The sequence below is a fragment of the Capra hircus genome, chromosome 18 (assembly GCF_001704415.2).
Source record: "Capra hircus breed San Clemente chromosome 18, ASM170441v1, whole genome shotgun sequence".
Lineage (NCBI taxonomy): Eukaryota > Metazoa > Chordata > Mammalia > Artiodactyla > Bovidae > Capra > Capra hircus.
The window spans coordinates 54,584,322-54,726,054 of NC_030825.1; the positions used below are offsets into that span (position 1 = coordinate 54,584,322).

The 141,733-nt window shown below is 50.3% G+C and overlaps 3 protein-coding genes, 1 long non-coding RNA gene and 1 pseudogene across 7 annotated transcripts; 4 read left to right on the top strand and 1 right to left on the bottom strand.

The window, feature by feature from the left end:
- On the top strand, positions 23,781-55,258 carry HIF3A (hypoxia inducible factor 3 alpha subunit). 3 transcript variants are annotated; one of them, XM_018062641.1, is made up of 15 exons: positions 23,781-23,841; positions 30,406-30,596; positions 32,018-32,163; positions 33,852-33,936; positions 34,385-34,497; positions 34,987-35,195; positions 36,793-36,899; positions 37,067-37,214; positions 42,992-43,110; positions 44,106-44,296; positions 45,365-45,469; positions 47,629-47,900; positions 49,283-49,400; positions 50,952-51,033; positions 52,433-55,258. In XM_018062641.1, exons 1-15 carry the CDS (start codon positions 23,816-23,818, stop codon positions 52,528-52,530), a joined length of 2,010 nt encoding a protein of 669 aa, XP_017918130.1. In that variant the 5' UTR covers positions 23,781-23,815; the 3' UTR covers positions 52,531-55,258. The 3 variants fall into 3 exon arrangements, with proteins under 3 accessions (XP_017918130.1, XP_017918129.1, XP_017918131.1); XM_018062640.1 differs by lacking the exon at positions 23,781-23,841 and having other exon boundaries at positions 30,002-30,596; XM_018062642.1 differs by lacking the exons at positions 23,781-23,841; positions 47,629-47,900 and having other exon boundaries at positions 30,002-30,596; positions 52,433-52,542.
- Positions 57,334-77,989, top strand: PPP5C (protein phosphatase 5 catalytic subunit). Its single transcript, XM_005692653.3, has 13 exons — positions 57,334-57,551; positions 63,425-63,666; positions 69,429-69,576; positions 70,244-70,365; positions 72,362-72,427; positions 72,726-72,824; positions 73,668-73,773; positions 75,320-75,462; positions 75,565-75,652; positions 76,080-76,120; positions 76,217-76,395; positions 77,246-77,327; positions 77,472-77,989. Exons 1-13 carry the CDS (start codon positions 57,431-57,433, stop codon positions 77,532-77,534), a joined length of 1,500 nt encoding a protein of 499 aa, XP_005692710.1. The 5' UTR covers positions 57,334-57,430; the 3' UTR covers positions 77,535-77,989.
- LOC108638115 lies at positions 92,963-98,458 on the bottom strand. Of its 2 annotated transcripts, XR_001919590.1 has the most exons (4): positions 98,309-98,458; positions 96,774-97,269; positions 93,948-94,107; positions 92,963-93,055 (listed from the first exon to the last, which is right to left on the bottom strand). It is a non-coding gene; the product is annotated as an uncharacterized LOC108638115 (long non-coding RNA). The 2 variants fall into 2 exon arrangements; XR_001919589.1 differs by lacking the exon at positions 93,948-94,107 and having other exon boundaries at positions 98,309-98,456.
- PNMAL1 (paraneoplastic Ma antigen family like 1) lies at positions 108,109-110,197 on the top strand. The gene is given in 2 exon segments (XM_018063192.1): positions 108,109-108,298; positions 108,536-110,197. Coding segments are annotated over 2 exon segments (1,758 nt in total). The 3' UTR covers positions 110,104-110,197.
- Positions 131,755-132,365, top strand: LOC102169127 (annotated as a pseudogene).

Genomic DNA, 141,733 nt, shown 5'->3' on the forward strand with positions numbered 1-141,733 from the left:
CTGACTTCACACAACTATTTGTTTTATTCTGTTATTCCGTTTCTTGAAGCCAAGCAAGACACTGACCCAAGGTGCTACTGTTGGTCAGTGACTCAGGCTGGACTAGATCCCAGGTCTCCTGAACCCCAGTCCAGGGGCCTCTGAACATCCCTGGCCCAGCCCATCTAGGAAGGACAAGCAGACTCTGCTCATAGGCCGCCCTGGGGAAGCCCCAGGTGAACGTTCCCACGTGTCCTGGCTGCGGCTGGCACAGCTGCCTCCCTGGATGTGATACCAGGGGGTTGCTGTCCGTTCCTGCTCTCACTGGCTTTCCCATTGCCCCAGGAATAAATAGACTAGGTCTTCCTCCTGGAAGTATCTGAGTGTTATTTCCATCTGGCCTTAGGGAGCCCCTCCCAGGAAACAGGCAGGAATGAGGTGGACTTACAGGTGTGTGGAAGGAATGTCAGGTATGCAGGAGGAGGGCTGGGACTCCCCAGATCCACGAGGTCCCTCCTCTGCTGGCTGATGGGGAGGCTGTGTCCCTCCTTTGCACAGCTCTATCCCTGGGATCACACAAACACATCCCTGCTCCCTGCAACGTGACTTCAAGTGACCAAAGAATGGATGGTTTGGCTTGACCCAGCCCTGGTTGGATCCTCCAAATGATACAGTCGATTAAGAGCTTATGTGTCTTAGGAGTAGCTGGAGGGAGAAGCTCTAGGCTGTCCCTCCTTGCACTGATCCAGGATCCAGATACTCCGTTTCTGCTCAGTGGCTTGTTGGCACCTCAGAGCCGTTGCCTAAACTCACGGCTGCTGCTGGGGAAACACCTGGTGACTGCATGGCTGTGATGCCCAGGGCTGCAGATACATCTGGAACCCTAGCCGCCAGCGCTTGTGGGAAAGGCGGACTGACCCTTCCCAGCCTCTGCAGACAAGGAGGCCCTCAGTAAAAGGCGGTGGTGCCAAGTGTCCTTCCTGCACATTCCTCGTGGTTCCCCATTGCCCTCGGCTTATTATAACTCCCTGTGTGTGTGCGTGTGTGTGTGTGTGCGTGTGTGTGTGTGTTAGTTGCTTAGTTGGTCTGATTCTTTGTAACCCCATGGACTGTAGCCCGCCAGGTGTCTCCACCCATGGGATTCTCCAGCAAGAATGCTAGAGTGGGTTGCTGTTCCCTCCTTCAGGGAATCTTCCCGATCCAGGGATCAAGCCCCGGTCTCCTGCATTGCAGGCAGATTCTTTACTGTCAGAGCCACCAGGGACGCCTCACCACTCTCTTCCCACCTCCTGTGTGTCCCCTACACCCCCAAGTTCCAGGGTTCTTACATGACAGTTTCTGTCAGACCCTATCCCCACTCCCTTCACGTGCCTTCCATTCACCCCCCAGATTTCAGTTTAAACGCCACCCTCCTGAGATGCCCCTCAATTCTGAGGATGAGGTCTATAACGTCATGACATCCTGATAGCACCTTGGATATCTTCTCCTGAGCACTTTTCACAGTTTTCTGTGGCTTTGCTGTCAAGAAAGACACTTGAGAATCAGGCCTAGTTGTGCGTTTGATCCTCAGTGAGAAGGGGATGAATTTCGTCTGGAACCAAACAGATCAAGGGTTTCAGACTGAGGCAAATCACACCAGCCTTCACCCTGCATGCGCAGGTGGGACTCTGAATCACCCTGTAAAGTGAAGCTACTCAGGAAAGTAGCGGTCCAGCGACAGAACTAATCAAAGAGATTGGTCAGCACCAGTATTGTGGACAGTTCCTTGTGTTCCCTGGACTGACACCATCTGCATTCAAACGTTTTTACTTTTCGGTTTTTAGAGAATTAAGTGTATTTATTTTTGGCCATGCTGGGTCTTCACTGCTGCGCAGGCTTTTGTCTAGCTGTGGCGAGCCAGCTCTCTAGTTGCTGTGCAGGGGCTGCTCATCATGGTGGATTCTTCTGTTGCAGAGCACAGGCTTTAGGGCTCTTGGGCTTCAATGGTTGTGGCTGCCGGTTTCTGGAGCACAGGTCGGCAGTTGTGGTGCACGGGCTTAGCTGCTCCAAGGCAGATGGGATCTTCCCAGACTAGAGATCAAACCTGTGTCTCTTGCATTGGCAGTTGGATTCTTTACCAATGAGCCACCAGGGAAGCCCTTGATTTTCAGTTACAATTCTGGATATATTCTGGAGATTACCTTTCAGATCTTTCTTAGATTTGTGATTTGCAAATATTTTCTCCTATTCTGTGAGTTGCATTTTCACTTTCTCGACAGTATCCTTTGATACACAGAACTTTAAACTTTTTTAAAAGTCCACTATAGCCTGTCTGTTTTTTTTTTTTTTTTCCTTTCCTTCTTTGCTTTTGGTGTCATATCTAAGAAATGATTTTCAAATCCAAAGCCATGAACATTTACTCCGTTCTTTTTTCTAAGACTTTGCTAGTTTTAACTCTTCCATTTAGGGCTTTTGAAAAGATACTTTTTATTTTATTGTTGCCTTTTCTTGTGCTGGGCTTCACTGCTGCGTGGACTTTCTCTCTAGTTGTGGCGAGTGGGGCTACTCTTCTTTGCAGCACGTGGGCGTCTCATTGCGGTGGCTCCTCTTGCGGAGCACAGGCTCTAGGCCCATGGTAGGTGCAGTGGGCAGGCTCTCGGGTGTTCAAGCTTCAGTGGTTTGGGTGCCTGGGCTCAACAGTTGGCGACACATGGGCTCTAGAGCACAGGTTCAGTAGCTGTGGGAACAGGCTTAATTTTCCCATGATACGTGGGATCTTCCCAGACCAGGGGTCGAACTTGGGTCACCTGCATTGGCCAGTGGATTCTTATTCATTCATTAAAAGCTTTTTAAAGCTTTTAAAATGAAGACAAAATGCATGGAATATAGGAGAGTGTGCACGGCAGAGTCTCTTCACAAATACTTGGTAATCACATATTTTTGGATTGTGTGTAACTCACTTAAGGATGTAATATCTATTTTTCCCAGTGAGTCACATACAAAGATTAATAAACAGACAAGAGATTGGAAAGACTCCAGGCACAGGCTTGCCTGCTGCTTTCCAAAGTTCCGGTGACTTGCTGTCCCACTGTGTCTTTTGAAAAAATGGGCTCAGCTCTCACGTCGTCCATCCCAGGTGTTTGGCACCAGCATGGTGTTTCTACCAAAAAGACGGTTGAGGCTGGTGTGGACACAGGCCAGTTCCCAAGGGAAACCAATTGCCCAGGGCAGGCTTGGAGTTGGTGTCGCTTAGGAGTGAGGAAACAGTCCTCTGCCCATCCGGAGTTCATTTTCCGGGTGGCTGAGTCATTTCCTGGGTGGACAAGCAGGAGGAGGTCAGGGCAGTGGGGGTGGGTTTGAAAGGCTGTACCCCGGAAGGCTGTGGGGGGCCCAACCAGGGCTCCATAAACAGAGGACACCAGCCCCCAAAGTGATGAGGCTTTGGAGTTAGAGAGCCCTGGGTTTGAACTTCTGCGCTTTTCCCAAAGGGCCAAATAGACCATTTATAGGCAACACCTTGCGTGAGAGGAGGGTCAGTTTCTCAGGTTTGACTCTGACAACTTTAAAAAAACATTTTTTTTTTAATTTATTTATTGGCTGGGCTGGGTTCTTCATTGCTGTTCGGGCTCCTCTCTAGCTGTGGCGAGTGGAGTTTACTCTCTAGTTTCAACGCTCAGACTTCTCACTGCAATGTCTTCTCTTATTTCGGAGCCTGGAGGGCTTCTGTACTTGTGATTCCCGGCTCCAGAGCACAGGCTCAGTAATTGCGGCACCCGGGCTCGGTTGCTCCGTGGCCTGTGGGATCTTCATGACCCAGGGATCAAACTTGCAACTCCTGTACTGGCAGGCAGATTCTTTACTACTGAGCCACCAGGGAAGTCCAAGCAGCTTTTAATTTTTATTTTATTTTGTTGAAGTATAGTTGATTTACAAAGTTGGCTTCATTTCTGCTCTACAGCCAAGTGATTCATTGTACATATATAAACATTCTTTTTATTCTTTTTCCATTATGAATTTGCAGGATATTGGATATAGTTCCCTGTGCTGTACAGCAGGACCTTGTTGCTTATCCATCCTGTATATGTGAGTCTGCAACTGGTAACCCCAAACTCCCAAGTCTGTTCTCTATATTTGTGTGACTTTTGAGCTTTTGAGCTTCACCTCACTCACCTCCAAGGCATTTCTGGGGAGACCGCGCTCTCCTTCTCTTGGGGGCAGAAGGAAAGTCACACGCTCGACCCCAGACACATTCAAGAACCTCACTGTGGAGCTTCCCTGGTGGCTCAGTGGTAAAGAATCTGCCTGCTAACACGGTAGACATGGTTCTGTCTCTGATCCGGGAAGATTCCACATGCCTGGGAGCAACTGAGCCCGTGGGCTGCAAATATTGAGCCTCTGCTCTGGGGCCAGCGAGTTGCAACTACTGAACCCAAGTGCCCTGGACCTAGTGCTCGGCAGCAAGAGAAACGCTGGCACAGGAACAGAGACCCAGCACAACCCAAAACAAATAAAAACTGAAAAAACAAACCTCACCCTGACCCCAGGTCCTGGACCCAAGAACAAAGTCAAAGTCACTGTTCCTTCCCGCTTCACATGGCACTGAGCTCCTTGGGGGAGGCCTGTTGCTGTTGTTTAGGGGAAACATAAGCATTATTTTAAATACAGTGGTGCCTGCGTGTTGTTCTGTCCTCCAGGACCATTCCTGGGCAGTCATCGGCCCAGTGGGCAGCAGAGGCAACTGAAAGCCCACATCCACATTCCCCAAACACAGGGACTTCCCTGATGGTCCAGTGGTTCAGAATTCACCTGCCAATGCAGGGGACACAGGTTTGATCTCTGGTCTGGAATCTAAGATCCCACGTGCTGCAAGGTAACTGAGCCCGAGCGCCACATCTGCTGAGCCTGCAAGCCCCAGAGCCTGTGCTCCACAAGAGAAGCCACAGCAACGAGAAGCGCACACACCGAGAGTGGAGAGTAGCCCCCGCTCGTCGCAAGAAGAGAAAAATCCAGGCAGCAACGAAGACCCAGCGCAATAAAAAATAAAATGAGTTAAATTTTAAAAAATAGCCACAGTCTCCAAACAAGTTGCCTGTCATCTGGGGTTGAGTCTGGGATCTCTATTGGACCTGGAGCTCCGGGAAGACAGGGACCACGGCTGCCTCGTCACCACCATGGTCTTAGGTGCTCCCACTGGCAAAGGATGCTCAGAAAACCATGGGAAAAAAGAGATGCTGGAGGCTCATTGGTTGTGATCTCTCACCTCAGTTCCCTGGAAATAAGGAAAACCCTGGCATAAGGCCCCACTGCAGGTCAGAGACACAGTCCGGACTGGTCCCAGACACCCCAAATACCAACCAGGGAAACTCCATCAGGCTCAAGCCCAGCCCCTGGGAAAGTGCAAGGAGGCCCTGTGTTCAGGGATTCCTGAACAAACCCCAGCAGTGCTTCTGGAATGTGCCGCTAATCTGCAGAGTCAGGGACTTCCCCTCAGTACCAGGCTGTAAAAAGACTGAACTTCCTCCTGGGTTGTAGGAAATTTTATCACCATCTGGCCTCAGGGATCCCCTACTAGGGAGCAGGCAGGAACTTGGTGGAATATATTTTCTGAAACGATGTCAGGTATGCAGCGTGCCCGTTAGGAGGTGAGACCGGGACTCCCCAGGGCCAGAAGGCCCCAACCTGTGATGTCTGATCATGCTATTTATTCTCCCTGCGGATGTCATTGTCACAGGCTGGTCCCTGCTCCATGTAACACAGGCGACCCCTTGCCACACCTGAAGGCCAGGCCAGATCCCTTCCTGCTTCTGATACTGTGAAGCAGCAGAAGCAGCAGTCACAGCGACAGAAAAAAGAAGCTACTCAAATGACAAATGGCGACAAATAGCAGGACTTTTACAGCGAATGGGATCCGACTCATCTCTGGCAGGGCTGCAAGTGTTGAATTCATGTTCAGACCCCCCCCCCCCCCCCAGAGATGACCTGTAACACCACCTCTGAGCTAGAAACTTGTAACTTTTTTTTATTAACATTTTTAAAATTTAATTTTTAAATTTTAATTACAAAACGTTAATTGAAGTATCATTGATATACGATGTGGTGTTAGTTTCAGGTGTGATTAATCCATTTCAAAGTGAACAGGGAACTCTGTTTCCCAAGGAAGAGACTGGGGCAGGGACTTCCCTGACGGGGCAGTGGTAAAGAATCCACCTACCAGTGTAGGAGACCCGGGGTTCAATTCCTGATCCGGGAAGACCTCACATGCCACAGAGCAGCTAAGCCTGAGCGCCACAACTATTGAGCCTCTGCTCTAGAGCCTGGGAAGCGCAACTGCTGAGTTGTTGCCACGAACCGCAACTGCTGAAATCCGCATGCCCTGGAAACTGCTCTGCAACAAGACAGCCCACCGCAGTGAGACGCCCCTGCACCACCACTAGAGGGCAGTCCCGGCTCTCTGCACCTAGGAAAAGGCCCGCGCAGCAGCGAAGGCCCAGCACAGCCAAAAATAAATACAGAAAATTATTTTTTTTAAAAAGAACCCGCTTTGCAAGGTAGGGAATCAGGTTTGATCCCTGGTTGGGGAACTAAGATCCCGCATACTTGGGAGCAACTAAGCCCGAGCGCCACAACTCCTGAGCCCACGCGCGGCAACTAGAGAGTCCGTGTGCGCTGCAGCGATCGCATGGGAAGCAACGAAGACCCCACGCGCCTCAACTGAGACCTGACGGAGCCAATTAAAAAAAAACTGGGACATTTTTGGGTAGGATGTAAAACCAGTTCACTTGGGCATAAACAGTATTATGTTTTCCGTGAATAAGAATAGACTAGAATAGCAGAGAAAGTGCTCTGAGCAGAGTCCTCTATGTCGGGTCATGCGCTTTTCTCTGGGACTGTATGTGAGCCGCATAATGATGTAATATCTGTTTCCCTCCTTGAGTCACTAAACCCAGCTGTTACTACACTTGGGAATGGAGCAGGTTTGGGGGAATCACCTCCTCTTTTCCTGAGAAACCCTAATTTACCTGCCCTGTCATGTCCTGTTCCCATGACGGGGTTCCTCTCTTTGGTCCTCAGTGTTACCAGGAGTTTTCTGGAGGAATGCAAACCTGGTCAGCATGATCAGAAAGGGGAGTGAGGCCAGACCTGGCTCCCAGGGGGTGAGGGAGAGGAGCCCTGCGCGGAGGCCAGCGAGGGGGCTGGCATCACTGAGGAGGGAGGAGCCCAGCCCCCATGCCCCGGCCTGGAGTCTAGTGTCTCAGGACTGCTGCGTCAGTCCCTGCAGTGGGACAGAGGAGGGGGACCCGGACACCGCAGGGGAGACTCAGAGGCTGTGCTGTTAGGAGGGCAGCGGGGGGCCAGGCCAGAGCTCCATGGACTCTGAGAGCTCTGATTCCACAGCGATGAGGCTTCGGGCTGGAATCCTGCTTCTGTTCCTTCTCGAGTGTCGTAAAAGCCGTTACACGTGGCACTATCCCATGCCACTGCCAGCTCCCTCAGAGACCACCCCCAACTTCTGCCTGATCTCAGGTGGCCTCAGCCTGCAACGGCTTGAGGCAGGATGTCTGTTCCCTGCCGGAGACTGGAGTCTGTTCAGTTCAGCTCAGTTCAGTCGCTCACTTGTGTCCGACTCTTTGCGACCCCATGGACTGCAGCACGCCAGGCCTCCCTGTCCACCACCAACTCCCGGAGTTTACCCAGACCGCCGCGACGAGAGCACCAAATCCTAACCACTAGCCCACCAGGGACCAGGGGTCAGTGACAAGGCCCAGGCCCATCAGCTGTGTAGAAATAAATTTCCACATAGAGACAGAGAGAGAGATGGGAAGCAAGTCGAGTGCTTACTGAGAGGAGCTAAGAGTGTGTGTGGATAGACAGGTGGGAGGGCTCAAAGACAGCTGCCCCCTCAGGGTGGTCTGAATCACTTGTGTGGGGCGTTTCCCCCAGGTATCCTGTGGCCAGTCATCTTGCTCCCATGTGTGCACATGCATCTCTTAGCCAACATGGATTCTAGTGAAAATGGCTATGGGTGGGAGGACATCACTTAACTAACAGGTGACACCCCCTCCCTTTTGGCCTTTCTGCACATGTGGATGCTTTGAGGATGAAGAACATGTGGTCTTTTGTCTCTTATCTGGGCACTGCCTCTTGCTCCTGCTGCTCTGGAGTTTCTGTTCATGGGGAACCGACTCCAGCTGTTCACGCTGGGGCCCATCTGTCTCCTGCCTCTTGCCCGCCTGGGTCCTCTGTGTGCGGATGGCTCTGACTTCTCCTGAGCTCGGGTTTGTGAGGATGCTGAACAGAAGCTATCTCAGCTGTTGGGACTCTGCCTCTACTGTGTTTAAAAGATGCTGGGTTTCTGGACGGTAGATATGAAATCAATTGGCCATTTATTGAGTTCTCTCAGCCTGATTCAAGCAAGACACTGAGCTGAGGTCCCATGCTGGTCAGTGATACAGAACAGTCCCCAGGCCCCCTGAATCCTTCCAAGAGCCTCCAACCCCGCTGGCCCAGCCCATCTGGGAAAGGCCGGCCGGCCCTGGTCACAGACACCCCTGAATAAGCCCCGCCATGTCCTTCCCCCAGCTCCAAGTCCAGGATGGCAGAGCCGGGCTCCTGGATGTGAAAGCCAGGATGATGCTGTCAGTTCCCATTTCACCTGCTTCCTCGCTGGATTTCCCTTTGCCCCAAGAATAAATGGACTAAATCTTCCTCCTGGCAGCATCTAGGTGTTGTTTTTATCTGGCCAGAGAGAACCTCTCCCAGGAAACATACAGGAAGACAGAGAGAGTGTCAGGTATGCAGGAAGAACTGGGGCAAGAGCATGACCTAGAGACAGACACCTGGTTTGTAAGGCTTACAAAGGCCTTTGAATACTTCTGTTTGTGTGTCAATGCGTGACCCAGAAATTTCCTTGTTGTTTTTTTTTTTTTTTTTTTTGCTGTATAATTTCTATTTTTAATCATTTTTATCAGAGTAAAATGATTTTACAATTGATTGTAAAATTTGTACAAATTGATTGTAAAACTGATTTTACAGTTGATTTACAATGTTGTGTTGATTTCTGCTGTACAGCAAAGTGACTCACACACACACATATATATATATATTCTTTCCCATGATGGTTTATTACAGGATACTGAACATATTTCCCTGTGATTTACAACAGGACTCTCTTCTTTGTCCAGTCTGTATATACCAGTTTGCAACTGTTCATCACAAACTCCCGCTCCATCCCTCCCCAGCCCCCGTCTCTCCCTTAGCAACCGCACGTCTGAATCTGTTTCTCTTTTGTAAACAGGTTCATCTGTGTCGAATGGTAGACTCCACGTGTAAGTGATATCACACAGTGTTGGTGTTTCTCTTTCTGATTCATTTCATGTTGCGTGATGATCTCTAGCTGCATCCTTGTTGCTGCCAGTGGCATTGTCTCGTCCTCTTTTACGGCTGAGTAGTATTCCGTTGTATATATGCACCACGTCTTTATCCGTTCATCCCTTGATGGACGTTTAGATGGCTTCCATCTCTTCAGTTCAGTTCAGTCGCTCAGTCGTGTCCGACTCTTTGTGACCCCATGAATCGCAGCACGCCAGGCCTCCCCGTCCATCACCATCTCCCGGAGTTCACTCAGACTCACGTCCATCGAGTCCATGATGCCATCCAGCCATCTCATCCTCGGTCGTCCCCTTCTCCTCCTGCCCCCAATCCCTCCCAGCATCAGAGTCTTTTCCAATGAGTCAACTCTTCACATGAGGTGGCCAAAGTACTGGAGCTTCAGCTTTAGCATCATTCCTTCCAAAGAAATTCCAGTTTTCATTCCAATCCCAAAGAAAGGCAACGCCAAAGAAGGCTCAAACTACCGCACAGTTGCACTCATCTCACATGCTAGTAAAGTAATGCTCAAAATTCTCCAAGCCAGGCTTCAACAATATGTGAACCATGAACTCCCTGATGTTCAAGCTGGTTTTAAAAAAGGCAGAGGAACCAGAGATCAAATTGCCAACATCCGCTGGATCATGGAAAAAGCAAGAGAGTTCCAGAAACTCTAGCATCTATTTCTGCTTTATTGACTATGCCAAAGCCTTTGACTGTGTGGATCACAATAAACTGTGGAAAATTCTGAAAGAGATGGGAATACCAGACCATCTGACCTGCCTCTTGAGAAATCTGTATGCAGGTCAGGAAGCAACAGTTAGAACTGGACATGGAACAACAGACTGGTTCCAAATAGGAAAAGGACTACGTCAGGCTGTATATTGTCACCCTGCTTATTTAACTTCTATGCAGAGTACATCATGAGAAACGCTGGACTGGAAGAAACACAAGCTGGAATCAAGATTGCTGGGAGAAATATCAATAACCTCAGATATGCAGATGACACCACCCTTATGGCAGAAAGTGAAGAGGAGCTAAAAACCCTCTTGATGAAAGTGAAAGAGGAGAATGAAAAAGTTGGCTTAAAGCTCAACATTCAGAAAACGAAGATCATGGCATCCGGTCCCAACACTTCATGGCAAATAGACGGGGAAACAATGGAAACAGTGTCAGACTTTATTTGGGGGAGCGGGGCTCCAAAATCACTGCAGATGGTGACTGCAGCCATGAAATTAAAAGATGCTTACTCCTTGGAAGAAAAGTTATAACCAACCTAGATAGTATATTCAAAAGCAGAGACATTACTTTGCCAACTAAGGCAATGAAACCAAGCCATGTCTGTGGGGCAACCCAAGACGGGCGGGTCATGGTGGAGAGGTCTGACAGAGCGTGGTCCACTGGAGAAGGGAATGGCAAGCCACTTCAGTATTCTTGCCTTGAGAACCCCATGAACAGTATGAAAAGGCAAAATGATAGGATACCAAAAGAGGAACTCCCCAGGTCATTAGGTGCCCAATATGCTACTGGAGATCAGTGGCAAAATAACTCCAGAAAGAATGAAGGGATGGAGCCAAAGCAAAAACAATACCCAGTTGTGGATGTGATTGGTGATAGAAGCAAGATCTGATGCTGTAAAGAGCAATATTGCATAGGAACCTGGAATGTCAGGTCCATGAATCAAGGCAAATTGGAAGTGGTCAAACAAGAGATGGCAAGGGTGAACGTCAACATTCTAGGAATCAGCGAACTAAAATGGACTGGAATGGGTGAATTTAACTCAGATGACCATTATATCTACTAGTGCGGGCAGGAATCCCTCAGAAGAAATGGAGTAGCCATCGTGGTCAACAAAAGAGTCCAAAATGCAGTACTTGGATGCAATCTCAAAAACGACAGAATGATCTCTGTTCGTCTCCAAGGCAAACCATTCCATCTCTTGGCTATCACGAATAGTGCTGCTATGATCAGAGGGGTGCATATATCTTTTTGAATTGTAGTCTTCTCTGAATATATATGCCCGGGAATGGGATTGCTGGATCATATGGTAGTTCTATTTTTAATTTTCTGAGGAACCTCCGTGCTGTTTTCCATAGCGGCTGCACCAGCTTACATTCCCACCAACAGTGTAGAAGGGCTCCCTTTTTTCCACACCCTCTCCAGGATTTATTATTTTTAGACTAAATCATGGCCATTCTGAGCACTGAGGTGGTACCTCATTATAGTCGTGTTTCTCGCAATGGCACCCACTCCAGTACTCTTGCCTGGAAAATCCCATGGATGGAGGAGCCTGGTGGGCTGCAGTCCATGGGGTCGCTAGAAGTCGGACACGACTGAGTGACTTTACTTTCGCTTTTCACTTTCATGCATTGGAGAAGGAAATGGCAACCCACTCTGCCGGGAGCCAGCGTGAGGAACTCCGCCCATGGCAAAGGTCATGAGGAAGGAGGCTTCAGCATACACAAAGGCGGGTCGAGCCTCAGGAAACCCCCTGTTCCCAAGCATCTACCCCCAAAACCAGAGTCTGCCTACTTTACTGTTTCATGCTCTCCCCTACACCTCTGACTTTAGGGGGGGCTGTTCCCCACCGGTTCTCTCGGAGAAGGAGTAATCTTGCAGCTCCAGTCAATGAAAATTCCTGGGCGTGACAAGGGTGTCTCAGGTCAAACCTCTCTGCTGGCAGACTAGCTTGTGTGACAGGATTATCCACACTCCTGCCACTATAGACATGATTGTTTACTACCTCTCAACCATAAACAGCACAGAGAGTTTGGAGTATTTTGAAAGTCTTAATTAGCATAGGGCTTTTTCTTATTGTTGAGTCAATGATTGCCGCCAGGCCTCCGTATCCTTAGGCACCTGGGAATATATTAATCAATGTATATGGAATATAGAAAAGGAAATACAGTAGTTTTTGATGTTAGCAATACTAGACTTTTTGAGTTAATGAATTTTCTCTTTTGTAATAGATCACTGTACTTTGTTACAAATCACTGTGTCCTTGCTATGTAAAAATGTAACTTTATCTTACGACTAAATAGATCTTAAGGGGAGCATTGGTGAAGGGTTTTCATTTGTTGGGCTGATGTTTGCTGCTAAATCTCCATATTCCCTGCCCTTATAATGAACGTAACTAGCATATAGGAGAAATAAGTATTAACCTTGAAGATTAATCATGTTAACCTTAGGTTAAATAAATTCCTTTCTTGATTGTAACTCACTACACCCTCACCCTATAGGAATGCAACTTTATTTGGAAGGTGGTGCCTGGTTTAAGAAAAAAACACCCTTGGAGAAAATAAGTTTTTTTGTTATAAGAAAGAAAGGATCATAAAATGTCAGCAAGCCTCATGGCCAGAAGATGATGTAAAACCCCTAAGACCTTTTTTTATATAAAGGTCAGGACTGCTGACCCCCGCATGACTCTGTATTCATCCCTATGTATAACAAAAGGTATATAAGCAAACCTAAAAATAAAGAAATGGGATCAGTTTCTGGAAAGACTGATTCCCCCGTGTCATTTCTTTCTTGCTCTCCGTTTTTCTGGCTGAATTCCCATCTGGTACGTGGGTACTCACCAAGCCTGCTAATTTTGCCTGGGCTTCTAAAATCGGACCAGGGAGGCCTCAGTGCCTCCTCTCCTTCCGGAGAATGGAAAGACGCCTGTGGCCTACATAGGTGGTGATTGGTATTCCACGTAAACCAAGTTATTCAGCCTCTTTTTCTCCACTAATTTTCCTACTACACTATCCGTTTCTAATCTCTCTATATATCTGTAATTAAATAAGTTTTTTCCTAGGACACCTACTCCTTCTCCCCTTCGAATTACCCTGGATCCACTGGGGCTGGACCCCGGCACCACTCCAGTGTTCTTGCCTGGGGAATCTCAGGGATGGGGGAGCCTGGTGAGCTGACGTCTATGGGGTCACACAGAGTCGGACACGATGGAAGCGACTTAGCAGCAGCAGCAGCAGCAGCAGCAGTAATTTGTGATATCAACCAGTTCATATTTTTACAAGCAGAATTAGTGATTCTGAGGGAGGGATTCCTGTCCTTGAGCACATGCTCCTTAGGTGCTGTGTGTGCAACTCCCAAACTTCTATGTCATCTATGACTTGGTTTTGAGTCCCTCAGGCTGTGAAGACCGATCATTTAACGAGAACACACAGAACCTCTCGTGTCTCTACAGACCTACTCTCCGCCTCTCACATACACCCCTGTCAAAACCTTAACGCTGACGCCCTGCTTCTTTTACCCCCTGATCGGACATCCCCAAATGGTGCCACCAATGTCGGATTATTATCTTGTCCTAGATTAGATTTGTCAGAAATCCCTCTTCTCCAAGTTGATCTTACTTTTCATGTCCAAGGTTCTTACCTCCAAGAAGAGTACAGGGTTTTCTAGGCAGGATACCTTATCCGTAATCAACACAACCTCTTGAATAGTAAGCCCTATGCTGTGCTCTTGGACACGACTGAGCGACTTCACTTTCACTTTTCACTTTCATGCATTGGAGAAGGAAATGGCAACCCACTCCAGTATTCTTGCTTGGAGAATCCCAGGGACGGGGGAGCCTGGTGGGCTGCCGTCTATGGGGTCGCACAGAGTTGGACTCGACTAAAGTGACTTAGCAGCAGCAGCAGCAGCAGCAGGCTGTGCTCAGTTGCTCAGTCATGTCTGACTCTTTTGTGACCCCATGGACTATAGCCTGCCAGGCTCCTCTGTTCATGGGATTCTCCAGGCAAGAATACTGGAGTGGGTTGCCATTTCCTTCTCCAGGGAATCTTCCCAACCCAGGGATCAAACCAGCATCTCCTGCACTGGCTGGTGGATTCTTTACCACTGTGCCACCAGGGAAGCCCCATAGTAGGTCCTGCTAAGTGAGTTCAGAAAGGTGAATGAATGACTTTCACTCGAATTGCCTTAAGGGCGGAGGAATGAAGGTTAACATCTATACTGACAGCCTTTATGCCTTTGGGGTGTAAAGGACTTGTGCCTGTTATGGGAACAGGCAGGATTTATGACAGCATCTAGTACCCCTCTCCATCTGCTAAACTGGATACTACCCAACTCATGAGTATTTGAATAAAACCAATAAGATCTTTAAAATGAACTCAGTTGAACTTTGTCTTCTGACACTTTTCTCCTCCATGGACAGGAAAGAAAAGGACAAGCCCTATTCCTGTTACAAGATCAGGGAACCAGGTCAGTATTATGAGAATTGGTCCCCCCAAAAATCAAGTATTTATTTTGCCTTTCACGTAAGACCTGGACCTCAGGACATACAGTTAGTGTAGAAAGAATTTTTTTCTTCATAGAAGTAATCCAAACAAAAAAAGGCTGGAATAAAGGGCAGGATTACACGATTACTATTTTTGTGACTCGTGGATGAATGGATCTAAGCAATACCGGCGATGAATGGCTGTCGACATTGTAACTTGAAGGAATGCTGTGCGCCACCTGGTGGAAGCACGGATCACAGGGGGGAAAGTGCCTCTATTATACACAAGTATTCTTCCCGGGTGGGCTTCCCTGGGCTCAGCAGGAAAGAATCCGCCTGTCAATGCAGAAGACACAGGTTCCATCCCCAGGTCAGGAAGATCCCCTGGAGAAGGAAGTGACAACCCACTCCAGTACTCTTGCCTGGGAAATCCCATGGACAGAGGAGCCTGGTGGGCTACAGCCCATGGGGTCACAAAAGAGTCAGACACAACTTAGCGACTAAACAACACAAAAACAAGAGATATTGACAGGCTCAAATCATTAAAAGTAATCAAAGTTAATTTCATGGATAATGATACAAATCAGAATCACGTGTCCCAGGAAAGGAGGCAGTAAGAAAACGGAATCCCTTCTGTAGTGTTCCTACCAGAGATACATATCCTGGAGCGAATGATGAGCAAACATCAGACAACCCCGAATCGAGGGCTGTTCTACAAAATAATTGCCCTGTAAGAGTGAAGACTGAATTTCCCTGGTGGTCCAGTGGTTAAGAATCTGCCTGCCAATGCAGGGACCGTGAGTGGGATCCCTGGTCCAGGAAGATCCCACATGCCACTGGGCAACTAAGCCCGTGGGCACAACTACTGAGCCTGGGAGCTGAAACGACTAAGCTCACGAGCTGTAAGCACTGAAACCCGTGCCCCCTCAGCGCGTGCTCTGCGACAAGAGACGTCACAGCAGCGAGAAACACGCACACCGCAAGGAAGACCCAGGACATCCAGAAGTAATAAATAAAGTTATAAAAGTAAACGGAAAGTGTTAAAATACGTAACCAGTGTGATCTTTACCTGTACATTGCTGTTTCACAACCAAGCAGACACACACACACACACACACACACACACACACGCACTTTTTAGGTGTGTATGTTTGGGGGTGTGTATATCATCACATCCACCAGGGGGCGCGTCAGGCTTAGATTAGGGCTTGATTGCTTTTTCGTTTAGATAGAGGACTGGTTCTGATATGATTTGGTCTCAGAACGCCTTCATATTCTTAAAAATTATCGAGGAAAGAAGAATCATTTTTATAACATCTCTTTATTTCTTTCTTTTAGCCACACTGGGAAATATGCAGGATTTTAGTTCCCTGACCAGGGATCAAATGGGTGCTCCCCTGCTTTGGGAGCATGGGAATATTAACCACTGGCTTGCCTGGGAAATCTCCAGGATCCTGAAGAGTCTTTGTTGGTGTGGATAATATACAATATGGTGTGACGTTCATCCAGCTCTCTGAAAAAAAAATCCGTGATATAATGTCTCTGTGGTGTAAATCCTCCAAACCATGACCCATTTCATGCTACCAAAGATTTAACAATTGGCACATATGATCAGAAATTAAACAATTCACTCTCCCGAGCCAGTAAGAGCTGGCACCACCACACTAAAGGACAGGTCTTCCAATTTACCATATATGAATCTAAACTGATCATTCTTAAAAATTCTTATTTATTTGGCTGTACTGGGTCTCAGTTGTGGCAAGTGGCATCTAGTTCCCCAACCAGGAGTTGAACCCGGGCCCCCTGTACTGCACTGGGATCATGGAGTCCCAGTCACTGGATGACTAGGGAAGCCCCTAAACCGATAACTTTTTAAAGATTTATTTATTGATTGGAAAGTAGCAGTGATAAATACACTGCATGTTAATATCAGAGCAATGACATAATCAAGTACCACATAGCCTCTGGAAAACTTTACCTTATAGCGGGAAGTAGCGTAAGGCCAGGGGACTTCCCTGGTGACCCAGTGGCTAGTGCTCCACACTCCCAATACAGGGGACCTGGGTTTGAACTCTGGTCAGGCAACTAGACTCCCACATGCTGCTAAGACCTGGCACAGCCAAATAAACTTTTAAAAGAGTAACACCAATAACATTTTAGTATTCTGATGCAAGTAGTTTTGATCCTACAGAGCTCATGAAAGGAGCTCAGAGACTCCCAGGGGTCTGCAGACCATGCTTTGGGAATCACTGGCTTAGTGATATAATCATTTCAATTGACTGTAATAATAGATATAAAATCTATTCAATCCAGTACCCCCTTTAAAAATAATAGATTTTAAAATATATTCCTTTTGTTACCAGGAAAAGAAATTCATGCACAGACTAACTCATCTGTACCTATAATCTCTAAAAATTATGGTAGGACTTCCCTGGTGGTGCACTGGATAAGAAGCTGCCCGCCAATGCCAGGGATCCGGGTTCAATCCTGGTGCAGGAAGATCCCACGTGTCATGGAGCATTTAAGCCCATGCACCGCAACTACAAAGCCCAGCTCTAGAGCCTGCGAGCCAAAGCTCCTGCGCCCACATGCTGCAGCTACCGAAACCCGTCCACCTAGAACCTGTGCTCCACAACTAGGGAAAGCCCACCCAGAAACAAAGACCCCAGCACAACCAAAAATAAAATTAATTTAGAAAAGATGGCAAGATATTATCTGTAGTTTAGAGAAGAACCCAAAGAAAAATAAGCTTGACAGTCCTTTACTAAGCATGCGTGTTTAAGAATGAAGGAGGTGTTTGATTTTTAGAAAGGTGGTTTGTATACGTGACATGTATGAGGTCAGCCCACCTGGGTTCAGAGTGAGTCCTGGAAGCAAACAGATCAATATTCCCGAAGTGAAATGTGGGCTGTTTACACCACAGTGGGATAAATATAGATCACCAAAGTGGCCCGTGTGGGGTCAGCCTTTGCCGTCAAGTGGACTCGATGGCACGCTCTCCTTTTCAGAGCTCTTTGGATCTCAGAATTGTGGACGACTGATGGTGAGTCTGTAATTTATGATAAGTAGGAAGTGATCCACTAGGTCGACGTTCTCAGACATTACAGAGCCGGATGTCCCTGCTTTTGATGACTAATAAGTTTAGATTTAAGGTGAATGAGACAAGATCCAGTCAAATGTCTATCTTTCTTGATAGACAACATTTTGAAATAAGGGCTAAATGAAAACATTCATACATCTATTAAGAGAGAAGAAAAAACAGAGCGACTGGCTAATTTGTCTGACACTCAAATACCCTAAAGACGGGGAATGTCAGTGCTATGATTCTCTAATACGATGAGCATATTCAATTCAGTTCAGTCGCTCAGTTGTGTCCGACTCTTTGTGACCCCATGGGCTGTAGCACTCCAGGCCTTCTTGTCCATCACCAACTCCCGGAGTTTACTCAAACTCCATCTCATCCTCCGCTGACCCTTCTCCTCCTGCCTTTAATCTTTCCCAGCAGCAGGGTCTTTTCAAATGAGTCAGTTCTTCGCATCAGGTGGCCAAAGTATTGGAGTTTCAACTACAGGATCAGTCCTTCCCATGAATATTCAGGACTGATTTCCTTTAGGATGGACTAGTTGGATCTCCTTGCAGTCCAAGGGATTCTCAAGAGTCTTCTCTAGCACCACAGTTCAAAAGCATCAATTCTTTGGCGCTCAGCTTTCTTTATAGTCCAACTCTCACATCCATACATGACTACTGGAAAAACCATAGCTTTGACTATGCTTTTTAATATGCTGTCTAGGTTGGTCATAACTTTTCTTCCAAGGATCAAGCATCTTAATTTCATGGCTGCAGTCACCATCTGCAGTCATTTGGGAGCCCCCAAAAATAAAGGTCCAACTCTCACATATGTACTTGACTATTGGAAAAACCATACCTTTGACTATACAAACCATTGTCCGCAAAATGAAGCCTCTGCTTTTTAATATACTGTCTAGGTTTGTCATAGCTTTCCTTCCAAGGAGCAAGCATCTTTTAATTTCACAACTGCAGTCACCGTCCACAGTGATTTGGGAGCCCAAGAAAAGAACACTTGTCATTGTTTCCACTTTCCCCCTTCTATTCACCATGAAGTGATGGGACAGGATGCCATGATCTTTGTTTGCCGAATGTTGAGTTTTAAGCCAGCTTTTTCACTTTCCTCTTTCACCCTCATCAAGAGGCTCTTCAGGTCCTTTTCGCTTTCTGCCATTAGAATGGCATCATCTACATATCTGAGGTTGTTGATAGATTTTAATATATATGCAAAATTCTTGCTGGCTATAGGTAAAAATGGGAGCCTCTGTAGCCTAAGACGGTCGTTAAGAGATTCTTCTTGCAGCCCATTCGAGCAGGAACCCAGGAAACCCCCTTCTGGTCCAGGCTGCACAGTGCATCGCAACAATCTGGATTCCCTGGCCACCAAATGTCAGAAGACTTACAGATTTACACACATCTCCCAGGATGGCTGCAAGTGCTGAGACTTGCTCACTGAACCGCGAAGGAGGGATGTACCAGGGAGCAGGGGGGCTTCAAGAACTGGGGAGGGGCGTCCTGGCCTCCAGAGTCTAACGAGAGGTTTCACTGCAGGGCGTGCCAAAGTGCGGAGCGCTCGCGCAGGGGGACTTGAGTCACTATCACCCCCGCGGCGGGGTGGTTTCCCACGTTTACACCAACATACACGTCAGAGTCTTTGCAGAGAACCATGTGATGCAAGAGATTTTTAGATGCATGTGCTTATAGTCATACACATGAGTTTCGCGTGTCTTATGGATGACAGGTGTTGTTACAGAACCCGGATACCTACACGCCTCACTTATCTGTGTATGCATCAACACGCATCCTCGTGCCAACAGCAACAAGCAGGCTAACATTAAGGTATGCCTAAGGTCAAGACGGGCTTCCCTGGTGGCTCAGCTGTAAAGAATCCGCCTGCCAAAGCAAGACACCCGGTTTCCATCCCAGGGTTGGGGAGATCCCCTGGAGAAGGAAATGGCAACCCACTCCAACATTCTTGCCTGGGAAATCTCATGGATAGAGGAGCCTGGCGGGCTGCAGTCCATGGGGTGGGAAGAGTTGTAGGACACAACTTAGCGACTAAACAGCAAGGCCAAGACATAGGTCTCAATCACAGTATGTGCTAGCACGCGCGTTTGTCAGAATCCATGTGTTGCTACTGACTTGTGTGTTAATGGCAGCCTGTTACATGACACCTATGTGTGTGACATCAAAAGGCACACGGACATGTCTGCGTGTGGACATGTAGTGACCATGCCTGTCTGAGCTATGCCCGTTCACCCTCCAGAATGGAGCCCCTTGACTGGCAGGGGACTGAAGATTTGGAAACAATAGTCTGATCTACTTCAGGGTTTTGTGTTTTTTTTTTTAAACTAAAAGCATTTTACAGAAATGACTCGGTCACGGAGAAGTTAAGCAACATGCCCAAGCTCACACAGCTGGTAAATGATGGAGGAAAAATTTGAACCCAAGCAGGCTGGCTGTAGAACCATGGATTGTAACCACTGATCAGCAGGAAAATAATGGAGCCCACCTAATGGAGCTGTCCTGATGTTCCAGAAAGAGCAGGAATTGCACTCAGCATAGAGCCCGTGCATAGCACTGAGGACTCGTCCTATTTAATCCATCGTCTGGTTCCAGGTTGGCTTGGCTCGAGTTTGGAGGGATTTTCTGCTCCTGGCAGTGTTCCAGGAATGCCAGCTGATCTTTATAAGCCCATATTATTAACAGTCAGAGTCAGGGAAGGGGAGAGCTGAGATAAGATCAAATCACAAGATGGGACTTCCCTGGAGGTCCGGCACTTAAGACTCAGCTCCTAATGCAGGGGGCCCGAGTCTGATCCCTGGTCAGGGAACTAGATCACACCTACCACAACTAAGACCAGGTGCAGCCAAATAAATAAATATGTTTAGAAATTTAAAAAAGAGTTAGATCACAAGAGGTGGCGGCTGTAGAACGGCTAGGAGCTATTCCCCCCAGTCTTCGACAGCAGGGAAAGTGAGTCATAAAGTGAACGTCAGCAAGTAAAATGCCCAAGCAGATGCCCAGAAAACAGTAGCCAGGAACGCTGACTCATCAGACTGGGTATGTTTGTGGTTCTGGGGTTTTGTTGCTGAACCCTATTTTCCTGTTGATAAAATACGCATTTTTTCCTCCAATATCCCAAACCCTAAGACTCCACCTCCATGGCACTGCTTGTAGGCAGAACTCCAAGGTAATGTTCTGTAAAAAGTGTGGCAGATATTTCCCCAAAATAGCTGCAGTAATGTTTCCAGGTCCACATGTTCTTCCCTGTGGAAGCTTGATCTTTCCCATCGAGATGTGGAGTCTCTTTCCCTCCACTGGGCAGTATTTTGTGATTGCCTTGACGGAAGGAATGAGAGGGAAGTGACGCTGGATGACTCCCAAGGCTAGGTCGTAAAGGCGACACAGCTTCTGCGTGTATTCTCACTCACTCTTCCTCTCCACTGGGACTTGGCGGCCATGATGGGAGGAAGCCCAAGCAGCCACATGGAAGGACCGCATGTAGATGCTCTAGCCACAGTCCCCAGGGGAGGTTCTAGGTGACAGGCAGCATCAACCACCAGGAAGGTGAGTGAGGAAGCATCAGATCATTTCAGCTTCCCTTGCCAGGGGCCTGCCTGGGTTTGATGCCTGGTAGTGAACTAGGTAGGCTCGATCCCATAAGCCATGCAGCTCAGGCAAAAAAAAAAAAAATTCACTCCTTTTTAAAAAATTAATCAGTTTATTTGACTACGTCATATCTTAGTTGCAGCATATGGGATCTTTGATCCAAGTTGTGGCATGCAGGATCTTCTTATTGCAGTATGTGAAACCTTATTTGTAGCATATGGGATTTGGTTCCCTGACCAGGGATTGAACTCAGGACCCCTGCTTTGGGAGCACAGAGTCTTAGCCACCGGACCACCAGGGAAGTCCCTCAGACATATCCTTTTAGCAAAACTTAGAAACTATTTCAACAAACACATTTCCTGTATTGCTTTTGCTGCCAGGAACAACCAAGTGAAGTTTAATGTTAACCTAGATCATAGATGCCTGGTGCATCTATGTATATAAGTTTTAGTCCTGCTTTAATTTTGTTTAACATATGCTAGTTTTCCTTGGACACCGTAAGGCCTCAGATTGGCTTTCTGCTGTGAGTTGGATAACCCCTGCTCCCTTGAATAGGATACTGCTTCTCCTGCAGCCTTTTCTAGATTTGGCCTCTCATTCACACATCTCTCTCCTGAGGTTTCGGACATAGTCCCTCAGCTTATCCAGATTCTTTGGAGGGTAAGCAGCTGACATCAACTCAACTAATCTAAGCACAGAGTAAATAAATAAAACAATATTTAACAACAACAGCAACCACCAAAAACCCCATAATGGTTCCATGATTAAAATGGTGTTCAGGTAAGGCCAGATTCAGGCACCTAAGTGCTAGTGTCAAGACTATCTTTCACAAACTTTCATTTCTGCTTTCCCATGTGTTGATATTCATCTCATAAAGCCTTTCTTGCCAACAGAGCCCTGTAAGCTCCAGGTTCACATCCCACTAGCTTGGCAACTCCAGGAGAAAGAGAACATCTTTCATAATAGTTGCAGCAAATGTCTCAGGGCTGGTTGTCACTAGGCTAGGTTAGGTCACATACCTTCCCTGAACTAATCACTGTGATCTGAGAAACAGAATAAACTGGCTAGGTCTAGTCCGTGGTGGCTAAGTGGTAAAGAATCCAATTGCCAATGCAGGAGACCTGGGTTCGATCTCTGGGTTGAGATGATCCCTTGGAGGAGGAAACGGCAACCCTCTTCAGTGTTCTTGCCTGGGAAATCCCATGGACAGAGGAGTCTGGTGGGCTACAGTCCATGGGGTTGCAAGAGTCTGACATGACTTAGTGACTAAACCAACCTATCACCAGTCCCTGGAGCTGGTGATGGGAGGGTTACCGCCAGTCCTGTTCCAATCAAATAGACCGAGGGACTTCCCTGGTGGTCCAATGGCTGAACCTCTGCACTCCCAATGCATGTGGGCTTGGGTTTGATCTCTGGTCAGGGAACTATATCCTACATGCTGCAACTAAGAGTTCGTATGTTGCAACTAAAGATCCCATGTGCTGCAACTAAGACCCGGTGCGGCCGAATAAATAAATAAGTAAAAGTATTTAATAAATAAATAAAGAAGATAGAAGAAGTTCCCCAAAAGAAAACTGAACGGGATACTAGGGTGGGCAAAATCCACAGACTTCTGCTATAGTGTCCTTTTCTCTGCCCAAAGCTGTATCCAGAATATTGACCTGCGGTGGATTAACACCCACTTTAGCCGATTGTAACACTCCCTGTCTACCTTCTTACTTATTTCACTGGTAGAAAGCTACCACATCTCCGCTCTTCTGAAAAGTGGGTGTGATTGAGTTTTGAAAATTTACCTGACATAAACTTAATCACTCACCAGAGAGAACCTGCAAAGGGAGTTCCAGAGGCAAGGAGGCGGGGCTGGGGTCTGAGGGGTGCCAGACCAGAGGAGCGCGGACCAGGGGGTGTGGGGGCGAGACGGAGGGATGAGCGGGTGGAAGGAAGGGGCAGGGAACTGAGAGGGGACGGTGCGGTACAGAAGGGGAGGGACTGTAGAACTGGGGTGGGTGGGGTCGGGAGTTGGGGGCGAAGAGGAAAAGCGGGGGGCTCGGTGGATAGGGAAGACGAGACAGAGTAGGTGGAGCTGGGCGACTCCGGAGGCAGGGCTTGGCCACTGGAGGGGGTGGGATTGGAAGTCGGAGGGGCCCATCTGGGGGTAGAAAGTGGAGGGGTGAGCCGGGGGTGGGAGTTAGAGGGTGGGGGCTGGGGTGTGAGGGACAGAGCGAACTAGGTGGGTTCAGAAGAGTGTCGGTGTCGGAACTTGGCGGGATAGACTGGGCCAGAAGGCGAGGCCCGCCGACTGTGCACCGTGCGGGTGACATTGCCTAGAAGTCCGCGGCAAGGGGTGTGGCGGTGTGTGTGTGTGTATTCCTCGGTACCCGCCCCCTGAACACACACACGCCTGGCGTTCTAAGGCTCGGTCTCTGGTCCCGCCTCTTTCTTGGAAGTGACAGACCCATCAGCCAATCAGGGCCGCGGGCAGGGCGCGGGGCAGCCAACCGTGCAGCGGGAGGAGGGGCTGAGGAGGGGGCTCGCGGGGCAGGGGAGGGGGCTAGGGGCCTCGAAGGGCTCCGGAGCTGCGACTGGCGAGTCATGGCGCTGGGACTACAGCGCGCAAGGTACTGGGCTTCGCGGGCAGGAGTGATGAGAATTGGGGGCTCTTCTTCCAGCGACCCCTGAGCCGGGCGGGGAAGGAGCGGGTGCAAGCCTAGGGTGCCCTCGGACGCGCGGTTGCAGGCACATCCCCGCCGCACCCTCCACCCTAGGGGATCGCAGGGGTGGGGGCATTTCCCCCAAGTCCAGGCTGCCACGCCCCTCTAGCCAGGAGCGACTTCGGGGTCTTGATCCCCGGTTTCCTGCTGCTCCGGGTTCGCTTCCCTTTCTGATTAGGGGTGAAACTCGGGGTCCCCACGGAATTGGGGCGGTTGCATTTGAGCAGTTCCCAGGCTTCTGCGGGAGGCATTTTCCTTCTTCAGAGTAAGTAACTTTTCTGGCCTCCGAGCCCCCAGAATTGAGGCTGTTCTTTGACGCAAGACCCCTGGGGTCCTAGGAGATACAGGACGGCCCCGAATTGAGCCTTCCCAGATAAACGGAGTCCCTTAGAATTGGGAGTCGGCTATTGATTCAAGAGGGAACCTCCGTAACTGGACCCTCCCTGATACTGTTTCCCAAACCTTGGGTTGCCTAGAAATAGGCAGATTCAGGAGCCACCTGGGGGACCCTTCCCAAGGGCTTTCCTTGTATTCTTGTGAAAGGTAGGGTCATCCCTTTAATAATAGGAAAACAGCCTGACCCACTTCCCAAAGTCTAGCCTCTTATCTGACTCCTCCAACCCCACCCAGTCCCTGTGACAGTGGGAAGCGGCACCCAAGCCTTATTTGGGAAGACCCCAGAGAGGGTGCTATGCCTGCTTCAGTGGGAGCTGTGATGGGCGCACCCCCTGCTGCAGCGGCCAGCTAGGTCATCCTGGGCAGGGAGTGGGTTTCTGTGTTCCCTTCCCAACAGGTGCAGACCTGCTGGGCAGCACAGGGAACTGGTGTTCTGGGTCCACAGCCAGGGGGTCCTGTCTGGCCATGTTTGCATGGAACCCCAGAAAGTATCTCAAGCCCTTGATTTCTCCCGTCCAATCTGAGGCGTCCAGGAAGCCTCACCCCCTTCCCTCCTCCCTGGCTTCACAGGTCTGATTGGATCTGTCTACACCCCCATGTTTTCACATCCCTCCCCCCCCTCACCTATACTCCCCCACCAATTCTATTCTAGTCTCTGGCTCTGGGCCTGCCAGGGAAACTCTATCCCACCCTTTCTGGGCCAGCCCTGGCCCAGCCCCTCCTGGCTGGGTGGGGGCCCCTCTTGGCTGAGCTGGGGGCGCTCACCCCCTCCCCATCTAAGGACAGCCCTTTCCTTTGATGTCATCTGAGCCTGCGCACCACCCACTCATAACTTGCACCCGGATCCCGGCCACGCTCCATCCCCTCCTGCACCCTTAGGATGGCATTTGGGCCAAAGAGGGTCTGGGTGATGGTGAGTGGGCCCTCATACTCCCTTACTGCTTCCCCCTCTTCCAGCTCTGGCTAACTGCCATCCCACCCCAGGCAAAGGTGATTCTCGGGAAGCCCCAATGGGCACTTGGCCCTGGGTGTCTCCTAGGTCAGAGGGTTCCCAGAGAACAGAGAACTTGGGGTACAGGCACCCCACTGGATTACCAGGTTCTTGGGAATGCGCAGAGTCAGGAGTAGAGAGACTCTCCCAACCCCCTGCCCCAAGTCCCTTCTCCAACCCAAACCCTGCCTCTGGCCTTTTCAGGCCACCTCAGGGCATTGCCAAGAGGATCCTTGCATGGGTTCAGCCTAAGGCCCCCCAGATCCTCTATACTTTTTGCAAGACCCCCAATACCCAGTTGATTGTCAGGAGAGAGAGGCCCAAGAGCAGCCCCGAATGTGGGGCCAGTGTCCCCACTTTCTCCGTTCCTTTGCTCTCAGGGGCAATTTCTTCAGGGCAGGGAAGAAGTGGGCTTCTCCCTCTCCTGGTAGGGGGGGCACCAGGCCCTAGTCCCCATCCCAGGCCTTACCCTGGGGCCTCCCAGTCTGGCTCCACCCCCTGTTCTCTGCTGGAACACAGAGGAAGGGTGGCAGGGCTCCAGCTGCACGTCTCAACCTGGGCAGAGTGCCAAGGGGCTGGACCAGGGCTGGGCATGGGGCCAGCTGGGGAAATCCGGAGGCAGCAGGGGTGGGAGCAGGGGAAAGGACAGGGGTCCACTGGGCGGTGGAGGGGCTGGAGAGGGGTCCCTTGGGTGGCATGCTCACCAAGGCATGGCACTTAAAAGCCCAGGCCCCAAAATCAGGGTTCAAATCATAGCTCACCAGCTTCCCAGCTGTGTGGCTTTATGCCAGCAGGCTGCTCTCTGAGCCTCAGTTTCATAGCCTGGAAAATGAAGGTTCTACTTCCCGTCTTCTGCACCAGATCTAGATGATGAGTGGTAATGGGACAGACCTTTGAGGCAGAATACTCCATAGGTGGGCAATAAACTGTTCAAGTCAGACAGGATTCTGGGCAAAAGCAAATGCGTGATTGGATTCACAGAAGCGTTGAGCATAGCTGCGCATTGGTGGAGGGTCCTGGGATTACCAGCTTGGTGACTTGGGCTGATAATGCAATTGCTTGGAGACTCAGTTTCTGACTCTGTAAAAGGGAGATCACTTTTCCAGGTGCTTAGGGTTGTTGAAGGAGAAGGCAATGGCACCCCACTCCAGTACTCTTGCCTGGAAACTCCCATGGACGGAGGAGCCTGGTGGGCTGCAGTCCATGGGGTCACTAAGAGTCAGACATGACTGAGCGACTTAACTTTCACTCTTCACTTTCATGCATTGGAGAGGGAAATGGCGGCCCACTCCAGTGTTCTTGCCTGGAGAATCCCAGGGATGGAGGAGCCTGGTGGGCTGCCGTCTATGGGGTCGCACAGAGTCGGACATGACTGAAGCAACTTAGCAGCAGCAGCAGCAGCAGGGTTGTTGAAGGGAGTTAATGGGATCTCTAAGCTCATGAGTTTTCAATACACCAGCGCTATCATTATTAGTAGTATCACTATGATTTAGTCTTTTTCTCAAAGTATTGTGTAAAAGTCACGTGTGATTGCACACGCACAACACAACACACCACGGGGTTACCACCGAAGCCCAAGGGTTTCTCCAGAGCCTACGAGCCTCCTAAGCCTTCCATCCCTGATGTGGACAAAGAGGAAATAATAAAAGTTGCCTGCAATGCCGGAGACCCAGGTTCGATGCCTGAGTTGGGAAGATCCCCTGGGGAAGGGAATAGGCTACCCACCCCAGTATTCTTGGGCTTCCCTGGTGGCTCAGACAGTAAAAAATCAGCCTGCAATGCAGGAGACCTGGGTTCGATCCCTGGGTTGGGAAGATCCCCTGGAGAAGGGCATGGCAACTCACTCCAGTATCCTTGCCTGAAGAATTCTGCTGCAGTACATGGGGTCGCAAAGAGTTGAACCTTTATATAGCATTGACCAATTGCCAGCCTCAATTCTAAGCCCTTGACATACAGTAACTCATTTAGTCTTCACAACAGCCCCATGAGTATTTGTGCTGTTCTTGGGCGCAGAGAGGCCGTGCCACTTGTCCAAAGTCACACAGCTAATAGGTCATGGAGTCAAGACTGGAATGCTGAACCAGAGGAATTAGCCCCAAGTCTGTTTAAAGAGAAAGGCCAGGGACTTCCGTGGTGGTTCAGTGGTTAAGGCTTCACCTTCCAATGCAGCCGGTAGGGGTTCCATCCCTGGTCAGGGAGCTATGACCCCACATGCCCCTGCTGCTGCTGCTAAGTCGCTTCAGTCTTGTCCGACTCTGTGCGACCCCAGAGACGGCAGCCCACCAAGGCTCCCCCGTCCCTGGGATTCTCCAGGCAAGAACACTGGAGTGGGTTGCCATTTTCTTCTCAGGGCCAAAGAAAAACCCCCAAACAAGAAAACAGAAGCAACATTGTAACAAATTCAATAAAAACTTTAATAATAATAATAAAGTTAAAATATGTAAATAAATACGGGGAAAGGCCAGAGACCAGGAGAGGCCCACCCACATTTGCTGTCAGAATATCCGGAGAGCAGGCTGGAAGCCAGAGAGAGGGTCCCGCCGCAGCCACCAGCTAGCTCCTTCTATGAAGGGAGAAGGAGTCGGCCACAGAGAGGAGTGTAGAGCCCAGCTGCCCGGGAGGTGGGGGGGCCAACCCCACCCTTACCCCCCGTCCCTGTTCCCATTCCCTGTTCCCTCCGTCTGGGCCCCCAGCTCAGTGAGGCCCGCCCACCCCCACCCTCTGGGCAGGAAGACAAACAAGGCTGGAACAGAACAGGACAGGAGGACGGAATGTCCTCTGGGCAGAGAAGGACTGGAGGCCCCTGCCCCCCGCCAGCCAGGAGGGAGGGGATGAGGGCAGTTGCTGGCTCCCTCCACCCCTCCACCCAGCCTGTCCCCTTCTGCGCCTCCCTCCCACTTGCATGAGATTTTTCCCATCTGTAGAGAGACAGGAGGCACCACACGCCTCCCTCCATTGTGCCTGGGGGTGGCGCTGCAGGGCTTCTGTTTGGGTGTGCAGCTGATGCCCCAGAAAGGGCCTCTGGCTTTTAGGAAGGTCAGCTTCCCTTTCTCAGGTTTTGCTTCCATGGAGGTTGTGGAAGGGGCCGGGCCGGGGGTAGGGGTTGGGGGGGTTGTTGATTCATAAGAAAGGAATTAGAAGAATGAAGGCTTTGAAATCTCACTGCCCAAGTTCAGATCCCAACTCTTCCAGTTAATGGCTTTATGACTCTGGGGGCAAAGGACTTACTTTTTCAGTCTCAGTTTCCCCTTTGTGAAATGGAGGTTTCAGAGCCTAGGCTTTCTTTTTTAAAAGAAAAGTTATTTATTTGGCTGCCTCCGGTCTTATTTGTCCCATAGCATGTGGGATTTTAGTTCCCCTCCTAGGGATCAAACTCTTGTCTCCTGCATTGGAAGGTGGATTCTTAACCATTGGACCACCAGGGAAGTCCCTGCCTAGGGCTTTCTTAGGATTGAATGAGTACACGTAGGCTGAGTCCTTACTTAGTGCAATGTCAGACTCATAAATACTTAGCAAATTATAGCTGCTTATTAATGGTTTTTCATATGTCCACGGGGTCTTCCAGGCAAGGATACTGGAGTGGGTTGCCAACTCACTGGAGATCATGGGAATAATTGAAGGTCAAAGGAGAAGGGGGCAGCAGAGGATGAGATGGTTAGATAGCATCACTGACTCAGTGAACACAAATCTGAGCAAACTCCAGGAGATAATGGAGGACAGAGGAGGCTGGTGCTATACTCCATGGAGTCGCAAAGAGTTGGACATGACTTAGCAAGGGAACAACAAATTTATGTTTTTTTTTTTACCAATAGTAGTATCTCAATATAGATAAGATTACATATACTATACTATGTGTAACATACTCTATCATTTTCCCCCCTCCAAAAACTATAGAGTTTGGATTCAGAGAGACCTGGAGTTTGACTTTTAAGACAGTCCAGAAACAGGAAGAAGTACTAAAACCTGGAGATGATCCAGGGCCATACAACAGGAGATGAGGGTTTGATCCCTGGGTCGGGAAGATCCATGGAGAAGGAAATGGCAAACTACTCCAGTATTCTTGCCTGGAAAATCCCATGGACAGAGGAGCCTGGCGGGCTACAGTCCATAGGATCGCAAAGAGTTGGACATGACTGAAGCGACTCAGCACATACATACAACAGAGGAAACTGAAGAATTCAGGCAGACCAGTGTTCAAACTTTAGCTTCATTCCTTGTGGGCAAGCACTGCACCTCTCTGTGCCTGGGTTTCATAAGTTCAATGGGGAGAATGTTATCTTCTTCCTAGGGATGTCTGAGCTGCATAGGTTAAGTTACACACATGGCACAGGGTCTGACATAATAGTAAAAGCTGGATAAGTGGCAGATATTTCTGAAAACAAACAACCAACCAAAAATCCTGATAACTTTCTACTTCCAACCCCAGAATTTCTAATTCCAACGAAGAATTCAAGCATTTGAAATGGATTAAAGGGCAGGGGTGAGTGGTTAGCCATTGGCTGAACAGAACCCCCCAGGACCCTAGGGATGGTTTGCTGTATCTCCCTGGAAGGGCCCCGGGAGATGGGTCGTTGGACTTTGAGTCTGTACTCCAAGATTCTGAGAACTCAGCTCAGCTGAGGAGGGAAAAGGGCAGGAGACGGGGTTCAGGGAGATTGTAGGGCAGAGGGCCTGGAGAGGGCTGCAGGCATCTTCTTGCACCCTCCCTCCCCTGGTTCCTGGCCATCTCTGCCAGCCTCCTCCCAGCAGCAGGCCTCCCTGTTACCCAGTCGCCCCAAGCCCGGGGAATAATCAGCAGATAAGTCGGGGAGGGGACAGGGCGGCCCCGGGCACGCCTTGCAGAGGAGTGAGGCGCCGGCGGGCAGCATGGGCTGGCGCACAGACAATAAAACCCGAGTCTAGGAGCGACTCCATAGTATAGCCCACTCAGAGAGCTCCAGGAACTCGCCCGGGCCACACAGCGAGGCCTGCACAGTCGCGGCTCTGACTTCTCTGAGACCCATGTGGCAGCAGCCCACGTGCTTGCCGCATCCAACTCTTTCCCTTCCCGGAGCGCCTCCAGTGAACGCAGGCCATGCCCGCAGGTCGAGCACGGAGCTGCGCAAGGAGAAGTCCCGGGATGCGGCTCGCAGCCGGCGCAGCCAGGAGACCGAGGTGCTGTACCAGCTGGCGCACACGCTGCCCTTCGCGCGCGGAGTCAGCGCCCACCTGGACAAGGCCTCCATCATGCGCCTCACCATCAGCTACCTGCGCATGCACCGCCTCTGCACCGCAGGTGAGCCCCGCCCCCGGGAATTCCCACCTGGGCAAGGTCCCGCCCTCGGAAAGGTACCTCCCGAGGAGACCCCCTCCGCCGGGAAGCCGCGTCCCGACAAGGCCCCGCCCCCAGATGGCTTCCCGGAGGAGCCCCGCCCCTCTGGAATCAAGTCCCTGGATAGGCCCCGCCCCTTCGAGTTCTGGCCAATCGGAATCCAGTCCTAGGAATCCATCCTCTTCGAAGTCTGTTATTTGTTAGGCCCCGCCCGTTGGAATGCTCCCTTGCATAGCTCCGCCTCCTTAGAATTAGAACTCTAGGGAATAGAAGGCTCAGACCCTAAAGAATCCTCCTGAAATGCAAGAGACCCGGGTTCCACACCTGGGTCGGAAGATTCCCCTGGAAAAGGGAATGGCTACCCACTCCAGTATTCTTGCCTGGAGAGTTCCATGGACAGAGGAGCCTGGCGGGTTACAATCCATGCGGTCACGAAGAGTCAGACAGGACTGAGAGGCTACCACTTTCACTTCACTGTTTCACTAAACTCCCTAAGGCACCTGGACCCTTATGATTTGGTCCCCTGGGAGACCTTCTCAGCTAGACTCACTAGTTTTATTGTTTGTCCCCTTGAATTCCCACCCTGTTAAACTAAAATTCAGCAGGAGGCGTTCTCTTTCTCTTTCTCAAACACACATCCCTGGGAATCCCAGGACCCTGAAAAGATTTTATTATGGGGAAAGTGGAGTCATCCTCTGGAGACTCTGCCCCTTAGACTTTCCTGTCTTGTATTCTGTCCTCCTTAGAATTCTGTCGCTTGGGAGTCCCTGCTTCTTTAGAATTCTGCCCATCTGGAAAGTCCTGCCCCAAGAATTCTGAACCCTTGGCAAGCTTGGCCCCCTTGGAATTCTGACTCCCCTTATACCTTGGCCCCTTAGAATTTTGACCCCTGGGAATTTCATCCTGTTAGGATTCTGCCCTCCTCAGGGTTCTATTAGGGGCTTCGCAGATGGCTCAGTGGTAAAGAATCTGCCTGCAATGCCAGAGACTCAGGTTCGATCCCTGGGTTTGGAAGATCCCCTGGAGAAGGAAATGGCAGCCCACTCCAGTATTCTTGCCTGGGAAATCCCATGGACAGAGGAGTCTGGCAGGCTAAAGTCCCAAAAGAGTCATAGGACATTGCTTATTGACTAAACAACGAGTTCTATCCCTCCGGGAGACCCCTGCCTTCCTAGAATTCTGTACCCCTGGGAGGCCTTGTTCCCTTAGAATTCCAGTCCTCCTTGGTCCTTCCCTCTTCCTTGGGACTCCCAGTCACTGGGATGTGCCCCACTCACCTGGGGGTACCTGTAAGTCCCTCTGAATGAAGGAAAGCAGAGGGAGGCTAGCCAGGGCGGGCTCACGGCTGACTGGACACACCCCATCCATCCTGGCCCGGACACCAGGGGAGTGGAACCAGTTGGGAGCAGGGGGCGAACCGCTGGATGCCTGCTACCTGAAGGCCCTGGAGGGCTTTGTTATGGTGCTCACCGCCGAGGGAGACATGGCTTACCTGTCAGAAAATGTCAGCAAACACCTGGGCCTCAGTCAGGTAAGAGGGACTCCTACTTTGTGCAGGCGATGCTGGGATATGGATGGCACCAGAACCACCTTAGCCCTGCTTTTACAAGGCCCACAGTGCAAAGGGGAGGCAAATATGTCACCAGAGAGGAAAATTTGGAATGGGTAGGGCTAGGGTGGGGCAGCTTAAGGGGCTGTACAAGCCCGGGGTGGACGCTGGTACCTGACCCAGACTGGGAGGGAATCAAGGGCTTCCTGGAAAAGACATCTGAGCTAAAACCTGAAGGACTTACCCAGTCAAAGGGTATGGTGAATAGTTGGGACCACCAAAGGCTAGGAATGTACATGGCCAAGGAAACAGAATATGCCAAGACACAGATGTGAGATAAAAGCAGAACCTTTGGGGACATTTCTCTGAGTTAGGTGCAGAGTGCAGTGGGAGAAAGTGACAGAAAGGCTAGAGGTCAAAATTTAGGACTGAAATAGAAGGTGTGTCTCCAGGGCACTGGGGAGTCGTGGAAGGATTTTAAGCAGAGGAGAGATTGTGTCAGAAAGGTGCAATCAGATTTTCATTTTAGAAAGATCGCTGTAGCTACTGCACAGAGATAGAATTGGAGAGAGTGTATCTAGAGGCTGGAAACTCCATAAAATGGTGGATGTGGGGTCCCAAATGGGAGAAAAGGAGTAGGATGAGGGGCCGGGGATGGGGAGACAAGAGACTTAGGGAGCAGCACTAATTCCAGCTCATCTTACACCCAGTCCCATGAGAGGGCTACTGTTTTTTTTTTTTCTTATATCACACCGATGAGCTCCACAGTTGGCATCTATTCCTTTCCCTTGCCTTGTTATCCCACTCTTTGAAAAAGAACATTTATTCATCTGCGTCAGGTCTTCGTTGCATCACGAGGGATCTTTTGTTGTGGCACATAGACTCTCTAGTCGTGGCCTTCCTGGCTCAGTAGGTGCGGCTCTCAGTCTTAGTTACTCCTCGGCATGTGGGATCTTAGTTCCCCAACCAGGGATTGAACTCACATCCCATGCCTTGCAAGGCAGATTCTTAACCACTGGATCACAAGGAAAGTCCCCATCCCACTCTTGATGCCAACTTCTCTGTTAGTTTGAGCTCTTGAGCTCAGAGAGGTGAATGTTCCAAGGTCCCAGAGCTAGGAAATGGCAGAGCCAGGACTCCAAGATCTCATCACTCCCCCGTTCAGCTTTAGCTCTGACCACCGCCTCTAAGATAATGTTCCATCATTTCATCATAAGGGCTTCCCTAGTAGCTCAGCTGATAAAGAATCCGCCTGCAATGCAGGAGACCTGGGTTCGATCCCTGGGTCAGGAAGATCCCCTGGAGGAGGGCATGGCAACCCATTCCTGTATTCTTGCCTGGAAAATCCCATGGGCAGAGGAGCCTGGCGGGCTACAGTCCATGGGGTCGCAAAGTCAGACACGACTAAAGCGACCAAGCATGCACTCTACTACTCAGTAAGCTCTGAGAGTTAGGGGTTTTGTCTTTGTAGTTACTTCTGTGCCCACACCATCTAGAAGAAGGCCTGGCATGTTGAAGAAATGAATGAATGAATGAATAAGGAGACTAGGAAAATAATCCAGGTTCATGAATTGGGGCAGGGTGATGAGGATGGGAAGAGTGAGGTGGGTCAGAGGCCCCTGTGAAAATGCTTTTCCTCCAAGGCACCCCTCTGCTTCCCTCCCTCCCAGCTGGAGCTGATTGGACACAATATCTTTGATTTTATCCATCCCTGTGACCAAGAGGAACTTCAAGATGCCCTGACCCCCCGGCAGAGTGAGTTCCCTGGAGGTCTCTGCCTTTAAATTACACAAACTGAGGCTCCATCCTGCCCTGAGCGTATCCTCTCCCCTCTGGAATCAGTTCAGTTCAGTTCCATCGCTCAGTCGTGTCTGACTCTTTGCGACCCCATGGACTGCAGCATGCCAGGCTTCCCTGTCCACTGAGAAAAAAAGATGGGGAGAGAAAGACGCTGTGGCCCTGCCCTGGGGGAATGCAGGGGCTCGCCCCGCTGGGGTGGGGGCGGGAGCAGGTCTTAAAGAGCAGCAAACCCCTGGGAGACCCTCTCTGGTTTCAGGCCTAGATTTTGAGGATGAGGCTGGGAAGAGATTAGTAACCAGGGTGCTGGAGGGACCTGGGTCCTGTCCTGAGCTACCCGATGACCAGCTCCTCCCTCTCCCGCCCCCTCCCTGCCCCTCCTCGCCCTCCCCGTGGCCCTCCTCAGGCCTGTCCAAAAAGAAGCCGGAGGCCCCCACGGGGCGGTGCTTCTCCTTGCGCATGAAGAGCACCCTCAGCAGCCGCGGGCGCACCCTCAATCTCAAGGCGGCCACCTGGAAGGTGGGCAGGATCTGGCCTGGAGGGGAGGGGCCCGCCGGGGCTGGACCTGAGCCCTAAAGTTCCTCTCAGCGGGTTGGAGTCTGGGGGTCTCCTGGGCCCGAGATCCAGTGGGGCTTTCTCAGGCTGGGTCTTGGACATCCTCTGGGTACTTAGGAGGTTGGGGATCGGGGGGTCCTTGTATCCTTTCTTAGTCTGGATCTCGGTGGGCCTGGTGCTGGGAGTCCTCAGCGTCCTGAGTCTGGAGTCTCCATGGGGTAGGAAAATCGGGTCCTCAAAGCTCCCTGTGTCTTAGAATCTGGAGACTGTCAGAATCTTCTTAGGCTGGGGTCTCTATGGGGTTGGGGTCTGGGGGTCCTCAGAGCTCCCTGAGCTGGGACTCTGAAATCCTCAGTTCTCTAGGGGAGGGGCCCATAGGATCATTCCTGCCAGCCCCCTGGGTAGCCCCAGGCCCAGGTACATCACCCTCTTGCCCCCAACTACCCCCACCAGGTACTACACTGTTCTGGACACATGAGGGTCTACAAGCCCCCAGCACAGACTTCCCCAGCTGGGAGTCCCAACTTGGAGCCCCCCCTGCAATGCCTGGTGCTAATCTGTGAAGCCATCCCCCACCCTGGCAGCCTAGAGCCCCCGTTGGGCCGAGGGGCCTTCCTCAGCCGCCACAGCCTGGACATGAAGTTCACCTACTGTGATGAGAGGTGGGCAGGAGTCAGGGGCCCACTCACCTCCTGCCAAGCCCGGCTCCTCCTCTTCCTTTCTGCCCAAGTTCACTCACCATCTCCTCTCCTACCCCCCACCCCCAGCCTCTCTCTCTGGTCTGTTTCCAGCTCTCTGACTCCATCTGTCTCTGTCTTGCTATGTCTGCCTGCCTCTGAATTGTCTGTCTTTTTTTTTTTTTTTTTTTTTTTTTAATTTTTGGCTATGCCTCTGATCATGGGGGATCTTAGTTCCTCGACCAGGGATTGAACCCGAGCCCCCTGCACTGGAAATGCAGAGTCGTAACTTCTGAACATGCCAAGGAAGTTCCCTGTATGTGGGTCTCCTTATCTGGGTTCAGACTGTTTGAGTTCAAACAGTCTTGGCTTAAGGACCGCACCTCTCTGTACCCCACTTTCCTCATCCGTCCTGTGAAGTGAGAACAGAGCCTACTTAGAACAGGTGTTCTGAGCACTCAGTGAGTTGCCTGGTGCAGAGTAGCCTAGACGTGCCTATGTTTTAAAATAATTATCATCATGGTTACTTTTTATTTCTATTCGTTCTTTTGTTTTTGTGATGTTCTTTCTTCCTTTCTCTACCCCTCTCCTATTTCTTTCACGTTCTCTTTTGTCTTTCTTTTCATCACTCTCCCCATTTTTACCTTCTCTCTCCTCCCCTATTCGGGCTTTCCAGGTGGCTCAGTGGGTAGAGAATCCACCTGCAATGCAGGGCTGCGGGTTCAATCCCTGGGTCAGGAAGATCCCCTCCAGGAGGGCATGGCAACTCACTCCAGTATTCTTGCCTGAAAAATCCCATGAAAAGAGGAGCCTGGTGGGCTACAACCAATAGGGTTGCAAACAGTCGGACAGGACTGAAGCGCCTGAGCACGCACACATGCACGCTCCTCACGCACGCACGCTCCTCCGCTGTTAATTTCCTATGGCTGCTGTATCCTGTTACCACATACATAGCAGCAGCAGCAGCAGCAGCAGCAGCAGCAGCAGGGGCTCAGAACAACATATATTCTCTATCTCAGAGTTCTGAAGGTGACAAGTCTGAGAAGAGTCTTATGAAATGAAAATCAAGGGCTGTGTTCTTTCCAGAGGCTCCAGGGAAGAATCCGTTTCCTTGCCATAGAAGCTTCTGGGGACCCCCTACATGCCTTGGCTCATGGTCCCTCGCTCCACCTCAAAGCACATCACTTCCACCTCCGCCTCCATCATCCCATCTTCTGTTCTCACTCTGACCGTGTGGTTCCCCCCTCTTGTAAGGACTCCCGTGATTACACTGGGCCCACCCAGGGGATCCAGGATCATCTCTCCATCTCAAGATCGTTAACTTCATCACATCTACAAAATCCCTTTTGCCGTAGAAGGTAGTGTGTTCACAGGTTCAGGGAATTAGGACGGAGACATCTTCAGGGGCCATTATTCAGCCTGCCACACTCCTTTTCCTATTCCTTGGTCTCCCTTTCTCTCTGTTACAAGCCTGTCTCCTCTGTCTTGCTGGCTTCAGCCCCGTATCCCCCCTCTCCTTCCTTTCACCCACCCTCCACCTCAGCCAGTTGAACTGACCTAGGCTCTACTGCACCCACTTCAGGATCGCGGAGGTTGCCGGCTACAGCCCCGACGACCTGATTGGCTGTTCCGCCTACGAGTACATCCACGCGCTGGACTCGGATGCAGTCGGCCAGAGCATCCATACGTGTATGTGTTCAGGTTCCATTTCTGGTGCTGCGTGGCGCCAGCCAACACCAGCTCCGCGCTCCCCAAGCCCCAGGGAACATTCTCTTCCCTGACCCTTCATACCCCATGCCCCGCCCCATTGCCTTCTCTCCTCAGTTTCCCTAACCCCTCCCCATACCCCTCCCCAGTGCTGAGCAAGGGCCAGGCAGTAACGGGGCAGTACCGCTTCCTGGCCCGGAGTGGTGGCTACCTGTGGACCCAGACCCAGGCCACAGTGGTGTCAGGGGGCCGGGGTCCCCAATCTGAGAGTATCGTCTGCGTCCACTTCCTGATCAGGTAAGCGGGAAGGAGGTGGGATGTCTGTGTGCATGGGTCTGGTCTGCATATGTATGAACAGGTATGTGTGTATATGTTCACGTGTGCATATGCACGTGCACACGTGAGAGGAAGTGTGCACATGTATGTAGAACACGTGTGACTGATGGCACACAGGCATCTTCATGTAGACACAAATATATGAGTGTGTGCTGGTAATTGAAATGAAAAAGACTATTTTCAGGTTATAAGACAGCTGAATCTTAGGGCCTTTTAAAAAACGGACATGTAATTTACAGGAGAAGATTCACTCTTTCTTTGTCTGTGGTTCTGTGAGTTTTGACAAATGCGCAGAATTGTGTAACCCCAACCACAGTCAGGCTATAGATTAGGAATTTCCCGGCAGCCCAATGGTGAGGACTTGGCGTCTTTCTTGACTTCCACTGCTGAGGCCAGGGTTCAATACCTGGTTGGGGAACTAAGGTCTCACAAGTTTCACAGCAAGGTCAAAACATAAAAAATGCTATAGAGTAGTTTCATCACCCCCCAGAATTCTTAAATAGTGAACCTCAGCCCACCCCCTAGTGGTCTCTGGGCACAAGTGATCTAATCTCTGACCCTAGAATTTTGCCTTTTCTAGAATGTCATGTACACGAAATTCTATCGTATGTAGTCTTTGAGCCTGGTTTCTTTCACTTAGCCTAATAGATTTTAAATTTATGTTGTGGTGTGTATCCATCAGTGCCTTTTTGATGCTAGGTAATCTATGCTATGAATATGTATGGACCATGGTTTATCCATTCTTCAGTTGGAGGACATTTGAACTGTTGACTATTTGGGGTGATTACGAGAAAAGGAAACATTCTCATCCATGATATTGTGAGGTCGTATGTTTTCATTCCTCTTGGATCAACACCTCGGAATGGATGGGCCGCATGGGTGGTGTATGCTTAACTTCAGAAAAAATTGCCAAACTGCCCTCTAAGGTGGCTGTGTCCTTTTGTATTCCCGTCAGCATTGTGTGAGGGTTCTAGTCCTCCGCATCCTTGCCAGCATTTTATTTTATATTGTCTGTTTTTGTCTTCATTGATATTCAGTCGCTCTGTCCCACTTTGCAACCATGTGGACTGCAGCAAGCCAGGCTCCCCCGTCCTTCACTATTTCCCGGAGTTTGCTCGGATTCATGTCCATTGATTTGGTGATGCTGTCTAACCATCTCACCTTCTGCCGCCCCCTTCTCCTTTTGCCTTCAATCTTTCCCAGCATCCGGGTCTTTTCCAGTGAGTCAGCTCTTTGCATCAGGTGGCCAGAGTATTGGAGCGTCAGCGTCAATCCTTCCAGTGAATATTCAGGGTTGATTTCCTCTGTCTTCATCGGAACCATTCTAATGAGCGTGTAGTGGTAAAGCATAGGCTCCTCCCCCCTTCCATCATGCATCTTAGAAGTTTTTCACCATGACAACATGCGACAAGGGCAGCTGATTATCACCCAAGACAGAGAATTACAGCTTTTCTTTGAAGTCTGTCTCCCAGGACATGGCATTCATTTCTAAAACCATAGAGTTTCCTTGGGTCTTTTTTTTTTTTTTTTAAATTTACTTGGCTGAGCCGAATTTTAGTTGTGGCATACGAACTCTCAGTTGCAGCATGCAGGATCTGGTTCCCCGACCAGGGTCGAACGGGGGCCCCCTGCATGGGGAGCACAGAGTCTCAGCCCCTGGACCACCAGGGAAGTCCCTCCCAGGGTCTTTTTGATCAAGAAGAGATTGTATTAGAAAACAGAGGTTGGTAACAGGAATATTTATGCAAGTCTTCATACACAGGAAAACAAGCCTGGTCATCTTCGAAATGCTCTCCCATCAATCTCCTTTCAAATCAGAATCTTTGAAAAACTTGCAGCCTTGAGAAGAATCAGAGCAAAGGAGAGGGGACCTGCCCTCTTATCTCTTCTGGAAGCTCCTTTTATTCATTATGAAGACTTGCCTTTGGATGGCCAGGCCCTGGAATTTCAATCTTTCACCCTCTAAGCAAAGAGCAGGGCTGGGGAGTTCAGTTTTACTGGCAGAAAGTGGATGAAGCATGAGTAGGAGGTTACTCAGTAACAGTGAGGTCCCCTCTCCTTTGCTCTGATTCTTCTCAAGGCTACAAGTTATGCAAAGATTCTGATTTGAAAGGAGGTTAACTGTGAGATGAGAAGCACTGAGTATGAATATTGTGTGGCATGCAGCTGCGTGGGTCTCGGTGCCTGCTTGAGTGCTGACACTTTGTAGACGCCATCCTTCCTCTTCCACACCTGAGCCTCCTTCCATTGCCAGTAGCACCTGCTCCATAAAAATAAAACTCACTTGCTCGGGGCACTTACAGCATTCTACACCGTGGGCTTTGTGCTCCCAAGAAGCCCATGAGGTATAGCCGTTATTTGGATCCCCGTTTTAACAGATCATTTATTTATTTTTGGCTGCATCAGCTCTTAGTTCATATGCAGGGTCTTCGTTCCGGCGTGTGAGTTTCTAGTTGTGGCGGATGGGCTCCAGCGTGCCTGGGTTCAGTCGTTTGCTGCAAGCAGGCTCTCTAGTTGTGGCAGTGTGGGCTTAGTTGCCCTGAGGCATGGGGAATCTTAGTTCCCTGACTAGGGATTGAACCCGTATCCTCTACATTGGAAAGCAGATTCTTAACCACTGGACCACCAAGGAAGTTCCTCGATCCCTATTTTGGAGGAGGGAAAACTGAAGACCACAGAGAGGAAGTCCTTTGCCCGATGTCACACAGTTAGCTGAGTTTTGACCCAAGCAGGTCTAGAGGACCCTTCTCCTTTTGTCTTGAGTCTTTCCCAACATCAGAGTCTTTTCCAATGAGTCGGCTCTTCACATCAGGTGTCCAAAGTACTGGAGCTTCAGCTTCAGCATCAGTCCTTCCAAGGAATATTCAGGGTTGATTTCCTTTAGGACTGACTGGTTTGATGTTGCTGTCCAAGGGACTCCCAATAGTCTTCTACAACACCACAGTTCAGAAGCATCAGTTCTTTGGCACTTAGCCTTCTTTATGGTCCAACTGTCACATCCATACATGACTGCTGGAAAAACCATAGCTTTGACTATATGGATTAATGTAATAAATAATAGACTATTAAATTATTGTACATTATGTTATAGGTACATGTGTACATATTCTAATGCATACAAAAATATCATTTCAACATGTAATTGATGTTAAAAATTATTATTTAAGAAGTTGTAAAGATTTCTTGGCCATGCTGAGTGGGATGTGGGATCTTAGTTCCTGCGTCAGGAATCAAACCCAAGCCCCCTGCAGCAAAATCTCTGGAAGCTAGGAGTCTTAACCACTGGACTATCAGGGAAGTCCCCTAAAAATTATTGAGACTTTTAGATTCTTTTTTCATACTCAATTTTTCAATCTAGTATATATTATTTTATCATTTTTAGTATTTTATTTATTTATTTGGCTGCTCCCAGGTGGCATGAGAGCTCTTTGATCTCCACTGGGGCCTGTGGGATCTTTAGTTGCAGTATGTGGGATCTAGTCCCCTTACCAGGGATCGAACTCAGGCTCCCTGCATTGGAAATATGGATTCCTAGCCGCTAGACCATCAGGAAAGTAAGTCTCTGGGGTGTGTTTTACACTGACCTGCTCAGTCACTTCAGTCATGTCCGACTCTTTGCCATCCCATGGACTGTAGCCTGCCAGGTTCCTCTGTCCGTGGGATTCTCCAGGCAGGAAGACTGGAGCGGGTTGCCATTTCCTTATCCAGGGAATCTTCCCAACCCAGGGATTGCATTGCATGCAGATTCTTTACCGCTGAGCCACTGGAGAAGCCACTTACTCGACGATACATCTCAGTTCCAACCAGCCATGTTTCAAGTGCTTTGTTTACCAGAAAGGTGTGTAATACACTTTGTAATTACATAGATAGGGCTTCCCTAGTGACTCAGTGGTAAAGAATCCGCTTGCCAATGCAGGAGATGCAGGTTTGATCCCTGGGGCAGGAAAATCCCCTGGAGAAGGAAATGGCAACCTTCTCCAGTATTCTTGCCTGGGAAATCCTATGGACCGAGGAGGCTAGCAAGCTACAGTCAGTCCATGGGGTCACCAAGAGTCAGACGTGACTTAGCAACTAAATAACAACAATGACATAGATACATTTGCCAACAGATAATGTCTTTTACTTAAGGTCTGTCTTTTCCCACTAGCATTTCCCACCATGAGAGCTGGAAGTCTTGTCTGTCTTGTTCACTGTTGAAACTCCAGTGCCTGGCACATAGTAATTGCTCAATAAACAATGATGGCAAGTATACAGAGCTCATCCTGTGCCACAGTTCTATGCATTTGACATATACTAACTTATTTAGGACTCACAACAACTTGGGGAGGAGGTACTATTATTATCCCCACTTTACAGAAGAGGAAAATGAGGCCCAGAGAGGTTCAGCCATAGGCTCAAGGTCATACAGCTTGTACGTGGCAGAGTTGGAATCTGAATCCCAGGCTGCTGGCTTCAGGGCCCTTGCTCTTAACCACTAAGTATTTCTGGTTGTCTAGGAAAGGGCTTCTGAGGTGGCACAGTGGCAGAGAATCCACCTGCCAGTGCAAGAGGTATAAGAGACGTGGGTCCAATCCCTGGATTGGAAAGAGCCCCTGGAGTAGGAAATGGCAAACCACTCCAGTATTCTTGCCTGGGAAATCCTATGGACAGAGGAACCTGGTGGGCTTCAGCCCATGGGATCACAGAGAGTTGGACATAACTGAGCGACTGAGCACGAACAAGGAAAGGTCTGGAAGGAATGAATATGTGCATTCCATGTGGCATGTAGGCACATGTGTTAGCACCAGTGTAGAGTATGTGTGCCTACCTGACCAGGAATACACCTGGGGGTATACGAAGGTTCCTGTTTGTGCCTGTGAGTACAGAGTGTGTGTACACGTGACTGTATGAGCCTCTGTTTTTCTAGAGGGGTGGGGCAGCTTTGGATCCAGCCTCAATTGGGATGGTTCCAGCCCAGAAGGGGTGGATGAGGATAGGGCAGGGTCCCAGCTTCTGGAAGAGCTGGTGTAAGGACCACCCACACTCCGTCCTGGAGATTGTTATGCAAATGAGATGCAAACAAGGGTCTGGTCCTCCGCCCTGGGCCCCATTATCCAGAAGCCAGTTTGCAGAGGGAACATTTGGATTGCTTCTGCAGCTAGAGACTGGGGAGGGAGGGGGCGGCAGGAAGACACGAGGGACAGAAGCATATATTTATAAATTCGTTCCTTTGAATGTGGCAAATGTCTATGAATAGAAGCTTCCTAAATAAAATCTTATTCATAAAATATATCCCTATAAATTCTTCATATTTGGTAACATAAGAACATGGTACATATATAGTCTTCATCAATACATTTATAAGAATGCATTTATAAGTAAATGTCTATAAAGAGAGTATTTAGTTCTCATGCCTTTCAGCCTCCCTGTTCTCTGCCGCTCATGGCCCCTCAGTCTCTCTTCCCTTTCTCTCTTCCCAGGCTGTGCTAAATGCCAACTCTTTTTTTCCTGCCTTTCCTTCCACAAAGGGAATTTGGGAAGACACCCTTAACTTTCTTTTCAATGCTATTCTTAATATAATTAAAAAAACAGTCAACAAAATTTAAATCTTTAAAACAAGTCAGCATGGCAAATTATTTTCTGTACAATGCCCTCCCGAGATGGCCTCCTGTAATAGGACATCACTAGGAAGGGACTGCCTAGGGGTGGGGCCAGGCACCCTGTCTGACTCCCACTCCCCTCTCTGCCCTGTACCCCAGCCGAGTGGAAGAGACCGAAGTGGTGCTGTCCTTGGAGCAAACGGAGCGACACTCTCGCAGACACGTTCAGCGGGGCAGCCCCTCTCAGAAGGATGCCCCTAATCCTGGGGACAGACTTGGTATGAGGCCGGGCTGGGGCTGGGTGGGGTTGTGTCCCCAGGATGCTCGGGAGAAAGCCCAAGTGCCTTCATCTGACCCACTTGGCCCCGTGTGACCTGCCTCCTTCCCCTTCTCACTCTCTTAACCACACCAGCTTCCTTAGTGCTCTGGGAACAGAAAAGACTCTTTTCTGCCCCAGGGTCTTTGCACATGCAGCTTCCTTTGCCCAGAATGCTCTTCTCTCTTCTGCCCTCCCTCTTCTCCTGTATTGCTTGTCTTGTCATCCGGTGCTCTGAATCCTGCTGTGACTCCCAACTGTCCCCACTTTCAATTTGTTCCCTGCTCCCACTTCACTATACTTTGGCTTCCAATAATCTAGACCCTTCCATATCTGGCTTCTTTTTACCTCTTCCTTCTCTCCTGCTTAATAGCATTGCCCTCCCCGTCCAATCCTGGAAAAATGAGTTTCCCTCCCTGACTGTTCTTTAGGGCTTCACCATCTGCAAAGGGTTGCTAGCAACCCATGCTCCTGGGTATGGTATGAGGTCACCCACACCCTTTCCGTTTCTGACTCAGAACTGGCTCGGGACCACATCTTGACCACCAGGGTCCTTAGAACCTCCTTGAGGGTCTTGGGCCAGCTTCCTCCCCCAACATGCCCATTCACCCTGCCTCCACCAGAGCCAAATGGCCAAAGGCTGTTTTGTGCTACTGGAGAATCAGGTGTTTTGTGCCCCAGTCCAGCTGTGTCAATCTCAAACATTAAAACACGTCCCCACCACTGGGCAGTTGCTACTGTCCCTGTCTACTGTGTGCCCCCGCTCCCCTAGGACCCTTCAGGGTGACGGAAGGGATGGCACCTGGCCCAGCAGTTCTCCAGCACTCAGCTCCCAACGCTGTGAATGGGGTCCATACTGATTACATCATCAGCTTTGCTCCCGGAGGTGGGCAGAGGGCTCTGCCCTCAGCCCTGAGTGGCCCTCCTGTGTCCTACCCATCTTGATGTGTTCTGCAGACGCCTCTGGCCCCCAGATCCTGGCTTTCCTGCACCCCCCTGCCCTGAGTGAGGCCGCCCTGGCCGCTGACCCCCGACGGTTCTGTAGCCCTGACCTCCGTCGCCTTCTGGCACCAATCCTGGATGGGACTTCAGTAGCTGCTACCCCCAGTGCACCCCCAGCCACACGGCGCCCCCAGAGTCCTCTTCCGGTAAGCATTCCCTCCACTTCAGCCCTCAGGATCCAGGCTTTTGGGTCTTTGGCTTGAACCTTGCTTTTCCCTGGGCATCAGTTTCTCCCTCTGTGGAGTGGAAAGGTTGGGGATGAGATGGAGTTGGGGTTCCTTCAAGATCTAGATTCCAGATTCTCTCAACTGTTATCTGGATCAAAATGTAGTATGTTTGGGACTGGCAGGGGTAACCCCTCATTGCTTGTGACTAAACATCTGAATTTTTTTTTTTTTTTTTTAATTTTTACTTTGTGGCCGCACCACATGGCAAGTGGGATCTAGTTCCCTGACCAGGGATCGAGCCTGCACCCCCTGTAGTCTTAACCACTGCACTGCTAGGGAAGTCCTGGGTTCTCTGAGTTTTGATCTCACAGAGACAAGAATGCCTGATGTTTTAGATTACTCGAACCTGGATTCAAACCCTGATTCTGCCACGTAGAGCTGTGTTACCCTGGACAAGCGGGGACTCGGTTTCCTCACCTGTAAAATTAGGATAGTAGCACGTAGCCACCTCATTGGTTATGGCAAGGGTTCAGTGATATCATTCATGACAAGCACTTGGTAAAGACTTCAACAGACCATAATGGTTACTGTTTTTACTTAAGAGTCCAGAAAGCTGACCTTTGACGCAGGGGTCCATATTATCTAGTCTTGACTTTCCTTATCCCCACCTTCATGACCCCCCAAAATATCTTCTCCCCACCAGAGAAACAGACTGTGATCTTTGACCTCACCCTTTCCCTTGGGACACCTGGACTCAGCATCGTTTCCCCCCAGACTCTAGGATCTTTAACCCACCAGGGCCCAAGATCTTGGCCTCAGACTTCGGTCTTTTGAACCTCCGATGTGTGTTCTGTCAATCTACACCCAGGCACTCAGACTTTTGCACACCCAGGTTCAGAAACTCACATTTGCTATTTGACTCGCTTGGTGTCCCAGCTGTCTGACAACTGACCCTCACTTCCAGCCTGAGCTCAAATGTTTAGACTGCCTTACTGCCAGCATGTCCCAGGCCCAAGATTTCCTTGAGTCTCTACTCTGTCCCCGCAGGCTGATCTCCCAGATGAACTCCTTGTGGACGTGGAGAATGCACACAAAGTCTTGGCCTCTGGGAAAGACCTGCAGACAGTGGAGACAGATCTAGATATCGCTCAGGTAAGGGCTGGCATGGAAGGAGCGGTCTTTACCTCTGGGTTCTAGGTGACGCATCTAAGCTTGAGAGAGGGATGGTGGAGTGGTTAATGAATAGATAGATGGATCACTGGATTCACTAGGTGGGCGACAGTAGAGAGATGGCTGGGTTGCGGGGTAGACAGACTGCTGGATGGATGGTAGATGGAAAGTGTTTGGATGATTGGTGGTCTGGAGAGAGAAATGACAGTGGCATGACGTATTGGCATCTATCCCTGTGTAACACGTCACCCCAAAACTCAGTACCTTAAAGCAAACCTTCATTACTTTGCACAGTTTCTGAGAATTAGAAATCTGGAAGCAGCGTGGCTGGATGGTTTTGTCTGAGTCTTTCATAGGGTTGAAATCAGGTTCTGTCCGGGCTACAGTCGTGTGGGGCTAGAGGATCCACTTCCAAATTCAGGCACATGGCTGCTGGCAGGCTGCAGGCCCTCATGGCTTTGGCTGGAGGCCTCAGTTCCTCACCATGTGGGCCTGTACAGAGGCTGCCTAAGCATCCTCACAGCACGCCAGCTGGCTTCCCCCGAGGCAAGTAATCCGAGAGACAGAGTGAACCCAAGACAGAAGATGCGGTCGCTTATATCCTAACCTCAGAAGTGACATCCCATCACTTCTACTGTATTGTATTGGTCAGACAGACCAACCGCGGCACAGTGTGGAAGGCAGTCACAAACAAGTGGGAACGCCAGAAGGCAGTGATCCTTGGGACCGCCAATGATTCATGTCTCTCCCTCACACAAGGTACACTCACCCCTCCCAAAGCCCCCCAAAGTCTCTTCCCATTACAACATCAACTTTAACTCCAGAATCTCATCACCTGAGTCAGGTCTGGGTGTGGCTGAGCACCTCCAATACCGTTCCTCTCAATCTGCTGGCCTCTGAACTAAAGAGACAAGTTGTCTGCCACCCACATTCCCAACATCCAGTGATGGGGACAGGCGTAGAATAACTGCCAAAACATTCCTATTCAAAAAAGTAGGGGGAAGGAGAGCACTTGGATCACTGATCCACGGCAGTTTTGAAATCCATTTGGGCAAATATCAAAAGTCCCTCGTCATGTTGCTGTATGGCAGAAACCAACACAATATCGTAAACCAATTATCCTTCAATTGAAAAAAAAAGAAAGTTCCTGGATCAGAACTCATTCCTACCATTTCCCAGTAGTTTTTCTCCACTGTTCTTGGCTCTTCTCCACAGTTCTTGGCTCCACCCTTTGGGCTCTTGGCAATTCACTGTCATCCTTCCTAGAAAAAGGTGGCCCGTGTTTGCAGCTGAGTGGTTTTTGTAACCTGCGTTCTGCTTGGAGAGTTTTGATGGTCCAAAGGTCTCTTTTCATTTTGTACCATCCCTTTCCCTTTCAGTCCAAGCTGCCAATGCTTCTGTTCATGTCTTTGGAGTTCACTCCACTAGACAAAAGCCATACCCACTAATCTCTGAGATAAACCCTTCTCTATGTCAGGCTTCTGTTGAGATGGCTGAGTGACAGGGCTCTGAAGTTTAATAGAAGTTCTATTGTTTGATTGAGAAGACCTGTGAGGTACATGCTTAAACTCTAGAGTGCCTTTCGTCAGACTAAGGATATTCTAGACCCCACCTTTTGTCTTCCTAAGGTCTTCGTTGTTGTTCAGTCACCAAATTGTGTCCGACTCTTTGTGACCCCATGGACTGCAGTACGCCAGGCTGCCTATTTCCCAGAGTTTGCTCCAACTCATGTCCATTGAGTTGGTGATGCCATCCAACCATTTCATTCGCCCCCTTCTCCTGCCTTCAATCTTTTCCAGCATCAGGGTCTTTTCCAATAAGCTGGCTCTTGGCATTGGGTGGCCAAAGTGTTGGAGCCTCAGCACCGGTCCTTCCAGTGGATATTCAGGGTGGATGTCTTTTAGGATTGACTGGACACAGTAGCTGGGGACTAAACTAGGGCCTAAATACGAAGAGGTGAGGATCCTTGGGGGCCATCTTGGCAACTGGCTACCACAGAGTCCTTCTGCTCATTTTACAGATGAGGAAACTGAGGCTCAGACCCTTGACCTCAGGCACACAGAAGTGGTGGAGCTGGGACTCCAGCCCAGGTCCACCCAAGGCCAAAGCTCACACTCTTAACTCCCTCCTGCCCTCTGCAGGACGTCGATGCTCTGGATTTGGAGATGCTGGCCCCCTACATCTCCATGGATGATGACTTTCAGCTCAACTCCAGCGAGCAGCTACCCAGGGCCTACCACAGACCTCCAGGGGCTGTTCCCCGGCCCCGTGCTCGGAGCTTCCACGGCATGTCGCCCCCAACCCCTGAGACCTCCCTGCTGCCCCGCTGGGGGAGTGACCCCCGGCTGAGTTGCTCCAGCCCTTCCAGAGGGGACCCCTCAGCATCCTCCCCCATGGTTGGGGCTCGGAAGAGGTGAGCTGCAGTTGAGCAGGGATACAAAGGCAGTGTAGAGGGAACTCGCTGGCAGTCCAGTGGTTAGGATTCTGTGCTTTCACTGCCGAGGGTACGGGTTCAATCCCTGGCCGGGGTAGATAAAAGGGAGGTAGAGAGAAGGTCCCTGACCCCATCTTTCTCCTGCCCCCTACTTCCAGCCTCACCCCTCCTTGTTCCTCCCATCCTGACCTCTGTTCCAGCCAGGCCCTTGATGTCCCCAGCACTTGCCATGTTTGTTTCCATCTTCATGTCTTTGTCTGGGCTGTGCCCTCCTTCTGGAGCTCCCTCCACGGTTCTTATTGTTTATCCACATCCCACCAGCCAACCTCTCCTTTAGGACGTATTTCTGGCCTAGTGACAGTTTTTGTCACAGTGAAGAGGACACTGCCATGGTGTCAGAGAAGCTGTCCAGAACCAAGTTTCCTAAACACCTCTGAGAATCTGCTGAAAGCCACGAACTCTTCCCAAGAAACTTGACACACACACATACTGACACACGATTTCACGTATAATTTCAGAGGCTCCGTGTCCCCCTTTCAGAGATGTTAGACCATTATTTTTCTGTAACAATTTTATTTCTGGCTGTGCTGGGTCTTCATTGATGCCTGGGCTTTTCTCTAGCTGCAGACAGCAGGGGCTAGTCTCATTGAGGTGCTTGGTCACCTCATTGGGGTGGCCTCTCTTGCTGTGGAGCCCCGACTCTAGGCACTTGGGCTTCAGCTGTTGCCGCTCCCAAGCCCTGGAGTGCAAGCTCAACAGTCGTGGTGTACAGGCTTAGCTGCTCTGCAGCATGTGGGATCTTCCCGGACCAGGGAGCGAACCCGTGTCTCCTGCATTGGCAGGTTGGTTCTTAACCACTGAGACACCACGGAAGCCCCCTGGATCACTATTATTAATACCCAAGTTTCCGCTCTTCAAGTTGCAGGCATGAGCCCATTAGTCTCCAGGGTGGTCTCGTAACTATTCTTACGAGGCTTTCATGGATACATCTCATTATTTTCCAAGACTCTCAGCCTGGAGCTGGATACAGTGGGTACCTGTATCCAGGATTTGTGACCTAACAAGGATCTGTGAAATGAGAGAGGGAGAAAATTAGTGAGTATAGTAGGTGGATGGATGGATAGGTGGATGAATGGAAGGTCAGATGGCTGGAGGCTGTACAGGTATGTGGGTGAGTGATGGGTCACTGGATAGATGAATGGGAAGTTGCATTGACAGACGAATGAATGGACTGGTGGGTGTATGAGTACAGGAACAAACGGGTGCTTGGGGGAGTGAATGGATGCTCCTCACTGCGCATACTGGGGCCCACACCTGCCCAGGTTTGCTGGGCCCCGAGATTCTTGCCTGTCTCCCTGCAGGGCCCTGGTCCCGAGCTCAGAAGACGAGGCAGAGAAGGTGGAGTTCCTGGGCATCAGGCCCCCCAAACGGCCCCCCAGCCTAGAACCCGAAAACTTCCTGTTGCCTCCCCTCAGCCTGGTATGTGTGGGGTTGCGTGGGATTCTCTGGCCCTCAGAACCAGAGAGGCTTAAACCTACTGTTTTCAGAGATGGAAAAACAAGGGGGGCAGGGGTTGGCTGAAGGTCAAATGGATGGTCGGTCATCCCATCAAGGGCAGGACCTTGATCTGCTGGCTCAGGCAAATAGGTATGAAAGGGCTTTGCAAAGAGATGTTAAGTTGGTGGTAAGTGCTAAGAAGATAAAAATAAGCCAAGTAAGGGGAGAAATGACAAGGGTGAATATCTGTAGGAAACCTCACCTCCCATGGGAACCACTCCTCCTCCCCCTTCCCCCCACCCCCTGGCAAATCCAGCGCTGTCCTGGCCTTGGATTATTAGTGTAGCTTTAAGAGTACAGACACTAGAGTCAGACTGAGTTGGGTTCAAATCCCAGGTCTGTCACCTAATAACTCTGACACCTTGGGTGTGTGGGTGCTGTCACCACTCTGAGCCTCAGTCTCCTCGTCTGCAGAGCGGGGACAGTTACATCCCATAGGACTGGCATGAGACGCAACGAAGTCAGGCCCTTAGCTGCTCCTTAGTGGGCTGCTGATACACGGTCATATAAAAACCAACCAACCAAAAGCCTGAATTCTCAGTCTGAACAGAGCTGTTTGAACATGAGGGTATAATATCAGGTTGATAAAGGCTGATAATATCAACAGTTTCTTACTTATTGAGTATCTACCATGTGCCAGATGCTGACTACACTAAATGCCTAGCATGAGTAAATTATTCAATCCCTACAGCCACTCTTGAATAGTAATAATTATTTTAAAGTTTTTTCTTTAAATTTATTTATTTGTTTTTGGCCATGCCAGGCAGCTTGTGGGATCTTAGTTCCCTGACCAGGGATTGAATCTGGGCCCTCAGCAATGAAAGCGCACTGGACCACCAGGGAATTCCCAATTATTATTAATCACATTTACACTCAAGAGGTTAAACAACTCTATCAGTCAGAGTCTGGACAGGACACAGAGATCATGCTCAAATGGGGTATTAAGGAGAATTCAGTAACAGGACTGTGGGTAAAGGTGTGGGCAAGACCCTGGGATTAGCAACACCACCTCTAGCCTGAAGGCACAGGGCAAGGGGGTGGTGACCCAATCCTTGAGAGAGTAGGGTCCACCTTGTAAGAGCTGAAACCTTCAGTGGAGGGACAGAGTCAACCCATGATAAGCCAGCAGGGAAGCAGCTAAAAGATCAAATACCCCTGGTCTTCCTCCTCCCACCTGCTGGTTATCTCCCATCACATGAAACCCAAAGGAAAGCAAGGAGCAAAAAAACCCAAACAAGGAGCAGCAAGGCTGCACCTGGATGGAGTCCATGGGAGCAGGGTAGCTTGCTGGGGCCCAGGAGAAGGGAAGAACAAGGCTCTGGAAGGAGCTGCAGAGCATGTCTGGGACAGCAGCTCACCCAAGGTCACAGAGCTGATAAGTGGCCACTGAGCCCCACGGTGCCCTTAAGCACTGCACCATCCTGCCTCCTTGGATATGATGGTAATGACGGTGGCTTTGTCTCTGTCCCCTAGAGCTTCCTTCTGACGGGAGGACCAGCCCCAGGGAGCCGGCAGGATCCCAGCACCCACCTCCTGGAACTGAATGAGCCCCTGGGTGAGTAGCAACCTGGGTAGATGGGCCCTGGGTCCCTGTCTCCCGTGAGAGGTGCCTTAGCTGGCTGAGAGAAGGTGGGGTGATCCTGAGGGTGGTGATGGGGTGTCAGTGCCTGCACATGTGGAAACAGAGCCCCTCCCGCTTTCTCGGGGGTTGGGAGGCACCGTGGGAGGAAAGAAGAGGCCCTGAGGGAGACAGGGGCTGGCCAAAGCTGCCCCCTGAGGTGGAAGCGGAGCCCAGGTCTCCCCAAGCCCTTGTCTGATTGCGCCTTGGTCATTCCCAGCTTGTGACCTTGGGAGACGGTTTCTGCTTCTAGAGTCTCGGTTTCCCGCCTCTGTTAGTGACAGTGTGCTCAGCTGCTCAGTTGTGTCCGACTCTGCGACCCCATGGACTGTAGCCTGCCAGGCTCCTCTGTCCCTGGGATTTCCCAGGCAAGAACACTGGAGTGGATCACCACGTCCTCCTCCAGGGCATCTTCCCGACCCAGGGATTGAACCTATGTTTCCTGCTTTGGCAGGCGGGTTCTTAACCACTAGCACCAACTGGGAAGCCCCTCTGTGAGGGCCTATTGTAAGAGTTCACACTTTAAGGAGATGTTCTGAGGACTTGTAGAGATGCTCCCGAGACTGGTTTCATAAGAAACACTCAAGAAAGCTCGCCCTTGCGGTGATGCTGTTTTCAGAGCCCCCCCGCAGAGTGGGACAAGCTGCTGTGTCTGTGTGGCCCCAGCCTCACTGTCAACAGCCGTGGCTCCACCTGAAACCTCTAGGCGTCAGCCAGAGGGAGCTTTCCAAAGCACGAATCTGACCCTGGTCTTCCTCTGCTCAAAGCTCTTCCAAGGCTCCCTAGTGCCCTTCAGAAAGAGGGAGGCCCTCAGCTTGGACTCTAGTCTCCGTGGGGTCTGACTGCTGCCTCATCTCAGACACTCTGCATCACATCCTCCGTTTCAGCCACGGTCACTGTCCCTCAATTCATTCTTTTCCTTTATACGTGTAACAAATATTCACTGAACACACAGTAACTGCCAGGTGCTGTCCGAGGAGCTGGAGACATACCTGGAAGCGAAACAGGCAGAACTCCCTGCCCTCACAGAGCTGACATTCTAGTGAGACAGTCAGTCCAGAACAAAGAAATAAATAACGAAAACCAGTGCCACTGGGGGAAAACAGTGCATCAGGCGGAAAGGAGTTTGGCAGTGGGACGGTTGCCATTTTATTTTTTTTTGGCTGCACTGAGGAGCATGCGGGATCTTAGTTCCCCGACCAGGGGTGGAACCCGGGTCCTCTACATTGGAAAGCAGATTCTGGACGTCCCAGTGGTCAGGCTTTTAACTGTCTGGGAGGGAAGACGGGTTGGGGTGATAACTCCCCATTGGTTTTCCTTCCATCTTCCCCCACAGGCCCGGGCCCCTCCCTGCTCTCTCTCTATCCGGACGAGGATGCGGCCCAGCCCAGGAGCCACTTTCAGCTAGCAGCAGGCTTGGCCCAGGCCAACTGAGTCAGGTGCTCCTCTCATCTCCTTTCTCCTCCCCAAGAAAGGATGTCAACCATACTCCAAGCCGGCAGCCAAAGCACAGGATGGCGGTGCCCGGAGAAGGGTTCCCTCTCTCCTCTCGGTGACCCCGCCCGCCCTGGGCCTACCTCAGCCCCCACCCTTCCGCCCCCCACCATTTGGGGGCGCTCTGGGGGTGGTCTCAGCTCAGTGACCTCTGGGAGGGGGTCCCTGGCCCCCTCCTGCTTCACTCAGGACTTCCCTTGAGGTTCTCAATCCTGGTTACCTCATCCTTTTCTTCAACTCTCTCGGCTTTATTTTCGGTAATTAGGGGTGGGGGAGGTTGGGGTCCAGATCTGTATTTCTGGGCTTTGGGGTGTATTGATAATCATATTCATGTTTCTATCCACCTTTCTTTCACTCTTATTTTTGTTGTTTTCATGGTATGTTTTTAAATGCTACAAATTGCCTGGGGTCTGTCTATAAGAATGTGGGACTCTGATCTCCCCACTTCATCATAGGTGTCAATGGGAAAGGGGGGCCTCTGGGCCAGGCCTAACTGCCTAACCACCCCCTCCTCCATGCCCCATGACTTCTCATTGAGCCGTTAGTCTCCCAAGCAGCCACCTAGCTCTGCCCACACCTCCACTCTGGACTTCCAGCTGGTTCTAGCCTGATCTGGACACCAACTCCAACGCTGGTTTTCCTATCACTGGTGTAGCCTCCAGCCTCTGCTTCCAGACCATACAACCTCCAACGCTTTCTGGTTCTAGTCCACACTCAGCTTTTGACCCTCTGTGGTTCTAGACTGTGCCGCTCCCAGCCTCCTCTGGTTCTAGACTGCACACCGTCAACATTCTCTGGTTCTAGACCACAAACTTCAGGCCTTCTCTGTTTCTAGATGGTGTGCCCCGCCCCCATCCATCTCTGGTTCCAGACTGCACGATGCCCAGTGTGGTCTGCCTTAGCTCTCCTATCCTCCAAGCCACTGGGATTCCAGGTCTCCCAGTCTTCAGCTTTGTCTCATTCTAGAGTTCACACTTTCCAACTCTTTCTTCTTCACAGTCTCCAAAGCTGTCTGGTTCTATGGCTCACAACTTCCAACCCCCTCTGGCCCAGGACCACCAGAATCCTCTGCTTCTAGAACTCACTCTGCCTTCCTCTGGTTCTAGAGCCCTTCCCACACTTCTCCCTTGTTCCCAATGGCACATGCTTCCACTCCTGCTGATTCCAGCTCTTAAGACCAAAGATTTCCTCTGATGTTGTACCTCACAACCCCAAGCTCTCAATCGGTGCTACTCTTCCTGATCTTTGATGCACTTCTGTAGAAATCCAGGATCTGTAACGTCTAGATCATTTTGATTCACGATGCCCAGCTTGTTCCTTTTCAACTCTAGACTTGAGACTTGCTTTTCCCATCAAAAGGAAGATAGGAGTTTTATGTCTTGAGCTTATAGTTAGTACTTTCTGAACTAGACACCACATTCCAGTTCTCCTTCACTCTAGTCCTCATGATCTCTATCATGAGGTAGAGATTTATTGCTTCTTTATTGGTTCTGGACTGTATATAAACCTCTACGTCTTGAAATTTACAAGACTCTGATTCCAGATCTGATTATCTCTCTCTTCTCTGGTCCTAGAAACTGCCTTTAAATGTCTTCTGATTTCAGACCTCGTCCTAGAAATTCCCTTGGTTCTAGACCTTAAAATCTCCAATTCCCTCTTATTCCACATTTTATGACTCCAAATTACCCTGCACCTGGAACTCAGCCTTCAAACACCTTCTGATTACAGACCTTGCTTTATGAACGTTTCTGGTTCTAGACCTTATAGCTCTAAGCTTTGGGTTCTAGGATTAAGCTCGCCCAAATCCCTCTAGTTCTAGAACTTGGTCTTCTGATTTTCTCAAATTCTAGTCTTTACTCTTCATCTCTACTTCTAGATCTCACAGCCTCCCAACTGCCTCTGATTTCAGATCCACATTCTTGTGGTTCTAGAACTCAGGTGATTTTAGAATCTGGACCTTGCCCTATAGATTCCTCTGGTTCCAAATCTTAAGACCTCTAACTCTTTGATTTCAGACCCCACCCTCCTAATTCTATTCTGAGATTCCCACCCAACTCAACTAGCTCCAATTACTACCCTCTGTCTTAAGCCTTCCCATTCCAGATCCTGACTCCCCCAGGTCCTTGGGCTAATGGGCCTCTCTGTTCTCAGTCTCATATCCCTAAAAATTCTCTGTCCCAGACCCCCCCTCCACTCCCCACCTCAGTCCTCCAGACATATACTTACCTTAACTCCAAGTATCTGGGGAACCCAGGGCTCCCTCACAATCCAGGAGACTTCCCCAGCCGCACAGGCACACGCACAGCCCAGTCTACATATCGCGGGGTGGGGAGGAGGCCTGGACTCCTCAGTTCTCTGCCACCCCATGCCCCCGCCCCTCTCCAGATTTCTTTCTACGATGGTGCTCTTCTTGGTCTCCCACAGGAGAAAGCCTCTCTCTCTGCACCCAATTCACTCCCCTTTTTGGAAGGCACTTCTCATCGTTTCATCACGAGATGGCCTGTCCAGATCGGTGCTATGTCTGGGGGAGAAGGATCTGACCCCTCTCTCCCTCAGGGGGTGACCTGGGCTGGGCTGGGGAGGGGGGCGGGACCGGACCAGCCATGCTGGCTCTGAAACCCGTTCATCGCTAAACCTCCATAAAGATCTCGCCTTGGTAGGCACCAGAGCTCTGTGTGTTGACTCATCTCTAGGGTTGCTTCAGGGGGTGTGAGTGCACTGGGTGTCCATTTGTGATTCTGCGGGTGACACTGTTCCTTCGTAGGTCTATGTAACATCACGTGTCTGCTGACGTTTTCGTTCTGTGTGGGTCGCTGTGGCATAATTCTGTGAACCTGTGTATGGGGAGGGCTGGAATTCCTCCTCCGTGTATTAGTGTCTGGGTGAAATGACTCAGCCTTATGTATGTTTCTCATTACGTTGGATTTCTGTGTTCCTGAGTGTAGGAGGCATTGTGATTTTTTTTTTTGTACTTGTGTGCTGTCTGTGTTGTGATTCTGGATGCGCATATAGGAGTTTGACACTGCAGTTCTGTGTACTGGTGTTTATCTGTGTGACATGATTCTCTGTACTTGACTGTGCATGTGTGTATATACATGAAAGAGAGATTGTATGTCTAGAGACTCATGTGTACATGGGTGTGCCTGACCTGCCATGTCACCATCGTAACTCCTCTCCTATGTTCCACAAAAGAATCTTTTCAAAGGAAGAAAACCACTTTTAAGCTTCGACACTTGCTGTGCCCTCTGCCTTTCTCCCTTCGCTCCCTCCTCACTTGGTTATCTCCTACTTATACTTTAGATCTTCGTTCAGACATCCCCTCCTCCAAGAAGTCTTCCTTGCCTACTCCTGCTGGTTAAGGTCCTCCCATAACCTCCTGAAGCTGCCCACTCTCCCCAACCCCCACCCCAACCATCAACTCTAGGTACTCTGTCCCACTTTGAGTACTTACAATGGAAAGGATATAAAAAGTACTGTGTGCTAGGCTCCCTGTCACTTTACATATATGTTCTTATCAAACTCTCCTGTAATCCTAAACAACAGGCAGTTATCATCTCCATTTTGCAGAAGATGAAACTGAGGTTCAAAGAAGATGATCACTGTGGCCAAGGTCACACAGCAGGAAAGGGCTGAGCTGTATTCGAATTCAAGATTCAGATCCATTACAGCATCCCTCGCCCTCAAAACAATCAAAAATCTAACCGATAGGGTAGGCTCTGAAGCATACAGAGAGAGTAGGGTAAGAATGAAAGGCACAGGAATAAGGTGGGACAGGTTCATGTTCTGGCTCTGTGACTTTCTTATTGTATGACCTTGGGCAAGTGCATTGCCCTCTACCAACCTCAGTGTCCTTATCTGTAAAATGGAGGTGATACTAGCTTGTAGCTTCTCGGGTGACTGTTGGCTGTGCTAGGGTCTCATTGCCAGGACAAGAAGCTTTGAGGGTGGGATAGCTCGTGCTATCCCCAGGAGAGGAGCCGGAGCAGAGCCTTAAAGAATTTAGTGTTATACTTTAGCATTGAGTAGTGGCTGTGGGCTTGGGAAAGGTGGCCCGGAAGGGTGTACAGTGAATGGGGACTGGGGATAGGAGTGGCATCTGGAAATGTTGCCTAAGGCTAGACTATTCAGGGTCTTCTAGCTCATCAGAAAAAGTCTCGGTTTTCTCCTAAAGGCACTGAGGAGCCATGGAAGGCTGCTGAATGAGGGGTGAGAACGGAGAAAGGAGATGGTGCAACAAACTTCTGAGTCTAGGGGATACAGAGTACCTTTAGTTAATAACTTAGAAACTCTGACCCTTTCTTCTGTCGGTTTGAGAAACTGCCCATTTTCCAGAGAGGGATAAGTGAGGCCCTGAAGAGGATAAGAAGATTTGCTCAAGGTCACACAGGTACTTGACAATAGGGCTAGACACCCCCCGGCTCGGGTTCCGCATCAGGGACAGTACTGTCACAAAGAAAAGCCACACCCACTAGCAGCGTTCGCAAACCACCTACCATCCGGAGATGACGGCAGGGAGAGCCCACTCTAAGACCCCGAGAAACTTCTGTGGCTCGGAACACGGAACTTTGGGACCCGGGACCACGCCGGGCCTTTTTGTCCGCGCGCCCCTTTTCGCCTTCCTCATTGGCTCATTCTAGGGCGCCGTCGGAGGCCGTCTGGTCACCTTGTCCTCCGCGCGCTCTATGGCGGAAGGGCCCTGCGCAGGCGCGCGAAGGGAGCTTTCGGGGCCCGCGCTTTACGACACTTGTGCAGCAGCGGCAGCGGCAAGTCGGCACTCCTTCGCGACGATTCGGCCGGGTGCCGCTGGAGGCCGTTGCCAGGGTGGGGGTCGCTTTGCGGCATGGCGATGGCGGAGGGCGAGCGGACTGAGTGTGCTGAGCCCCCCCGGGACGAGCCCCCGGCTGATGGCGCTCTGAAGAGGGCAGAGGAGCTCAAGACGCAGGCCAACGACTACTTCAAAGGTGCGCCCGCCCTGGAGGGAGCGAGGGAGGGTGGAGAGCAGCCCCAAGTCAAGGGGTGCCGGGCCCGCGCGGAACCATGGCAACGCGGAGCGGCAGCCTGGGCGCGGGGCAGGCACTACCAAGTGACCGGGCGTGGGGAGGGCGAGGATGGCCCTACCAAGGGGCGGCAGAGGGGGCTCCGGAGAGAAGGGGTGATACCTAGAAGTGGCGAGCGGAGCGGGTGCTAAGTGGGGAGACTGAGGAGGGCGCTTCCAAGTGTGAAACAGGAGGGGGACCGGAATGGGAGCCCCACCAAATGTGAGACCCCAGAGGTGTCAGCTTATGGCGCGACCTGAAGAGGGTGCTACCAAGTCGTGACATGGGGCGGAGGAGTGATGGCGCTACCAAGTGGGGAGACTCCAAGTGGAGAGACACCAAGTTGGGGGAAGAGGGGGAACTGTCCCGATAGAGCAGGCGATCGTGGGAATGGGAAATAGATCATTAGATGGGAGGGCCAGGAAGGAGGAGATTTGAGGTTACTCCAGGAGAGGGAAGGCTCTGGGGGTAGAGGTGAGGCAATCCAAGACTAGTATGACTTAGAGTCTTAGGAAAGTAGGATGTGGGCGCACCCATTCATTCATTGATTCGGTCCGTTTATTGAGCATCCGCTGCGTGCTAAGGACTGTGCTTGACTTTAGGTACACAGCAGTAGTTGACACAGATGTGGCCCTGGCCCTAGGTAGTTTGTAATTTAGCAGGAGAATCAGACATTGAGCAAACACACAGAATTAATAAAATAACTTAGAAGCTATGATGAGCCCTTTGGAAAAACCCCAACAGAGACATAGAGAATAAGGGTTGGAGGCCACGACCTTAGAGAGGTTGGTCAGGGAAAGCCTTACCGAGGAAAAGGCATTTAAGTTTCAGAGGACAATTGGGAAGGAGTGTCCCAGGTGGGTGGTGCTGCCTGTGCAAAGGCCCTGAGGTCGGAAATGAAAGGAGATTGGCTGGCTTGGCTGGAATTTTAACAAGTTAGCAGGGAAACAGATACAAGATAAGCTTAGGACAGGGGCCAGATATCGTAGGGGTTTCATAAGTCACTGCACAGACCAGTTCGGATTTGACTTGAGTCTCCCAGAGGAGCTCTTGAGTGGAGAGATGGACCAGCCTGGAAGTCTCTAGTGAGGAATTTGGGCAGGATCAGCCTCTGGGTGGACTGGAACAGCCTATGGGAATGGAGGAGGTCACCTTGGAAGAGAAGGGGCTTAGGAGTTCTAGTGGTTAGAACTGAAGAGGCTGCATTGGAGTGGTCCTTGAGGTGGTGGGGAAAATCAAGAAAGCTGAGAGAAAGGAGTGCTTCTGGAAGGAGGGGATGTGCCTGAGATGGGATGCTGCAAAAGCCAGCACCGAGCATCGATCGTTGGATTTGGCTCCGTAACATGTTGGTGGTAGCCTTGACCCAAGCAGTTTCTAGGGGATGATGGGGCTGGTAGCCAGAGGGGAGGGCGCTGAAGAGTGAATGGGAAATGAGGAAGTGGAGACAGCCAGTGTTGACAGGGGTTTTGAGAATTTTGTTTCTGATGGGCAGTGGAGAAATTGGGGGTGCGGGGTGCTGCTTTTGTTTTTTAAAGAGCGGAAGCGACTAAGACTGTAGACCAATAGAGCTGATCCTGCAGGAGAGAGAGGAGGCCCACAGCAGAGGGCCCTGCAGGCAGGGCGCGGCGTGGGAGGGATCTCCCACGTGGGAGCCTTAGCGGAGAGCTAGCCTCTGGTGGGAAGGTCAGGTCAGACCGGAGCAGTGAGGAGGTGGGACTGGCGAGAGGTGAGGCTGCAGGTAGACCCTGGAGGCGGGTCAGGGAGTGTGGATGTCATCGCAAGGGTGGCAGGAAGCCATGGGACGTTTGAAGAGAGGAGCAGCATAGGCTGCTTAGCGATAGAAGGGGATCCCCCAGTGGCCTTGCAGAGACCGGACCCAAGGACAAGGCTGGAGACCCGGAAAGATGGTGGACAGGTGAGTGGTGCCCACCAGGCCGGAGACAGAAACCGACTCAAGAAGTGTTTCAGAGGGAGAATGATAGCGGTCACCTGGAGAGAGGGAACCCCAGGAGGGAAGAGTGGGATGCCAAAGGCCCAGAGGTGAGCCGAGCACTGAGGAAGTGAGCGGGGCTGGAGCCTGAGAGGCCAGTGTTGATGGTGAGGCTGCATGGGGAGCCTGAGCGTCCTGCCTGGGGACTCTGAGGAGGCAGGGAAAGGATGGGATTGGGTTTGTGGCTTTAGGAAGACCCCTCTGGAGGTGAAGGACCAGGGGCTGGAAGAGCTTGGGGGAGGCTGAGGCAGGACCCTGAACAGGAGAGGATGAAGGCCAGACCAGGCAGAGACGGGCAGTCAGGATGGATGTGAAAGAAGAGATCTGAGAGACTTTTGGAGGTTGACCTGACAGAACAAGGTGACTGCCCGGCTTTGAGGGTTGCCGGATCAGGTGTCCCTGCCAGGGCCCAGTCTCCAGCTTGGGGCAGTGTGGAAGCTGAGACTACCCCTGAAATGGGGCTTGAGAAGAGCGGCAAGCATGGGGACAGATGCTGAGATGAGGGGAGAATTATGGGAAACAGTGGGCCTTCCGGAGGGGCTCCTTGCCCCCCCCAGGACCTGGGTTCTGAGCTCTGGGAGGCCTGAAACTGGGCGGGTAGCCAGCGGCGCTGGCACTGAGCTGGAATGGAGGGGGATGCCCCTCCTGGTCCAAGCCCCTTGCTGTCTGGCAGGCAGCTGTAGGCACAGAGCCCCAGTCCCCGGGCCCAGGGGAATAACAATAAAAAGATTAATTACAGCTCGCCTTAATTGAGCCCCCGCGGGGGCCAGGTACACCACTTTGTCTAATCCTCCCCCGGGCGCTGGGAGGCAGGCAGGAGCGGGCCCTGTTTGTTTTATAGAGGAAGCTGAGGCTCCGAGAAGTGAAACCGCTTGCTCAAGGTCAGAGTGTGTGAGCGGCACGGCCCGGATATCCCCCTTCCTCACCACGTGCTTGGCTCCCACATTCAGAGTCCTTACCCGCAGCCCTACCTGGAGCCGTCCTGGACCCGGGGCGGTGAGCGGGGAGACAAGGGCCCCCAGGGGCTTGCAGGACCCTAGCTGGTTGACCCCTGGGAACTCAGGCCTGATCCAGAGGCCCCGGGGGGAAGAGCCTGGTCCCTCCTGTCATTTACCCCTCTTCTCCTCTCTCTGAGCCTTATCGCCCCCCACCGCCTTCTGTATAAAGAGAGGGGTTCCGTTTAACCCCGAAGGAGGCCCCTGAGTCCAAGACTTCACCCGGTTAAGAGCTCAGGCTGCCCGGGTTCAAATCTTGTTTCTTTGTCTTAGCTGCTGTGTGACCCCTGGGAAGACCTTAACTTCTCTGTGCCTCGCTTTCTCCTCTCTAAAATGGGGCCTCCCTTGAGGGTTAAGTGCACTCATATTTGTAAAGCAGGGCTGGGATCTTGTGTCCGATAGCGGTGTGAAGCCCAGGCCCCTCCCGTTTCCTCTTTTCTAGTCTCTTCTCCCCTCCAGTCGGTCGTTCAGTCCGTTTTACGAGCATCTGCTGATCGCTTTCTCGGCTGTAGCCACATTTCATCCGGGAGTTCTTTTAACCCTCACAGCCAGCCCGTGAGGCGGGGCTGGGTGTGATTCCCACATTTCAGATGAGCAAGCTGAGGTTCAGAGAGGGGAGGCTATCTGTCTAGGGTCTCATGGTCAGGATCCTCAGAGCCTGATGTCAGGCTCCCCACCCCGTGCCCAGAGGTACACAGCAGGCACGCTGGCCGCCGGCCTCTGGAATCCGGCCAGGAGGCTGGAAGGAGTCCTCGAAGGTGTTGGCATTCCAGGGAGGGTCGGTCAGACTCGGCTGCCTCGTTCTGCCCAGGCATGTTTCTGGGAAGTCCTGGGCCTGCCCTCCAGCCAGGGCTCATGGTCCTGGGGAGACACACCCATCACCTAACGGTGACTGCCCGGAGAGGGAGGCCTGGGAGAGCGGAGCCTCGGGGCGGGGGCCAGAAAGGTGCTTGACCCCGCCTGGGTGTCAAGGAAGGCTTCTCAAAGGAGGTGACATCCAAGCCATTTGAAAGATTGCCAGACATTCGCCTGCGGAAGGAATCGTTACCTTGCTCCTGGCGCCTCCCAGCACCTGGCTTCCTTCTCTACTGTCGGTGCGTCCGTCTTTCTCTTTCTTTCCTACCTTCTTTCATTCATTCAGGAACCACTCACGGAGCCGGGAGTCCTCTTCCGTTCTTTTCTCCCGACTCCTCCTCCTCCGAGTCTCAGCCCTGGCATCCCCACTGGGTGGCCCCAGCCACAGCACTGCGGGTGTCACGGTCTGGGGGGCGGTGATCTGTGTGCCGTCCCACCCTCCAACTGGACCGTGAGGCCCTGGACAGCAGGGCGGGGGACTGCTGTGTCCTCAGACAGGGCCAGGGTTCAGAGTAAGACAGACAGCGCCCCTGCCCTTACGGGACTTAAGTTCACATTGGGAGGCTGGGCAATAAGCAAACACAACAAAGGAAGGTCCTGTTTTCTCAGATGCCTCTGGGGAAAAGAACAGTGGGAGTTAGGGCAGGAGTTCTCACTTTAGGCTGAGGGTCCGGAGGACTCTCTGAAACTTTAGCCCAGAGTGGGTACGTAAGTTGCCCCGGGACACACAGCTCACTGGGAGTAGAGCGGGGATGGGGCCCAGGCTGCCTGCCCCCATGTCCGTGTCTGCCCTGTGCCGGTCCCCCCAGAGGCCACCTCGTGCAGAGGGTGACCGTGGGAGCCCGTGGCGCTTCGCCTGCTTCGGAACCCCTGTCTGCCACTTGCCTGGGGACGTGGTTTCCCTCTTAGAGCCTCATCTGGAAGTGGGGCTAACGCAGCCGTCCTCAGGGTGCCATGAGGGACCTGTGCAGGGACCTGTGTGCCAAGAGCCCCCCAAGGCACCTGGCACATCACGTACCCTCAGGTCGGGCGCTCCCCCTGGCTTCCATCTCCTGCCTGTTGAACAGCCACGTGGGCCAAGACAGCTCTGCAGATACAGACTGAGCGTCTGACCTTGGACAAGACCTCTGTGGCTTGCTGTAGAGGGAGCACCAAACGGTGCTTGTGCCGTGGGGATGTGCGGATGCCCCGGGTCGAGGTGTAACAGGCAGGGCATGGCCATGGCTCATTTCAAATAAAATGGACTTTTCCCCTGGGCCAGATGTCACGTCCTGTCGCTGCACCCTGCTCTGGCTGTGGACTTTGGGATGCGTCCTGCCAGCTCCCCTGCCCTCATCTCCTACCTTCCTCAGGCTCAGCCCGCCCCAGACACACCACCCTCTCGCTGGTCCTAGAACTTCGTGCTTTCCTCCCCAGTGCCTTTGCACCTGCTATTCCTCCCATGGGGAAGGCTCTCCCTCTGGTCTGGTTTATCGCTTCCTTCGAGTCTCTGATGTGTCACCTTCCTGAGCCCTAAGTAGGTCCCTTTTCTGTCCCTACTTCCTGTTTTACTGGAACCCCTCTTTGGGCTTGTATACTTGTTTTGGGGCTCAGGGCAGACTCAGAGTTGCTGATTACCATCTCAGGGCTGGCACTCACTAACATACCCTCTCTGGGGTACATTCAGAAGACCCTCCGGAAGTTCCGGAGGAAGTGTTGCCCAGCTGGGGCCTTGGGGGGCGATGGTTGGGTGGGCAGGTATGTGGAAGTGATTTAGGGAGTTAGGGATTTGGGCTTGTGCTAGGGTGGGACAAGTCAGGAAGGGGAGCGGGCTGGAGAGACGTTTCTGAGCTCTATTCTGGGCCTGAGTTTCTCCATCTGTAAGTGGGGGGACTGGGCAGTCCCCAGCCTAGGACCCCTGCTGGCTGGGGGTGACACCCTTGCCTCATACCCCGCCCCCCCTTCCTGCATCTTCACAGCCAAGGACTACGAGAACGCCATCAAGTTCTACAGCCAGGCCATCGAGCTGAACCCCAGCAATGCCATCTACTATGGCAACCGCAGCCTGGCCTACCTGCGCACCGAGTGCTACGGCTACGCGCTGGCCGACGCCACGCGGGCCATCGAGATGGACAAGAAGTACATCAAGGGCTACTACCGCCGGGCCGCCAGCAACATGGCGCTGGGCAAGTTCCGGGCCGCCCTGCGTGACTATGAGACGGTGAGCCGGGCCTGAACCAGGCTGGTGTTGAGGGCCAGGCGGGGTGGGCTGGGGCCTCCTGGTGCTTGGCCAGACCTGACGGGCAAGGCGTGAGGAGGCTGTGCTCACGTTTACTCACCGCTCGCTCATCCAGCACACGCCATCTGGGTTCACAGCCCAGCTCTGCCCTTGCTGCCTGGTGACCTTGGGCGAGCCACCTGGCCTCTCTGCACATTCTTCCCCATATCCATGAAATGGGGGGGCAAAGACCTGCCTCTTGGGGTTGCCGTGAAGAATAAATGAGCCTCTGCTTTTGGGGCACTGAGAACAGCACCTAGCACATAGTCAGCACATGTAATTAACTATTCTGATTATTGTTGTTATTACCGTTGGTGAACAAGAAGCACACAGCCCTTCTGGTGGAGCTTATAATTTGGAGGAGGGCAAAAAATGAACCTGTCATTGGGAGGGCAAACAGTCATTGCAGGTGAGGATGTGGGCCTGGGAGAAAGAGAATGGGGTGAGGTGCTATAGAGGGACAGCACATGGGGGTGTGTTTTGAGGAGGTGACGAGGGAGGGGACCCAGAGGATGGCAGGGGTCGCCAGGTCACTCGCTCATCCGCCGCTCCCGCTGCTGTCACTGCTCTGGTCGCGATAGTGGGAAGGCCTCACAGAGCATGCCCGCGTGCCAGGCTTGGCCTCTCTCCTTCACGCCAGCCGGCTGAGTGACTTGTGTGGCAGCCCTGTGAGGCAGGAGCTGTGGTTACCCCCATTGTGCAGATGGGGAGACTGAGGCCCAGGAGGCTCAAGGCACCCGCCCACCTGCATGCAGCAGGCAAGCGGTGGAGCTGGGGTCTAAACGCAGGCAGCCCAGCCTCTGGCCGGCGTCTTCCCCCATCCAGAGAATAGCTTCTTGAGAGCGGGGGTTCTCTTTGTTCTGGGACGCTCCCTGGGACGGTGCTTGGCACCCAGCAGGGGCTTAGCGTTTGTTGAATGAATGATTGTCGTGCCCCTCTTCCACGTGCACACAGCCTCACTGCCTCCTTTCATTTCCTCCGTCACATGCTCTGAGCAGCTTCTGTTGTGTCAGGTGGGACAACACGGGAGGCCGAGAGCTGTGGGCTGCAGTTGGAGGGGGCAGGTCAGACGGCTGGGGCGGGCTGCTGGCCGCTGGTCCAGAGAGGAGGGCAGCCTTCAGTGCAGGTTCGCGCTGAGCCCCGGGCCAGGGCACCTGAGGCAGGGCAGGGTAGGGCAGAGGCAGGGAGGAGGAGATGATTTAGAGCCCGGGAGTCAGAGTGGAGGCGGGGGCTGGGGTGACCCCCTGGGAGGATGGAGGAAGGAGCTGCAGAGCGGGGTCCTGACAAGCTTGGGCTCCCCGGTCGTTGTCCAGCCGGTCCCCTGCCTGGGCCCGGGGTGTCCTCATTTGGCAGTGGTGCCGAGAGGCGTGGCCACCTCCCGGGTGGCTGTCGGGCGCTGCTGAAGTGGTGTGAGCACAGGTCACGGGGTCTGGAGGGCTCAGTAATGAGTAACTCAGGAGGGCAGTTGGGGTGGGTGGGGGCAGCTCTCCAAAGCGGGGGAGGGGCTGAGGAGAGAAGGGAGGGGGCAGAAGATGAGAGGAGCCCCAAGTGCGGATCTGCGCAGGGCCTTCCCTCCTGGGTTGCAGGGCCGTCTTCCCAAGGCCCGAAATGGAGGTTTTCTCGCTGCTCTGACCCAGCCTGGGGCCTCGCAGCACGTACTCCTGGAGTCTGAGATGGTCACTTCCAGCCATCTCACGGGCATACACAGCTTTATCTCAGGCCTTGTGGGATTCTGAGGGGCTGGGTCATGACCGCTTTCCCTGTGGGGTCTCTGCCAGCAGCCCTGGGGCCCCCCTGCACGAGCCTGAGGTCCTTGCCTGCCTGGACCATCCGCCTGCCTGCAGGCTGTCCTTTCTGACACATTTCATCAGACTCTGGGTGCAGGGCAGAGGGGCCAGCCTGGGGTGGCTCCCCATGCAGTCTCTACTTCCAGAGCCATTGTATGGTGACACGCTAGGGATTCGCGGAGAGTGGGCCCAGACCCCTCTTCAGTCGTGGCACCTCTGGAGGCAGAACCAAGACGCGACCTTGGTTAGACAGCATTACATGGCCTGGCCCTCAGGTGAAAGGCCTTTCCTTTCTCAGCCTCAGTTTCCTCGTCTGCACGCTCACTGCAGGCCCAGCTCTGTTGTGAGCGCTTTACATGCTTTGTGCATGAAGGAAAACGGATTCACTGTTTTACAGCACGGAAACTGAGGTCTAGAGAGACGCTGTCCCTCCTCCAAGGTCGCCCAGCAGAGACGAGAGACGTGAACCCAGAGTCCATGCTTGTAACGCTCAGTGGGGTGATTGAGACCAGCGCGTCTGTCTTCATCAGATAGACCAGAGAAGACAGCAGTTCAGTTTGGAGGAAGTACACACGTGTGTGTGCGCACATGTTTTTCATTTCTGTGAATACGGGTGTGTATTAGGTGTGAATTCTTACCTTGAGTCAAGGTCTCCAGTTCTGCAGGTCACTCGTGCAGGGGCTGGATTCACCGGCTCCATGGTCAGAACGCCAGGCCGTGAGCTGTGTAGCTCTGAGCGCTTTGGATCTCCTGCCTCAGTGGCCTTGTGAGGACTCAGTGGAGTAGGGCCCCCACTCAGGGGCACTTTCTGGGTGTGCTTTCTCCTGGGGGTGTCTGGGAAGATCCCACGGGCCCCCAGGAAGGGCTGTGTGCAGACACAGGGCCTTGTTAGGGGCGGAGGCTCGGGGGTGTCTCCACTGTGCTCCACCTCTAGGACAGGAGCTGATCCCCCCTCTCCAGGTCCGTGTTGAATCCCCCCACCAACGCCTCCCCCTCGTCTCCAAGTTCATTTTTTCATGGGGACCCTGGCTCCAGGATTCCACGCCCCTAACGGGTCCTCTTCTCACAAGATTCCACCTGTGTTCTCTCCTGTCTGCAGCTGGAGCTCAGACAGTCACGAGGGCCCAGGCTGGGTCTGGGGGACTCCTTCTATACTCGCCACCTACCCCCGGGACTTTCTGGGTTTGGAGGGTTCGCAGTCCCTTGTGGTGCCTCTGGAGGTTTCACTGCAGAAACAGGAGTGAGCCACCCAGACTTCCTGAGGACGTCCCGTTGCATGGAGCGTGTGCTCTGGGTCACCTTCTTGAACTCCAGAGAGTTCCCATTTCCCAGATACACACTGGCCCCGTGGCATTATGTGGGGGTCACAAGCCCATGTTACCATTTCATCGGTCTGAGTCCCTGGACTTACTGCCCGGGAATACTCACAGCTGAAACCACTTTGTAAAAACAGCTGTTTATTCTGAGAGTGTTGTGGTTTCACATGCAGGTATAAGGAGTAAGGCAGAGACCCCACCGCCCCACTTTCCCCCAGTGACATGCCTGGCATCACTGTCACAGGATGCTGACCGGACACAACCCAGACCCCACTTGCTGTGAGATCCCTCTTAAAGAGAAGTCCAGCATTCAGTTCTGAGCCAACAAGCCTCGGGGCCTCCCCCCACTGCAAGGCCTGGAGGCCTGGCCCCAGAGCCTGCTCTTAAGACCCAGACCTGCAGCGTGTCTCTGGAAGGTGTGTCAGGTGCTGTGGGGACCGTGGCAGTAGGTGGGGAGGGGTCCCGTCCCAGCGTGTGCAGTGGGAGCAGGATCTTCAGCAGGGAGAGAATGGAATCCTGGCTTCCTGGGTCAGTGAGTTCACCTCTCCCAGCCTCAGTTTCCTTGTCCATCTGTGAGGTGCAGCTGTAATGACATCACAGAGAGCTGCTCTGAGGAGAAAGTGAGCGAGGTTGTCGCTTACAGCCTCGGGCACAGAGAAAGCTGTGCGCTGTTACTGCTCAGGTCCTTTGTTCCCGGGGTCATCAGTGTTTGCTTCCGGCCCACACCCCCGCCCGTGAGCTCTCTGAAAAGAGGGCGCTGGCTCAGAGGAAATGCTTAGTGGGGCATCCACCCACTCGGGCACTCCTTACACCTGGGACACAGCCTCAGCCCTGCCCTCGCGGCCATGGCCACCTACCGCTGGGGAGGTAGACCCGTCTCCTGCGGTGCTCAGGGCTGGGGCGGGGCGGGGGGGGGGGTAGCCCAGGGCCCTGTGGGAGCCCAGAGCGGGTGCCTGACCCAGCCTGGGAGATGGGAGAGGGCAGGGGCGGGGGGCGGAGACCTGGAGAAGGAGGAGGCAGGGCTGGAGAGTCACTGAGGGTGGACATGAGGTGTTCTGGGCCAGGGGTGTACCAGCCTGCAGCTGAGAGGGGACCGGCACGTTTGGGGACTTCTGGCTTTGGCCTGGCTGGTTCGCGTTGGGCAAGCAGGGAACGCAAAGGGCTGGGCGGGCCCCCGTGGGCCAGGCGGAGTGGCGGTTTGGACTTCATCCTGGGCCGTGGACTCCTAACCTCTTCTTGTTGGGAAGGACTCCAGGGACTGTCTGGGGCGGCCTCTCTCCCAAGCCTTGCACCACACCCCGCTGCAGGTGGAGGCACCTGGCAGGGTGCCTTGGCCCAAGCCTGCCCCGACCCGCTTCCTGCCACTCAACCTGGTCTGCGCGCCCATTCTCGGGGCTGAGCCACACTGACCCTCAGGGCTCATCAGCAAACACCTTTGCCCCAGCTTCTGACGCACTCAGCCAGGCTTTCCACCAGGGTGCATTCGCTGCCTGGCACCCCCGTTTTCTGTGCCCTGGCACAGGGCTGTGGGAGCCCACTCCTGGGGAGGCCAGCATGGGGGGCAAGTCAGGCAGGGTCCACTGATAATTACAGGAGGAGTTACAGGTAGCTGAGGCTCAGAGGGGTGAATTCATTTGCCCAAGGTCACCCAGCACGTAAGTGGCAGAGCTGGGGTCTGAATGCAGCCCCCACTCCCTCTGGACTTGGGGGATCCGAGTCTGTAGGAAGCGAGACGGAAGGTAGGGGGAGGGCAGGGGATGGGCTCCTTTTCCTGGGACCTGAGGGTATCCCACAGCCAAGCGCCCAGTGCTTCCAGCATACGATCCCGTGTCATGGATGTGGCAGCCCCTGAAAGGGGCCGTGGGCGGCCTGCGCTGCTGCACGCCCTTCACAAGTGTTTGCTCGTTCCGTCCTCCTGGCAGCCTCGGGGTTCATGCTCTGTCGCCTCCACCTTCCTCAGGAGGGAACCAAAGGAACACACTGGTCCTGGGTCTCCCCAGGGCCCGAGGTTGACCCCGGGCGCCTGACCACCAGGTGCCAGCGGCTGCCCGCAGAGCTTGGGCTGCACGCCAGGCCCGTGCTGGTTCTTGATCCTCCCCAACAGCTTGTCACCTCCCCCACGTCGTAGATGAGACAACTGCAACTCTGTGTCATCCAGCCAGTCATTGCCTCTTTGGTTGAGTCGGGCTGTAAATCATGACTTCGGATCCAGCCCACGGGGACCTCTCAGCCCCTCTGGTTCCAGCGATGAAGCTGGAGCAGGGCCAGTTTTATTTTGATGACGGTCAGAGCTGCAGTGTATTAAGGAGCATCTGAATGGGTTAATATGTTTTCCCTCCTGGCAGCCCTGTGTGGGCAGCTGTCTCACCCAGTTTGGGGACATAGAAACCAAGACCTAGACGGGGAGCGAGTCCAGGCTTGCACCCCTTGTCCACGCGGCTGGGTGCTCTGCTCAGTGTCCGCGGAGCCCCGGGCCGGGCCAGGCCAGCCAAGGGCAGTCATGGTGCCCCCGCCTCCCAGTGACCCCTCTGCCCTGCGCCTCGCCTGGGTGCTGATGCCTCTTTTCTTCCTTCTGTCCTCTCTTGCCCACCTTGCGTACCAGGTGGTGAAGGTGAAGCCCCATGACAAGGATGCCAAGATGAAGTACCAGGAGTGCAACAAGATCGTGAAGCAAAAGGCCTTCGAGCGGGCCATCGCGGGCGACGAGCACAAGCGCTCCGTCGTGGACTCGCTCGACATCGAGAGCATGAGTGAGTCGGCCCAGGTGCCCTGCTGCGCCTGGCCCAGAGCCTTCCCCGTCCTCGCCCGGGCCCTGCGTGGCCGTGCGTGCTGGGCACCTCTGGTCCCTGTGCCCCTGCGCTGTCTGTGCTCCTGGAGACCCCGCCGTCTAGCCTGGGGGCTGGAGGTCTCGGGCGCGGGCAAGCTTCCTTGCTGCATCCATCCCGCAGTTGCATCACCCGTCATGGGCCTAATTTGTCCCCAGGTCCTCTGGGCGCTCAGAGGCGTCTGTCATACATTCCACGGATGACTGTTGGGTCCCTCCTGGGTGCCGCCATTGTGGGCACTGGGGATACAGCTGTGACCCGCACAGCCCCTGCCCCCTGGAGCGGGTGTCCTAGTGGGGAGAGAGGACTGATAGTCAGTTCACATGTTAAATGCTAGCAGATCGAGTCCGGGGGAGAGGCTGCCAGAGAGGGGGCGCCCCGTAGGCGGGAGGTCAGGGAGAGGGCCTGTGAGCCCGCCTGAGCAGAAGGGGCCGGCCATGAGAGGCCCTGGCGGAGGAGCGGAGTCTTCACCCCGTCCCCTTTCAACCTGTGTGTCTAGCGCCAAGCCTGCCCCGTGCCTGGGGGCCAGGCCTCACTTCCCATCCTGGCAGTGGCCGCGGCCCCTGACTCTCCTCCCCCCTTCACACGCCAGCCATCGAGGATGAGTACAGTGGGCCCAAGCTGGAGGACGGCAGGGTGACAGTCACCTTCATGCAGGAGCTCATGCAGTGGTACAAGGACCAGAAGAAGCTGCACCGGAAGTGTGCCTACCAGGTAGCGCCCGCCAGAGCCCGGGGCCCGGGGTAGCATCAGGGCGCTGGCCCGGCCTGAGCCCTGCCACCGCGGGCGCGCGGGAGCAGGGCGGTCCCGCCGGCTGGTGCTTGCCGAGCCCACGGTGTGCTGGGCACCCTGCAGATGAATTCTTCATCTCCAGCATTTCCATCGGTTACTTTTTTAATAGCTTTCGTCTCTCGGCCCCATATGTTCATGCATGTCATTTACCTTTTCTGTGAGATCCTTCAACAGGTTTTCCACACAGTTATTTTAAAGTCTCTGTCTAGATCTCCCACCATCTGGGTCATCTCTGGGTCTGCTTCCGTTTGTCTGCTCTTCCCGTCTTGGCCCTTTTTTCTCGTGGGCCAGACACTTTGTGTAGAAGCACAGTAGCGATGGAGACAGATTCCTCTCCTGCAGACACGGGCAGGCCCTGCTTCTGTTGGGCTGCCACAGTGAGGGGCTGTGTCCGTCCCCGCTGCAGGTCAGGGGCAGCTCGAGTTGGAGCTGGCTTCAGATACGTCCAGAGAGGAGCCAGGACTCCCCGGGGGCGGGGCTCGGCATCTCCGCCCTGGCGGAATCCCAGGGATGCCTGCAGGCTCTCAGGTCTCCCGCTCCCGGAGCTGTAGGAAAGCGCTCTGATGTTCAGCCCTGCCACCGGCTGCTGGGCTGTCTGAGGGGCTCTCTGCTCTCAGTCTCGCCCCCACTTTTGTGCCTCAGGTGGCTCCTGTCCGCCACGTCGCCTCGCACCCTCTGTGCGGCCGTGGGAGAGAAGACGCAGGCTTGGGCAGAGGCCTCTGCCGCGGGGCCCCCAGGCTCTCGCTCCCGCTCCCCTCTCAGCCTGGCCCTCGCTGCACCGCCGGCTGGTGGGAGCACAGCCGCCGCCGCTCTCCCAGGGAAGAGCTGGTCGCCTCACTGTCTTGTAGTTTGACTCATTTAGGTTTCTTTGAGTCCTCACTCTCAAGATGTTTCAGGGTGTTCTTTGTTTTTTCTTTTTTCTTCTTGTTTCTTGGCTTGTTTCCATCATTAAGGCAAGAGTGACAGTCTTTTGTAACTTTCTACATTCTGACCAGAAGTGGATACCTCCTGCTTTTCTTTGTTAGCACTGTTTTCCCAACTTTTCACTTAGCAAATTGTTAAACCTACAGAAAAGTCAAAAGACCAGCACAGTTACCATCCATAGCCCCTTCACTTAGTCGCCAGTTATTAAGGTGTTGACACTTTCGCTTTATCTTTCTGTGTATATGCGTGTGTATACACACAGTATTTTTTTTTCCTTCTTCTTGGACCATTTGAGAATAAGTCGCACCATAACCTGTATCCCCTAACAACAGGACATTCTCCTGCATGACTGTAGTCATTCCCACCTTGGGAATTCGGTGGCGATAGAACACCACTGACTGAAGCAGATGGACCGCAGGCCGGCCGCTGCTGCAGACACGCCTGGTGTGCACAATGCTGCCTCGTCCGTCTTCAGTCCGCAAGGACTAGTACTGATAGTTCAGCTTTCCCCAGTTTTTTCCCCCAAACATCCTTTTTAGTGGTTCTTTTTTTTTTTTTTTTTTTAATGCAGAATCCATTGAGGGATCAATGATTGCATATGGTCCGCTGTTTTACTGTTTTGTTCGTTTAGAGCAGCCTCATGCCTTTTGGGGAGGTTTTTGTGACTTTGACACTTGGATGTTTGCAAGCCAGCTATTCTGTTAAACGTTCTGCATCTGGATTCATCCCACGTGGTTATGCCTGATGCTGATTGTTTTAAGAGAAACGGAGAATCTGGGTTTTCCCGTGGAATAGTTTTAATGCCGCATAGCCCACTCAGGTCACAGGCTCTATTCCCAGCGGGCACGCACTCGGCCGGGCCTCCCCTGCCCCTCCCTCCCCTCTCCCCTCCCCTCCACCCAGCAGCGTCTCCTGGCCAGTCTGGTCTCCCCGGGGCCGGGGTGGGGGGCTGGCCCTCCAGCTGGCCCCGCTCACAGCCTGCCCTGCCTTCCAGATTCTAGTACAGGTCAAAGAGGTCCTCTCCAAGCTGAGCACGCTCGTGGAGACCACGCTCAAAGAGGTGCGCGCTGAGGGCGGTGTGCGGACGGGCGGGCGGCTCCCTGGCTGGGGAGGGGCCACGGAGCTCAGAAACTCACAAACCCCCCTCAACCTCCTCCCCACCCCCTGGCTTGGTCTCCTTCCCCCCACCCTGTGTCTCTCCTGTCCCTCTCCTCCCCTCTGCGTCTTGTGCTCCCCGCCTGTGTCTGTTGCATGGTTCTTCTTGGTCCACTGTGACCTCTCACCCCTCCTCTCCCCTCTGTCCCCTCCCCACGTCTCTCTCTGGGCCCCTCCCTCTCCGGCGGCCTCTTTTCTTCCAGACAGAGAAGATTACGGTGTGTGGGGACACCCACGGCCAGTTCTATGACCTCCTCAACATATTTGAGCTCAACGGTTTACCCTCGGAGACCAACCCCTACGTATCCTTCCTCAGAAGGGCCAGCCCCCATCCCCGGCCTCTCCTCCGGGTGTGGAGTACGGGAGGGAGAGGACTCCCTGCCTGAACCTGAGAAGGGAGAGGCCTGATGAGTGCCCCAGCCTCGAGCCGGGGTGGAACAGCCGCCGGCCTTGCTCTCTGGGCTCCGGGGCCGGAGAGGCCCGGGCTGGTGTGCGCCTGCTGTGACCTGGGCATGAGGCCAGTGCGTCCGAGCCCCGGCTTCTCCTCATCTTGGAACGGGGCTGGATGTGTGTGCTGCTGCAGAGCGTGTACGTGAGGGTGGGCAACCCTGCCCACGCCTGGCTTCCCTCTTGGCCGTGCCCTTTTCTGGCTGTGTGACTCGGGCAGGTCTCTTCACCTCTCAGTTCCTCAGGTTTGTCGTTTGTAAAATGGATCTGCCTCATCGGGCTGCTGAGAGGGGTAGCAGGTTCATACCTGTGACAGGCTCGGGGGCCCCGGCCCTCATTGTATACGTATTTGCTCCTGTTAGGATAATTGTTTCATGAATGGCCACTGGGCGGGGCTACCAGGCCCATGTCCCGATTGCCCTGTGGCTTTGGGCCTGTATTGGGGGCAGAGCTGAAGCCGGCTAACCACCTAGGGTCTCTCCCTCTGCCGTCAGTTCACCTAAGAAGTAGGTGAGGCTGGGGACCTTGGTACCTCCTGAGGCTCAGAGAGGCCAAACCACTGGGCCAGACCCAACAAGTGAGGAGAGCCCGGGTGCCCCGAGCCCTGCTGGCGTTCTTGGCCCCAGGGTGGTGCCGACAGGAGCGGGGTTGGAGGGGCTTGGGGGGAGCACTCCCCCTTGTTTTCCTTAGCAGGGCAGATATTTAATGGCGACTTTGTGGACCGCGGCTCCTTCTCCGTAGAAGTGATCCTCACCCTTTTTGGCTTTAAGCTCCTGTACCCAGATCACTTTCACTTACTTCGAGGTGAGCTGGGGGGTCAGCGTGGGGCCTGGGGGGTCAGCATGGGGTCTGGGGTCAGCGTGGGGCCTGGGGTCAGCACGGGACCCTGGGCAGGGCATGTGCGGGATAGTGACTACAGGCGTGTTTGTTTTGTGCCTTCACTGAGGCCATGCACAGGCCCGCCCTGACAGGTTGGGTAGGCTGGGCACTGGGCACCAAGCATGGTGTTAGTGGAACTCTGTGGGCCACTCTGACTTTGGTCATGGGAGGCCTCTGAGCAGAGGAGGGTCAGGGGCCGTCTCTGGTATTAATAGAACCTTGTGGGCCTCCGTATGGGGAACAGACAAGGGCTAAGAGAGGGAGCAGGGAGACTGGTGGTAGCTGGACCCAGGTGGGAACAGTGGTTGGATGGGGTCGCTTCTGAAGTAGAGACTGAGTGTCTGCTGGTGGGCTGGATGCAGATGTGAGAGAAAGAAGGGGTTGGAGGGGGGCCACTCCCGGGTTTTGCCTGGAGCATCTGGAGAGCTGCAGCTGCCACTGAGAAACTTGAGGGGTGTCGGGAAGAGCAGAGAATAGGCTAGAAGCTGGGGAGCTTGGATCTGGATGTGGCTGTGATGCGGAGAGGAGATGTCTAGGTGGCCTCCGGGAGCTATAAAGTAGGGGTTCCTCAGCGTACGTGTGGCATTGGGCTGGGTCAGCTCACCAGGGAGTGAGGACCAATGGGGAGACCCTGCCTGCCGAGAGGGGGTCAGTGCAGAGGAGATGTGACCAGGAGCGGAGGAGAAGCAGGACAGAGTGGGGGCAGGGGCTGGGCTGGGGGCTCTGCGACACACGAGGTGCTCCAGTGGCGGAGACTCCGCACTCGCAATGCAGAGGGCCCAGGTTCAATCCCTGGTCAGGGGACAGCCGTGCTGATGCCCCCGGGTTCATGCCCAGGTTCAAGGAGTTCTTGCAGCGCTCCTGGCACGTGGCACAGATCCCATGAGCGCCTACTGCAGGCTTCCTTGGAGGAGGCGGCAAAGAGCTGGACTCGAGCAGTCTGGACTCAGTAGCTGTTGGGGGCCTGGCCGCTCCCTGGCCTCCCCCCGCCCCAGAGGGAGGAGGATGGTTTCTGGTGGAAAGGTAGACGCCCAGGCATGGGACTGCCCCACAGCAGGCACTGCAGGGGCGCCTTTCTTCTGCTCCAAGACCCCCCCCCCCCCAGTTGCCTGATGCTTCTAGCATAAGTGTGGCTTGTCCTTCAAGAAGGAATCTGAGTCTCATGGGGACAAGAGACGTGCCTCTGATCATCAGGGTCGGGACCAGGGCTGAACCCGTGGTGATCGGAGCCGGCCTGGGCCTTGTGACCACACACCGGTGAATCTTCTCAGCCCGTCTGCCCCTCTAGACAGGACTGAGAACAGCGTCTCCACCTCGCGGGGTTTCTGGGAAGGACCTGCGAGCTGCTGTGTGGATGCCACTGGCTGGGGCTGCCGGGAGGTCCTTCTCGGCCTTGGCTGGGGCCTGAGCTGGAGGGCGCCCCGCCCAGTGGCGGGGTGCTGAGGTTTCATTTCATGCTGCTGTCGGCCAGGCAACCATGAGACGGACAACATGAACCAGATCTATGGCTTCGAGGGGGAGGTGAAGGCCAAGTACACAGCCCAGATGTACGAGCTCTTCAGCGAGGTGTTCGAGTGGCTCCCGCTGGCCCAGTGCATCAACGGCAAAGTGCTGGTGAGGCAGGCTCCCTACCCGGCCACCACACGAGGCTGCGAGGCAGAGGGTGGGGTGTGGCCGGCCCCTCTCCTTACACTGCTGTTCCCACCTGAACCCCAGATCATGCACGGGGGCTTGTTCAGCGAAGACGGCGTCACCCTGGACGACATCAGGAAGATCGAGCGGAGTCGGCAGCCCCCAGATTCAGGTGACCGGGTGGCCGGGGACAGCCCCACCTTCCTCTCCTGCATGTTGGGTCCGTGTACCTCCCTCGTGGGGCGGCGCTGGCCAGGGAGCAGAAGTGTGCAGCAGTCATTCATTTAACTCCCTCCAGGGACCTCCCGGGCAGTCCAGTGGTTTGGACTCCATGCTTCCACTGCAGAGGGCTGGGTTCCATCCCTGGTTGGGAATTAGAATCCGGCGTGCTGTGAGATGCAGCGGGGAAAAAAAAAAAAAAAAAACTTAAAAAAAAATACTCCTTCCAGCTTTGGGGGTCATACAGATTGAACGGGGTTTGGCGGGGAGGTTGGTGGGGAGGCCCGTGGTGGCCCAGAACCCCACCTCCCGTGCCCCGTGCCCTCCATGGAGGGCAGCATCCTCGCCCAGCCCCCGACGCTCGTCTCTCTCCCCTCCAGGTCCCATGTGCGACCTGCTCTGGTCGGACCCGCAGCCGCAGGTCAGTCTGCCCTGGGCTGTGGTTGGCAGGTACGGGCTGTGGGCAGGGCGGACAGGGTGGAGGGGAGTAGATGCCCTGAGCTGCGTGTCTCCCCAGAACGGGCGCTCGGTCAGCAAGCGGGGCGTGAGCTGCCAGTTCGGGCCCGACGTCACCAAGGCCTTCCTGGAGGAGAACAAGCTGGACTACATCATCCGCAGCCACGAGGTCAAGGCCGAGGGCTACGAGGTGGCGCACGGCGGCCGCTGCGTCACCGTCTTCTCTGCCCCCAACTACTGGTACGTCCTCACCCCTGCCCGCCGGGCTGCTCTTCCCAGCCCACTGGTTTTCTTTTTTTTTTTTTAACTTTTCATGATAGAATTCCAGAGATACATCAGATACTGTAATGAACGCCCACATACCCATCACCCAGGTTCAACAATTACCGACTCTCACCCCACCCCCGCCCCCACCATGGGCTCTTAGGAAGCTAACCCCAGGCATCCTGTCTTCCACCCGGTGATGGCCCAGGGCATTGCTGAAGGAAGGAATTCTTCTGTACACAACCGTGATAACCGCTGTTAGTCCTTCAGGTCGCCAGAACCCCGCCAGAGTTCCCTTTCCCCACGTAGCCCTCCTCAGTGTCTCTTACCGGTTGATTGCTTCCAAGAAGGACTCAGACACGGACCACGTTTTCAGTTTCCTGGTCTTCGAGTTCCCCGTCCGTCTTGCCGTCCGCTTTGCTAGTGTTTGGTTCAAGAAGCCTGAGTCTCCCATGCTCTGGGCGAGCCCAGAGACCGAGTCCTTCCCAGCTGGCCTGTCACCACGCTCCTCTGTGCCTGTGTTGCCTGGTGGAGCCAGGGCGCAGTTTATTCGGAGACCATGTTGTGGCCTGAGCCCTGCCTCCACCCTGCTGCTGCTGGCACTGCTCCCCGGGCCTGCTCCCCCCGGCGCCCGGCCCCTGAGAGGCTCTCCCCTCCATCCCTGCTCCTCTGTCTGGGCTCCCAGGGCCCCTCTCCACCTCGACTCCTCTCTCCTGACATCTGTGTCCCTGTCTCTCTGTCCGGGACCCTTCTCCCTGCCCCTTCATCCCCCAGCCCCTCCCAGCCTCTAACTGACCACACGGCCCCTCTGCCCTTGTCCCCACAGCGACCAGATGGGGAACAAAGCCGCCTACATCCACCTCCGGGGCTCTGACCTGCGGCCCCAGTTCCACCAGTTCACAGCAGTGGTGAGTCTGCCCCCCAGCCTGGGCCAGAGGGGAGAGCCATTCCCCGGGGAGGTGGGGGGGGCTGGTTTCTGCCTCTGGGGCTCCAAGCCCCAGCCTCGCTGCAGGCCTGTTTCTGTGTCTGACCCTGTGCCTCTGGTTTCACAGCCTCACCCCGATGTCAAGCCCATGGCCTACGCCAGCACGCTGCTGCAGTTAGGGATGATGTGAGGCCCACGTGGCAGGGCCCTGCTCCCCATCGGCCCCAGGCCCGGCCCAGGGCAACGTTGGACCCCCTTTTACTTTGTAAAGTTTGTATTTATTCCCCTTTAGGTTTGCAGGGGGGTGGGGGGCTGGCCAGATGGTCTGCTCCCCCAACAAAGAAGAAGGAGGTGGAGAGGCTAAGGGTGGGGTGCCGACCGGGCATTCTGGAGGAAGGCCAGCACAGCCGTGGGGGGGTGGGGCCCAGAGGCTTCCCTGCCCTCCTTACTTGCATGGCCCCTCCCCTGCTAAAGCAATAGGGCCCCGCCATAGGAAGACCCCTGGAAGGAGGGTCGTCAGGGAGGCCTCACCTGCACCCCCCTCCTGGCAGCCCCAGGGTGGGGCTTGGCTGGGGCGCACCCCCTTCCCCAGCTATTTTATGTCTGTAATTAAATATGTTAAAATAAAGTCATTATTGTAAGTCAGCTCGTCTCGAACGGTGGGGCCTTAGGAGCTGCTGGCATTGGGGTGACCACTTCATTAGGGGACCTGAAGGGATGCGGGGGGCCCATGAAGTCCTATCCCCTCGCCTCTCATCTCCCTGGAGCTGGACAGGCCCGTCCTGGGGCCACCTGGCCAAGCAGCCCCTGTGTCTGCTGTCCTAGCAGGCTCCTGGGGGCGAGTTTTACCGCCTGGGACAGAGAACCCCATCCACAGTTCACGTGCGGGCAGGAGCCCCGACCCCTCACCCCTCATCAGCAGGTGTTCACTGAGGCTGCTCAGGTCAGCCTTGCCTTCGCCCGACCCCTCTCAGGGAAGGCCAGCCTCGGTTCTCACCTCATACAACGAAGCAGATATCTCCCTACGCCAAAGGAGACTGGAGGTGTTTTCTGCCCCTTTCCCTTTTATTCTTCGTTGGCAGTTAATAGTGAACCCCATCTATGTTTCAGGTTTTAAGTCTGAGCTCTGACTTCAGTCCTGATTCCGTGGGGCATTCAGAATAGCCCTGCGGGTTGGTCTGCTTCTCCAAAGCCAGCTGGGTGGCTGTGAACCAGTGGGCGTGAGGCCCTCCCTGGGGGAGCGCGCTGTCTTGAGGAAAATAAGCACAAAGTTCCCGTGCGCCGATTGCGTTTGCTCCTCAGTCCCGAGGGCCCTCTGGATCTGCAGGTGGAATTCCGGCTGGTGAGACGCCACAGGGGGCCCTCTTGCCACTCTAGTTCCGGCATCCCCAGTCCCACCTTCGTGTCGAACCGCTTGCTAGAAGAACTCAGGCAGAACTCAAAAGAGCTGTTCTATGCATGCTTACAGTTTATCACGGCAAGAAAAAAAAAATCAGGAGAGAGAAGAGACACATGGGCAGAGAGAGTGGGCGTGGGCTTCTGGTGTCTCTGCCAGGGGAGTCGGACAGCGCTGACTTCTCCCAGCAGCAAGGTGACAACAGGGAAGGCTGCCTGGGCCTTGGTTCTCAGGGTCTTGACTGCAGTTGGTCACGTGGCTGACCTTAATCTCCAGAGAGATTAACTGATGCCGTGGGGCCCAGGGTCCCCAGCATAGATCTTGGGAAAGTCTAGGCCACCCAGAGGGAAAAAAGAAGACCCTCATCAGGGAGGATGTTCCTCGGACTTAGAGGGCCCCCTTGGCTAGACCTTCCTTTGATCGGGATCAGTCCTCTGTTGCACTGCAAACCCTGAAGCTCACTGGCTCTAAACACAGGGATATATCCATCTTTCTCTTTTCCATGGGTCGACAAGGCCGGGCCACACAGTTCTCCCTCGAGCTCTTCTGGCAGCTGTGGTCAGTGGCCTTGGGCTGGACTCGCCAGAAGACTGGCCTGGCTGGTGGTCCAGGTGGGCTCACTCCAGTGCCTGGTAGCTGGGAACTCACTGGAGCGTACATCCAGCTGCCCTGTGGCTCGGGCTGCTCACAATGCAGCGGCCAGGGCCTGCCAAGGAGCTCCCTGAACCTCATGACCTGGTCTCAGAAGTCCCCATGCGTCCCTTCCCCCACATGGTGTCTGTGGAGCAAGTCGCTTAGGCCAACCCAGATGTAAGGGCCCGGGCGACAGATGACAAACCACCCCAGGGCACTGCCTGCCGCACAGGGCCTCGCCGAGACCCATGCTGACGGCACTTACAGAGGAAGCTTTTTAATTTTGTTGCTTATTTTTTGAAACACTTAAAAGTTTATTCATTTTTGTTTTTGGCTGTGCTGGGTCTTCGTTACTGCACACAGGCCTTCTCTAGTTGCGGCTCCTCTCTAGCTGTGGTGCGTGAGCTTCCCATTGTGGCGGCTTCTCTTCTTGCTTCTCAGGCGTCCAGGTTTTTGTAGTTGCGGCCGCCAGGCTCAATAGTTGTGGCTCCTGGGCTTAGTTTCTCTGAGGCATGTGGGATTTTCCAGGATCAGGGATTGAACCACTGTCTCCTACGTTGGCTGCTGCTGCTGCTGCTAAGTCGCTTCAGTCGTGTCCGACTCTGTGTGACCCCACAGACGGCAGCCCACCAGGCTCCCCCGTCCCTGGGATTCTCCAGGCAAGAACACTGGAGTGGGTTGCCATTTCCTTCTCCAATGCATGAAAGTGAAGTCGCTCAGTCCTATCCGACTCTTAGCGACCCCATGGACCGCATTGTACCAGGCTCCTCCGTCCACAGAATTTTCCAGGCAAGAGTACTGGAGCCTACATTGGCAGGCCGACTCATTACCACTGTGCCACTAGGGGAGCTCTGGAGGAAGTTTCTAAATCTCACTTAAGTTTCTTTGTTTTTATGCTGACCATTTTTTAAAGTGCTTATTGAATTTGTTACAATGTTGTTTCTGTTTTAAGTTTTGCTTTTCTGGCCTTGAGCCATGTGGGGTCTTAGCTCCCCAGCTGGAAATCAGACCCACACCCCCTGCTTCGGAAGGTGAAGTTTTAACCACCGGACCTCCAGGGAAGTCCCCTTAAATTTCTTTTTTTTTTTCTCTTTCTCCTTAAATTTCTGATTAAAAGTAAATTTATGGGTTGGTCCCAAGATGCTTAACATTAACTTGAAGCCCAGAGATGCCATTATTCCTATAGGAAGAGGCCCGTAGCTAGCATTTAACTTGTCAACTGTTGGATTTGGCCTTTTAAGGATGAATCAATTCTGGATTGCATCCTGCTGGCAGTATCCTCTTAAGATACTGATGGTTTCTCTTTTTTAACTTAGTATTTGGAGACAACTTTAAATAGAGGTACTATTTGGAAACAACTTTAAATAGAGAAAGTTGCCCAAAAGGTCCAAAGAACTCCAGGTCCAAAGAACTCCCTGTGTATGGGTCAGCTGGATTCATGTATTACAAAACATTTTGTTCCATTCGCTCGCACTGCATTGGGGGGGGTGTGCTTTTGTGTCTGTGCACACACACACACAATTTTTTCCTGAGTCCTTTAAGAGTAAGTTGCATAGCATACATCACGATACTTTACATATTTCCGTGTGTTTTTCCTAAGATTCAGGCTGCTCTCACGTAGGGACCCTACACTTACCCACTAGTAAATTTAACATTGCTACACTATTTGTATTTAAACCTACTGACTTTTATTCCAGTTGTATCCGTTGGCCCGATCGATAATGCCCTGGGTTAGGGACTTCCCTGATGGTCCCGTGGTTAAGAATCCGCCTTCCAATACAAGGTGTGTGGATTCGATCGCTGGTCCGGGCACTAAGACCCCATGTGCCTCGGGGCAACTGAGCCCAACTAGAGAGAAGCCTGCCTGCCTCAGCAAGGATTCCAGGTGCCACAGTGAAGACCCATCAGAGCCAAATAAATAAAAATTTTTGGATGCTCTGGGTTACCTTTAGTTCGGTCTCTTTGTTCTTTAATCAGGAACGTTTCCTCAGCCTCTCTGTCTTTTGTGATATTGGCATTTGTGAAGAAGACCATCCTTCTCCCCATCCTCTTTGTTTAAAGAATGTTTATTAGGGATCTGTCTGATGTTTCTTCCTGATCAGACTCTGGTCATGGGTCTCCAACCGAAACAGGACACAGTTCAGTTCAGTCGCTCAGTCATGTCCGACTCTTTAAAACCCCATGGACTGCAGCACACCAGGCTTCCCTGTCCATCACCAACTCCCAGAGTTTGCTCAAACTCATGTCCACCAAGTCAGTGATGCCATCCAACCATCTCATCCTCTGTCATCCCCTTCTCCTCCTGCCTGTAATGTTTCCCAGCATCAACGTCTTTTCCAATGAGTCAGTCTTTGCATCTGGTGACCAAAGTACTAGAGCTTCAGCTCCAGCATCAGTCCTTCCAGTGAATATTCAGGACTGATTTCCTTTAGGATGGACTGGTTTGATCCCCTTGCTGTCCAAGGGACTCTCAGGAGTCTTCTCCAACACCACAGTTCAAAAGCATCAATTCGGCGCTCAGCTTTTTTTTTTATGGTTCAACTCTCACATCCGTACATGACTACTGGAAAAACCATAACTTTGACTAGACAGACCTTTTTTGGCAAAGCAGTGTCCCTGCTTTTCAATATGCTGTCTAGGTTTGTCATAGCTTTTCTTCCAAGGAGCAAGCATCTTTTATTTTGGAGTCCAAGAAAATAGTCTGTCACTGTTTCCATTGTTTCCCCACCTATTTGCCATGAAGTGATGGGACCAAATGCCAGGATCTTAGATTTCTGAATGTTGAATTTTAAGCCAGCTTTTTCACTCTCCTCTTTCACTTCATCAAGAAGCTCTTTTGTTACTCTTTATTTTCTGCCGTAAGGGTGGTGTCATCTGCATATCTGAGGTTATTGATATTTCTCCCAGCAATCTTGATTCCAGCTTATGCTTCATCCAGCCCAGCATTTAGCATGATGTACTCTGCATATAAGTTAAATAAGCAGGGTGACAATATATAGCCTTGACGTACACCTTTCCCAATTTAGAACCAGTCTGTTGTTCCATGTCCAGTTCTAACTGTTGCTTCTTGACCTGCATACAGGTTTCTCAGGAGGCAGGTCAGGTGATCTGGAATTACCATCTCTTTAAGAGTTTTCCACAATGTGTTGTGATCCACAAAGTCAAAGGCTTTGGCATAGTCAATAAAGCAGATGTTTTTATGGAACTCTCTTGCTTTTTCTGTGATCCAGTGGATGTTGGCAGTTTTGTCTCTGGTTCCTCCTCCTCATCTAAATCCAGCTTGAACAACTTGAACATCAAGTTCTCCGGTCACATACTGCTGAAGCCTGGCTTGGAGAATTTTGAGCGTTCCTTTGCTAGCCTGAGAGATGCGTGACCCTGTCCTTGTGATGATGGTGGTGAGGCCTCAGTTGTGTGCGACGCTTTGTGACTCCGCAGACTGTAGCCCACGAGGCTGCTCTGTCCATGGGATTTCCCCAGCAAGAATAAGTGGCTTGCCATTTCCTCCTCCAGGGGATCTTCCCCACCCAGGGATCGAACCCAAGTCTCCTGCGTCTCCTGCATTGCAGGCAGATTCTTTACCACTGAGCCACCAGAGAAGCCCTGGACTTGTGATATGTATTAGAAATAATTTTCTCTCAGCTTTATAATTTTTGGCTGCGAGGCTTGCAGTAGTTCCCCGACCAGGGATTGAACCCAGGCCCCTGACAGTGAAAGCACTGAATTCTAACCACTCACCAGGGGATTCCCTATTTTTAAGAAATCAAATGCGTTGGTTTTTCTGCTATTGCCTCTGGCTTTTGAGTCAAAGTTAGAATGCTTTTCCCTGCACCCAGGGAAAGTCCCTCTGGTTTCTCTCTGGTGTTTTCACGGTGATGGTGAGGGAACAGACCACTGGCCCGGAGCACCCGCTGAGCAAGGAGTCAGAATCTGGTCCCCAGATCTGCTTACATCCAGAGTTAACATGATCATGGGGCTAGGGGCCCAAAGAATGAGGGAGCCAGCTTGAGGAGCTGGGGAATGAACATGATGGAAGCGGCTGAAGCCAGAGGGTGACAGGAGGGCTGGGGTGAAGGTCTGTCTCAGGATGACTAAAGGGGCAGCTTCAAAGGGGCCTCATGCTTTTCAGCCTGCATTTTAAAAACCAGCATCAAAATAAGTAAATAAAAATAAAAAAATAAAAACCAGCATCAAGGACCTCCCTGGTGGTCCAGTGGCTAAGACGCCACACTCCCTTGGTTCAGGGAACTACATTCTACATGCCATAACTAAAGATCCCAAGTGTTGTAACTGAGACCCAGCACAGCCAAATAAGTAAATATTTAAGAAAAAAAAAAAAAACAGCAGCCACCGGGACGTAGGAACCCTCCTTTGGTGGTGGGACTGGAAAACGACATAGCCACCGTGCTAGACCGTTTAATGAAGGTTAAGCAGAACTGCCATTCCTAGGCACAGTCCCGACACACAGCAATTCTACCTATAGGTGTATACCTAAGGAAGGCGAAAACAGGTGGTTCAAACAAAAACCAGCACACGAATGATCATAGCACCGTTATTCACTGTAGCCAAAAGACACAAACGACCCAAAGGCCTGTCAAACAAATGAATAAAAAAAAATGTGGTCTATTCATAGAATAGAATATTAACTCAGGCTTACAAAGGAACGAAGTTCTGGGACTTACCTGGTGATCCAGTGGTTAAGAACCCACCTTCCAGTGCAGGGTACGTGGGTTCTTTTCTTGGTCAGGAAACAGATCCCACATGCCACAGGGCAACTAAGCCTGTGCCAGCTAGGAAGCCTGTGCGCCACAAGGAAAGAACCACATACCAGAACTAAGACCTGATGCAGCCAAATAAATAAAAAAGGGCGGGGGGGGAGGAATGAAGTTCTGATCCATGCTACAACAGAACCCTTGAAAACATGATGCTAACGGAAGAAGCTGAACACAAAAGGCCACATATTGTACGATCCCATCAGTCAGAAATGTCCAGAAGAGGCAAATCCATAGAGACAGAAATCAGACTAGTGGTTGCCGGGAGCTGGAGGGAAGGGAGAAGAGGAAGTGACTGCTTAACGGGTCCGAGGGTTTTTTAAGAGTAATAGAAATGTTATGGAACTAGACAGGCATGAGTTACACAATGTTGTGGATGTAATAAATGCACTTGAGTCATGCATTTTACAGTGTGGTAAGTTAATTGGTAAATTGCATGTTACGTGTTTTTTGCCACAACAACAACAAAAAACACATGGGACCAGTATTTAGAAAAACAAAAATGCATTCCCTTTAAAAACAGGGAAGCAGGGGTGCAGACATAGGGAGAAAGAAATCAGCCAGGGAAGGGATGCTGGAGGACCACCGCCCAGCCTGGCCTGCAGAGACCCTGGGCTGGAGAGCGGTCTGCCCAGACCTGTGAGGGTTTCTCCCACCAGCATTGCGGAAGGCCTTCAAGGGAAACACTCGGATCCTTGCAAACTTCAGTTTCCTCGTCTATAAAGTGAAGACCTTGTCAGGCAACTCATAGGAATTGCTACGTGGCTGGCTCTAAGTACTTTACATGTATTAACATTTAATTCTTATGCCAACACTGTGAATAGACACACTTTAAAAAAGTGCATTGAAGAATATGTAATTGATTTACAGTGTGTTAATTTCTGCTGTACGGCAAAATGATTCAGACATATATATGTAGACATATATATGCACATTTCTTTTCATATTCTTTTTCTTTATGATTTATCACAAGAATAGAATCTCGTTCCCTGCGCTATACAGTAGGACCTTGTTATCCGTTCTATACATAATAGCTTGCATCAGCTAACCCCAAACTCCCAGTTCTCCCGTTCCCCCCTCTTCCTCCTCCTTGGCAACCACACAGCTGTGCTTTAGGCCTGTGAGTCTGTTTCTGTTACATAGAGAAGTCCATTTGTGTGGACAGATGCCCATTTTACAGAGAAGCAAATTGAAGGGCAGAGAGATTAAGTTCTGTGTCCTGGCCCACATAACCGTCAAGCAGCAGAGTTGGAATATGAACACAGAGCTGGCTCAGGTCTGTGCCTTTAACCATTTTGCAGTAATACTGAGCATGTCAGGCCGTTTGCAGGCAGGAACGCGCTGGCTCCTCACAACAAGAATCACCATTTTACAGATGAGGAAACCGAGGCACAGAATCAAGCAAGCAGTCTGCCTGAGGACACAGCGAGGAAGGGGCCGAGCTCTTTGAACGGGTGGTAATAAGACCTTCCACGCTAATGCTAAAAGTGGAGCGTGTGGGGGAAAGCTTTTGACCCTTTGCCGCAAACAAAATAGACAAACTGAATTTTCATGACTATCAGACACAGTATACATAAAGATTTAAGCTAAATAAGAATTCATCCCACCTGGATCATCTTTTTTTTCTCCATTTAGGACAGATGGTTCACAATCTTACCATGGATAATAAAGGCTCCTAAATCCCTCAGGGCTTTGCAATTCTCAAAGCATTTTTGTTAACCATCTGTCCTTTCAAGATTTCTCATTAGATAACTTTGGGGACTGGGAAAAGACCCTGTTGCTGAGAAAGATTGAAGGCAGAAGGAGAAGAGGGCGACAGAGGATGAGATGGCTGGATGGCATCACGGACTCGATGACGTGAGTTTGAGTGAACTCCGGGAGTTGGTGATGGACAGGGAGGCCTGGCGTGCTGCAGTTTGAGAAGAGTCGAACACGACTGGGCGACTGAACGCCTTCTGGGACTGTCAGCTCTTTCAGGTCTGGGGGCGCCGTAAAGGTCATGTGTGTGTGGTGTGTCTGACTCCTTGGGATCCGTGGACTGTAGTCTGCCAGGATCCGCTATTCCTGGGATTTCCCAGGCAACAATGCTGGAGTGGGTTGCCATTTCCTTCTCCAGGGGTCATCCCTACCCAGTGATCGAAGCTGGGTCTTCTGCACTTGTAGGCAGATTCTTTACCGTTTGAGCCACCAGGGCCGTCGTGTTCTGTATTTGTAACAACACTGTTCCAGCAGATGGCAGTACAGCACCAGGGTAAAGCGAGTCCCTTTCTATTGATTCGTTTGATTTGGCTGCACTGACTTTGTGTGGCTTTCCCTAGTTGTGGAGCTTAGGCCTCTCACTGCGGTGGCTGCTCTTGTTGCAGAGCATGGGCTTCAGGGCGGGCTTCCGTAGCTGTGTCCCGTGGGCTCAGTTGCCCCGAGGCATATGGAACCTTCCGGGACCAGGGCTCGACCCCATGTTCCCTGCATTCACAGGAGGGTTCTTAACCACTGGACCACCAGGGAAGTCCAAGGGAGTATCTTTTCTCTATTTCACTTTTTTTTTTTCCAAATAATCATTTGTATAAGATGCACGTATTTCTAATTTGCATCATTTGATTTCAACAACCAATTTTAACTGAGCCAGAATCAAAGAATTTGACGTTTACCCTTCTTTATGTCCCATCCTATCTGGACCTCAGTCTTCCTGTCATTAACACAGGGATTTTTTAAAAATTCATTATTTATTTACTCGGCTGCACCAAGTCTTAGTTGTAGCATTTAGGCTGCAGCATGAGAACTCCTATGCGGCTTGTGGGATCTAGTTCCCTGACTAGGGACAAATCCAAGCCTCCTGCATAGGGAGTGAGGAGTCTTAGCCAACAGACCACTAGGAAGTCCCAAATGGGATGTTTACAGGAGTTTTCTTAGCCTCTCTGCCAGATCTGCCCCATGACTCATTTGGGGCAGTTTCTCTCTCTTTGGATTTGGTTTAAAGGCCTTGGCTGCTGAACCCTCAAAATGGTATCGTGGACACTCCCCTCCCCACTCTCCCTAGTGGCCCAGCCCACCCCTCCTCCCCCAGCCCTTTCTACTTCCCTCCTCTTTCCTGGGCTCCAAAGCCCTGTGTCTAACTTGAAGACAGTTATCAGCATTGAAAGGAGAGGCAGACTGCTGGCAAGGCATAAAGACAAAGCAGGATTTATATGAGAAAGATAAGACAGAAAGCTTCCGGCCATCTGCGAACAAGTTTTGTTTTTACACTTGAGGTTGGACGGCAAAAACAATTATCCAGAAAACTTGCAACAGAAAAGAGCAAGCTTGGGACTTTCCTGGTGGTCCAGTGGTTGAGAATCTGCCTTCCAATGCAGGGGACTCAGGTTTAATCCCTGGTGGGGGAACTAACATCCCACACACCATGGGGCAGCTAAGCCTGCACACCGCCACGCTGCACAACGAAGGCGCAGCACAGCCAAAAATAAGAATAATAAATAACCCATCTGTGTGTGTGCGTGCTCAGTCGCTCAGTTGTATCCAGCTCTTTGTGACCCCATGGACTGTAGCCCACCAGGCTCCTGTCTGTCCATGGGATTTCCCATACAAGAATACTGGAGCGGGTTGCTGTTTCCTTCTCCAGGGCGATCTTCCTGACCCAGAGATTGAACCTGCATCTTGGCAGGCAGATTCTTTCCCACTGCGCCATCAGGGAAGCCTACAACTCATCTCTAGGTTACTTACTTTAAAAAAAAAGAGAGAGAGCAAACTTGCTGGAGCCACTAAAGAAAGCCATTTCAGATACTCGGATTCTCCAGAAAACCTTGAGAGTTTGGTGGCGGAGTGTTTGTGGGAGGCTGTGTCTGTGACTGCACGGCAGCTTCCCTTTGGCAGTGAGTACCCCGTGCTTAGCCCAGGGGCTCCACTCCTGGGTCAGGGTTTCCTCAAGATCTTGTTCTCTCTGTCTATAGGTCTCGATCTAAGCACGTGCATCCATGTCCACACTGACAGCTGTATCCTTATCTAGAGCTACAGCCGTGTCTACAGCTGTGTCCTTGTCTTGTATCTACAGAGGTATCCAGGTCCAATCTAGATCCACCTCTGTGCTAGTTTCCTAAGGCTGTGTAACAAATCCCCACAAATTGGGTGGCTTAAAGCAACTGAAGTGTACTCTCTCACGATTCTGGAGGCTGGAAGTTCGAAATCAAGATGTCAGCAGGGCTCCAGGGGAGATTTCTTCCTCTCCTCTTTCAGTTTTGCTCTCTTGGCATTTCCTGTCTCCAATCAATGTCTCCATCTTTACAAGGGCTTCTGTCTCCCACGATACTTGTCATTGGATTTAGGGCCCACTTGGCTAATTCAGGATGATCTCATCTTTCCTTAAAAATATGAATATGTTTTTATTTTTATTGAAGTATAGTTGATTTCAGACGATAAACGATCTGCCTGGAATGCGTGAGGCCCAAGTTCAATCCCTGGGTCAGGACAATCTCCCGGAGACGAAAATGACAATCCATTCCAGCATTCTTTCCTGGAGAATCCCACGGACAGAGGAGCCTGGTGGGCTCAGAGCCTGCCTCAGAGCCTGGCTGGTCCATGCAGTTGCAAAGGATTGGACGTGACTGAGCGACTAAGCAGACACATCTAGCTGATTCACAGCGCTGTAGTAGGTTCAGGTGTATAGCAAAGGTAGCAAGACTGGCCCAGCATCACTGATCTGAAATATCTGTAAAAAGTCAAATAAGTGTTTGGAGATTCAAGTAACAAACTATCTGCTCTCATTTAGCCTGACTTCCCAGAGTTCTTGCTGAATTTCAGCCCACAGGCCAGCAATCACACAGCAACTTGTAAATCCCCTTCCACACTCAGGCAGGTCTTTATGTGAACTCTGAAAAGACTGCCCTCTGAAGAGGCACTTGCAGAGCTTTGCGTGTGTGTGTGTGTGTGTGTGTGTGTGTGTGTGTGTGCGTGTGGTGGGGGGGGCGCGGAGATTCCACAGTCATTGCCCTTTTTTCTGTTGGAACACACTCAGTAACATCAGTCTGCCAAGCCTGAAGAAATTCAGGTCTGTTTTTCCCTCTGGCTTCGGACAGCAAATACTTCCTCACGCTCCCTACACAAAACTTAAAATTAATGCCTCAGAGATCGTAAAATGCAATAATTTGATTAGAAAGTGTCAGAGGAATGAAAGATCACGGACTTCTAGGCGAATGGAACCAACAGAGGGCACGTTTTAAACAAATCCACCTTTTCAGTCCATCATTTTGCTCCATGATACCCTTTGGTCAATCAGCTGTCAATGAAGAAAAAAAAAAATGTTGAGAAGTGACCACGGCTCCCAGAAGGTTCTGGTCCAAATTTTTATTAGAATGACCTTGCAGCTGTGACCTGCAGTCAGAACTCTTCTCGCTACAGTTTCCTATTCAAGCCAGTATTTCCCCCCAGTTTATTACCAGCCCTTGGCGGATGCTCACACAGGTCAGGAAGGTGGCTCTGAAGCGGGACCCACTGAGTCTGAGCGCGTCTCTGCCATCCGCCGCCAGAGGGCGCACTGCAGAGACTCGTCTCCCAAATGGCCAGTGTCAATTCTTCCCCTCCCCATGTGTGCCTGGTACTTCCCCCATCAAGAAGGGAAGTTTACGGGTTTAAGTGGTGGTCCAGTGGCTAAGACTCCATGCTCCACAAGCAGGGGACCCAGTGTTCGATCCCTGATCAGGGAGCTAGACACCACATGCTGCAACTAAGAGTTCCCATGTGTCAGAATAATGTTGCTACAGCTAAGACCCAGGGCAGTCAAATAATTTTTTTTTTATTAAAGAGGTGGAGTCTGTTTCCTCTCTGCTTGACTCTGGCCTGGCTTAAGACTTGGTTTGACTAAGAAGTCAAATCCCAGTCAATCACGTCCTTCCCCAAACCCTTCCTATAGTAAGGTCAAAGCCAAAGTCCTTTATGGAGCTCTAGACCTGCTCTGTTCAATAGGGTAACCAATGGCCACGGGGACAGGGGAGATTGAAATTAAGATGTAATTAAAATTCAGTAAAATTGAACATTCATTTCAGCCACATGACAGCGGCTCAAAGCTCCACGTGACCTGTTGCTACCATACCAGGCAGGTACAGGACGATTTCATCACCACAGAAAGTTCTCTCGAACAGCACTGATGCCAGTATTCCTGCTTGCAAAGGTCCCTAGGGTCGGCTGTGGGTCTTGGCCTGCAGATAGGCCGGGAGGGTGCCCCAGGCTCGGACTTCAAGGAGGAACTGTCCCCCCTCCCCGGGCCGAATCAAACCGACGGGGGCTGACTCCCAAGGATGTGACCTGGTCCTAGTCGTGCCTGAGGAAGAAACCAGGGCTCCAGGAATAGAAAAATGATCCCCTACCTTTCCCTCCATCGGGTTCCCTAAAGCCTGAGGCTCACAAGGCCCTGCCTTCCTTATTGCAAGACCCGCCCTTCACACAGGAGGCCCCGCCCCTCCTGCATGTAGACCTGCAGTGTGCGTGCGTTAGTTGCTCAGAAGTGTCCGACTCTGCAACAACATGGACTGCAGATTGTCAGGCTCCTCTGTTCATGGAATTGTCCAGGGAAGAATACTGGAGTGGGTTGCCATCTCCTCCTCCAGGGGATCTTCCCTACCCAGGGATCGAATCTGGATCTCCTGCATTGCAGGGAGATTCGTTATCTTCTCCAGGGAAGCCCAGGCCTTCGGAGACAACTCAGCCAAGTTGCCGTGACCCATGTGTCCACCAGGTGGCGCTCCAAACCCGCTGGTTAAAATCGCTCCCCGGTGGCTACAGGTGTGCCCACGGTCCCCACCAGGAGGCGCTCTGGGACTGACGGTTAAATTCAGGTGGTTAAATGGAAAGGAGTATTTTAAAAGAATGTGTGTATGTGTACAACTGAGTCACTTCGTTGTACAGCAGAGATTGGCATGACATTGTAAATCAAGTAGTGTTCAAAGAAAAGATCATGCGACTGACGGAGTTTCCTGAATGCTTACGATGTGCAGGGCACTGGTCCATCGTCTTAAGCTCCAAAGCTCTGCCTGTGTTTTGAACGTCTATGGAAGGTGGAGTTTACTGTAGGCCAGCAGTTCTCTAATACTTTGGCCACCTGATGCGAAGAACTGACTCATTGGAAAAGACCCTGATGCTGGGAAAGATTCAAGGCAGGAGGAGAAGGGGACGACAGAGGATGAGATGGTTGGATGGCATCACCGACTTGATGGACATGAGTTTGAGTAAGCTTCAGGATGGACAGGGAAGCCTGGCATGCTGCAGTCCATGGGGTCGCAAAGAGTCTGACGCAACTGAACTGAGTGGTTTTCCAAGTAAGGTCCTAAGACCATCTGGATCAACTTAGAAATGCATATTGTCAGGCCCACCCGGAACCTAGAGAATCACAACCTCTGAGGGAGAGACCTAGCAATCTGTATTTTAAAAGGCTCTCCAGGTGGTTTTGATGCTCCACCCATTGGAGAACCCCTGCTGTGGATTCTCATTCTCCCCTGGAGCCTTAGGGTAGCAGTTCCCAGTCCCTGGCACACGGACACAATAGCTTCTTCAATTCTTACGTCTACACTGGGAGGAAAGCTCTATTATCATCCCCCTTTCAGATGAGTAAATGGAGGCACAGAGAAGTTGAGTAAGTAGCTCAAGGTCACACAGCTTACGAGTGGCATCACAGGGGATGAGCCAGGCTCCAAACCCCTCTTCCAAAAATCTCTCTTAATTTTATCCTCCCAGTGGCTTTCTCTTCCCCTGTCACACCACCATGGGCTCTAGGATGGGGTCCCAGGAGGTCTCCACCTCCTGGAATCCAGGAGGTCTCCACCTCCTGGAATCCAGGAGGTCTCCACAGGGCAGTATCTATTGCCTCCACATCTGTGACTCACTGTTTTTCTCCTTGGTTGTAGTGAGTGACAGCTAGGCTGGTCCAGATAAGGATTGGGTTGGAGTCAAAACTCCAGTTCTGGAGCTTCCTCCCTGAAAATCTTGGCACATTTGAAACTACAACCTGGGAGGCACTAACAGGCTGCATTTGGGGACGGAAGCCCCCTATGATTCAAAAAAACACTGGAGGACTTCCCTGATGACACACGGACTGAGAATCTGCCTGCCATTGCAGGAGACACAGGTTCGATTCCTGGATTGGGAAGATCCCCTGGAGAAGGGAATGACTTTATTTTATTTTTCATCAACCTGATAAAGGGCCTCTGATTTTTAAAAAAAAATGCTACATCATACACTTCATCATACTTGATTAAAGAGTTTCCTCCTAAGATTATGAACATGGCAAGGCAATGTCCCCATATCTAGTTAATATTGTATGAAAGTCCTAGAAGCGCATGGCGTTTTAAAAGGGGAGGGTAATGGTTTGTGAGTTTGTGACTGTCTGTGTCTTGGCGTGTGTCTGCACATCTGTGACTGTGTGACGTGTGGAGGGTGTGTGTGTCTGTGTGAATGAATAGCCTGTTCATGTGACCAAGGAACAGAAGGACACTCAGTAGGCTTTGAACAGGGTTTACCAGAAAACGCCATGGCACGGGCTCCTCTCTGAGCCCAGCGTCTCTCCCCGTCTCTCTTCTCCCACACACTCCCCCCTTGCAGAGTCCCAGAGAGCTGAGGCCCCTGAGTGTGCGGCCAGCCGCGCCCCTCCCTCCAATCCCAGCACTCAAGCCTCCTCCTCGTAGGCTCCAGCGATGTTCCCTGCGCTGCTTGTTGTTTAGCCGATAAACTGCGTCCGACTCTTTCTGAGACCCCATGGACTGGGGCCCACCAGCCTCCTCTGTCCATGCGTGGGATTCTCCAGGCAAGAGTACTAGAGTCGGTTGCTATTTCTTTCTCCAGGAGATCTTCCCGACCCAGGGATCCACGTCTCCTGCATTACATTGGCAGGCGGATTCTTCACCACTGAGCCACGTCAGAAGCCCATGTTCCCTGTGGAGTAAAGGGTTAACCTAATGAGCTCCATCCCTGCATGTTCAAAAAAAAAGAACTGGTCTCCTGGGAGGGAACCTCTAAGCCCTTGGAAAGTCCTGCCTGATAAGAGCGTCTTTGTTTACCTGGAGCATTGGGCCAGAGAGTCTAAGCTAACAGTGTGATTTATGCCAAACAGCTGTTTTTGTTCAGGGAGGAGTGGAGTCTTAAATCAGGCTGCTTGAATTTGCTCTCTGGAGGGGCTGGAGACTGAATAACCAGGCTTAGGTGACCAAGGCCCAGGCAAACTCTCCAGGGTCCCTCTAATTCCCCAGAAAAGTCAGAACCACATCCACATTTTTCAGAAATCCCCTAGCTCATTAAAAAATGAAGGTATGTCGGGATGTTCCCTGGTGGTCTAATGGCTAGGATATGGAGCTTTCACTGCTTTCAGGTTTAACCCCTGGTGGGGGAAGGAAGATCCCACAAGACACATGGCCAATAAAAAAGAAGTGTCAAAACATTCTGAGCACACCACTAATTAGTGGTCTAATTCGACCTGTTACATTTAAGGAAGAAAGGCTTGAGTACATACTACAAATTGAGACAATCACTGCTGTGAACCAGACAATTAGTGGGTTGGGGTGGGGGGAGTGAAGATTTCTAGCGCAATGCAATCCAGGCTGGGCTGGGGCTTGGGTTTCAAGAATCAGGATGGCTTATCTGTGTGGGCAGAATATCAGAGACCCTGGGAAATGACCTTGCTGGGAGAGTGGCTGAAACAATGGTGTAACAGCACCCTGGGGTCTCATGTGCTCAGAATGTATGGACTGGGATCCTTTTGAGTAAGCACAGCAAGAGCCATGAAGGGCTGTATATCACAGGTCTCCCCCTTTTTATTGTGAAAAAATACCTCAAATAACCTCTGTATCTCTCTGGGTGTCCACGAACAATGAGAATGTGAGGACGGCTGTGTCAGGCGATAGAGGTGTGTCCGGCTATGTCAGATTCGAGCACAGCCAAATCTTGACTCTGTGACCTCAGGTGACCTCTCTGGGCCTCAGTTTCTTCATCTGTAAAATGAGGATAATAGTATCTGCCTTGCAGGGTGACTGGGAGATGTGTAAATGGCTTCTAATAGCTCTTGGCACACATGAAGTGTGTGGTAAGTACAAAAGTTATTAGTTAACCTGGTTATAAAGGGGAAAGGGAGTATTTATAGGCAAAATGGGGTGGGGGATGGAACGAAATCACAAAGAGCACAAAAATCACCACCCACATGATCGTGTTTATCCAGTCACGTGAAGTGATGCATCTGTAGAAGGAAATTAAACAGAACTACTATTTAACAGAAAAATTCCAAGATAAGTCTCTTCTTTTCAAGCTGTCAGAATCTGTCTGAGCCCACTTCTGAACCTTCCAAAAAAAGCCTTTTCTGCTTAAGGCAGTGTATTGGGTTGAAGAGTGTCTTTTAAAAATTCAAGTCCAAGGAATTCCCAGGTGGTCTAGTGGTTAGGGCTGTGTTTTCACTGCCTAGAGCCTGGGTTCAACCGCTGCTCAGAGAACTAAGATCCCACATGCTGAGCCTTAGCAAAAAACAAAGCAAAAAAGATGCAAATGAACTTATTTACAAAACAGAAACAGACTCATAGACACGGAAAACAAATTTATCTGGGGTCCTACTCTCGCTTAAAACCACTGACTCCAAACCCTAGATAAAGGTTGGTGAGTCTCAACCTTGGATGCTCATTGGGATTCCTTGGGGAACATTTAAGAAATCAGGATGCCCTAGTCTCACCTTCAGGGAGTTTGAAGCTGTTGTTCTGGGGTGGGGTGCAGGCATCCATGATTGTAAAAGCTGTCCGGATGACTCTGCCATGCGGCCAGGGTTGTGAACCATTTCTATACTTTCTCCAATCCTCCCATTTCACAGGGAAGATGCTGAAGCCAGATAAGAGGAGGAACTTGCTAAGGTCACAGGGCAAGTTGGTGACAAGGCAGGAGCAGAACCCAGGAGTCCTGATCCCCACACAAAGCTTCCTTTCTCACATATGGCAGCGCTGGGCCCCAGTGGTGGCGGTGTTGTTTTTACAATTATTGTTATTTTTATCAGTGGCGTCCCTGGTGGCTCAGATGGTAAAGAATCCACCTGCAATGCAGCAGACCTGGGCTCGATCCCTGGGTCAGGAAGATCCCCTGGAGAAGGGAATGGCAACCCACTCGAGTATTCTTGCCTGGAGAATCCCACGAATAGAGGAGTGTGGTGGGTTACCGTCCATGAGGTCTCAAAGAATCAGACATGACTGACTTTCACTTTCATTATTATTATTATATAGCATGAGAAGACGGATATAGCTTATTTTAAAGTCCTCTGTAGAATTGAGTTTAACTCAAAGACTTAAAACCAGTATTATGAAACTAACATAATATTGTACATCAATTATATTTCAATTAAAAAATATATAAATGAATAAAAATTGAGAGATTAATTATAAAAACCAGTATTCCAACTTTAATCAGCGAAATTTTCTACAATAAAATGTTAAAATTGTGTATGGTGCCAAAAAGAGGGATAGTTTTTCCATGTTTATTGAGTTTTTTCCATAGCAATCATACATTATTTTTAATTTTCTTTTTTTGGCTGCATAGCATATGGGATCTTAATTCCCCAACCAGGGATCAAACCTGGCTCACCTGCATTGAAAATGTGGAGTTTTAACCACTGGACCACCAAGGAAGTCCCATACATGAATTTTATAGTCAGATAAAGAATGGCTATATAATTGGCACTGGGGAAAAAAAATAAGTGGGCTAAATAGGGTGAGATGGTCATGGAGCATTTAAATGGAAATGCCACCTCTAGCCAGGAAAGAAAAAGAAAGATATACAACTGATTCATTTTTCCCTTTAACCTCTAAGCTCAAAACCTTCCTGGTGTGTGAGTGGGTGGCCTTGGAGGTGGCCTCATTTCTGAATAAATCTTAGTTCAGTTGGAATAAAATCTCTCTAGTCGTGGGTCAGATGTGTGTTCCTCATTCCCGTGACCCCTCTGTCTTTTTTTTTTTTTTTCCTTAATGTCCTCCACAGCCCAGTTTTTTGGCAATTAGGACTTAAATATGTCATTTAAAAAAATTGAAATGTAATTAACTGATAATGTTGTATTAGCTTCAGGTGCATAGCAAAGTGATTCGGTTTTAAATATATTAAATATATATTTTCTGTATGCTTAAAATTATATATATAATTTTTTCAGATTCTTTTACATTATAGTTATTACAAGACGTTAAATATAGTTGCCTATGCTATACAGCTGTTTAGTCACTTCAGTCGCGTTTGACTCTTTGTGGCCCTAAAGACTGTAATCCTTGGTCCGTGAGATTTCCCAGGCAAGAATACTGGAGTGGGTTGCCATTTCCTTCTCCAAGCGATCTTCCCAAGCCAGGGATTGAACCTGTTTCTCCTGCATTGGCAAGCGGATTCCTTACCACGGAGCCACCTGGAAAGCCATGCCACACAGTAGGTCCTCGTTGTTTATCTTTTTATGTATGGTAGTGTGTATATGTTAATTTCAAACTTCTAATGTATCTCCTCCCCACTACTTCCTTGCTATCCCCTCTGGGAAGCATAAGTTTGTTTTCTGTCTGTAAATCTATTTCTGTTTTGTCAATACGTTTGTTTACATCATTGTTTTAGACTCCACATACAAGTGATATCATATATTTGTCTTTGCCCGACTTACTTCGCTTCATACGATAATCTCGAGTTCAATCCGTGTCGCTGCAAATGGCGTTCTCTCATTCTTTCTCGTGGCTGAGCACGAGTCCATTGTACACACCACATCTCCTTGATCCATTCATTCACCTTCCAAGTCATTTCCACATCTTGGCTATTGCAAACAGTGCTGCCATGGACACTGGGTTCACGTGTCTTTCCGAATTAGAGTGTTCTCCGGAGGCATGCCCAAGAGTAGGGCCGCAGGGTCATATGTTAGCTCTAGTTTTCGTTTTTTAAAGGAAACTCCATATTGTTATTCACAGAGGCTGTACCAATTTGCATTCCCATCAACAGTATAGGAGGGTCCCTTTTCCTCCACCCCCAAATACATGTGATTTTCCCCTCCACATGATATTTTTCAAGCCCAGGAGAGACTATGATCTGCTTCTCTTCATGCTGTTTCTTAAGCTTGGTTTACCAGTTGTCCTGCCATGTTGCCATCTTCAGGTGGATATCTGTAACTTTTGGCAAACGTAAACACAATTTAGTATTCAAAGAATTCAAAGACAGCAAAACACATCATCGTTTAGAAAATAAATAAGACAGTTGATTCTCTCTCTTTTTTCCTTTACTTAAGGATTAGTCCCCGGCCAAGACTATTCTCACCACGGGACATTTTCCAGACACCGGGAAGAAATGCGATCGGCCTCCACAACACAAACGAGAGAAGCTCCACCTGACTGTTTTGTGCATTTGTTTTATGAGTGCTTTTAAAATGTGTGCTTGTACTGGTAGGTTCAGATTTTCATTCGTGGGATATTCTAGAAGACAGACATAACAGGCACTTTACTACTGTACCCTGAATGAGTGATTGCTTATTAAAAAAAAATGGTTTTAAAAGTCATGGAATATGTAACATGCATACAGACATGTGCCCCAATCATAGTTTAACAAATAAACATAACAAACTCCATGATATGATGACGCATCTAGAAATGGTCGGGGCTTCCTGGTGGCTCAGTGGTAAAGAATCTGCCTGCCAATGCAGGAGACCCCAGTTCAATCTCTGGCCTGGGAAGATCCCACATGCTTCGGGGCAACCAAGCCTGTGCATCACAACAGCTGAGCCTGTGCTCTAGAGCCTGGGAGCTGCAACTACTGAAGCCCCTACACCCTTGAGCCTGCCCCCCTCGACAAGAGAAGCCACGGCAATGAGAAGCCTGCGCATCGAAACTAGAGAGGAGCCCCAGATCACCAACTAGAGAAAAAGCCCATGCAGCAAGCAAGACCCAGGACAGCCAAAAAAAAAAGGGGGGGGGGGAGGGAGGGGTGTCACTTAAATATAGAAAAGAAAAGAAAAAATAAAAAGAAATGATCAGCCTAGAAGCCCCACATGTCTTGTTCATCACAGACTCCTCCCTATCCCAGGGTAAATCATACTCTGCTTTGTGATAAACAATTCCTTGGTTTTCTGTAGATATGTATCTTTATTACAAAACCATGCATCTCTCAACACGATAGCTTTGACTATCTTTGAGCATTAGATTCATGCAATCTTACCATATGGATTATTTTGCCGCGTGGCTGTTTTTTTTTAGGAAAAATAAATCAAGCAAAGAAAGAGAACATGGGGCCTCTCAGTTTCCTGGCCACGTTTCCTCCCTTGGAAGCTTGTTTCTTCGCCTTAAGAGTGGAGAGGGCTGCCGGAGAAAGTTCAGGGACTGCAGCTGGCGGCTGTAACCTGAGCCCCAGCTCAGATGAAAACACATCTCTCCCCGCAACACATAATCCCAAGGTTTTGTTGGTTATTTCCAGAGAAGGGGAGAGAGAGAGACAGAGAGCTCAGATCGGCCCTGGGAGGGGATAGAGTTGCCAGGTCTGTGTTATTGAACCATCGGGGTTTATTTTAGATTCTTGTTCCATGCAATGAAAATGTACAAGCCAGAGAACGTGTCTCTGAAAAAGCATAACTGTTTCAAACAAGTCAAGAAGTCCCATCTGATTCCAAGCAATGTACAAACCAAACCTCCTCACCAGCACTGCTCAGCTCTTCATCTGAAATAGCACACACACAAAAAAATCAGCAGAACAACCGCCAAGTTCATCCATAGGGGAGTAGTTAATTAGGTTGTGTTGAATAGGACTCCAGTATTCTTGCCTGGAAAATTGCACGGACAGAGGAGCCTGGTGGGCTATAGTCCAGGGAGTTGCAAAAAGTCAGACGCAATACACACACACACACACACACACACACACACACACACACACACACACACACAGAGTGGCTTTCACACAACATTGACCATGGTCCATGGTAAGAAATATATTTTATTGTGACCCAGAACACAGACACACCCCTTAGAGAATAAAGCTTCCTAAAACATAATAGGTGAGATGAATTCAGATATTTTGTATTCTGTTGTTTCTGATGGGAAAACTTGTGAGAGACCTTGACATGTATTAAAAAGCTGACAGGTGGCTTTGCTGGAAAATTCGACATGATCTGCCACCCTTCTCAGATTTTCTGATTCTATGAGGTCTCTGAATCTTTGAATTCTTCACTTCTCTGTAAATTGCAGATAACAAAACAATGCAAATGATCGCTGTCCACAGACACGTGAATGAATTTTGTCTTGGTGGACAAATAATTTTCCTCTCTTGATGTGGGGAGAAGCCAGTTTTCTACGTATGAAGGAAATTCATTTTAGCTTTCTTGATGTTTGGCGTGTGTCCACTTTATGATTGTAGGAGAGTCGAGATTTTACCTCTAAAAAGATGGTAAAGAGATTCTCCATGCAACACGAATTTGTGGGAAAAGAGTACTGAATACTCTTTTCAGTGTTTTCTTTCATAATAGCTATGGATCACTCTTTTTAAGTATTCTATAATCAGATTAAAAAGTTTATTGCTTAGGAATTCCCTGGCGGGCCAGAGGTTAAGACTCTGTGCTCTCACTGCAGGGGATACAGGTTTGATCCCTGGCTTCCCTGGTGGCTCAGAGGTTAAAGCATTTGCTGGCAATGCGGGAGACCTGGGTTCGATCCCTGAGTGGGGGAAGATCCCCTGGAGAAGGAAATGGCAACCCACTCCGGTATTCTTGCCTGGAGAAACCCATGAACAGAGGAGCCTGGTGGGCTACAGTCCATGCGGTCGCAAAGGGTCGGACATGACTGAGCAACTTCACTTGCACTTTCAGGGGAGCTAAGATCCCATATGCCACTTGGCAAAAAGGCAAAGGAACAACAGGAAGACCAACAAGCCCACCGCTTATTGCTTGCTCCCCACCCTACCCAAATTAGGTAAAGACAAAACGAGCGTCTGTCAGGAAGGTCATTCATTTCCCCATCTTGGATGATGATAGTAACGGAAGCTGACGTGTGCTGAGTGATTCTGTGTGCCAGACCCCATTATTCCTATCATCATCCCCCGGAATCTCCCAGCACCCCATTTTGCAGGCAGAAAACCTGAGGCTTAGAGAGATGAAGCAATGTGTTCAACATTTCCCAACTCTGATGTCATGGAGTCTGGGTTTGAGCCTGAGCTTGACCTAAGTTGTCTTAACCATCACCTTAAACCTCCTCCCTCTTGCATTAAGTGTCTTTGGGGAATTTATGGCAAATTTTTTCAATAAGAGTATTCCCCTAGCCCTTCCTCTGTGTCTGACCTGTGCTGGGGAGACAGTGGTGACCAGTGATAGCCCCAGCTCGTCCTTCCCAGGGCTCACGATCCAGTGGGAGAGACAGACCCATCTCCAGAGTGGGCAGAGTTGGGCCAAAGGAGCCTTAAAGGGGTACTGGACCCAGTTTGGGCCGTCAAGGAGGGCTTCCTGGAAGAAGCTGAGTCCTGAAGGACAAGGAGGTGTGATCCAGATCATGTGTGACCCAAGTCTTACATAGAGAAGCCCAGGGGGCTCTGAGAGTCCAGAAAACCTTACAATGATGGGAGGAATCCAAGCTGAACAAGAAAGGTAAAGTCCAGATCCTCTCCAGCGAGGTCTTGGGTAATCACATTTCTTAGGACTGGCCATGAGGCTTGTTCTCTGGTTGGCACGCAATGGGACAGAGGAGGGTCTCTGACGAGAGCAGCTGGCCATCTCTGCCAGACACAGCGCTGCTCAGGGAACTCTGTGGATCTTCATTTTCCCCAGTCTGCTCTGCTCAGTTCCAGAGCCAGGGTCACCAGACTGCCCCCCTTACCCTCTCTGCTTGAGGTCCAAGTCCCCAGTCAGAGGCACAGCAAGTCAGACAGATGTAAGTTCAAATCCTGGCTCCCCTACAAATTGGATGTGTGGTTTCTGAGCCTCAGTGTCCTCATGGGTTGATAATCTCTAGTGCACATGCCTGTCATGAGGGTTAAATTCAGATCAGATCATACCTCTGCTTAGAACCCCATGGTGTCTCCCATGTTCCTCTGAGAAAAAGCCAAGTCCTCCCAAGAGGACTCTCTGATCACAACTCTCATCACAACTCACAGCTTCTCCCCCTCCCTCCCTCTGCCCCAGCCACACTCGCCTCCTTGTGTTGTGCTTCATCACTCAGGTGTGTCTGACTCTCTGCGACCCCATGGACTGTAGCCCTCCAGGCTCCTCTGACCATGGGGATTTCCCAGGCAAGAACACTGGAGTGGGTTGCCATGCCCTCCTCCAGGGGATCGTCCCCACCCAGGGTTTGAACCCAGGTCTTCCGCATTGCAGGCAGATTCTTTACTGTCCGAGCCACTGGGGAAGGCCACTAGCCTCCTTAGTGTTCCTCAAACATCTGAAGCTCTCCGGCCCTTGGGCCTTTGCCCTGGCTGTCTTCCTTGTCTGGAAAGACTTTATCCCACTTATCTGCCAGGCTCCTGGATTTTGTCCGCCTTGTTCACTGCTGTATAAACAGTACTAGAACTGTACTTTAATAATAACAGTAATTTTACGTATTAATATAATAATGATAGTAGTAGTGATGATAATGATTACAAGAGCCTGTAGGCATATTCAGGGGCTCAGATCCATCCCTCAGCTCACCCTGTTACAAGTCTAAGCTTGTACTTCTTACCACATGACAGGATAATAAACTGAGAAGAATCACTGGGGCAAGGAATGGCAACCTTATTTGGAAAGCCAGCAGGCTGAGAAGATGGTAGACTAGTGTCCCAAAGAACCATCTTCCCGGGGGGGATGCTAGTTTATTCTATAGAACAAAGAGGGAGCGGGAAGGAAGTAAAAAAGGTGACGACGTTTAGTCAGTCATGACCACTCTTCTGAGAGCCAATGGACTGTAGCCAGCCAGGATTCCTGCTCCATGGGATTTCCCAAACAAGAATACTGGAGTAGGTTGCCATTTCCTCCTCCCAGGAATCATCCTGACCCAGAGATTGAACCCAGGTCTCCTGCATTGCAGGCGGATTCTTTTCCACTGAGCCAGGAAAGCCTCCCCAAAAGGTGGTAAGTTATTTTAACTATTTCCTGGTTCCAGCCAGACTGCACAGGAGAAGTGTTCATTTCTTCCTGCAGCCATTCACAGGTGAGCCTGATCAGGAAGTTTCCTGTGAGCTAAACAAAGGTATTTTATTTTATTTATTTTTGGCCACACATCATGGCACATGGGATCTTAGTTCCTCGACCAGGGATCAAACCCTCGCCCCTTGCATTGGAAACACAGAGTTTTAACCACTGAACCACCAGGGAATTCCCTAAACCAAGGTATTTTAGCTTAATGTTCATTCCTGGAGATTGGCCATTATGCATACTTTAAACCATAGGCGACATTCCTTTAGAAGCAATAAAACAAGAAGGTTAAAGTAAAAGAAACAGATCCAATATGGAGTCAGATTTGTTCTTCCCGATTACAGCTCCCCTACCTCTGGCCCTTCCTGTCTCTGGGTCCCAGCATGCACTGCAGCCAGACCAACAGGGCTTGTCCTAGAAGATGGCTCTCATTGACGCTGATCATCTGGCAATTCTTTTAGCTGGACCAATAGGGAGAGGGGATTCAAGAAATCTGTGGGAAAGCTTGCCAGGATAAAAAGTAAATTTTTGTGGTAAGATCTGTTACAAGCAGTGGAGATTTTTGAAAACACACATATGTGGGGTGATGGGGAAGGGGGTGAGGAGAGGACGTGAGCTGTGAATATTCATTCCAACCTTGATTTGGCTACAGGGACCTGAATTTAGAGAGAGGAGGCAGAGAAACGCAGATCGGGAAGTTTCCCGGGAGTGGCCACCCACAGAATTTATGGCTATCTGGAGTGACTGGCCTCATTGAGTATGATCGGGGGGGGGCGGGGGAATCTCCCTCTTTCAGGGGAGGGCGGGTCTCTCATGTGGAGTTTACTATTTACCTGTCTACACTGAAGAATAAGCACTTCTTTGTTCTGGCTTCCTTCCCAGCACTGCAGACAGAGGCAACCCTCTCTCTTCCTTCTTGTTTATTTATTTTTAGAGAAAGTGTCTCATTCTCTGGCTTCAGAGTTCCAGCGGTTGTCCAAGTGGCTGACTTGATTTCCAACCCAAGACAGTCAATGGACATAGTCATTTATTCATTCAACAGAGAAAGATTAAATGTCCCTCTGCGGCAAACACAGTTTCGATTCTGGGAATCTGACAGTGAAGAAGACAGGCAAGGTGTCTACCCTTAGGGGGCTTCTGCTGTAAAGGGGATTACAACTTTAGATGGTGTATGTACTACCTTTAAACCACTTTGGGAAATGTTTGTTACACAGTGATGCTAACTTATATGCTAATAAGTCAGTGTGGTGCGATAGTGATTTTTGTGAAGGTATGTGAGGAGGAGAGGGCTTCTCAGGTGATTCAGTGGTAAAGAATCTTCTTGCCAATGCAGGAGACATGGCTTTGATCCCTGGGTCGGGAAGATCCCCTGGAGGAGGAAATGGTAACCCACTCCAGTATTCTTGCCTGGGAAATCACATGGACAGAGGAGCCTCGGGGGCTATAGTTCGCAGGGTCAAAAAAGAGTTGGATATGACTGAATCGACTTAGCTCAGCACAGCATATGGCTGAAAGAGACCAAAATGAACACAGAAATGCTTTCTTAAGCTAGGGATGGGGTGGTGGATAAATCACCAGGCATTCATTCCATTATTATGTATACTTTTTTTCATATATCTAAGTACTTAATAATGACAGTTCTCTAGAATTTGAGAATAATTATTTAAATAAAGAACAGCATATATTTATTTGGTTAACGATTTCAACAAAACAAGGAGAGGTGGGATGTCTCTTTCTAACCAGATAACAATATGAATTTTACTTTTAAAAGCTGTCGTACTGGAGCTTCCCTAGTGGTCCAATGGTTAAGAATCCGCCTTGCAGTGCAAGGGACACCAGTTGATGTCTAGTCTGGAAAGATCCCACTTGTCCAGGACAACTAAGCCGTGCGCCACGACTACTGAGCCCTCGCACCTAGAACCTGTGCTGGGAAACAAGAGAAGCCGCCGCAATGAGAAGCCCGTGCACCTCAACTGAGAACAGCCCTCACTTGACGCTACTAGAGAAAGCCCAGGTGCAGCACTGAATACCCATTGCAGCCACAAATAAAAATAAACAAATAAGTCTTTAAAAAAGAAAGCAAGAAAGTTGTAGTGGCTGAAGCAGGAAACAGACGGGCCTCCGGGCTGGACACCGTGCTTGTCAAGTGGAGTAAAATCGAAGCTTTGTCCCCCAGACACTCCAAGGACAAAGCTAGTGACAGAAGCTGAGCTCTACTGAAGCAAAGAGACAGGATGACCGCTCCTGAGGTCAAGGAAGACTTTCCCCATCTACACAGGAAGTCTCCTTGGGGATCAAAAAAGGAGAGGGGCTCCAGCCTAAATCAAGTGTGGACGTGCCATGTCCAACCCTTTGGATCTGTGGTGGGACCCATCTTCAAGAAAAGTTGCACACGCGTCTTGGGGAGGGTCCTGAGACCAAGCAGGTGTGAAGAGAGAAACAAGATAATTGGCCAAATGTAAACAAAGACCAGGAAGGACTGTCCTGTAAGAGGGATTTAAATCACCTCTTTACTGCACTCCTCCTCATTCAGGAAGCCCGCACACCTCTTTGGGTGTGTATTCCTGCCCTGCTTCTGACTTAAATGAATAAACTGCTTCTCCGTGTGCTCTCCTATACGTTGTGCTGTGTCCCCGTGTCTGTAATAATAAACTTTGTACCTGTTTGCAATTTTTGCCTCCTTGAAACATTTTTGCTTTCAAACAGGGTAAGAATTGGGGAACTTTGCTTCTACCCTCTAGCCCCTGGTGGACTGGCCGGCTAGGTTCAATCCCTAAACAGGGAAATAAGATCCTGCTTCAAGACTACTGTCTCTCTGCTAAACAGTACAAGATGTTTTATGATATTTTATTTTCTATTTTATGAGTCAGGATCAAAACAATAAAATCCAGTGGGAACGACTTTGATTCTTTCTGTAAACCATTTTAGCGAAAAAACAACAACAAAAAAGAAAATACCAAAGACAGAAGGCATTTTCTTTCTTTCATTAACTTTTTTTTTTTTTCATTTTGGAAACTTTAAAATGAAAACAACAGCAGAAAGAATAGTGTAATGACCTCCATCTATAACAAAGTTTTTCAAGGTCAGTTCTCAGCCAGTTTGTTCCATCTATCCCCCTATCCTCCTGATTTTTTTTCTGGAGTATTTTAACAATACTTTAAAAAATATAAATAAATCATTGGTATTTGAAAACAGTCTGTAGGTTTTGTTTGTTTGTTTGTTTGTTTTGGCCATGCTGTGAGGCGTGTGGGATCTTAGTGCCCACCCGGCCCTCTGCAGTGAAAGCATAGAGTCCTAGCCACCGGACCACTAGGGGCTTCCCTAGGGTCTGTGTATTTTTAATGATTACATGGGTTGGAGAAATATGTGTAGAGACTCACATCAGATGCTGAGGCTGGCAGTCTGGAGGTTAGCGGTGAGGGGGAAAGCCATGTCCTGGGACATTTAGAAACTACAAACTGAAGAAACTCTGGAGCAAGAAGGAGCTCTCACAGCACAGACTGGCTAGAACCAGTCAGATGAGTCACAGAACCCCCAGGGTGGGTTACTACAACTTACTCGAGAGGGGAAATCTGGGTGGAAGCCCAGAGCCCCTGGGACCTTAGTATTTATGGAAATTATGTGGGTTCTCATCCAAAATACACAGGAAAACAAAATAAAAACCTTAAGGTGAAAAGGAGAAGAGGATGCCAAGGTAACTCTAAAATGCAGAGATAGGTGAAAGGGTCGGGGCTGCAGGGACCCATTGTCATGGAAACTGCAGTTGGAAGTGTTGTCATGGAAACCACAGCCAGGACTCCTACCAAGGGTGCTTCAGAACTATTTTTAGATCCACTGGTAATTGTGGGTGGTTCACTGATGGGAGAAGGAGCGAGCGGCTGACTTCTTTTAACACACATTTACACACACATATAGACATGCGTATATACATACATACAAATATATATTTATGATTACATGTAATTGTATATTATATATGCAATTACAAATAAATATTTGTATGTCCATACATATATATATATAACAAATTAAAATTGTCTCTCAAATATTTTGGAATGCGTAACTCAGAATCTTTTTTTCTGACTGAACCCTGATTGAAACACTTATAGGCATCTGTGCAGTGAAGACTTAACAGCTCTGGGTTGTCCAAACTCTGTACCTTTCATTTTATTTTTTGTTTTTGCCCACAGTGCATGGCATGTGGGATCTTAGTTCCCCTACCAGGGATTGAACCCATGCCCCCTGCAGTGGCAGCCTGGAGTCCTAATGACTGGACCACTAGGGAAGTCCCCAAACCCTGTCCATTTCAAAGAACCAACTAGCCCTTCTGTGACTCCTGGGTAACTGCTAAGCCTTACAGGATCCTGTACTGAAATGTGAGTGATGGTCGTGGCCTTGGGCCTTGCAGCATCTCTTCGATTTCTAAAGATACTGAAGGCTGAATAACTAAGGTCAATCACAAGTGTGCTCGATGCACATGAACTCAGGAAAAAATAATTCTGGACACTAAGGCCAGGTGAGCTTCCCTGGTTAATACTCCCTACGTGTTGTCACATGTTGCTGGGAAAAGTAAGCCCATCCATACAACTCTCTCCCAGACTGCCCTTTTCTTTCTCTTTGCTGCCCTTAAGCAGTATACTTTTCCTGTAATAAACTATAATTGCGAATAAAGAATGGAGAAGGCAATGGCACCCCACTCCAGTACTCTTGCCTGGAAAATCCCATGGATGGAGGAGCCTGGAAGGCTGCAGTCCATGGGGTCGCTGAGGGTTGGACATGACTGAGCGACTTCACTTTGACTTTTCACTTTCGTGCATTGGAGAAGGAAATGGCAACCCACTCCAGTGTTCTTGCCTGGAGAATCCCAGGGACGGGGGAGCCTGGTGGGCTGCCATCTATGGGGTCGCACAGAGTCGGACATGACTGAAGTGACTTAGCAGCAGCAGCGAATAAAGAATCTGCCTGCCAAGTAGTACACTCAGGTTCAGTCCCTGAGTCTGGAAGATCCCCTGGAGGAGGGCATGGCAACCCACTTCAGTGTTCTTGCCTGGAAAAGGCCATGGACAGAGGAGCCTGGCAGGCTGCAGTCCGTGGGGGTCTCAGCAGTGTCGGACACGACTTGGCGACTAAGCAACAACACCGTAACTGTGAACACTAATTTTTCTGAGTCCCAGGAAAACTCTCAGCAAATCATTGAACCTGTGAAGAAGAGCAAGGAACTCAGAGAGCTCAAATTATTAGTCTAATATGGAACAGTTAGGAAGCCTCACTGCTAGCTGCATCACTGAGGGCCTGACAGAAAAACCCAAACTGAGTCACTGAGGAGTGTTTCATTAATTGTTAATAAAGGTGTTCAAAACAGAACAAAAGGGGTTGCCAGAAGGCAGGAGGTTGAAGAAACCGGCAAGGAAATGTGAAGTACTATTCCCAGGCTTGGAGGGGAAGGGGGGAAGTCAAGACATTTCTAGAAACTTCTGGATATTGCAGGAACAAAAAAATGTAGCTGAGAAGGCTCTCAACAAGAACTGTGGCTTTTGTTACGGAAACTCAGAGGGCTTGAAGGCGCTCTCTCCTCTCGCCTTATGCTTTCTGATGTCTCCTAGGGGTCCTGTTGGCTGAACCCAACAGGAAGGAGAATAAGAGGGGTAGTTGGCACAGCCACTTAAGTCAGCGCCTCCAACCCCCATCCTGGAGGCCCACACTTTGAGTAGAGAAGGGTTGAAAGACTGGGTCAGGAGGGGCAATCGGAGAACATTTAAATCCCTGGCTCGGTCAATAGGTCAACAGTCGCGTTTCCAGCCGCTCCACAGGCCCAGTTGCTTGGCCCACGGGCTCGAAAGCAACCACCGGTTGCCATGGAGACCGCGGGCAGATGGCGGGAGCAAGTGCGCAAGCGCGCATTGAGATGCCTGCCTCGGCTCCGCGCGGTTGCTGGGACCTAGCCGAGGCGCCTGGAGTCCTAGCGGGGGCGGACACTGGCGTCCTGGGCCATTCGTCCAGAGCATCTTTGCTGGAGCGCCCCGAGCTGGCACCTGGCCAGCCCGGAGGCTCCTCCTCGGCTCGTCTGGGCGTTTAGAGGTGGGGCTGCCGTATCCCTGCCGGGAGGGCCCGGTGGGAGGGGCTGAGCGCGGTTTTTGGCAGATTTCAGGACACGTGTGAGCACCCGGGGCCCGGTTGGGGAGGAAGGCCCTGGGAAAGCGCGAGGCCTCTTGCAGGCCCACCTTGGAGGGAGCAGCTGAGATCTCTGAACCTGGCCGTGTTTATCGGCTCTCTGACCGCCCTCTCCTGTCACCTTTCAGGATTGCTGCTTAGGGACCGCTGCAGGAGCGATCCGCCTCGTAGACGCTTCAAGCACACCTGGGAATTGAGCCCCGCGGTGTCCACGACCATGGCGGCGAACCTTTTGGAGGACTGGTGCCGGGGGATGGAAGCGGACATCCACAGGTCCCTGTTGGTCACGGGCATCCCAGAGGACTGTGGCCAAGCGGAAATCGAGGAGACCTTGAATGGGGTCCTTTCCCCGCTGGGCCCGTACTCCGTACTCAACAAGATTTTTTTGAGGGAAGAAAATGCCAAAGCTGCCCTCGTTGAGGTTGGGGAGGGTGTGAATCTGAGGGCCATACCCCGGGAGTTCCCAGGAAGGGGGGGCATCTGGAGAGTGGTCTGTAGGGACCCCACCCAGGATGCTGAGTTCTTAAAAAACCTGAATGAATTCCTGTACTGGGAGGAGCGCACCTTGGAGGATGTGGTGCGCCTGCTTGAACTCAGCAGGGCCTCACCACCCCAGACCCAGAATCGGTCCCCCGAGAACTGGGCAGAAGCTTTGGGGGTGCTTCTGGGGGCTGTGGTGCAAATCATCTACTATATGGATGCCGAAACACGCAGCCAGGAGGAAGCTAGGGCGCAAGAGCTTGCCAAGCCCCAAGTGGTAGCATCCTTGGCTTCAGCAGCAGGGGGGAAGGTCAAGAAGAAGCCAGGGAGGGCTGCAGAGAGGGGCAGGGGCTCTGCCTTGAAGATGGAGAACCCGGATGGCTGGAATGACGTGGCAGATGGGGGTGACGGTCCTAAAACTTTGGTTCGAAAGGCTGGAGCTCTGATTCACTCCAGGAGGAAGAAGCAGAAAAAAACTCCCAAGCAGGAACCAGTGCCCTGGAAGAAATCCCAAGGCAGCCATTCCCACAGCTTGGCCTCCCTGAAGCATCCTGCAGCTGATGGTGGTAAAAATAGGGAGATGTTAGAACGTGTCAGGAGCAACAAAGAGCCATGTGTGAAGCAGGAGGGGTAGGCTTTGAAGAAGCCCCCAGTAAAATGTGCCTGGAAGTTTCCCAGCAACCCACCTTGTGTAGCTGCAAGCTGGGGAGTTGCCTCTGAGTCAGACCAAGATGGTGTTCTGGAGGGCCCCCCAAAGAAGAACGCCATGGGCTGGGCCTCGGCAAAGAGCCCTGCCCACATGAGGAAGAAAAAGAAGGTGAGCCTGGGCCCTGTCTCTTATGTCCCTGTCGATTCAGAAGACCTCAGGAAGAAGCCAGAGGTTTCAAAGAAAGGGCCAGGCCTCGGCCGGGATGCACCGGACCAGAAGGCTCCCGGGGACCCTCAGCCCCATGAGTCACCAACCTCAGCCTCACAGGGTCCAGAGGCCAAGCCACAAGGCCCTCCTCATGCCTCCAGTGGTGAGCATGACATCAGAAGTCATTTGGGGTGTGTCAACAAGTGGATGGAGGGGGAGGAGCAGCAGGGGAAGGCGGGGGCACAGGAACCCAAGGGGGCAGAGGGGCAGATGGTGGGTGAGGACCCTAGTGCAGTGGAGGAAGCAGGTGAGCCACCAACTGAGGCCTCAGAGGCTGAGAGCCCTGACCCCCCGTCCTAGGAGCTCCTGAAGGCCGACACCTGGGGACACCTGTGGAGACAGGAGGTCGGAGCAAACCCACTCAGCCATCCCTTGTAGATAAGTGTGTCTCCGTGGCATTCTCCAGTCATCTCTCCCTTCGTCTGACCCGTCTCCCTCCATAAGGATGGCAACGTTTGGGGTCATGTTGTTTGACAGAGTAGGAGGCCTTGAGGCTGGAGTTTCTGGAGGCCTGGTTGGGAGATCAACATGTTCAAAGACTTAGAAAGTCTCAGGAAGTGAAAAATCTTTCCCAACACACCCTGCTTCTCCTCTTGAGCTGTTCTGACTTATCCACAGAACATAGTGGGGGCCATCTGCACCTGAGCAGTTGAAAGAAGACCAAAAAAGAGGCTCGAAGTCAGGAACAAAGTTGCACTTGTTGACCCTGGACTGTTTTAGGAACTCACTTTGTAGAGATCTGACTCTCAGAGGTAAATGGTGTGTAAGGTCTTAGGTGGAAGGAGTTAGAGAGGGAGGCATAGCCCTGTGCTTTTTTTCCTCGGCTGGGCCTGCTTTTTCACCTCCTCCTAGACACAGCCGCAGAGGATGGAGAGTCACGAAGTAGACTGGAAAAGTTCTAGAACATTCACTGTGACTCACAGGCTGGTTCACTGTTATGGTGGCCTGTGTTTGGCCTTTCTCCCCCTTTCCCTGCTTCCTTTTCTGGAGGGTGAGCCAACCTCTCTCTTCAGGGCCTGGTGAGGTAAAGAGGTAGGCAGCCCTTTGCCCCCTTATATCCTCTCTCTGCTTCGACCATTGGGTAGGTTAAGTCAGGATCGTCCCTGCAGACCTCACTTCCTCACTCCTACTAGTTTTCAGTGTCCATCCTCCAGTTCTCTAACCAGAAGGTGGTAAGGTCCCTACCCACTTACGCCTTGAAGTGTTTGGTTTAAGGTTCTGTTACTAAAGCTGGTACTTGGATTCCCATTTGGGTGAAACCCTTGCAGGAAACCTGTAGCCAAAAAAGAATGATGGGGAGGGAAGGACTCTGCCATTCCTGGGTCCCCTGGCTCTACTTCCATCCCATGCCCCGCCCCAGACTCTCTTTGATGCTGAAGACCAAATCTCCCATCATAGGAAGAGACAGGAAAATATTCTTTTAAAATTGGCTGATTGTTGGTGCCCTCTGAATAGACCAGAATGCCTTGTCTCCTATGTGTGCAGGAGGAGAGGAAGGGCCAGGTTACCCGAGCTCAGTGATTTCCAGACAGTATCCTGGGGAAGCCCACAGTGCGCTCAAAGAAGTAATCCAAATCTACTTTTTCACATATTTATTTTTAAAAAGTGACTATTTGAATGTATCATAAGCCAAACAAGTCACACCAGAGACTATCAAAATGTTACCTTGTGTTCTTCAGTGTTTGGGTACAGGTATCCATTTTGTTGATTTCACCGTCTGTTTGCATATAATCTAATTTTCTTGTAAATGCAGCTGATAGGAAAGGTTCCAAGTGGGGGAAGTTGGTCCTGCAAATGCCCTGTCATCAAACAAACACACTGACAGAAGTTTCCCTTGGTAATCCACATGTTATTGACTTACTGTGATGCTGAGTTGTTTGATGGCAAAACGTATCAACATGGCGCACAGTAATTCACATTTCGTTTTGTGGTCTATCTCGTGACTTAACGTTTTTGTGATAAAGGATGTGAACGGTTGTTAGGTGTTGTTAGTGACTGAGCAGCTTTCTCATGACAATTCATTTCAAAATTCTGGATGAGCCTGAGGATGCAGGAAAAAAGGAAACGGTTTCCGTTTGCAGCTCTTCGTCTGTGTGTATCACGGTTATCCTTGGGTCGAAGCAAAACAAAACGTGGGAGTGAACTGGCCTTTCAAGCTTGTGGCTCTCCAGCTCCTGGTTTCAAAATCAGGTCCATTAGGGAGGGCTTCATTGTGTTAACAAATTGATACCATGATTAGTAAACATACATGTTATCAAATAAAGTTTAGCAAACTAAGTGATTATTGAGTCTCTTATAGATGCCAGCGGCATGAACTGTTAAATTTGAGGAGAGGGTTCCCCCCACCCTGAACGATACACACTGTCCTGGACTCCCAGCCTGGGGCGTGTGCATGCTAAGTTGTTCCAGACGTATTTGGCTCTTTGCAACCCTATGGACTGTTGCCCTCCAAACTCCTCTGTCCACGGGATTCTCCAGGTAAGATACTAGAGTGGGTTGCCATGCCCTCCTCCAGGGGGTCTTCCCAGCCCAGGGACTGAACCCTCATCTCTTACAGCTCTTGCATTGCAGGCCAGTTCTTTACCACTAGCGCTGCCTGGGGAGCCCCAGCGTGAGCTCTGGTCAAACCTGGGTTCAAGCTGGGAGAATCATCAATTTTCCATGAGTCAAAGTCATCAAGATATCTGTCCCCAGACATATAGCCTCTGGAGAGAGCTGCAGGTGGCTATATGACCTGCTACCAATGTGAAAACTGCCCCCCACCCTAGATCCTGGGGTTTCTAGAAGTTTCTAGAACAGGTTACTGGTGGTGTGGATTACCTGAAAGGGCGAGTTTACTTTTAAAAGCAGCTAGAAGATGAAAACCCTCTCTTCCCCTCAGACAGAAATTGAGGGTTTTTTTCAGTGAAAAATCGAGTTAAATTTCCTTCTGCCCAAGCCCCTCCCCTGGTAGGGACCCCTGAACCATGGTGACCACTCTACCAGAGCTACGTGATGCCCTGGAGACCAAAGGGAAGCTGGACTCTGAGGACAGGGGAGCTAACTACACCCTGGTGTGTGAGCACACAAAGACCCCGGTCAGAGGTTAATTTATTGGGTCCTTGCCTCCGCCCCTCTAGGGGGAAAGCCGGATTTGGCCAAGATGTTTAAGTACCTCCCAGGAGCAGTCACTCCCTCCAGTTAGACCCAATCCACCAGGAAAGATTGGTAGTGGGGGGAACGTGACCCGAGGTGGGGGAAGACCGAGGGGTGGGGCTCCGTGGGGTACAGGGGAAGTCTCCAAGGAAGCCTCTCAGACTGTCTCTGTTCTGTCTATGGTGTACCTTGGAGCAAGGCCTGGCCAGAGGTGCTCCAGGGCAAGGGGGTGGGGGTGGGGCGATGCTGGGAGGAGCAGCCTGCATACAGCCAGGAGGGACAGAAGGTACAGTTTGGTCATCCACTCATGACTCTGTTTAGCCAAAATTTATTGGCCATCAGAGGGCTTCCCTGGTGGCTCAGAGGTTAAAGCGTCTGCCTCCAATGCGGGAGACCCGGGTTCGATCCCTGGGTCGGGAAGATCCCTTGGAGAAGGAAATGGCAATCCACTCCAGTATTCTTGCCTGGAGAATCCCATGGATGGAGAAGCCTAATAGGTTACAGTCCATGGGGTCGCAAAGAGTCGGACACGACTGAGCAACTTCACCTTCAACCTTGAGACAGCCAGGAACAAGACAGACCCCATGGACTGCAGCACACCAGGCTTTCCTGTCCTTCACTATCTCCCAGAATTTGCTTAAACTCATGTCCATTGAATCAGTGATGCCATCCAACCATCTCATCCTCTGTTGCCCCCTTCTTCTTCTGCCTTCAGTCTTTCCCAGCATCAGGATCTTTTCCAATGAATCAGCTCTTTGCATGAGGTGACTAAAGTATTGGAGCTTCAGCTTCAGCATCAGTCCTTCCAATGAATATTTAGGACTGATTTCCTTTAGGATGGACTGGTTTGATCTCTTTGGTGTCCAAGGGACTCTCAAGAGTCTCCTCCTGCACCACAGTTCAAAACCATCAGTTCTTCAGCGCTCAGCCTTCTTTATGGTCCAATTCTCAAATCCATACGTGACTACTGAAAAACTGAAACTAACACAATATTATAAATCAATTATGCTCTTTAATTTAAAAAAAAGAAAGAAAGAAAGAGACCAACAAAACAGTGGGACAGAATAATGAGTCCAGAAGCAGAAATTTATTTTGAGTTAGCAGGGGAGAAAGAGGATTTTCTAAGCAAAGTTAGTGTTAGGAAAACTGGACGGCCATTTGAATAAAGGACTAAAGTTCTTTACTAAAGCAGGGTTCTCTACTTCCTGCTTTGTATGCCATTACCTTTCAGAAGGATCACAGTAGTACATTTAAAAAGAAATTAATAAGTGTTTAGATAAAAAGAGAAGTAATTGTTCTTTAGTCGCTCAGTTGTGTCTGACTATTTTGCACAACCCCTTGAACTGTAGCCTGCCAGGCTCCTCTATCCGTGGGATTTCCCAGGCAAGAATACTGGAGTGGGTTGCCATTTCCTTCTCTAGGGGATCTTCCCGACCCAGGGATTAAACCTATAGTTCCTGCATCGTAAGCAGATTCTTTACCGTTGAACTACCAGGGAAGCCACAATATCTTATTTAAGCCTAATAATAATAATAACGGGGAGGGAGGTGCTTCTATGCTGCTCCCCAGTTTTATAGACGAGGAAACATCATCTAGAGGTCAATAACCAGGCTAAGTTCACTCCACCAGCAAATGACACAGCCCAGGTTTGGAGCCCGGGCTTCCAAGATAGGCTGTTATCCAAGATACCACCCTGCTTCCCCACCTCTTCCATGCATGATTAAAATAAGTGCAAAGCCAAACAGTCATGCGATCTCATCATTCACATGACAACTGGGCAATAATGCAAAAGTTTAGGGGTGCCCAGTGCTGGAGAGAGTTTGGGAGAGCAGGCTACCGGCTATTCCTTGTTTGTTTCAATGTATGGCAAAACCAATACAGTATTGTAAAGTAAAATAAAGTAAAAATAAAAATTAAAAAAAAAAAGAAAATGACACGATGCATTCAAAGTGCTGAAAGGGAAAAACCTGCAACTTAGCAGGCTCTACCCAAGTGTTCTTAATAGGCATGGACATCGGTGCATCCTCCTGAGAGTGACATGGTTCTGGCCATCAGAGTTTAAAACACGCTCATCAAACTGTGCTGAGGGATGCCAGGACTGCTGATTATAGCGCTTTTGTAAAAGGGAGGTGGAAACTGGAAATAGTCTTCCAAAGATTTATGTGACACCATAGAAAAGAACACTGTGCGGTTGTCAGGATAAAATGGATCTCTGAGCGCTGATTGTCAGGCCATATTTTTAAAACCTTTTTCTTGAAAGGTAGGTGTATCATACGTGTTCAGCTGGATTCATTTTCACAAGTGGAATCCACCTGTGCAGCCTCCTAAATGCCTAAGCCTCCCCCTCCCACCAAACTCTATTCTGCACCCAGCCCATCCCCCACCCATCCCCTTCCCCATCCACCTTGCAGAGTAAGTTTCATCCAAGCCATATTATTCAGTGAACAAACCGTGCTACCAAAAATAAAAAAATAAAAAAGATGTCTTAGGATCTCTTTTGTTGAATATTTTATAAGAAGAAATAAACATACATTGTTATGTTAACAAATGCATACAAATATATTTGTTTTAGGAAGGTACAGGTACATACATTTATTTTATAGTGATTGCCCTTAGAATGGGAATGGGTTTTCCCCAATGCCTCAGATGGTAATGAAGCCACCAGCAATGTAAGAGACACAGGAAACATGGGTTCAACTTCTGGGTCGAGAAGATCCCCTGGAGGAGGAAATGGCAACCCACTCCACTATTCTTTCCTGGAAAATTCCATGGGCAGAGGAGCCTGGTGGACTATAGTCCATAGGATCGAAAGAGTCAGACATGACTGAGTGACTAAGCTTGCATGCTCACCCTTAGAGCTTGGGACTGGGTGGAGGCCAGCTGGAGGCCAGATGAAGGGTGTAAGGCGGGGCTTCTCAGCTGTCCATACTTTGTTTTGACTGCCTCTTTTTTGTTGGTTTCTAACCATGCACTCATATTGGGTGTTTTGTCTGTTTGGCTGCACCTGCAGCTGGAGGGATCTTAGATCCCCAACCAGGGATCAAACCCATGCCACCTGCAGTATAAGCAGGAGTCCTAACCACTAGGCTACTGGGGAAGTCCCATATTGGGTGTGTTTTTAAGTAGTCAATATTCAGTCATAAAATGGTGTGAAGTGCTGACATACACTACATGGGGCTGAACCTCAATGCAGGAGACCTCGGTTCAATTCCTGGGTAGGGAAGATCCCCTGGAGAAGGGAAAGTAAGAGAAGCCAGGCACAAAAGGCCACATATTGTGTGATTCTATTTATATGAAATGTCCAGAACTGGGAAATCTGTGGAGACAGAAAGTAGATAATGGTCGTCGGGGCTGCAGGGAGGGTGAATGGGCTCCCCTAAGACTGTCACACTTCTACTGCTTAATGAGTTCAGGGTTTCCTTTTGGGGTGATGAAAATATTCTGGGTCTAGATAGAGGTGGTGGTTGCCCCAAACTGTGATTGCTGCTGCTGCTAAGCCGCTTCAGTCGTGTCCGACTCTTAGCGACCCCATGGACTGCAGCCCACCAGGCTCCTCTGTCCATGGGATTTTCCAGGCAAGAGTACTGGAGTGAGTTGCCATTGCCTTCTCCGAACTGATTACTAAATGCCAATGAACTGGACACTTTAAAATGGTTAATTTTATGTCATGTGAATTTCAATGCTATTTTTAAAAATTGTAGTAAAAAAAGTCTGGATCATGGACCTTTTCAGGGGGAGGTGGTACTATAGAGATTCTCCTTTATACTTTTCCCTATATTAGCAAATCCACAAGGGACTTCTTTGGCAGTCCAGTGGTTAAGACTCTGCCCTTCCAATGCAGAGGGCACGGGTTCCCTCCCTGGTCAGGGGAATAAGATCCCATATGCCTCGGGGTGAAGCCCCTCACCCCCTAAAAAAAGCCGCGGAGCCAAATGTCCTCATTGGCTGCAGACGCCACATCATCTCTGGCTGCCAAGTAAATGAGCCACACTGCAGATCTTGGAAGAAAGCTTTTGCTATCTTCTTTCGATGTGTGTTTGAGTCTCTTTTTCATCAATGTGTTTTCAGTTGGAAAGTTTTTAAGCTTCCCAAGGGTCAGTTTTTAAGATTCCAGCCTGGGCTCTTCTATTCTTGCAAAACTGGAAAAGCAAAAGGGTTTGCAGAGAGTACAAGTCTGGTCACGCTCAAGTAAAGTAAAGCCGTGGGGCCCCCATCTCAGTGGGAACATTGGTCAATGTGTAGCCAATGTCAGCGATTAAGGCCCACTCTCACGCTCCAGGCTTGTTCTGGGTGTTTCCCCTGTGACTTTCACACTTGATAAGAAATGGGAGTACTTACAGAACTTTCAAGGGCAAATCTCTGAAGCAAAACTTTCCCTCCCACTCTTTTTCCATGATTCCGTACGCCCTTCACTGAAGCATTTCCTATGAGGGCAGGCTGGCTGTTTTTAAAACCGTCAACATGTAGAAATAGGGAGAGAAACATCCAAAATAAACACGCAGAAAACAGAGAGATAGGTCAGTCGTGCAAGAGGCCTGGCTGCAGGACTATTTATCTGATGAATATTAAACTGTGTGATGAGCCTGCGATAATAACAATAGTTCAGTACAGAATGAAGAAACAGAGTGACCAAAATCTGCAAAGAGGGCAGTATAGGTGGAGTCTCAAACTGGCCTGGGAAAGAGGAATTATGCAAAAGTAGTCTTGGGACAATAGGTAACGGGAAAAACCAGCTCACTCCTGATATCAAAATAAATTCCAGACGGATCAAATGTAGAAAATAAAATTGCAAAAGTTGCAGAGGGAAAGTTGGGTGGATCATTGATCATCTCGAAGGGGAGGAAGTTTTCTTTTTTTTTAAATTGTTTTCTTTTCATCTTTTAAATGAAGTACAGTTGACTTACAATGTTGTGCTAATTTCTGCTGTACAGTAAAGCCATTCAGATGTATATATTCTTTTTTAGTGTTCTTTTCTATCGTGGTTTATCATAGGATACTGAATATAGTTCTCTGTGCTATACAGTAGGACCTTGTTGTTTATCCAGCCCATAAATAATAGCTTACATTTTTGAACCCCAACCTCCCACTCCACTCCTCCCCTAGGCCCCTCTTCCTTGGCAATAATAAGTCTGAGTCTGTTTCATAGATAGGTTAATTTGTCATATTTTAGATTCCACATATAAGTGATATCATATGGTATTTGTCTTTCTCTTCCCAACTTATTTCACTTAGTATGAGCATCTCTAGTTCCATCCATGTTGCTGCAGATGGCATTATTTCACCCTTGTTTATGGCTGAGTCATATTCCATTATGTATATCTTCTTGATCCAGTCATCTGTCAATGGACATTTAGGTGGCTTCTGTGTCTTGGCTATTGGAAATAGTGCCTCTGTGAACACTGGGGGGCATATATCTTTTAGAATTAGAGTTTTCTCCAGATATATGCCCAGTAGTGGGATTGCTGGGATTGCTGGGTCTTATGGTAATTGTATTTTTAGTTTTCTGAGGAATCTCCATACTGCTCTCCACAATGGCTGCACCAGTTTACAGTCCCACGAACCATGTAGGAGGGTTCCCTTTTATCCACATCATCTGGAGGGGAGGAAGATTGTCAAAGCTGAGTGGACTTGCAAAGTGCAAAGATCTTACTTAAATGTAGGCAACCCTGAGACCCAGCAAAGGGCTCCAGTCTCCTATAACCCAAAACCATCAAAGAAAGCCTGCTTCTTCACCACTGTGACTAACAGAAAAGTTAAAAGTTTTTACCTGAGGGGAAAAAAAGTAACATTAAGTCAAAAGGTAGTGACAAATTGGGGACAAATAGGGGTTTCGTGCCTCCCTTTTCGTGCTTATTAAATGATTAAGAGAAAGAAGAACAGTTGAGAAAAATAGGTAAGAACCTCGAATTGGAAGTTTATTGAAAAACAAGCGTCCACAGTAAACGGATAAAAAGAGGCTCAACTTCACACTTAAAGAAAGAGTGTGTGCTCGATCAGTCGGGTCGGACTCTTTGTGACCCCATGGACTGTAGCCCGCCAGGCTCCTCCGTCCATGGGGTTTCTCAGGCAAGAATACTGGAGTGGGCTGCCATTCCTTCCTCTAGGGGACCTTCCCGACCCAGGGGTGGAACCTGCGCCTCTTGAGTCTCCTGCAGTAGCAGGTGGATTGCTTACCACTGCGCCACCTGGGAAGCCCAGCTAAAGAAACAGTCATGAGATAAGAATGGACTGAGATAAGGATGACCTGAGAGATCAGTGGAGTAGAGCCGAGAGTCTAGAAAACAACCAGGACATTCTTTGTCCACGGATCTGACTGACAAACGTTCAAAAGTTGTGTAATAGCCAGTGCTGGCCAGGGTGTGATGAAACATTGTCACTCACTATTACTGGGAGTGTGAACTGGTTTAAAGGCCATTTGGCAACAGCTGTCAAATGTTCAAAATGACTTTTTTTGGGGGTCCCAGGGAACCTGCTGCTAGCAGTTTTCTCCTGCAACGTAGTCGCAAATGTATCCCATGGTAACTCCTTCAGGGGGCTTCCCTGGTGGCTCAGACAGTAAAGAATCCACCTATAATGCAGGAGACCTTTTTTCAATCCCTGGGTCAGGAAGATCCCCTGGAGGAGGGCATGGAAACCCACTCCAGTATTCTTGCCCGGGGAATCCCATGGACAGAGGAGCCTGGCAGACTACAGCCCAAGGGGTCACAAAGAGTTGGACAAAACTGAGCGACTAACATTTTCACTTCCTACAAACTTTTTAGCATCACACTGGGTCATTTTCTCACAGAGTTTCACCTGCCCCAAAACAGCCCGGAACTGAGGCTGGTTCATGCAGGTGAGGAAACTGCAGTGGGTATTAAGGAAGACCTGGTGGAAAGAAGGTTCCAGAACCTGTGTATGAAGCCACAACGGGGTGTAGACAACTGTGAGTTCCACCAGGGTCACACATTTGCCTACTGGAAAAGTCCTCGTCTTCATGCAGTAGACAATGGCGCTGACCTCGAACACACAGAATCCATCACACCCTCAAAGGGTGGAACCCTGTGGGCAGGAAGTTTATGGAGAAATTTGGGGGTGTGGTTGGTTTGACCAAAATGGAAGTGGGGTGGTTCGGCGAGCACACAAAACTGAGCCCCACTGTACTGAGCAATCAGTTTTTTAGAATACAGTAAGTTCCCTCTATACAAACCTTCAGGTTGCAAACTTTCAAAGACGCATGTCCCAACGTGTGTCCCGTCAATGTCAGATGTGCGTGAAATTGCGTCTCGCCCTCCATCTCCTATTGCTGATGACCCTTCAGCTCTACCATCTCCCACCTCCCCGCCCTCCTCCCGTCAGTAACTTTTCTTGCTTGTTCACTCAAAGCTAGCACCTGTACGCCAGCTGCTGTACTCTACTATTGTACTTTTCAAGGTACTGTGCTGTGAGGTTAAAACTGTTTTCTTTATTTTTGTGCTTTTTCAATGCCTCTTTTGTGCAAAAGTATTATAAACCTATTACAGTATAGTGCTCTACAGTAGATTGTGTTAGTCGGGTACCTGGACTATCTTTGTTGGACATACGAACTCCATCTCAGAATGGAACTTGTTCATATGTAGGGGACTTACGGAGAAGGCAATGGCACCCCACTCTAGTATTCTTGCCTGGAAAATCCCATGGATGGAGGAGCCTGGTGGGCTGCAGTCCATGGGATTGTGAAGAGTTGGACACAACTCAGCTATTTCACTTTCATGCATTGGAGAAGGAAATGGCAACCCACTCCAGTGTTTTTGCCTGAAGAGTCCCGGGGAAGGGGGAGCCTGGTGGGCTGCCGTCTATGGGGTTGCACAGAGTTGGACACGACTAAAGCGACTTAGCAGCAGCAGCAGCAGGGGAATTACTGTATGTGTCCAGAGTCCCAGCTGTCATGGTGATTCCTCAGAGAAAGGCAACACTGTACTTAAAAAAAAAAAAGTGAAATTACCCCCAAACCACATTTACAGATATTGCTAAGTTAACCAGATTTTTCGGCTGTCATTGGCAGCATTCCTACCATTTTATGGACAAATATTTGCACTTCTTATAAAGCCTCTTTGTCTTGGAAGGTGTATCCCTGTGGATGCTGGTTAGTTTTTAAACACTTTTGGTCTGGGCAGGTCCGTGCCTGCAAAACTCCACCAACTATTTCCACAAAGCGCATGCCTTGTCACGCTCAACTCTGTGACAAGTAAACCTCAGGCACAGCCGTCCTGGAGGAGGTTCCAATCTCTAAGTAATAATTCTATAAGAGCCAGTGAATGTGTAACCACTGACTCGTGATCGTATGCTGTGGGGGACATAGCTGGGTGCCTACCCGTGACTTTGACATTCAGGCTAAGCATTGTGAACAGCTGAGATTCTTATTGACTCTAAAATGAAAGTGCCCCACTGTTCACCTCCTGAAAATTGACATATGCTTGCTAGATAAAGCGTCGAAAATTGTTACCATACGAGAGTAACAAATAAGTTTTGAAGAAGCAAAATGCATGGTGGAGGCAAGATTAAGCCCTATCAGATAATAAAATGCGTCATCAATGGGTAACCATCCTAACCACTTGGGGCCCACAAGTACCAGATTTTCAGTTTTGAAGAAGGCAGTGTCGCAATTCAGCAGGCAAGATAAGAATCACGTGTCCAAACCTTTCTTTGGAGACTGAAGGGATAAAAGCTAGATTTCTGTGTTCCTTTCACTGAAATCCAGATGGATCCAAAATTGAAAGGCAAACCACGAAGTAATCAAGCACTCCACACACACACAAAAATGGTGAATCAAAGCATGCACTTAAAAGAAAACAAAACCAACCAAAACATGTACTTAGAAGTTGGCAGAACCTTTTTCTAAGCAGAAAAACAGAGCTCAGAAACTATGAGGGGCAAACTTGATACATTTGAATTTTAAAGCTTGGAGAAGATCAAAGAATCAAAAAGTCTAAAAAGCTGACTGACAGACTGAATGGGTAGATTGGAAATCATTCCATTGATGTGTTTTTTTCTTCCTTCCTCCATTTCCAAAACTTATTCATTGCTGTATTTTTTTTTTTTTTTTACATTTTCATGGTTGTGAAATGAGCTGGTCTCAACTTGCTCTTCAACAATCTCCCAGCTCCGGTAACAATTTTCTTTGTTGTTGTTGTTAACAATTTTTAAACAGCTGTCAGTTCTAATCTCTGTTATACAGATCCAGAAGGATTCAAAGTGGTGTGGTGGGGGAATTTTTTTTTTTAATTTCTGATCAAATTGTGAAACTCTTGTCATTTCTAGTACTGGTAACGCAGATCCAGAAGGAGTCAAAATGGTGCAGTGCGGTGAGTTTTTTCTTTTTTAGTTTCTGAGCAGAATTGTGAAACTCGTCATTTCTTACCACAAATGAGAAACTCACAAGTGAAATACTCTGAACTTGCCAACCTGAAGCCATCTAGAATAGAAAACCACTGTGCTCAAACTTGTTACCCAGGCATTTGTTACCAAGTTCTTAGGTCACAAGGCTGAATAAATCCTTAGCAGATGCTCTTGTCGGTTTTTGGAGCCTGAGGAATGTGAGAGGTGGCAGCTGCTGGATTAAACAATCTCACAGGCACGGGTGCGCCGGTACTGGGCTGTTCCGATATGGCTGAAAGTGTTTTATTCAGTGACAGATTTACAAGAGCAATCAGAGATGCAGAAAAAGGAAGGGGGGTGGGAAAGAAAAGAAAATTACTGTGGCTGCTGCCAATAATATGGTCTTGGCTTCCAACACATTTTATTTTTAGGTTGTGGTGGTTTGGTTTTATTTAATAAGGAACCATATAAAGAAGAAAATGAGAAATGACCCATTAACCCACTGCTGAAATAGCCCCTGTGGACATTTAAAAATAAGGTAAGCACAGTGTTAGACATTCAAGCAGTGCAAAATTGAAAATAGAAAGCACCCACCCCATCACCCTTCTCCTCTGCCTCCGCTGAAGCCAAAGACCATAACATGTTCTCATTTTTCCTTCAAAAAGAGAAGGAATGTTTATGAATATCCCAGCACATCTCTCTCTCTACGTGTGTGCCTTGTGTACTGGTGTGTATGTACATGTGTCTGTGTCCATACGTCGTATGTACGTGTGTAAGTGTATGTATATTTTGGTGTGTGTGTGTATAAATGCATATGTATTTATGAGTATTCGTATGTACATGGTTGGATGAGTACACGTGTATATGTGTGCATATGTGTGTTCAATTGTATGCATTTATGTTGGTGTGATACATGTGTGTTCAATTGTATGCATTTATGTTGGTGTGATACATGTGTGTGTTTGTGTATACGTGTGTGTGGTAACAGGAGAAGTAGCCAGACAACCACCTTCGTGTACGCTTATATATCACACAGGATCTGTTAAGAAATATTAGCAGTTCCACTCTCCAGATGGACACAGAATCCATCTACTTTTTTTTTTTTACATGTCTTATTTGTTTGTTTATTTAGGCTGTGAGTCTTTGTGACTCTAAGGCTCGAGAGCACACAGGCTCAGTAGTCGCAGCACGTGGACTCTCTAGCTGTGGCACACGGGCTTAGGTGTCCTGGGGCTTTCCGGGTGGCGCTAGTGGTAAAGAACCCGCCTGCCAATGTAAGAGACATTAACATCCCTGCATCGGGAAGATCCCCTGGAGGAGGGCATGGCAACCCACTCCAGTATTCTTGCCTGGAGAATGCCGTGGACAGAGGAGCCTGGCGGGCTACCGTCCATGGGGTCACACAGAGTTGGACACGACTGAAGCGATTTAGCGCACATGCAGACGTAGAATCTTAGTTCCCTTACCAGGAAATGAACTCAAGTCCCCTGCATTGGAAGGTGACTTCTTAACCACTGGACCATCAGGGAAGTCCCTTTAGCTTTTTGTTATTATAATTAGAGTAATACTGAGAGTACCAGTAGTTTCATTGCATGAATGCCTGCTCATTCGCTCAATCATGTCCTACTTTTTGTGACTTTATGGACTGTAGCCCACCAGGTTCCTCTATCCATGGGATTTCCCAGGCAAGAACACTGGAGTGGGTTGCCATTTCTTTTTCCCTAGGGGATCTTCCCAACCCAGGAATGGAACCCAAGTCTCCCGAATTGTCAGGCAGATTCTTTACTGCTGAGCCACCCAGGAATTAAATGGACATTAGCCCATTGCAAATAACAGAATCACAGTTCAAACTGGCTTGCATAAAATAAAATTTTCGTACAACGGGACTTTTCAGTTTCCCTGATAGCTCAGTTGGTAAAGAATGCACCTGAAATGCAGGAGACCCTGGTTCAATTCCTGGATTGGGAAGATCTACTGGAGAAGGGATGGGCTACCCACTTCAGTATTCTTGGGCTTCCCTTGTGGCTCAGCTGGTAAAGAATCCACCTGCAACTCGGGAGACCGGAGTTAGGAAGATCGCCCTGGAGAAGGGAAAGGCTACCCACTCCAGTATTCTGGCCTAGAGAATTGCATGGACTGTGTAGTCCATGGGGTCACAAAGGGGACACGACTGAGTGACTTTCACTACAAAGGGATTCTTTTGGCTAACAGAATTCAAGGATAGTCTGACTTCAGGCATGGCAGAGTCCAGGCACTGAGCGATGGTCTCTGTCTCTAGAGTGTTTTGGGCGTTGGCTGTGTTCACAGCACAGTTGCAGCCACTCTGGGCTTCTGTCCTCCCAGATTCATCCAGGGGCAAGAGGAAAGAGAAACCCCTCTCTGAGTCACTCTAGGAAAACCCCCAGGTTGAGCTGTGCATGACTCAGTGGGTTGTGTGCTGACCCTGGGACCAGATATAGAGTTCATGCTGTGGGAATAGCGGGGAGGAGATGGAGAGAGGCATGATTTCCCGAGCAACATGAAGGTAGTGGTTCTAAACGGGATGCTAGCTAGACCAACATCCTATTTCACCGCATCACCATCGTTACTATATTACCTGTAATTGTGTTTTCTATTATTGTTTTAGGATTGTGTAGCGTGACGCAGATTCCTAGCAGTTCTGCAAAACCAATTCCTTCTTTTGCTGTGCACACCTCTGGAAGACACTTTCCTAGCCTCCTTTGCATTTAAGTGTGACCACATGACTGAGTTCTAAGCCACAGGACATGAATGGAAGGGAAGTTAAACCTCCTGCCCATGATTTTCTAAATCTGTTCCTCTTTCAATCCAGCTGGGACAGAGATGACCCCCAGAGCCTCAGAAGCCAAATGGTGAACATGGGGGAGCCAGAAGGTGGAAGGAACTCGGGTTCTTGGAGTTCCTTGAGAACACCTTGAGGAAAATCATCTGCAATGAAGAACAACCGTGGATTTACATGAGCAAGAATGAATTCCTAACATTGTTTGAGTCATTAGACATTTGGGGGTTTGTCTGTTTGTTACAGCAGCTAATGTTGCCCTGACTGACTGATACAACTGGAGAAATGAAGTTTATGGTTTCCCCGGGTGAAGTCTACCTGATAGAAAGATGCATATTCCTTTCCCAGCTCTGGACCTACACGTCACAGGTAGATTCTGGTGTAAAGTTCAGAGAGTCTCTTTCCAGGGAAGACTGATAGCAAACATCTTCCCCTGTGTATTGACTGCACCGGGTTAAGAGGCTGTATTTATTAGGATATTTTACTTTCAGTCTAGAAGCTTAGGATTCTGGTTTTTCATTTTTAATTGGATGGTAATTGCTTTGCAGCGTTGTGTTGGTTTCTGCCATAACGAAGTGAATCAGCCGTGAGCATCGTATTTTCCCTCTTTCTTAAATCCCCTCCCACCCCAGGCTTCTGTTTTTAAAAAGCTGAATTGGCTGCTGGAAATACAATGTGGGCAGAGCAGGGTGGCTTTATCGTCTGTCTGCTGGCACTTTGAGGACGACTGGGCATGTACGTGGTTCTGTCTCTGACTCTTCCTGCATGTCTCTGCCTGTTGGCTTTATCTTTTGAATCTGAGACCAATTTTTGTTTTCCAGGAGAAGCTCCTGGCACATTCTAAGTCCACATTCCCCACATTCTCTCTCTCTTTTTTTTTTTTTTTTCCCAAAGAAGAACTGAGGCTGTCTCTCTGTGGTCTTAAGGTCTGAGAGCCCACCCCCTCCTGTACTTCTGTCCTAGCACCTCCAACAACTGTCTGGGTAATGCTGAGTTTCAGCCCACGGCTCTCTGGGCCAGTTTCTCTTCCGTAAAAAATGTGTGTGATGGCAAATACTAGGAAATGATGATATCAATAAACAGGTACTTATTTTTCTCACATAACACAAAATCTGGAAGAAGGTAGTTTCAGGCATTGCTCCAGTGACATCTGATGTCCCAGGTTCTTGGTCTTTCTGCCTCATAATCTCTCAAAGTGTTGACTTTCATGGTCGTGACTGTTGCCTCATGACCACAGGATGGCTGCCACAACTCTGACCATCACATCTACAGTCAAGGTAGGAAGAGTCTTGTTATCGGGGACACAAAGGTTTATCAGAAGCTTCCCAGCTGACTTCTGCTTTCATCTCTTTGGCCATAATGGTGTCACATGACTGTGAGTAGAAGTCAAGAATGCTGGAAAAATGAGTCCCTGACTTTCAGCCTCCAAACCAGAAGTGGGTAGTGAAGAAGGGGGCAGGGAACAATTGTTGGGTTGCCATAGTAACCACTGGAGTCCAGTGTCATGACTGTGATGAATAAGGGAGTGTGAGAGAAGGAAACAGGAGGTCCTGTGAGGGGTAAGGAAGATTCTGCTCTCTGGGGACTAGGATTCACAGCCTGGGGGACAATCCATGGTAAGCTGTGACTCTGAAATCTTCTGTGACAAGGGAGAAATAACAGCAACAACAATAATATTGCAACAGTAATAATTAGAGTCTAACATATGTGCAGGCACCTGCTCTACAAACACAGCCTCGTTTATTGCTCCAACAAACCCTATTATTATTCCTACGATTGTAGCTTGACTGGGATCACAGATTTACTGTTACTCCTCGTGGTGTGTTCCCCACTCAGCAGCCAGAGGGAATCTTTAAAACTGAAGTCAGATTGTGTCTCTCTCTGTCTCACTCCCAATAAAAGCCAGACTCCTTGGGGCTTCCCTGGTGGTCCAGTGGTTAAGACTCTGCACTTCCAATGCAGGGGACGCAGGTTTGATCCCTGGTTGGGGAACTAAGATCCCACGTGCCACGGCCAAAAGATTTTTTAAAAGCCAGAGACCTTGCCTTGGACCCAAAGCCTCCACCTGCCGTCTCTCTGGCCCTATTTCCTCCTACTTCTCACTGCCAGCCACACTAGCCTTCTTGCTTTTTTCTCTTGAAAACTCCAGGCATGCTCCTGCCCCAGGGCCTTTGCGCTTGTTAAAACCTTCTGCCAAGATTCTTTCCTGATTTCCACAAGACTTGCTCTCTCACCTCTTTTGGGTCTCTCCTGAAATGTCCCTTCCTCTACAAAGTTTCCCTGACCCAGTGCCCTAGCTCTATCAGGCCCCCTTCTTGATTTGTTAGCTATCCGGCACTTACCACCATCTTATCGGCCATAGAGTTTATTCATTTCTTTTGTTTTTTCTCCTTCTCCAAAATGGAGATGGTCCTTGATGGTCCAGTGGCTAAGATTCCATGCTCCCAATGCAGTGGGACCAGGGGTCACAACTAAAAACCCTGCAACAAAGATCCTGTGCGTCGCAACTAAGACCCGATGCAGCTGAATAAACATATAAAGGCTTCCCTGGTGGCTCAGACGGTAAAGAACCCACCTGCAGTGCAGGGGACCTGGGTTTGATCCCTGGGTCAGGAAGATCCCCTGGAAAAGGGAATGGCTACCCACTCCTGTATTCTTGCCTGGAGAATCCCATGGACAGAGGAGCCTGGTGGGCTATGGTCCACATGGTCGCCAAGAGTTCGACACAACTGAAGCACCTTAGCACACAGAACACACACATATACATACACGCACACACACACACATATATATTTATGGGACAGACTGAAGGCAAGAGGAAAGGGAAGGAGATGGCAGAGAATGAGATGGTTAGGCAGCATCACCAACTCAATGGACATGAATTTGAGCAAACTCCAGGAGTCAGCAGAGGACAGAGGAGCCTGGCATCCTATAGTCTGCGGGGTAGCAAAGAGTCAGACACCGAGCAGCGACTGAACACCACCACCACCACAACAATAAATCACCACAAACTCAGCAGCTTAAAACAGCACACATTCGTTGTCTTAAGCCCTGGAGGCGAGCAGTCTGTGCAGGTCAGCAGGGCCGTGTTCCTTATGGAGCTCCGGGAAGCAATCACTTTCCTGCCTTTTCTAGCGTACAGGGGCCGCCTGCACTCCTTGGCCCAGGGCCCTTTCTTGCATCACTTGGAACTTGGCTTCCCTCCTTCTCTGACTCTGACCCTCCTGCCTCGCTCTTTTCTTTACAAGGAATCTTCTCGATTCTGTTAGGTATCCACCTGGATAATCTAGGTTCCTCTCTCCATCTCAAGATCCTTAACTTGGTCACATCTGTGAAGTCCTTTGCCACAGGAAGTGACACGCTTGCAGGATCAGCATAGCAATTGGCATTGGGGGACACTACTGAGCCCTCCACAGAGCCTCAGGTTACATCCAGAAACTTGGATGTAACTGGCAGCACTGACATTCAAACTCCCATCTGGCTGACTCCAGAGTCCCAGACCTGTTTTAGTCGCCAGAACCGTGGGCGGGGACCTGCCACAGCCCCCCCCTGCTCCTGTCCCCACTGTCCCCCAACCCCCACCCCTACCCAGTCCCGGGGATTCAAAGCAAAGCTTCCAAATTCTGGGCCCTGCGTTCCCTCCGTTCCCTCCATCCCCACAGCGCCCCACCCCCAGCCAGTGGGCTACCGCTCCTGGAGTGGAACTTGTTTCCTTTGGACCTTGGCCTGTGAACACCCTTCCAGGCCTTTCCCTCGCCCTCAGCCTGGGGACGTGCTCGTTCAGAGCTCAGCTCCAACAGCACCAGGTGGGCGGGTTGGACGGACCAATGGGCCAGACGGCGCCAGATTCCAGAGCGCACAGAGGATTTGCAGATGGGCTGGGGCCTGGGGAAGGGCCCCCTCCCGACCCTGCTGCTCGTCCAAATGCCATGGCCTGCCACGAGGCAGGGAGAACTCCCACAGCCAGCCTCCTCAATTTCACAGAAAGCCCGGGACCACAACCTCAGACGCCTAACCCTCCTGTTTTTCTAGAAAATTTTCCTCTCCAAGACTGTGGCTGTGATTCTCCGCTGTCATCGAACCTCCAAGTGCCCCCACCGAGCTCGAATTCCCAACTGCTGAGCAAGCATCTTCCTTTGTTAAGAACAGAGGCGAGACAGGCAGAGGTATCATGGGGTAGGGTTTGAATCGGATTCTGCAGCTCAACTGCCCGACTCCAGAAAAACTTGCCTCTTACCAGCTGTGTGACCCTGAGGAAGACACTTCCCCTCTCTGGGCCTCAGTGTTCTCATCTGCAAGATGGGGATGAAATTATAACCATATCTTTCTCTGAGGATTTTTTCTGCAAATAAAATGAGTCATATTTGCAAATTGCTTAGGACAGGGTCTGGTGTGTTAGCACTATATAAATTTTTGTTTAAAAATAAAATGAAATTAAAATTTGCTTCTTTAGATTCTCAGCCTGAAATTCGCCTTTGCCAACATTTACTTGTCTTTCTCTTCTGTTCTTGGAGGAAATGGCCACACTTCCACCAAAAGCCAGTCCCTTCTCTGCAATGGGGTCCTGGAAGGTTCCCTCTCACGCTAACCTGTTTAACAATCTCTCTTGCATCAATCATTTCTTGTTTTTTCAGACTCCCTTCCTGACCCCCACCTCCAGCTACCACCTCTCCTTTTCTTTAAAAAAAAAAAAAATTGGGGGCAGGCTTGGAGACATGTGAGATCTTAGCTGCCTGACCAAGAATCAGACCTGCTCCCCTCGAAGCATAAGTGCAGTGTCTTAACCACTGGACTGCCAGGGAAGTCCTTCCCCTGTTTTAAACACCTTTAAAGAAACACCATCCTTGGGTTTGGACAAATACACCTGTCACTCACTCTTCCAACCCTCTGTATCTGATTCTTGTCCCCAGTTCTCAAACGGGGTGACTTTTACCAAAGTGCAGGGGCTTCCGTTGTGTAAAGTCAACAAAACAGCTGCTTTTCTGCCCTTATCTGGCCTTCTCCCCTTCTCTGAAATCCTCTCCACTCTGTGCTGGTTAAATTCTTACTTTGAAATAATTTCAAGCTTACAGTTGAGGTGCAAACCGGGACTAAGAACTGCATCCCTGTAATTTTCTGCCCTGTATAAATCATCATTCCCTCTCTCTTTCTCCGCAGCCCTCCCTTTTTCTTCCTGTTAGGAGATGTGTCCCTCCCCTCAAAATGATATATTGAAGTCTTGAAGTCATAATCCCCAGTTGCTCAGAATGTGAGCTTATTTGGAAAGAGTGGTTGCAGACAGAATCAGTTGAGTGGAAGTTTTGCTGGAGTAGAACGGACTCCAAATCCCATGTGACTGGTGTCCTGTAAGAAGACAGTCACGTGAATCAAGCCTGAGGCACACGTGACAGAGGGAGAAATGGAAGTTGTGCGGCTTAAGCCAAAGAAGGCATGGCACCCGCTCCAGCACTCTTGCCTAGAGAATCCCATGGGTGGAGGAGCCTGGTGGGCTGCAGTCCATGGGGTCGCTGAGGGTCGGACATGACTGAGCGACTTCACTTTCACTTTTCACTTTCATGCATTGGAGAAGGAAATGGCAACCCACTCCAGTGTTCTTCCCTGGAGAATCCCAGGGACGGGGGAGCCTGGTGGGCTGCCGTCTCTGGGGTCGCACAGAGTCGACACGACTGAAGCGACTTAGCAGCAGTAGCAGCAGCAGCAAGCCAAAGAAAGCCAAGGCTTGTCAGCAAACCGCTGGAAGCAGACTTCCCTGGTGGTCTAGTGGTTAAGAGTCTGCCTCCAATGCAAGGGCTGCGGGCTCAGTCCTTGGTTGGGGAACTAAGATCCACTTGCTGGCAGCATGCTTGTTAAGTCACTTCAGTCATGTCTGACTCTTTGGACTGTAGCCTGCCAAGCTCCTCTGTCCGTGGGGTTCTCCAGGCAAGAATCCTGGAGGGGGTTGCCATGCTCTCCTCCAGGGGATCTTCCCGATCCAGAATTTGAACTGGCGTCACCGCAACTAGAGAACCCCTGGAGTGCCCCAGCTCGAGAAATCCTATGTGCCTTGACGAAGACCCAGTGCAGCCTACATAAATAATAAAATAAAAGTATGTAAATTTAAAAAATCACCAAAAGCTAGGAAGAGGCAAGGAGGCAAGAATGACTTCCCCTAGAAGCTGCAGAAGCATGGCCTTATTGATTTCAGACGTTTGGCCTCAGAAAAGTGAATGAATATATTTTTATTGTTTTAAGCTATCCTGATTGTGGCATTTGATATGGCAGCCCTAGGAAACTGACACACTCCATCCCCCATCCTTTTCTCTCTCTCTTTTTTTTCAGAACCTTTTGAGAATAAGTTGTATACGTCATGCTTCTTTACCTCTCAGTCTGTCAGTGTTCCTTCTCTAAAAATAAGAGGGACTTTTTCTCACAGAACCATGGGAGTTATCAAAAATCAAGAAATTCAGGACTTCCCTGGTGCTCCAGTGGTAAATATTTCACACTCCCAGTGCTGGGGCTACAAGTCTGATCCTTGGTCCAGGAGCTAAGAGCTCACATGCCACCCGGCAAAGACTAAAAATAAAAAATAAATGGAAATAAAAGAGAGTAAGACCTAAATTAAAAACTATTCTTTTGACCAGACCAGAACCACCGAGCTCTAACCAGATTCTCTTCGTCATGGTTGAGATCCGGGCGCTTCCAAGATGCCAGCTTACTACTCTTCCTTCGTGGACCCTGACACCAAACTCATTGGAGACATGGCACTGTTGCCCATCAGAAGTCAGTGCAAAGGACCTGCCCCAAGAGAGACAAAAGAGACAGATACTGTGGATGAAGCTATCTATTACTTTAAGGCCAATGTCTTCTTCAAAAACTATGAAATTAAGAATGAAGCTGATAGGACCTTGATATACATAACTCTACGTTTCTGAGTGTCTAAAGCAACTCCAAAAGTGCACTTCTAAAAGCCAAGGTGAGAAAGAAATGTATACACTGGGAATCACTAATTTTCCCATTCCCAGAGAGCCTGGTTTTCCACTTAATGCCGTTTACACCAAACCTGCAAACACGAAGATGAAGTGATAAGGGCCTGCTTACGACGGCTGAGGCGAGAGGCTGGACTGAGACTTTGTGAGAAAGTTTTTGACTCTCAGAATGATAAACCCAGCGAGTGGTGGACTTGCTTTGTGAAGGGACAATTCATGAACAAGAGTCTTTCAGGACCTGGACAATATAGGCACCACTGTCTCCGCAGCTGTGGGCAGCATTTGCAGCAAGATGTATGAAGTTCTTTGCCTTTATTTCCTAAAGTTTTATACAGAGGAGAGAAGAGTGTGTGTCTTTAATTGAAGAGCTCTTTATCAAGAATTTGGGGTGGGATGGGCGGGGAAGAATGAGTTGTTGACTGGTGATTTGAAATGTCTGCAGTATTAAGCTGATACTTAATAATGATAAAAAAAAAAACACTTTTAAAAAATTCAGGAAGTTCAACATTAGCACCACACGCTTATCCAATCCAAAGTCCATATTCAGTCTCGTCAATCGTCCTAGTCACATCCTCTCCAGCAACTGTGTTTTCCTAGCCTGGGATGTCATGGGAGACCGGAAGCTGCACCGAGTCGTCTCTTTCTCACCTCCTTCACCCTGGAGCCCCTTCCCATCTTTCCTGGATGTTTGTGACCCTGACACTTTGAAGAGGGCAGGCCTCTTTTGTGTAATGACTTTGCATGTGGGTTTGTCTGGTGTCTCCTGGTGATCAGATGCATTTGGGGCAGGTATTCCCCGAAGTGATTCCCTGGACATGTCCTCCTTGGTCTGTCATTGCAAGGGCACCTGATTTCAGTATATTCTACCCCTGGGGATGTTTGCTTCGATTACTGGATTACAGTCGCATCTGCTAGGTTGCTCTGGCATGGATCGTTTTCTCTTTGTAACTCTTCCCTTGGCTTTAAACACACACACCTTGCTTAGTTATGTAAGCAGTACATCTTGAGGATTTTAGTACATTGATTCCTAGAGAGGGAATCTTGCCACACCAGCAAAGAGAACTCTCTCCTGCTTTTCTTTTACGTGTGTGTCTCCCATTATATGGATGTACCATGATTTGCTAAACAGTCTATAGATGGATGGTGGGGGTGGTGGTTTAGTCTTTAAGTCAACTCTTGCAACTCCAAAACTGTAGCCCGCCAGGCTTCTCTGTCCCTGGAATTCTCCAGGCAAGAATACGGGAGTGGGTTGCCCTGCGCATCTCCAGGGGCTCTTCCCAACCCAGGGATCGAACATGGGTCTTCTGCATTGCAAACAGAATTTTTTTACCGATTAAGCCACCAGGGAAGCCCCTATAAACGGATATTTGGGCCAGTTCCAGTCTTTTGCTATTCCTTTCTTTGTTCTTCAAATATATACTCTTGGGGTTCTCCCTTCTGGCACGATCCTTAATCCTTTCTCTCATTTTCTCCTCTTCTGCCTGACATATCCACCATTTTCTCTCCTTTCTCCACACTCTCTCTCTAGATGATCTCACCCTGCTCCTCAGCTTAAAATTCCTCCCATGTGCCAATGACTTCTAAATTTACATCCCCGCCCCATCTCTTCCCTGCAGTCCAGGCTTGTATGTCTAACTCTGTTTGGATGTCTGCTAGGCATATCAAATTTAAGAAACACCCCCCCAAACAGAATTCCTGACCTCATAGCTCATTTCTCCCTAGAGTTTCCCCATCGTAGTGAATAGACCCACCAATATTCTAAACATTTGAGCCAAAGAGAGAGTCATTTAAATTTTTTTTAACTGAGGTACAATTCATCTAATATAAAATTAACCATTTTAAGCAGGAATAAAGTGCGGAAGTGTTAGTAGCTCAGTCATGTCCGACTCTTTGCAACCCCATGGACTGTAGTCCGCCAGGCTCCTCTGTCCATGGGATTCTCCAGGCAAGAATAGTGGAGTGGATTGCCATTCCCTTCTCCAGGGGATCTTCCCGACCCAAGGATCGAACCTGGGTCCCCTGCGTTGCAGGCGAATAATTTATCATCTGAGCCACCAGAGAAGCCCTTTCACTTTCACTGTTAAGCATGTATGACTTTTATTTATTTTTAAAATACTTTCATTTATTTATTTATTTTTGGCTGTGCTGAGTCTTCGTTGCTGCAAGGACTTTTCTCTAGGCACAGTGAGCAGGGAGTGTTCTCCATGTGGTGTGTGGGTTTCTCATTGCAGCTGCTCCTCTTGTTGCAGAGCAGGGGCTCTGGGGCTCCGTAGTTGCGGTTCTGGGCTCCAGAACCTAGTGGTTGCGGTGCGTGGACTTAGTTGCCTTGAAGCATGTGGGATCCACCCGGACCAGGGATCAAACCTGCTTCTCCTGCACTGGCCGGAGGACTCGTCACTACTGAGCTACTAGGGAAGCCTTAAAAGTGACCATTTTAAAGTGCACATGAGTGGCGTTTAGCACCATCACAATGTTGTGCAAACATCACCTCTATCTAGTCCAAGAATTGTCATCACCCCCAAAGGAAATCTGATACTGATTAGGCAGTCACTCCTCATTCCCCCCTCCCTCAATCCCTGGCACCTGCTAATCAACTTTATATCTCTACAGCTGTACTTACTTTGGATAATTTTTTTTTTACTGCATGGTATGCAGGATCTTCTCTGACCAAGGACTGAACCCATGACCCCACATTGGGAGCACAGTCTTAACCACGGGACCCAGGGAAGTCCTGGAGACTTTATATAAGTGGAATCATATACATGTGGTGTTTTGTGTCTGGCTTCTTTGACTTAGCATACTGTCTTCAAGGCTTATCAATATTAAAGCATGTATCACAATTCCACTCTTTCCTTTGGCTGAATAATATTCCATTTTATGGCTATACCATACACAACATTGTAAATAAACGTATTTGAATTTTTTAAAAAGTGGTTAAAAAATTAAATGACAGATGCTGGGCTTAGAATGTTGTCTGGCACACAGCATACCCTATGTAAGTTACGGTGATGATATCTTTTAAAAACGATACTGTTGTGGTTATTATATGTGTCCTTCAAGATCCCGTCCAGTGTCACTTCCTCCAGGAAGCCTTCCCGGGTGAGTCCAGATAGGGTCTGTTGCTCAAATTTCCCCAGAATATTTTATTTAGTTTTTTCTTTAAACCTCAGCAAAACATGTCCCAATTATTATACTCTGCATTCTACACCCCACACCAAGTATCAGAATATTATATTCGTGATAATTATAGTGTTTCTCTCCCTGGCTGTAAACAGGCTGGCCTGGCCAGGCATAACCACTGGATTAAACTCCTAAAAGCAGAGCTTGTTTCATTCACTCAAGTATGCCCAACTGTTGCCTGGAGCCAGGAACAGGGAGACTTCTCAAGCAATATTGGTGGATCCAATAACCAAACCATTTGGTCCCCTCCCTCTCAACTTGGAATGTGTGTAAAGCCAGGGATATGCAATGGTGCCTCAAGGATTCATAAATTCATGGCAAAAGAAGTTTTTTGCAAGGAGTTTGTTAGAAATATCTTTATTACAAGTCTCTTTTCCCCTCAGTTTTATTGAAAAACAATTGACATACATCACTGTAAAAGTTTTGGACTTCCCTTGTGGCAAGGGATTCTTTCCCTGAGATTCTTTCCCTCAGATGGCAAAGAATCTGCCTGCAATTGGGAGACCTGGGTTTGATCCCCTGGTCGGGAAGACCCCCTGGAGGAGGGCATGGCAACCCACTCCAGTATTCTTACCTGGAGAATTCCATGGACAGAGGAGCCTGGCGGACTACAGTCCATGGGGTTGCAAAGAGTCAGATACGACTAAGTGACTAACACATTCTGAATAAGTTTAAGGTGTACAGCATATAGGTTTGACTTACTGTATTGTGAAATGATTACCATAGTAATTTCAGCCAATATCCACCTCTTCTCAATAAAAAGAAAAGAAGAAAAAGAAAAAGAAAAAAAAATTTCTCTCCTTGTGTTGAGAACTCTTAGAATTCTTCTTTTTTAAAAAATTATTTATTTATTTGGCTGCATTGAGTCTTATTTGGGGCCGGCAGGATCTTCGTTGCCAATGAGAGATCTTCACTGTGACGTGCAGGATCTTTTTAGTTAAACACACTTGCTCCTGGACTTCCTGGTGGCCCAGTGGTTAAGATTCTCTGTTACCGTGGCACACAGCATAGGTTCAATCCCCATTCTGGGAAGATCTCACATGCCACTGTGGCCCAGGAAGGTGGGGGGACATATTTTTGTTCCTCTTGATTCATGTTTTGTACAAGAAAAAGTAACAGCCCACATTCTTCCACCAGACTTTCCATTTATCCATTTATTTATATCCACACGGATTTATGGATCCCTGTCTTATTCAAGGGGATATGATCTGTTGCCCTCACTTATAACCTTGATGCTCAAAACATGCAGCTTTGACCCACAGGAGCCCTGTGGGAGCGCTTCAAGCTGTTTCTGTGCCCTTCCACCTGTTTTCATCATTTGTTCAGTATTTCCTTACTTTCTGACCCCCCAAATGTTACGAGATCATCTTGTATATTCCCTGTCCCACGATTCCTTGAATCAGTCATTTTCTCAAGGGAGAAAAGAGTGTACTTCTGAAGGCAGGTGGCTGACCCCCTCATCCCTGAATGAGCCCCTCGGACTCTGATTTCTGCGAGACTGGGCAGAGTGACCAGCAAAGGCAATGCTCTAACGGTTGCCATGGAGACCGCTGGGCCTCGGAGCAGAAGGCGGTGACGTCACTGTGGGAGCCAGTGCTGCGAGCAGCTGCATCCATGTCTTGGCTAGGCCACAGGGAGGTGAGGGCAGCCTTTGGGCCAGTAGCAAAGAATGAGCTTTCCTGCCTGCTGCTGGACACCCACCCACGATACCCCAGTGGCAGCAGCCCCGGAACGATCAGCAGTCCCAGATCTGCTAAGCGTGCCACAGCCTGCCAGACCTTTGAAGACCACCGCCAAGAACGAGGGAGCAGCATCTTCAGACCCTCCACGGTGCAGCCTGGCCTAGGACTCAGGATCACCCCCAGACCGCTGGCAGAGACCCACCCCCTGCTTCACACTGTTTAAGTCCCTAAGGAATTCCCAAGCACCTCCTCGGAGGAAGATCACAGAAGGCTGGACACCTGCAGCCGCAGGGCCAAGGGCGTCTTTGACCCAAATGGACAAACTGGGCCCTCTGAGGCCTCTCCCTTCACCTTTGAGCATGGCATCATGGATAATTTTTTTGATTTCCGAGGCAGCTCAGGTGTGCACCAGCAGGCACACTTGCCCCTCGGAGAGTTGGGCAAGATGCTGTTTTGGGGCAAGGACATTGCACTGTTGGAGCATGGGTGCCAGGCCCTTGAGGTGAACAGTTACAAGTCCCTGATGATCCGAGGTATCCCGGAAGACTGAAATCATGAGAAGTTTGAAGAGATCATAAGTCCCCCACCCCGACCCTAAAACTTTGAAGTGGCTGGAAAGGCCTTTGTGGAAGAAGAGAGCTCTAGAGCAGTCCACCTTTAGGCTGGCTGAGGGCATCAATTACGCCGTGATCCCCAGGGAAATCAAGAGCAACGGCAGAACGTGGAGCGTGGTCTACATGCCCCAGAAGCAGTTCCTGACCAAACCGACCTTCTTCCTGCAGAGCGAGGGCGGGGCGGTGAAGGATGTGTCCGGGGTCCTGAGACAGGAGCTGCGTCCAACAGTGATGGGCCCCAAAGAGCTTCCTGCCAGGAAGTGCATTGTGTAGGGGCCAGAGAAGAAGCGGGGGGCTGGGGCCACCGACAGGGTGATCCAAGTGCCACCTCTGGACTCACCAGAGAAGGAAAGCAAGGCTGGAGAAGGCAAGAAAGGCAAGGGGGAGCACAGAAAAACCGTTGCCAGCACCACGCATCTGACAAGGAGCTGTGAGGTGACCTGGGGTGGGCGTTGGGGGCGGCTGAGTGAGGTTGGGCGTCAGCTGAGTGGGTGTGGGTAGCAGCTTGGGAAGGTGGGTACCCTCTGAGTAAATTTGGGGAATGTGAGTAGCGTGGATGATGCGGTGAGGATGGGTATCATTCAAGAGAGTGGGTAACTTTTGAGTAAGAATGGGTAACATCTGACTAGTGTGAGTGAAGGTGGGTATTTTTATCTGAGTGAACTCGTGGGTGGCATCTTAGCGGGTGCGGTTAACATCTAGCTGAGTGGGGATCACTGGTCCATTCATTCGTGTGCATTGCACACCTACCATGCCCCAGGGGCTGTTCCAGGAGCTGGGGATATAGAACTGAGCGTACCCAACACAAGGTTCTACCTTCACACCCCTCCTGCTGCTGCTGCTGCTGCTGCTAAGTCGCTTCAGTCGTGTCCGACTCTGTGTGACCCCATAGATGGCAGCCCACCAGGCTCCCCCATCCTTGGGGTTCTCAGGCAAGAACACTGGAGTGGGTTGCCATTTCCTTCTCCAATGCATGAAAGTGAAAAGTGAAAGTGAAGTCGCTCAGTCATGTCCGACTCTTAGCGACCCCATGGACTGCAGCCTACCAGGCTCCTCCATCCATGGGATTTTCCAGGCAAGAATACTGGAGTGGGATGCCATCACCTTCTCTTCACACCCCTGCTAGTGAGTGGTTAATGTTTGAGTTACTTGGGAACCTCTGAGTGGGTGTGGGTACCATGAGAACAGATGTGGATAATATCTGGTTGAGTATGAATCATTCATTCACTCAACAAATGTTTCCTGGACACCTACAGTGTTGTTGTCCAGTCGCTAAGCCGTGTCCAACTCTTTGCAACCCCCTGGATGGCAGTACACCAGGCTTCCTTGTCCTTTGCTATCTCCCAGAATTTGCTTAAACTCATGTCCATTGGTGATGCCATCCAACCATCTCATCCTCTGACACCCCCTTCTCCTCCTGCCCTCAATCCTTCCAAGCATCAGGGTCTTTTCCAGTGAGTCAACTCTTCACATTAGGTGGCCAAAGTATTGGAGCTTCATCTTCAGCATCAGTCTTTCCAATGAATATTCAGGGTTGATTTCCTTTAGGAATGACTGGTTTGAAATCCTTGCTGTCCAACGGACTCTCAAGAGTCTTCTGCAGCTCTGCAGTTTGAAAGCATCACCAGGCACTATTCCAGGCACTGTGGATACATCAGGGAACAAAAGAGACCCAAACCTTGCCCTTGCAGCATTCATATTAAATATTTGAGTACACGTGGGTAACGTCTGAGTTGTTTGAATAGTTGAATACATATGAGCGAGCATGGGTCACTTGAGTGTGTGGGTGGCATCTCGAGTATGAGTGAGTACATAAACTCGAATGGGTAATATCTGAGTAGTTGTGCACAACATTTGGGGCTTCCCTGGCGGCTCAGAGGGTGAAGAATCTGCCTGCAAATGTAGGAGACCTGAGTTCATTCCCTGGGTCTGAAAGATCTGGAAAAGGGAATAGCTGTGGGAGTGATACCTGAATACGCATGTGGGTATTATTTGAGTGGGGTGAGGGTAACTTCTGAGTGAGGATGAGTCCCAAAGATCCACAGAGTGGAACAACCCGGAGATGCCGGGGTACCAGCTGCGCAGTCGCAGTTGGAGCCTAGCAGCCGGTCCGAGGGTTGCTATGGAGACTGTGGGCTGCTTCTGGCGCCTGCGTAAACAGGTGTTTTCGAGAAGTGGAAGAGGAAATAGGGTGTGGAATTCCAGGGTTTTGCAGAAGGTCTCTTACCAGAGTTGAGGAAGAGCCAAGCAGGAAGAACGTTTCAGGGAGATCCGTGCTTGGGAGCAAGGCCACGATCCCCTTTGCCATTCATGGCGGCCTGATGTTGGGGACAAACCCTCTTGCTGGGTGGGCGGCCTGATGTTGGGGACAAACCCTCTTGCTGGGTGGGTATTGCGGGGAGGAGGCCCAGACCCCTTCAGCTTTGGGATCTGCTGGAAATCCGCCCACTGCAAAGTCTAGAGCCATTTTTTTGCTTCGTTTTGTCTTTTATAAGGACTGGGCTTCCCTGATAGCTCAGTTGGTGAAGAATCTCCCTGCAATGCGGGAGACCTGGGTTTAATCCCTGGGTTGGGAAGATTCCCCTGGAGAAGTGAAAGGCTACCCACTCCATTACAGAGCCTGCTGTATAGTCCATGGAGTCGCAAAGAGTCAGACACAACTGAGCAACTTTGTCTTTTACCTCTAATATACATCTGGTACAAGCTTGTCCACAATGGGCCACCCTTTTGCACAAGGCAAGCAGATACCATGGCAGAGAATGTGAGGTGCCTCCTTACCAGGTATGGAAACCTCACTGCTCTGCGTGTGACTTGAAAAAAGCTGTCACTGTCTTCTACAGGCTGGGTCTCCCTTACAGGATTGATCAGTGGTGGGACCTTTCTGCTCTGAGTGGCGCTTGGGGTGAGGGTATGTGTACGTGCTTAAGTCACTCACTCCTGTCCGACTCTGCGACCCCGTGGACTGTAGCCCGCCAGACTCCTCTATCCATGGGATTCTCCAGGCAAGAGTACTGAAGTGGATTGCTGTGCCCATCTCCATGGGATCTTCCCCACCCAGGAATCGAACCCACGGCTCTTACATCTCCTGCATTGGCAGGGGGGTTCTTTACCACTAGCGCCACCTGGGAGATCTGGGGTGAGGATATGGTTCTCCCCAAATTAAATCCCAGAAGCTCAACTTGTGCTCTACTCTCTAAAGAACAAAAGACGAGGCTTCCAGGGAATGGTCCGAAACCAGCAATGATAGAGGTTACCTTCAAGAATGATCAATTTACAAACTTCCCTGGGGTCCAGTGGTTAAGACTCCACCCTCCCATTACAGGAGGTATGGGCTCGATCCCTGGTTGGGGAAGTAAGATTGCACGTGCCTGCATGGCAAAGAAAACAACTACAACATTAGTGGGTAGTCCCCAAGTCTATAAACTGAGTCCCACGTAATGGTGAGGGAAAACCACAATGAAAATCAATCAAGCAAAAGGCAAGTGACTGTGGATAGACAGAGCTCCTGTCAGGACATCTGACTTAGAAGTTTGCAAACTTCCATTAGCTCAAGGGTCTTTGGAGACGTGAGCTGAATCTTCTTTTTAAAATGCAGCTGGGGAATCCGCCTGCCAGTGCAGGAGACACAGGTTCGATCCGTGGTCCGGGAAGATCTCGCATGCCGCGCAGAGCGGCTGGGCCTGCGTGCTCTGGGCCAGAGTATTGAGCGAGTCTGTGCTCTAGAGCCCGGGGCCGCAACTGCTGAAGTCTGAGTGCCCGAGAGCCCGTGCTCCACAGCAAGAGAGGCCACCATAATGAGAGGCCCACACACTGCAGCTCGAGAGTAGCCCCCTCTACAACTAGAGAAAAGCCCACACAGCGATGAAGACCCAGCACAGCCACAGATAAATAAATAATGTTTAAGTGCAACTTACAGAGACAGACTCAGATCCTTACCTGCCAAACTGTAATAGTGGAGACGGCGCCCCTCCCCTGCCACTCAGTGTATTATGATGGTGGGTGTCAGTCATGTCTGTGAATTCCAGCATCCAATCCCCTTTCTTATTTCTGCAAGGCTACCTCCATTTTTCCCCCCTCCCAGAGCCGAGAGGTGGAAGTCCTTTCCCCATGCCCCCACCTTGGCAGCCAGGATGCAGGCAAGCCACCCACCCTCAGGCAGTCAGAAACTCCTGTTAAGACCTTGCATTTACAGCAGCTGTCAAGACAGAGGAAGTTTCAGAG

Coding starts and splice junctions, on each gene's coding strand:
- PPP5C (XM_005692653.3), top strand. CDS start 57,431: ATGGCGATGGCGGAGGGCGAGCGGACTGAGTGTGCTGAGCCCCCCCGG. Junction 70,366..72,361: donor ACCGGAAGTGTGCCTACCAG/GTAGCGCCCGCC, acceptor CCTGCCTTCCAG/ATTCTAGTACAGGTCAAAGA. Junction 73,774..75,319: donor TCACTTTCACTTACTTCGAG/GTGAGCTGGGGG, acceptor GCTGTCGGCCAG/GCAACCATGAGACGGACAAC.
- HIF3A (XM_018062640.1), top strand. CDS start 30,323: ATGTGGCAGCAGCCCACGTGCTTGCCGCATCCAACTCTTTCCCTTCCC. Junction 33,937..34,384: donor TGCCCTGACCCCCCGGCAGA/GTGAGTTCCCTG, acceptor GGCCCTCCTCAG/GCCTGTCCAAAAAGAAGCCG. Junction 37,215..42,991: donor TGCGTCCACTTCCTGATCAG/GTAAGCGGGAAG, acceptor CCTGTACCCCAG/CCGAGTGGAAGAGACCGAAG.